At 42.3% G+C, this 140240-nt stretch overlaps 3 protein-coding genes and 1 long non-coding RNA gene across 7 annotated transcripts; 2 read left to right on the top strand and 2 right to left on the bottom strand.

Moving 5' to 3' along the window:
* Nucleotides 1-3546: 3546 nt before the first annotated feature.
* Nucleotides 3547-21566, top strand: tent4a (terminal nucleotidyltransferase 4A). Of its 2 annotated transcripts, none has more exons than XM_012870923.3 (13): nucleotides 3547-4817; nucleotides 7653-7776; nucleotides 10334-10380; nucleotides 10474-10594; nucleotides 12986-13093; nucleotides 14716-14844; nucleotides 16112-16325; nucleotides 16804-16930; nucleotides 17017-17123; nucleotides 17228-17412; nucleotides 17501-17659; nucleotides 17826-17879; nucleotides 19821-21566. In XM_012870923.3, exons 1-13 carry the CDS (start codon nucleotides 3988-3990, stop codon nucleotides 19968-19970), a joined length of 2355 nt encoding a protein of 784 aa, XP_012726377.2. In that variant the 5' UTR covers nucleotides 3547-3987; the 3' UTR covers nucleotides 19971-21566. The 2 variants fall into 2 exon arrangements, with proteins under 2 accessions (XP_012726377.2, XP_012726375.2); XM_012870921.3 differs by having other exon boundaries at nucleotides 3988-4817; nucleotides 17826-17999.
* Nucleotides 21567-47651: 26085 nt separating this feature from the next.
* On the top strand, nucleotides 47652-126995 carry adcy2b (adenylate cyclase 2b (brain)). 3 transcript variants are annotated; one of them, XM_036129673.1, is made up of 25 exons: nucleotides 47652-48583; nucleotides 60819-61016; nucleotides 75936-76097; nucleotides 76959-77108; nucleotides 84670-84818; nucleotides 87036-87147; nucleotides 89536-89663; nucleotides 91353-91511; nucleotides 92094-92226; nucleotides 95093-95269; nucleotides 95365-95405; nucleotides 96353-96433; nucleotides 97980-98049; nucleotides 99030-99127; nucleotides 99691-99775; nucleotides 104211-104348; nucleotides 107414-107533; nucleotides 109709-109893; nucleotides 114808-114892; nucleotides 117515-117673; nucleotides 120476-120622; nucleotides 120812-120919; nucleotides 124250-124364; nucleotides 124471-124595; nucleotides 126064-126995. In XM_036129673.1, the coding sequence occupies exons 1-25, from the start codon at nucleotides 48320-48322 to the stop codon at nucleotides 126214-126216; spliced, it is 3342 nt and encodes a 1113-aa protein (XP_035985566.1). In that variant the 5' UTR covers nucleotides 47652-48319; the 3' UTR covers nucleotides 126217-126995. The 3 variants fall into 3 exon arrangements, with proteins under 3 accessions (XP_035985566.1, XP_035985567.1, XP_035985565.1); XM_036129674.1 differs by having other exon boundaries at nucleotides 47653-48583; nucleotides 89536-89648; nucleotides 104208-104348; XM_036129672.1 differs by having other exon boundaries at nucleotides 47653-48583; nucleotides 104208-104348.
* LOC118559009 lies at nucleotides 73714-74874 on the bottom strand. Its single transcript, XR_004928595.1, has 2 exons — nucleotides 74248-74874; nucleotides 73714-74177 (listed from the first exon to the last, which is right to left on the bottom strand). It is a non-coding gene; the product is annotated as an uncharacterized LOC118559009 (long non-coding RNA).
* Nucleotides 126996-129495: 2500 nt separating the features above from the next.
* Nucleotides 129496-139876, bottom strand: cunh5orf49 (chromosome unknown C5orf49 homolog). Its single transcript, XM_036129676.1, has 3 exons — nucleotides 139660-139876; nucleotides 134509-134625; nucleotides 129496-129960 (listed from the first exon to the last, which is right to left on the bottom strand). The coding sequence occupies exons 1-3, from the start codon at nucleotides 139687-139689 to the stop codon at nucleotides 129781-129783; spliced, it is 327 nt and encodes a 108-aa protein (XP_035985569.1). The 5' UTR covers nucleotides 139690-139876; the 3' UTR covers nucleotides 129496-129780.
* Nucleotides 139877-140240: the final 364 nt, after the last annotated feature.

The raw sequence follows: 140240 nt of genomic DNA, 5'->3' as shown, positions 1-140240 counted from the left end.
CGTTTTTGTTCAATGGCTGACTCAGAGTAACCGATAAAGGGGAAAAGAAGAACTCGAATGCTGGAACGCAACTAATGAAAATAGAAAGTAGTGGGATTACATTAAAGGGCATTGATTTAAAGTTAAGTTGGTTCTTAAGTTTATAGAGAGGAAATAAAAATTACTTTTTCCAGGGAAATATGTATTTTTGTTCACTGCATTTTGTTGTTTTTCTTACTAAAAGACTGGAAATAGTTTTACTGTTTCTTTTATTTACCATAAACGGATGTCCAGCAATGTTTTATTTTTTTATAACTACAAACAAAAATAAGTTAACTGACAATTATTGCATTATAAAATACACTGTACTGTGACATAAAACATTATTTTGTGACAGTGAACATCTGGCATCCAAAGCTGCCTGTAACCCTAATTGAATGTCAGTATATGCAGATGTTTGCATAAAAATATGATATCACTGGATTTCGTTCTCTTTCTTCCTCTCTGTGTTCTACATTTATTTCCTAATAATTTCAAGAACCCCTTTTACAGATGGATTCTTCTTGGTGGTTCTGTCATCGATTCTTGTTACTAACGGCACAGTTTTGTTCACTTTGTTTTTTGTTTTTTATTACCAGCCCTCCCAATGCATTTTTTGGGTTTTGACGTTCTGTATTTGCTCCAAAACAATGGAGTTTTTTTTCAGAATCTTCCTTTTGGTAGAGAAATAAATGTTTTCCTAATTCCTTATTTTTACAGGAATAATGGCAATAAAAATAAAATTTTGAGAAGTACATAATGCATTGTGTGTGGGGTTTTTTTCTGTATATTTTGCTACTGGGAGCCATTTTCTCCCACATTACACTGTAAACTCGACATCATTTGTTTATAATGCTTAAGCTTATAGTAGGATTTTCCACATTTGGACATCAAATGGACCAATCAGGGCAAATTTGGACTTGTGTAAGGTTGCCTTCAAGAGGCAAATGCTTTGAATGGAGCATTTTATTAAAAAGCTAGTCAGCAATGTACCATTTGATTTAAAAACGCCTTTAAAAAAATAAGAATTTTGTCATTTTTAGGCTTTTTTTTGTAAAATGTTCTTTAAATATGAAGCGTTCATTATTTTTCACAGATGCCTGTTCATTGGTGGTGAATGTGTTTTTGCTTTTTTATTTTAGATATTTCACTAAATAGAAATAAACATTAGTCCATGTCAAAATGGGAACAAAATGTTCCAACCTGGGTGCTTGCTGCCTATAGGGGGCACCAGCGAGCAGCCTTTCTTTACCAAATTCAATTTGCAGCCTTTTTTTTCCTCTTTAATTGAAATCTGCCATTCATTGATATGATGCATGCGATGCATTCTAGAATGTGAATCACGCCTACAGTCGGTGGCTCCGTTCCTGCACATTTGGAGAAACGCTTAAGACTGTTCCTTTGCGTTTATTAACAGGAAATAGCCGCTGGCGTTAACGTAATCGCCACTAACGCAGGTTAAACATCTGGAACGAGCTGCAGGCTTATTGTCGTTCAGAGCCGCATCCAGCCTCAGACAACTGCTGCTTCTTGAGTATTATCTGTGATTACCGTTGTGCCTTGGAGCGTGCCGTGGTTCCCCAGCCGGCCTTGCTTGTTTGTTTGTTTGTAGAGTATCTGTTACCTGTGCTCCTGTTTTCTCCAACGGTGCTCCACCATAAACACCGACAAGAAGATAAAACCAGCCAAGAGGAGGTCAGAAGAATGGCCGGGTTTTGACTTAATTTCCACAGGCTTACAGTGCGAATGGGGAGCTGTGTAGGCCTGAGTGTGTTACACATCCTAGCTGATGTATAGCTTTCCTGGGGGGGGGTTCCTTGACTGGGTCACATGAGTAAAACAGACTGGGGGAGGGGGGGGGGTTATGAAGTAGACTCTCTTTACTCTGATACCCCTCAATCATATCCAGTGCAACCCATTTCTCTCAAGTGTCAGGGATTGCGTTTGTGTTTATAAAAGCAGTTTGTTCTGTGGAAGACCCTGGGTTACGTAGGAGAACACTGGAAAACCAACATCACCGTGAGGATTTGTTCAATTTTATTTATATAGCACCAATTCATGAAACATGTCATCTCAAGGCACTTTACCAAGTCAAATTCAATCATATTATACAGATTGGGTCAGGATGGAAAGGTCATGGAACACGGTTGATTGGTCTTTCCTAGTCTACCACCTGACTATGGGTAAGAACGGGAAACAGCTGCAGACCTGGCGAGGGCATATAGCAGCACCCAGGAGGTAGCTCTGGGTCATCCCAGGTGTTGACGGGGCAGCTAGTAGTTTTGCCCCCCATGCAGATCATGCCATTCTGGAAAACTGGCAAGGATCCAGCTCCTGTTGAAAGAAATCCAGGAGTTATTGTTGTTAGTTTGTCACGAGCCACAAGCAAACACATGGAGGAATGTGCTCCAGGTGAACCATTTGGCCTCCACGCCGAATGTGGCCGACATCCAACACCGCCTGGTTTCACTGCATAATGAAACAGGGAAGTGGCAGCATGATGCTGCTGTAATGCCGCTTTCCAGGGGCGGTTCTAGACAGGGGCCAACAGGGGCCCATGCCCCTGTAGAAATGGCCTTGGCCCCTGTTATGGCCCCTGTACTAAAAGCATGATGTTAAATAAACTTCTCATAATTATTTATTTGCAATGGCAAAGAAACCATAACTGATTGGTCACTTTGACCAATATTATTTTTTACCTATACAGCTTTACTCTAAAAAGAATTTAAAACTTAAGATGTTTCACGTTTAGCTTTAGCCGTATTGAGCAGGGGCCAAAGTTTTCAACTGCTAGATCAGGGGTCTGAAACCTGCAGTTCCAGAGCCACAAGTGGCTCACTTAATATTGTTACACAGTTAAATATTGCCATTTTATTGTTTGTAATTTTTTTTTTGTTCTGTGCCCCTGTGAAAAAACACTGGCCCCCACTTTGGCCCCCCTGGTAAATTTGGTCTAGAACCGCCACTGCCGCTTTCCCAACAGGGACGATGAAGCCAGCACTGACAGATTTGTATTTTAACAGATTATTGAAAAGAAAAGGTGTATAATTTCCTTTTATCGCATACAATCTTTACAAAATGCATTAAGGTTGAAAGATTAATGCATTGTGTTATCTCAGAGTAGGGGGGTGGGGGGGGGGTGCTTTTATGTAGCAGCCTTCTAGGAGTTGGAGGGTTTTGACTCCAGATGTGCTTCATGTGAACAGTGATGAATACAGACAGAACCCATTTAGCATCTCCACAATGCCAATTTTCCCTCATCATCACAATTTCCGCGTTCAACCGAAACGCGTCGTTCCATCTTCCAGGAAAGCGATCTGCGGCCGGGATGCCGGTGTGTGTGTCGGTCCTGAGCGACGCAAACCCCCGTGTGACGGCACACGGAGACGGGGATCCCTGTTAGAGAAGCTTCCCGTCCGTGCTCCCACCTACCGGCGATGGCAGCGAAATGAAAATCCGGTTTTCACTGACCCCATTGAACCTCCCAGGAAACTGCGGAGGGGGGTAAAAGGGAGCAGAGAAGCCCCGTTTCTCGCGCTTACATTAGAAAGTTTACATTTATCCCACGGCTAATATTCACTGTGGTGACTTTCTTTTCTCGTACGACTGTGTGGAGTAAAGGAGGAGTCGGAGTAGGTGGATGGGGGCGCAGTCATCGTTTTAAAAAAAAGAAAAAAAAGAAAAGGGGGCAAAAGTGGGCAGAGCGCATGCGCCGGGACTCGAAGAGCATACGCCATATTGGATTCCCGTAGGATTCACGGCTTTCTCGCAGCTTCAAAGGGGCTAGTTTATTCATGGTCCGAGCTCGGTTTACCGTTTAATTTCTCCTCGTTTCCGCGACCTCGAGTAGCACAGCGAGTCTCGTCAGATCCGGGCCGGCGGCGTAGGTTCAACACGGGCTCGCTTACGACAGGTTACTTGTCGGGGGGAGGGAGGGAAGGGGGGGTGTTCACCAGGCAGAGGACTTGAATGGATCCGAGAGTAGCCTGGATCCAGCCGGAGCAGAAAGGACCTGCGAACGCCTTATGGATGCAGATCTGGGAGACTTCTCAGGGAGCGAGGGCGCTCTCCGCTCACAGCCAGAACCACGGCCAGTGTGTGAGTTATGCGGCTCTGATGGCTTTAAATAACGTGGCGGCCGCGGCGGCGTCGTGCAAGAACGCCTGCAGCCCCAGCAACGGCATCGTTACAGGCAGCCTGAGTAACGGCAGCAGCCATCGCAGCATCGTCAAGTGCCCCGGACACAGCGGCGGCGGCGGCGGCGCGGCGCTCTCCGCGCAGGGGACACCGGCGTCCGGCGGCCACGCACAGAACTCCCTCCCCACGGCGGGCGATCCAGCGGAGGAGAAAACCCCGACCCCGAAGACGGGCACCGTCTCCTCGTCGTGCTCGCAGGGATCGGGGACAGAAAGTCCCATTCGCAGCGGCTCACTTTTCGAGAGGACTTCGGGTGGGAATGTGGCGGGCGACTTGAACAGGAACGCCGGCGGTGCCAGCGTGCTCTTCGGCATGAGCGACGGCGCGGAGAACAACGTCAACCTGTACCATCAGCGACACCGGGGCAACCCGGAGGAGCACCCGACGTGTAACGTGCAGCGGATCTGCGCGAAGCAGCATCAGGTCCACTCTGCCGTACCTGTTAATAATCACACACACAACCTCCACCCGGGCCGCAGGAAAAGCGACAACAAGGCGAGCACCTATGGGATGAATTACTTGCTTTCGAACTGCACTAACGGGAATCATGTGAACGCCTGGACGCCGTGGAAGGAGAGGAAATACAGCCCGGGGGTGCTCGGGTGAGTTGCCTTTTTTTTTTTTTTTTTTTTTTTTTAGGATTCAAAAGCGAGTAACGTCTTTTAGTGTCCTCGGTTCAGTTGTTTTAGCTTATATTTAAAGGAATAGTAGTTTGACTAAGAAAGTAGTATTCGACATATAAAAGCACAACACACAGTGGAGAACTTTAAAGCGGTTAATTAGAAGCTTTTTTTTTTTTTTTTTTTTTACTCCCTTCCCGTTGGCTGGCTAGCTAACTAGCTAGCCCACTGCCGTTGAATCGCTTACGTGAAGGCAGACGTCGCGTTCCAAACGTACACTTGTTCCCTACGTAGGGCCTTATGTAGTTCACTTTGTAGTTTTTAAGCTTCTGTTGCCACTGATGTTGAGCTGGAAGGTTAGCGATGTTATCAGTAAATGTGCATTGGGGCTCTTTCGACGAGCTGTGTTGTCGCCTATATACAGTAAATGCCTCCCAAGTATGCCCTGAAATAAAGAGTCAGTCGCAGTAGAGTGAGTGAGCTAGTAAACATTTTGGGAACGCAGCCATTGACGAGACCGGAAGTGCCCTGATTTTTTTTTTATTTAACTTGTTACATTACAGTGATTTGTAAAGGGGAAAGCAGTTTTGTCCTTTTTAGTCCCAATAGATTTATTTATTTTTTTACTAAATTATGACAAGATATTCCAGAAATTGTTATGGTGGTGAATTATTTTTATTTTAAGTTTTATGTTACGTTTTGGTGTTTTTTCATTTAATAGTTTGAAAATAAAAAAAAACCTGACTATGAAAATATAACCAGTACTGTAGATGATTAAATGGTTAGGCTTTTCTTTAATGCCTCAATTTTAATTTTACTTTCTTCCCATTGGCAGGTTAGCTTGTGCTTGGCTGTTACATAGATCCAGTCTTTTGAATTGTCCTCCTGTTCCCTGCATAGTGGACATAGTGGACTAAGTAGTCCACTATGTTGTGCATGTGACCTATAAGACCTGAAAAACTATTGGTAGATCATGTTTAATCTCTCTTCTAATAAAAAAAAATTCAAAACAATAAATCATTCCTCTTGGTATGCTGTAAATTTGGAAATAAAGAGACAGGTTTGATTAAACAAAGAAACATATAGCACCCCTCTAAGGACCAGAATACACCGATTTAGCGACTGACTTTTTAAACAGGGAAACTAAACATAACATTTTTACAAATTCATAATCCTAATAAGTTTATAATTATAATTGAAAAGCAATTCTTTCAGTTCGTATTAAAGACCATGGCTGGATAATCTGAGGTGATGGAAGCAGATAATCTTTATTAGGACTGGATTTCCAAGAGACATTTAAAAGGAGTTAAGGGCGAACTCAGATGTAAAAATAAAAAATACTGACGCGTTTGTAGAAGTAGCTAAGTCTTCAGTTGCTGCCTAATGGATTTATTCTGTCAAAATTTTGCAGCTCCTTCACTGCTGTTGCATGGCTAAATGGAGGCAGTAGCAGTGTTCGAAGTGTCTGCTCACTTCCTATGTCATGCACTATGTAGTGTTTAATGGCGCTTCTCCTCCTGGGCGTGAGGACAAATGAGCTTTAGTGAGATTATTACTAAAATGTGGGCTGAGACCTCTTAAAACCGGTTTTACCCTAGTCTAAATGAACCAAGGCAGGTTGTACATTTCAAAATGAGCGATTTTATTTTTATTCTACAATATTTATTATGGAACATTATTATTATTATTATTATTATTATCCGAATATAATAGAAAATATATGCATAATTAAAACGAGGAAAATTGGTTATCTGATGTGCTGTCATAAGAAGTAAACATCTTGGAAAACTGTCTTCATTTTAAAATGTTACGTTTATTGTATTAACGCCTCTAATAGTAATTGAATGTATTACAAATAAAACATATAGACTGGCTCCTATAGGATTGGGATTAAATCAGCCCCACGGTTTCCTTCTGCAAGTAGCCAATGGCTCATCCGCCACCAGTCGGCATGACAGATTTCTTCTGTCGGAAAATGTTCCTCTTTAAGGGAAAACACTTAGTTGCTAACTTCTTCTTTTTTTATACTCAATTTCTTTCATCTTATTCAGAAACAAACAACAAAAAAAAACATAATGAACTGGATATTTAAAAATTAAAAAACAGGCAGTCTTCTGGACGACTTTAAAACCAGGATGATGTCATTTTAAACTACCTTAACCTTATTTGGTTTTCAGATTGTAGCTTGATCTGTGATACTGAAACAAACAAAAAAAAAGAAACACTCCGTTAATGTTTAGTTTGAAGGTCTAAGGCGGGGAAACTGGTTTACTAAGCAAAAGTGATGAACCAATGAAAGTAGGCCGTTGAGTTGTAGGTAACCACGTCCACAAGTAGCATTCAGTCAGAGACCCGGGGGATCGACGCTGCTGAAAACGAGGAGCTGCTCCGACATGGGTTGGGTATTAAGAGGAGAAAGGTGGAGGCTTAATCCCTGGAAATTGGAGAGTTTTACCGTCCCTGCTGCCACTAACAGCGTGAGAAACCTGCGTGACCAAATGCTGCTCCTTTCTGCAATCTCATCCTGTATGCTGTGACACGCTCGCCCGCTGGAAGCTGGGGTGTCATTAAAACAGAGCCGCGCTTCCGACTGTAGCAGCGACAGGCAGCCGTACAGCAGCGCCGCAAACGCACCGTCCCGTTTTTAACCAAAAATATGCAGTCACATATTAACAGGACGGCTACAATGGCATACCGAGTGCTATACGCAGTGACTGTGTAATGCTAGAGTAAGCAGTTCAAGCTATCGCCTTCACAGGCTTTCTGGTGAAGCATGAATGCAGAGTGAGGTGGGAGTAACTCCTCCTTTCTCCCCAGGCTCCACGAAGAGGTGATGGACTTCTACAACTTCATGTCGCCCCGACCTGAAGAGGCAGCTATGAGGGAGGAGGTGGTGAAGCGAATAGAGATGATCATCAAGGAGCTGTGGCCGACCGCGGATGTAAGCCACACGCGCGCATCAGCACCACTTCTCACACCCTGAACAGTCTGGGTTGGCTCTGTTTCTCTGAAGCCCCGTTAACTCTTCATGCCGATGTTTGCTTGGACAGAGAGCTGCGATATGCTATTCCTAAAGCGATTAAGAGAATAAATCTATCGCCACTAAAGAGAGTTTTGTGGACGATTTTTAGGTTTGGAAAGATTTGACCCGCCGATGCTAATTTTCTCCCCTTCAGGGTTCTTTCTTGGATCTAGGGGTGGACAATTGTCGTTTTGTTTTGTCGTTATAGCGAAAAATTTCTTATCCTGAAAAGAACTTGTTTATCCTGACAACCATGAATTCCAATTACCGTATTTTTCGGACTATAATGCTCACTTTAAATCCTTCTTACAGTACTTGTAAGAAATTTTACGGCTGAGGTTCTATAAGGAAATCATTACTGCTGTTTGCCAGTAATGCAAACAAAAATCCACAATTGTTGTTGTGCTTACTGGTACAATGCGCTAAAAAATCTGTTAAAACGTGGAAGTACGGCGTTGGTTAGTGACGAAGTCGCTCCACTCAGTGGATATTCGGAGCATTAATAATGGTGTCTGGAAACCCCCAAAACAGCCAGTATGGTCAGGATTGTTACTTATTCACTGTTGGTTTCTTGAGAGCGTCGGAAAATATCAATAAATTCAAACGTATTATGAGTTTTGTTTGAATATGTTATATGTTAGGTTATTAGATGTTTTTAAGAACAGGATTTGTGTTTATTGGACTAATCGACATGTAGTCACAGCCGCACAGTTACCTAAGAAGCTGCAGTCTTGTATCATCTTTTTTATTGTAATCACAATATGTTGTGATCAAGTTTTAAGTCAATGTCGCCCACCCCTACATGGATCCATGTGACGAAGACCATTGAGCATCATTCATAGGGAGCAGTGCCTTTTAAAACAAACACAAAATTAAAACGCATTTCAAATTTTTAACTTTCTTAAGCATCTTTTTTTCCCTATTGTAATGGTATTGGGTTGAACCTTTTAAGTTGTGTAAAATTGGCAAAGCAGTAGTTAAATTGAGTTATGAAAGGAATATCTCAGTTTGGACCTCTTACACGCTCCTTATAAAAATGTTAGATATAAATGAAATATGTGATAGTTTTTTTATTTATTTCCTGAAAGCTGCCAGCATCTCCTAAACCAGCATGATCTGTGGCTGGTTGAAAGCTTGAAGGGATCAGAGAACATTTGCTGTGCTCTGCTCGTTCTTCCTGGCATCTACTAGAAGTCTCTCCCAGACTTGTCTCAACAAAATACCGTTTTTAGGATTCTTTTGGCTTTGTTTTTAAAAATCTGATACTGAAAATGTCAAAATTTGAATCGTCTTTACTCTGTAAAATCCTCCACACTGAAGAGGGTTTGTCGTGCCTGTGACCTCTTGGCGCTTGGCTGTGTTGGTGCGTTCACTGACGGTAAAAAGATCAGATGTTTACTTTTCTACCCATCCAGTCCCCGAACAAGTAACCAGATGGGTTCTAAGTGCGTTATTGTTGCGTACGCCACAAGTCAAAACACCTCAATTATCCACAATCTGGAAATTAAACAGACGCTTTGGGTGTCGGCTTTGAACTGGCTGACGCAGGGTTTGAATCCAATGAGCTTTTTCTCTGTTTATAAACCAGACTGAGCAAGAAGAACGTAAAGCTGTGTTATTATTTAAATATTAAAAATGAACACAGCACTTAGTTCTTTGCGTGCAAAATATACTCAGGAAGTAAGTTTTGAGAGAGCTTTACTTTTTGATCTGTTTAGCCCCTTGTGGTGACTAGTGGTACTACAGCTACGTTCTTCCCACCTGCCTCACACCCCACAGCTTGATGGCATTTGTTTTTCTTTTTTGCTCCAGTTATCTAAAATCTGTTATTTTACTTAACATTGTAGGTGTGTTTTCTAGATAAATTCTCAAATCGAGTTCATATACATCTGACCATATTTTATAATGTAACGCTTACATCTCACATTGTACCGCCACATTTAACTTTTTGTGGCTTCTATGACCCCCCCTCAGGGTCATCCAGTGCGCTGAGATTGATGTCATTTCCCACTCGTTCCGTAATGGCGTAAAGTACGAGCCGCAGCGACTCATTGGCTGCCAGCCGTTCCCACTTCCACTGCAGGCCACATTGTCAGATAAATGGACTCAAGTCCCGCGTTTGTTCCAGCTTCCCTTTTCCATCCCAGCCTGTTATTCCTGGCCCGTCCCTGTGCCGCTGCCTAGTCGTGTTGAACAGGAGGAAAGGGAAAGAACTTCATTACGCTTCCTTTCGGGAGTGTTCTCCAGCCCAGCCGTTAGTTTCTAAACCTTTGTGCACTTCGTTTGGCTGCTTACTCTACTTGGCACTGCTTTACGTCTGAGTGGAACCCAGAAAAGCCCCGTTGATGGAGATGTGCGAACATCCAGCTGGACATAGACGTCGTGACTTAAAAGCTCTGATCTAAAAGGCTGTGATCATCTTTGCTAGTGGTCCTGCACTTTTGTAACCATGCCATCTTTAACATTCCTGCACTAGGTCAAGATATTTGGCAGCTTCAGCACCGGGCTCTACCTTCCCACAAGGTAAGACCTCGTAGAGACGGACTGTCACTTTGAATCCCGCTCGCTGTATTGCTGCTAGTTAATGCTGCTTTTTTTTTTTTCCCCTCCCCACAGCGACATAGACCTGGTGGTGTTTGGGAAGTGGGACCGCCCCCCGCTGCAGGAGCTAGAGCAAGCTCTTCGGAAACACAATGTGGCAGAACCCTCCTCCATTAAAGTGCTGGACAAGGCTACGGTGAGTAAAGGCAGCACTGGCACCAGTCATCTGCTCCTTTAGGTGTTCTTATGAGTTGTTTTTTTTTTTTTTTAAATGGTTTGCGTTTACTTTTAAGTTTTGGTGAGCTTTTTTCTTTTCTACATCCTTGACCTCAGGGTAATGATAGAACAGTAGTGGGACTGATATCCAGAGGGTCAATGTAATGAAACGGTCAGAGAGACACCGACTTTGTTCTCAAAGCGAACAAACAAAGGATCCTCTAGAGGCCGGTACCTCAGCCGTGGTTGAAGAAGACCACTAAGACGGGCATAGCAGACCCCCCCCCCCCTTCATACTTTATGAAAAAGTATCCTAACTACCCTGGGTTAGCAAAAGTTAGCTTAATTTAACCTAGGGCTAATTACTGTGAGATATTTTGAATTAAAACAAATGCCTTACACAGAACCTATCTGACAACAGGAAGTAGGCTCAAATGGTCTGAAAAGGCGACGCACAATTCCCTGATTTAAACAAATTCAAGAACAGATGGGAAAAGTCACTGGTCTTTATTAGTCTTTAGAGGGCTACAAAGCCTTTTTGTAAGGCTTTGGGTCCCCATGGTAACACAGTGTGGGCTATTATCAGCAAGGCTTTTATGTTATTAGGTTCAGGGGGCAAGTACTTTTTGCACATCATTTTGTAGTTGTTATTTGGTTTAATGACTTAGACAACTTTATTCATCATCCTGCATGCACAGAGTGCGTACAGAACGAAATTTCGTTTTCATACAGCTTGGAAAATCACAGTAAAATGCAGTAAATCTCAATAAATAAATTTCAGTGTGCATTTTGTGTCTTCAGCAGTTCAGAGTTCAACTTTCTACAGTTCAATGGTCTGATGGCATATGTGCAAATGTGCAATATGCGGATGTGGTACAGAGTCCATTTTGCGTTTTTCGGCTTCAGCAGTTCAGAGTCCATTTGGGGCTTCAGCAGTTCCTGCAATTCAACAGTGTGATGGCAACAGGGAAAGAGCTTTTGCAGAACCTGGAGGGAACCTGGAGGGAAGAGGAGCCCGGATGATCCCTTCTGCTGTCCTCAACACTCTTCTCACGTTCTTCCGGTCGGCGGCACTGCAGCCTCCACACCACACAGGGAGACAGCTGGTCAGAATACTCTCTATGGTGCTTCTGTAGAAGGTCGTGAGGATGGGCAGGGGCAGGCGGGCTCTCCTCATCCTCCACAGGAAGTACAGTCGTTTCTGTGCCTTCTTCACCAGTGATGTGGTGTTCTCAGACCAGGTGAGGTTGTCTGTGATGTGCACCCCCAGGAACTTGGTGCTGCTGACCTCCTCCACAGCTGAGCTGTTGATGAGCAGTGGAGCGTGGTGAGGCCGGTTCTTCCTGAAGTCGACGATGATCTCCTTCGTCTTCTCCACGTTCAGGTTTCAGGCTGTTGTCTCTGCACCAGCCCACCAGCTGCTCCACCTCCTCCCTGTGGTCCTGGTCGTTGTCGTCTCTGATCAGGCCCACCACCGTTGTGTCGTCAGCAAACTTCACAATGTGATTGGTGGTGAACCTGGGGACGCAGTCGTGTGTCATCAGAGTGAACAGCAGGGGGCTCAGGACGCAGCCCCGAGGGGAGCCCGTGCTGAGGGTGATGACATGGACCAAGAGCCTCAATGATTAGAGTGTGGAGAGGTACGGGACGTTGTCATGACCAATATGTAGGAACCCTGGTGCTCAGAGACGGCTCCGTTCTGCCATGACTTCCCTCCATTGTGTTGTAGGTGGTGCCGTCGTTCAGTTGAGTTTCTTTACATAGCGGCACTTTACACAAAAGAAAAGGGGAATTCAGTTAAATCCTACCGACAGCTTCCAGGCCAAGTACACTCAATTTAATTGATTAGTCATTAAACAATGCAGTTAAGTTCACTTGGTTATTTAAGAAGGTTTTAAAGTTTTCTATCTAAAGAAACCCAGCAGATTAAATCCCATCACTGACTTGCAGCATTCACTCCTCCTAGTGAGCCCGCAGAACTAGTGCACAGTCACTGGCAGTGTGTCGTTGCAGCAATCCCTCTTACGGTGCATGCACGCAGCGACAGTGGGAAGAAAAACTCCCCGTTTAACAAGAGGAAACCTCCAGCAGAACCAGCCTCAGTGTGAACGGTCATCTGCCTCGACTGACTGGGGGGGATTGAGCTTTCTACAGCAGGGGATCATTTGTGCAACAGCTATGGTGGAAGTCTTCATGCTAACAATACACAGTGGAAGCATTTCTGGAAGTGGACTCATCTTAATGTCCCGCGGCAGTCGTACTGAACCTCCAGAATACTTCAGTGGCCGTCCTGCTAATGGCCACATAAAAACGGCGAATGGCTTCGCGCGATGTCTTTTAAGAACACTTTCTGTTTGAATCTGTCTTTCAGGTGCCGATCATCAAGTTGACCGACCAGGAGACCGACGTCAAGGTGGACATCAGTTTCAACATGAAAAGTGGGGTTGAGGCGGCGATCCTCATTAAAGACTACTTAAAGGTGACGGTTGCTCCCCGCCTCCGGGAGACGTTCACGTCTGGGGACATCCATCTCGCCGGTGCCGCTTGGGTACTCAGATTAGCATACAGACGGCACACACAGGTCCAGCGCGGGTCTCTGGCTGAATTAGATCGATGCCCAAAGCTAAACACAGACAGATGGAGGAACGGAACAGGAGACGGTCCCGTAGACGCATTACACTGGACAGGAAAAGCCACATAATTATAGTTTTACTCCGCCGTTTAAATAGAACAGCGGAAAATCCCTCCTTGACTCAGCTGCTCGTTCACCCCACTTGTGTTGGCTCATCTCTGTAGAGCTGCACTAATTAGGAACTTGTAGTCAAATTTGAAGTTTTACGTCTTGGCTCTGAGAGAGTTCCTGCTGAACTTGGATCTCCTGCTGTGTTAGTCACAGAGCTGGTGTTCCAGCAGGCTGTCACATTTATTCTTTGGTCTGCTGCTGGTTTGCACCTTGTTTACTCGTGTTCAGCGGGCATGCTTGTCACCAACATGACTCGGCACCAGCTGGGGGGGGGGGGTTGGTCATCTCGGGGGTAATTCCTACGTGGAAGGTGTCCAGACGAGGAGTCGGAGCAGCACATGTCTCCGGTTTCTTCTCATTTCTCTAAATGTACATGCCTGTGGTGTCAGGAGGGCCCTGCTGCTTTGTGAACTGGGAAATGAGCTTACCTGTGATTCCCATTCCCTTACCGGCAGCTTTTGTGGATGTCTTTTAGTGATCGGGGCCGAGCGGCCTAGACCTTCAAACTAAACATTAGTCACCTGATACAGAGGAGCTGGAACAACTGCTTCTGTTGAAAGCTGATTCAGATGGCTTTACTGCCTTAAAAAAACCTCCACATTGTTACAGCATTAAATCACAGCATCCACTCACTGGTTCTTGTGCTTTCCAGCAGCATAGTTTAGAAGAAAATATGAAAGGTTGCTCTGTTTTCAAATGAACTCAAAACTCGCGCTGCAAAAATCCTCTATAGGCGCGAGATTATGATTAGACAAAAATTGTTAGTCAAAAAAATTTTTGCGATGGAATTGTTTATTTAGATTCAATAACCAACAATTATTCCTACTAGTGCCCGAAGCATACCTATTGATTGATGATTGTTATTGAAAATGCAGAATAAGCACCTTTTTGAGATGGTGGTTTTTAATGGATTACCTTTTTACTGCTGGTTTAAAGCAGCTGTAGCGTGATGTTGTAGGTTAGGTCTATTTTTAATCTTTTTTTACAAGTGGAAAGGTAAAAGACAGCATTTAGTCAGCTGACTGGCAGTGTGCAGCAAGAGGTGGAGAAAAAGGCATCACTCCACAGCTCAGGTTTCTCCATCACTTTCTCTGGCATCTCATTGAAAGCAGGAAGAGAGGTTGCCATTTGGTGCAAAGAGCTGGGATTTAAGTTTTCACAGTCCTGCAGCTCCCACAATTTTATTTTTATTCTATTTTTTTTTTTACTTTTCCTGGATACATGATGTATTGACTACTTTCAGGATGGAAGGATGATTTTTACCCAGTATAATAAAGTGTTGCTGAACAGGATTAGCAGCTCCAGGTCTGCAGAATTGCCTTTTCTCACAGTTGTCCTGTTTCTGCCGTCTCTTTCAGAAGTATCCCGTGCTGCCTTACTTGATCTTTGTGCTGAAGCAGTTTCTGCTGCAGAGAGACCTGAATGAAGTCTTCACTGGGGGCATCAGCTCTTACAGCCTCATCCTAATGGTCATCAGTTTCCTACAGGTACCGTCATATCAGCCCTCACACATAACCCTAACCCTTTTATTGGCACCCCTGTTGAAGATACCTAAAAGCCTTTGAATTAATCCATGTTTAAAGTAAAATACAAATTTGACTACATTTATTCATGTGGGCAAAGAAAATGGGGGGGGGGGGTGATTTTGCTGTGTTTACATCCATAATAATCCCTCTTAAACATATGTAAACTAAACGTTTGCATTTGTTTATACATCTTTAGGTTAATTTTAGTTTCCAGGGCCGTCTAATTAGTAATCCACGACTCTCCGTCTCCCTGGGGTATAAATATGATGAGACGGAGGCCCACTCCTTTAACATCTGGCCAGAAGGCCGGACGAGGAGGACGTGTAATTTATTTTGGCTCTATGCACAGTGAGCAGGCCTGTAATGGAGGAAAAAATATCTCCAGAGCTCACTGTTGGGGAACCGCAGCAAACGCTGATGTATTGGACACCCCTGGTCTCCATCGCCACTATTAAATGCTACATCCATGCCAAACAGGCTTTTTTTGTAAGGCATATACAGGAAAAAGGCTTCACATTAGATCACTATTGTAAACTTGGAGTTTAACAAATTTTACTGGAGACTAACAAACGCTACAGGTGGGTTTTATCATGAATAAAAAAAAAAACATCTCAGTGTTAACATTGATGGCTCCATGATGCACCGCGCCGGTTTCCTCTCCAAGAACCTCATTAAAGATTGACTCAGAAATGGTTCACCAGACACGACATCAACCCTCCTCCATGAAAACAAAGCTTTAGAGGGAGACCTTTAGACCGAGCTCAGGACTCCAGATGGTCCAGAGAGACCAGGCAAAAAAAAAAAAAAGAACAGCGTGTGCGAATCTTGATGAAGACTCCAGCAACGATTGAAATACTCAGAAACAACTTTTAGGTCCTTGTATTTCAAGTGCTGCTGGGGTCTTCGCCAGATCTTTGACCCGCTCCGTCACCCTTGAGAAGTTGTGCCACAAGCTTCTGCACGGTTTTGCCAGCAGAGGTATTATCAAGTTATACCTCTGCTGGCAATCAGAGTGTCAGTAGTTTGGCTATTTTCCCTCTGAATAATTGTTCTTAAATTAAAGATTAGGTTTTTTTTTTCATTGTGAGATTAGTTGACAACATTAAAAGATAAAACAATTTCAAGGCTCCCGCCATCTTTCCCAGGGGTGTCTATGCCCTATTATTATTATTAAGTTTCTGGTGATTAAGAAATGTTGTCTAAAGATATTCTCCCTCCTGTATTCCAGCTCCATCCACGCATTGATGCCAGAGAACCCAATCAGAACCTGGGCGTGTTGCTGATCGAGTTCTTCGAGTTGTACGGTCGCCACTTCAACTACTTGAAAACAGGGATTCGCATCAGAAAAGGGGGCGCGTGGGTCGCCAAAGAGGAAATGATGAAGACCATGACGAATGGATACACGCCATCTATGCTCTGCATAGAGGACCCCCTGATTCCTGGTAAGGCCGCCGCAGCGGGGGAGACGGAGCCCTTTCTGCTCAAATAGGAACTTTTTTGGAGTCGCACATTTTAATTCCCACTTTTAGAAAAACTTCTTTTGGGGCGGGGTTGTAGGGAAACTTAAAAAAAGGCAAAATATTGGCACGTTTTTTTTTTTTTTTTTTGCTAATGAGCAGAGAAGCCTTCCTGTTATTTGTGCCGGCCTGCTCAGTCTCTTTTATGGTTTGAGGGTTTTTTTCTCACTGCAACAGCAAATCAGCTGAGAAAATGTCAGAAGCGTTCCTCTCTCTTATCAGGCAGTCTGAAAAGACCTAAATGCAAAACGGCTTCCATAATCGCTTCTCAGAGCCGTTTGTGATCCGGTGTTCTGAAGACATTATTGCATTTTTAGTGCAGTAAATCTGTATCCGTCCGTTCTAGAAAGCATAAAATGGTGTAATAATAATGTAACGTTCAGTCTAACTGTGCCTCCTGCAGGTAACGATGTGGGGAGGGGCTGCTACGGAGCCATGCAGGTCAAGCAGGTGTTCGACTACGCCTACACTGTCCTAAGTCACGCCGTGATGCCGCTCGCCAGCTCGTATCCCAACAAAGACTGTGAAAGGTGGGAAGTCGGCTCGTTCTTAGCGTTTGTCTGTCCCGGGGTCAGAAAGATGATCATTTAGAAATGTCTCTCTGTTGTACCCGCAGCACGCTGGGCCGGATAATTCGATTAACCCAAGAAGTCATTGAATACCGGGAGTGGATTATCAAGAGGTGGGGAGGCAAGGATTCGCCGCACCAGACGGACGGCCGAGGTAGAAAGGGGCTTATACGGCGTATCCTGGGGATGAACACCATTTTTTAAATGCGAGTGCAGCCCGGCCTCCGTCCTCTCTCACCTCTTCTTGTTTTTCTGCAGCCTCTTCCCCCAAGGAGCCGGTGTCGGAGCAGGAGTCCTGCGTGCTGGGCGGCGGTGGCGTCGGCTCAGAGGAGCAGCAGAGGGACTCGGCCTCGCCCCACAGCGCCGACTCTCCGATGTCCGTGTCCAGCCCTAAGCAGCACTCATCAGCCTCGTCGGTTTCCTCGCTGTCTGGATCCGACAACGTGAGGCGCACCCTTTTTCTCAGAACGCCGTTAACCAATGGCACGTGTCGTTTTTGCTGACGGGTGCTTTTTTTATTTGTCTTTGTAGGACTCTGATTCAGCGTTGCCATACACCCTCCCTGCACCAACCATGTCGGCATATGCGTCCTTCCCGGCCCTGGGCCTGGCCCTGCAGCCGGGCATACACTTGGGCAGCGGAAAGCACGGCATGGGAGGCCACCATCTGCTCCTTCCTCCAGGTTCACAGGTAGGCGCGCAGTAAAGGCTGCAGGCTTTTTCTATTTTTTTTCTTTAGCTAAATGTGAAGCGTTTGGACCACAGAAATGCCATCACAGCAGGTTGGGAGAAACTGACACAAATACTCCGTGTGAAGCATTCAAACCAATCCTCTGTGTCCCTCCTCTGCTCCCCAGGCTCACGTCTCGCTGCCCAGCGGCCTAGCAATGCACTCCTTGCCTGGCAGACAGGTGTGTATGGACACTGGGCTCCCCCCCTTCTACCACATGCCCCTCCCAGCCCATGCTCATACCCCTGCCCCCTCCAGCCCCCAGCCTCCGCTCAGCCCCCACTCCAGCCACACACACAAGGTAGGCGCCGGATGCTGCGAACACTCAAACGCACCACTGTAAGGGCAGCCTTGTCCCTCACACCTCACTCCTCACTCTTGTCTGTTCGGGCCTCCTTCACTAGTTCCAGACACTTTTGCTCCAGGTAGATCGTCTTTGTTCAGTCACTGTTTAGGTGGACGCTCAGGCATCCACGCGGCACACAAACCCGCTGCTGTTCAGGAGGAGAGCTAGGCAGCTGGAGGACTCGGTATATAAGTCTGTGATCTCCTGTGTGTATAAATATCAAAGCTCACCGCTCCGTGCCCCGTCTTTGCGAGGGATGCAGAGATTTACCTGGCAGGTCTGTGTTCCTGACCCAACACGCTGGGAAAAGTTCACACCACACGTTCTCCCTGTTGGTTCTCTGACTCAGTTAAGTGTATAATGTAAAAGATTAGCCCGGCCTGTTCAGCACAGCCCCGGTTGTTCCACCTCGGCCCTTTTTAAAGTCAGCGCGGCGTCAGAACGGGCCGCTTTTTCTCAGTTACCGGCCTGTTGCTTCCTGCTCACAGCTCCCGCCGGGACTGGACGTTAAATCTTTTTCCGATCCTGCTTGCCGGTGCTAGGCTCTTAATGGTTGTACGATTTCCATGCAGGTTTTGTAATAAGACTGTGGTGAGCTTCGTTAGTCGGCCTGTTCTCCAGTTTTGACCTCATCTTGACCAGAGTGGAGGTTTCCTAAACTATTTACCAGATATTTGTGCCGGTTTTAAATAGTTTTATAGCAGGGTTCCTGCGGATCCTTAAAAAGTCTTAAAAGGCATTGAATTCTGTAATATAAAACTAAGGCCTTAATTGGCATTAAAATGTCTTAAATCAGTCTTTCTCAGGTCTTAAAATTGTTACTAGGTCATAAATAGGATTTATTTTTGTAATCCTTACCAAACAGTAAAATAATTGACACAATTATATATTTTTAAATTTACCAAATGGCTTAATGTAACCATTATTGGTTCCGTCCCGATAGTGGAACCAATAAAAACAGTTGCGGCCGGACCATAGCTGCGAAAAACAGTTGGCACTGATTTATAGTTTATTTTAGTAGGGAACAAAACAAAATTTGTGAATTCAGTTCAGTAGTTGTTAAAAATATATCTGTAATTTGTGTGTTTTTTAGCTTTCTTCCTATATGGAATGTTTTGCAAAATTTTAAACATGTCTACTGGGCCAGAAAATAATGGTTTATGTTAAAATAAACATTTGGGTAAAGTTGTCGCAAGCAGGTTTATTTTGTTTATCGTGAAGTTGGTCTTAACTTTTTATTTCAAGTGGCATTAAAAAGTCTTCAATTTAACTTGCCTTATGCTGTAGGAACCCTGTATAGCAGTCTTTATAATTTAGCTGTATATTTGCCTTTAATCTTTGTCCCTCCTCCCTTATTTTCAGAAACTTTTTAAAATGTATTTCAGGCACATTGGTATTAAAGTTCAGAGGTTCAGGATGGATCAGGCAAATTAAATCTGCTGGTGTGCTGCTGTAGTGTTGCTTTAAAAAGGTATCAGAATTGCATGTTTGTTGGAGCAAGTGCAATTGCTCTGTTGCTCATTAGGACCCTCTGTGCTGCAGGCACAGTTTTTAGTTTAGTTTTAGTTTATTGGCGAGTCAAGCGGAGTAATACTGTGGTACTAAGTTAGGTCGTGGTTATTTTGGATTATGCTGGATAATCAAAGCTTGGATCAAGCTCTTCTTCATGACTAGGTGAAGGCGTAACGTCTCGGTAGGTAAAATGACCTCGTGTCGTTTTGACAGTTTGTTAATCGCCCGTTCTCCTCTCCGTGTCTTCTCTGGATTCGTCCTCAGAGTGGAACAAAGTTCAACGTGAAGGGCTTCCACACCCCGCCGCCGGTCAACGGGGCGCCTCTGGCCAACCGCGGACACACGCAGTACCACCGCAACTCCTGGACGCGGCGCAGGAAGAGGGACAGCCTGCCGGTCAGCCTCAGCAGATAGAAACCGCTGCTCCGCCCGTAACCCTCTCTCCATCTCTCTTTGCGGCTCTTCGCTCATCCTGAAGGGGGATGGGGACGGGCAGGAGGAGGATCAGAGAGCAGCTGTTCTCGCTCTGGTGCAGCGGAGTAGCATCCCTTTAGATCTGCATCTCCCTCCTTTTCCGTTTCTGCCACAACCCCCCCGTTTCTTTCTTTTTTTCTCGGTATTATGTTCCTGCCAGTATTGGTTCCCCTGACTTACTTCAGGTCTTTATCCGTTTCATGTCTTTGTTTTTGTCAGAATCGGTGGTAGCGGCAGTACCAGCTTCACTTGACCTCATTAACCCTTGCAGCCAAGCTGCTCGTGGTTTGGTGTTACACTTTTTTTTTTTTTTTTCAGCACATTTAAAAAACCTACTTTTTGTTTGGTGCAATAACTTCTTTTTTTTTTTTTTTTTTTTCTTTTTTTTTTGTCCAAAATTAAAGCTGTTATTTAATTTGTGCGTGTATATGTAAAGGCATATTATATTTTATTTTTGTAGTTTTAAACTTTGTTTACAAACCGTGTCATCTCTGGAGGTTTAGAGCGTGCGTCTCCCCCCCCCCCCCCTCTGTCCTCTCTGAAGGCGCTCCTCGGTTTTTATTCTGCATCGACGGGGGTCAAAGAAAGCTGGGATTGAAACGTTTTTTCAGGTTTTCATCCCACGTCTTGATGCGACCGCACGGACATTAAGTTTCGTCCTGGAAGTTTTGTCCCCGAGTCGGTCCAAGATGTGATTGGAGGAAAACTGCAACCAGAAATCTTTATATATATTGGGGGGGATGGGGGTGCAGGCCCACCTTGATGGTGTGTATCTGTGTATGTTGTACTCATGGAAATGAGTCGGGAGTTTTTAAAAGGGAAGCTTATTTAAATTTAAGGATCAAGATTCTAGTAAAGGGAATGAAAGTCCTCTTGGCGTGTTTAAACCTGGACAATAGACACGAAGGAGTGCAGGCCAACACCAGTACGAGCGTCTGCAGGAAGGTTTTCTCCCTTCGCAGCGAGCGAGGAGGGGACACGGAGGAGGCAGGGAGGGCGGGACCGGGGGGGGGTTCTTCCTGAACCAAGGACCCTAGCAAAGGGAATTATATTTTGATTTCATTCAGGAATCTCGTGTATATTTAATTGCCAGGTACTTCCGCTGATTGTTTGGAATGCCTTTCCTTGTGTTTACTTGGAGTGAGCGTATGTGGTGTTTTTTTTTTTTTTGTGTGTGTGTGTGTGCGCTCAAACAGGACTGTGGAAGGCTGTGACCCGAGCAGAACACAACACACGCCGGTGTTATTACTATGCAAAAGGATTCCTCTGATTATCGTGTCAACTGTATGTCCCCCACGGCAGACACTGCTGATGGACTGATGACGCTCAGACTCTGAGCCAACTCATGTGAACTCCGACCCCGTTCTTCTTCTTCTTTTTTTGTTCTTTCTTTTTTTTTAATGAAGGTCCTGACGTGTTCTGAAGTCTAGTTTTCTACATCTGTCCTACTTAAGGATCGGGGAGGGGTGTTTATGCCAGCAACTAAGTCTGGGTTGGTGTAGTGTGTGACGTAGTAAAAAAAAAAAAAAACGACAAAAGAAAAACGATAACAACAAAAAAAACGTGTGTGTGAGAAATGGAGAATTTTGACTTGCCAATGCAGGTTTTTAATGGAAAAAGCCTGAGCGTTCATGAGCTGGCGCACCCGGAGAGCGACTTGCTCTCTGCCGGCGCGCTTCACGAGGGGCCAAAGTGTCCAAGAACAATTCTTAAGTTTTTACAGACATTTCCTTTTAACGCTGTTAAGCTATTTATTTGTACGTTTGTCTTCGAAGGAAGCTCGGCAACTCTAATCTACCAGTCGAAACCGCATCTGGTGTCCTATTTTTTATTTTTATTTTGTTACATTCAACCAAAAGTCAGGGGAAACAGAAAAAAAAAAAATCACATTGGGTGTTTTTCATGCGTTCAGGGCGGTGGTCAAGCTGGTGGTTTAAATGCTCGGCTACAAACAATCCTCACTAAAGATAAAGTCACTGACGGGGGGGGGGGGGGGGCTTCGCTGGGTTAGGGTTGCCGGCGTCTCTACAGCTAAGAATTAAATTTGTGTGCATCTCAGCGGTCCAGAGCAGCTGCTCGTCTGCCATTCCTCTCCCTCGCCTGATGGTGGTCACCTGAAAAGTTTAGCGATAGTCTTATTCAGCTTTTCCTCATCGTATCGTCCTCACTTGTTAAGATTGGTGTGTTTTTTTTAGAAAGAGAGAGGGAGAGGAAAAGAGATGAGCAGGAAGGAAGAAGCACGGGTCGCTGAGATCTACATGTTGATGCGATGGTGTGTGCCCCCCCCGCTGAGGGGGGGGTTTTAAACCGGAGACTGCTTTAGGCAAACAGAACCTGTCAACCCATCGCTACACCGTGTCAGTTCGCATGAACAGTGGCCGTCGGACTGGACGCTCGTCTATCAGTGACCAGAGGGAACCATTGCCCAGCTTTTTTTTTTTTTTTTCTTTTTTTTTTTTTTGTTGACATTTTTATGTATATGTACTTTTTTGTATTTTATTTTTTAATAAAATTTTTAAAACTGCCAGTCCCCTTGTATGTGTTTTTTTATGTTGTGGGCTCTTAGGCGATGAAGCACGTAACTATAGCTAGAGGTGTCCTGATGCTGTGATTGTGGTCGCTGCTTTTTTTGAAGACCCGTTTGTGGGGAAGCTTTAACTTTCTATCTGTTGCCTTGAGACGTTGCTTCGTCCCTCTTTCCCTCCTGATGCCATCGGCCGTGAAGTGCATCTGTTCCTCTTTTAGCGAAGCGCCCACGCAGCACATGATGCTGCCTCCACCTCCGTGACCTCACAGTTGGGATGGCGTCCTCAGCGTTCTAAGCGTCCTTATGTTTTCCTCCTAAAGATAAATGATCGTTACGATGACCAAACGCTTCCATCTGAGTTTGAGAAGATCACGGTACATGTCTCCAGAAACTGAGCTCTTAGTCTCCTTAAACATCTGCAAACTGTAAAATAGATGGAGTAATGGCTTCTTCCTTGCTGAGAGGCATTTAAGCCCATGTCAGTACAGGAGTTGTTTACCTGTGGATAATAACTCTTAACTACAGTCAGTATTATTTGCTTTTGTTCCTGGGTTGATTCGTATTGTTCTAATCACGTTCATGTCTGGGACGTAAACTCATCTTGATATTTTGTCTCAGTATTTTCATGGCTAATCTTTATTTGTTTATTTATTGACCAGAAGTAAGTGACGCCCTAGAAATTGTCCCCAAGGAGGAGCCAGACTTGTGAAAGTCAGCAATTCTCTGAAATTCATGGCTGGTCTCAACTTATTTCATGATGTCACACAAGGAAGCAGCGAGTTTGAGGTGCTGTCTTAGAATACAAGAGTTGTAAATTAAGATTCTGTAAATCAGAACCTTGCAAAGCAATAGCATCATCTGAGCTTTCTTAAACTGTTGAAAGGTGTAGAAATCTAAAGGTACACAAACATCACAGTTTCATTATTTTTGTATAATTTCACAGATGGGTAAAAATGTGTCTTTTATAGAGTATAACGTGTGGTTCCAACTCAATTTGCAAATAACGAAACATCGTTTTGCATCTGGTGGACATCTACTGCTTTTAGAGTTCCTGTAAAATCATTTAATATCCACTCAAACAAAAGAAGTTATAAATACAAACTTTCAAATATTTTTTAAAGCAAGTGAAGTTAATAACCGACCTAAAATGGAGCCAGGTCTAGCAGCTGTTTATATGCAGGTATGTAACTACCAAGACGACGCAGGCCTCAGCAGTGTCCTCTTGACCCTTGTCAGGTCTGAGCAATGATATTCATCTTTAACAGTGTTTCGGATAAGTTCTCAAAAAGTGGGCTTTATGGATGATGGCAACGTGATCGGAGGACAACAGCTTGTCTAGCTAAGCAGGACGTCTTCCATTACACTTTGACTAGGACAGCTCTAATATCCTGAACCATGGTAACATATAATTAAAGGTTGACAACCAAAAATGTAGAGCTGTGCCATTTTTATGTTTCCCCATTTGCCAATTCCCTACTGATACTCAATAACCTGGATCTAAAAAAAAAAATCTCCTGACAGAGTGGAGGGTTAAAGTCGACCCACCCCGCTCATGTCTGTGATCTACCTCAGATGTTAGTTACAGACTTGTAAGATTAGCCTTAATGCTAAGAAAGGACCATAGAACAAGCGTGTAGTGAGACGATACAAAGCAACACCAGGCCAAGTCCCTAAACTCTGACCTAGTCAGAAGAACGTGATGCAGAGTGCGGTACAACCTGTCTTTAAAGCACTGAATGTGTTTAAAACAGCCTCTGAGGATTAAGACACAGAGATTTACCAGAGACGAGGAAAATCTCTGACACGTCTTCTACGTGTTGACTGCTGCCAAGTTGGAGGCCACGCCCCTTTTGATTCCTGAGGTAGACCAACTAGCAGCCTCTGATCTCTGAAGGTCTACTTGCATAATTTGAATGATAAATGAATATAAAGATGTCCCGGTAGCTTCTTTACTGCAGAATGTTGATCTCAAAGATGACATTTGACTGCACAGTTTCCAGGTCCAGCCACAAATCATGGCCTATCCAACACTTTGCTCGACAGCTTCTGTAAGAGGCTTTCTACTTTCTATTTCCCATCTTTAGTCTTTAACAGTGAAACGAGCTCAGACTGAGTGTCATAGTTTGTTTCGGCTCTTTCTTTGGTTTGTTACTTTTGTAATATTTGCGCGATCTGACCTCAGAGTGATCTTGCTGAAACGTTCACTCTCAGAAGGTTTGGTGCCTTGTTTATCAGCATTTTCTACGTGTAGGTAATGTCTCCCAGCAGATTAAGGGACTGCTGGGCAGTGACCTTGCCATTGTTCAGCGGCTTATAACGCAACATTTTAGTGCCTGATGTCATTGCTGTTGTCTTTCCGTCCCGGCATTGTGTACTCGCAGAAAAAGAGACCCGCACCAGTCGCCTAGGGACCCTGCGAGGATGGGCAGGTCTGATGTTGATATGTGAGTCATAACAGAAGTAAATTGGCTATAAATTCACTCCCAAAGCAGCTGCATTGCTCTCAAGAAGTGAGAAGCTGTCCAACGTATCTCTGCCCTTAGAAAATATTGAGGCAACCTGTTGCTCTCAGTATATTAGTGAAATGAACAGATGTCTTTCTAAACCACAGGTGTCAAACTCAAGGCCCGCGGGCCAAATCCGGCCCGTCAAGGTAAATTATCCGGCCCTCGAGAGCCCAAAAAAAAGGCATATATCCTTTTAAAGTGTATAAAGTGGCTAAAACTGTGCCTCCTGTAAACGTAACTCACCCCAATATCAAGTTTTTTTGCACATAAACTGTATAAACTGGGCCTAAGGGTGCTACTTTTATGTTACTGCGCATTTTTTATACTACTGTGTGAACTGGAATGAAATTATGAAATGAAAAGTATCGTCTCTACACATGCAAGCGGCCCTTTAAATGACTTCATGATGCCAAAGTGGCCCCATATAGTAATTAGTTTGACACCCCTGTTCTAAACACACTACTCTCCTGTGGTTTTTATGTGTTGTATCAACACATGTTTTCTTGATGTTTACCAGGTAAGGTGCGTTTCTGCTAAAATGCACTAGGTGGTGTTCATGCACTGCTGAGGAGAATCCTTAAAGCCGTGGCTGCTTTCCATGGCCCCTGCTGTCTTCAGCCGCCTGTAAACCCACAATCCAAAATACAGAGGCGTCAATCGCACCGTGCCAGACTTTCTCCACGAGCTTCACATTCGGTCACAGTGGGCTCTTCACAGGACGTCAGCCGTCTCCAAGCGGATGGATTGGCTTCGGATTAGTTGTTCTGTCTTTGTCAGGGGGTGGTGGATCAGAAACATGTGCCCAGGACTCTTCCTGCCCGCCCCGATCCTCGTCTTTTTTACTCCCTAACCTTCATTACTGTAGAGAGAAGGGAGAAAAGCTGACAATATTTCACTGGGAGTGCTAATGGCTGAGGGAGGTCATAGGGGTCAAAATATAAAGAGCATTCAGAATTGTTAAGCAGCTGCCTGAGAGAGCTGCTGAGATGGTATGGATTAGTGTTCAAAGCCCAACTCCAGCTGAATGACTAGAGAAGGTTAAGAGGGGAAAGAGCGGGCGATGGGAATCAAGCTTCGCTCCGAGTGCACTTAAAAACGACCACGTCCAATAAGAAAGCAGCTCATCTGTGTAAATTGTTCAGTGTGGCTGCCATCTTTCTTTGTCTTCAACAGAGTGTCCTCTCCACGACAAACAAAATGAAGAAAGTCATATTTTAAAAAATAAATAAAAAAAAGCAGTGGAACATCTTCATGCCCCTTGAGTTGTTCTAAAATTTGTGTAGACAATGAGCGACTGAAACTATAGATTACTTTTCGTACCGGCATTTGTAACGTACTTCAGAGGCTAAAAATGGGCAGACATTTGAGACATTAAAAAATTATCAATTTAAATAAATAGATATAACCAATATATTAATAAAGAACTAAAAGTGAGGTGGAAGTCAGTCAAGTACAGAGGAGGAGGAATGATGGAGATGCAGTTGTGTAGATTTGCAAAGAAACACCAGAGATGTGTAAATATTATAGGATATAACGGAGAAAGACCCGTGGCTTACAGCTTCAACGGTTCATCCAGGTATTTTAGTTTGATTTTGTGTGAAAGACACAAAGTAGCACACAATTGTGAAATGGAAAGGAGAAATATAGTTTCCAAATGTAAAAATACATCTGAATAGTGTGGCGTGTGTTTGTATGAAGTCTCCATCCCACAAACACGGCGAAATAAACTGCAGCGTAACCGACTGCCTTCGGAAGGGACCAAATTAGCAAACAGAGTCCAATTGAGTGTAATTTTATCTCTGGGGAAAGCCAGCTATTCAGTGAAAGCCTCAGAGGGTGTTTATTTATTTATTTTTCTACAAACATTAGTGAAAGAAACTGCATAAGAAGAACAAGAAAAGCACGGCAAGTTTATTTGAAATGACAGTTCTTAGTGCTGAACATGAACAGAACATAAGGAAAGAGGAAAGTACGTTGCTGTAGAATCAAGAAAAGTTGTGAATCTAATATTTCATTGAACTACTGTTGACAGGACCTCTGTCAGCCATGTGCCACAAATGCGGCCTTCATGAAAGAAAAACAAAACACAAGAAGTCCCGCGTACAGTTTTGCACAAGCCGCGTAAAATACACGGAATGGAAGAGAGATTCAGCTAGATAAAGGACAATCATGTTAAAAAAACTTTTAGATGCTGCAAAAAACTTGACGCTGAGGGCAGAGGTTCATCTTTCAGCTGGATGATGGCCTCAAACATACCTCCAGGGCTGCAATCAATGATAGTTTAGACTAAAGCAGGGGTCTGCAACCTGTGGCTCTGGAGCCACAGGTTGCTCTTTGGACCTTCCACAGTGGCTCTTAACAACTTTGGCTACAAATTATATTTTTATTATGGTATTTAAATGTAATAATAATAAATGCAAGTTTTAGCAGTTTTTTCTTGGAATAATTGCTTTTAATTTTCACAACAGAATGACTCTAAAAGTGCCAGTAATATTTGATTTTATATACATATTTTTTTTTTACATATTTTCTACAGTAGATCTTTATCAAAACTTAAAACTTGTCTTTTTTCAAAAAGGCCAAGCAACATTTGCGGCTCTGAACGAGTTTAATTCAAGTGGACTGTAGGCAAAATGGCTCTTTAGGCTGTAAAGGTTGCAGGCCCCTGGACTAAAGCATGTTCACGTATCAAAATGGAACAAAGTCCAGACCTAAATCGAAATGGGAATTTGAAATATGACTTTAAAATTAAGGTTTATAGAGGCTCTTCCTTCAATCTTACTGAACTTGAGGTCTTTCACAAAACAAAATGAGCAGAAAATGTTGATCTCTAGATACGCAAAGCCGGTAGAGCACAGTGACGGGTCCTTCTAAAACATGGGAAACCATGTATCCTTTTCCTTTTATCAGACAGCAATGTGCTACTTTGTGTTGGTCGAACACATAAAGCCCCCCCCCCCCCCAAAAAAAAAAAAGATACATTGAGTCTAGTGGTAGCAATGTGACAATGTGAAAAGGTTCAAGGGCCCTCTTGCAACGGCACTCTGATTAAACCGATGAAGATCAGCCCGCCAAACATTTCAGTGACTGTGGTGAGACTTTGCTCCACCAGCACTTCAACGTGAGGACTGAGGTCACCAGGCTCCCCTCTGGAGGTTTCACACAAGCCATGAATGAAATCTTTCATTCAGTCAACGATCAGCTGCCTCCACACTTGATTTGATTCTTACACGCAAGAGATTTTGAGTGGTGGTGCTCAGAGCGGTGGTGGTGATGAGTTTTTAAAACACTTTCTATCCAATCCCAGCAGCCACACTGGGTCTACTAAGAAACAAACTAACAAATGCACACACACATATAAACCAGCGGTTTGCTCACCCGTTAATATCACATGCATGGTTTTAGATAATGAGGGCAAGCTGAGTACCAGGTGGGGAATAAAATACGTGCCTGGTGGGACCAATGAGATGCCACGCTGCTTTTGGTAAAATATCCCAGTTCTGCCAAATAAACACCAAAAGCGTGGAAATCGTACACCGACTAGGTTCCTCCTCCCGCTGCCTTGATGTTCTACCCACAAGAAAGTTGTGCCTGTCCATAGCGTCTGATTTGACTCAGATAATGAACACGTCCTTCCTGTCAGGTGGTTTCCCTCAGGCCCTAAGAGAAGCAGCAGTTATCAAAACACTGTTTAAAAAGAATAAATTGGACAAGCCACTACTGCAGAACTACAGGCCCATCTAAAAACCTCCCATTTATCAGTAAGATTATTGAAAAAGCTGGGTTTCAACAATTAAACACCTTCCGAACAACGAACAGCCGCTTTGGCATTTTGCAGTCAGGTTTCCGTGCTCCTCAAGCAAATCCTTTCCTGACCTCTACAATTTCATCAGACATTTCACCGTTGTGTCAAAATGGTTTGGGAGCGTTTATTAGAAAACATGTCATAGGGAGGTACGTTACAAAGAGCCTGCAAAGAACATCTCCATCCTGGGTTTCCAGAGTCATGGGGCAGTCTTAGCACCATGTGAGGGGAGGCCTATTTGAAAGATTAGAAATGTTCTGGTTTTCTGTTTAGCTGGAGGAAAGATCACATCAAGCTTTTTAGTTTGTTTTTTTTAAAGCTGTCTTTGAACTTAACACTCAATCTCTTTAATGAATTTCTACTAGGAGACATGGCTCAACAGCTTTTTAACAACCTTCGAAAGACAAGACGAGAGCAAGCAATCAAACGCAATTTAAAGCCTGATTGGCCTAACATTTTTGTCAGAACGCATTATGTCTCTCTTAAATATGTCTCCGAATGCCGTGCGATCCCATGCAAACCAAGGCTGCGAGTACCACACGCTTTGAATCTCCATGTTTGATTGAGGAACGCGTTTGCTTAATGAATTCTGAGGCGGTAATGAACATGGGCGCAGTCTCCTTCCCTGTCACTCTTTCAGTCTCAAGCCTCCCCCACCTTAATTGCTGCTTATGTAGGTCATCTCAGAGGATTTTAATCACTGCTGGGTGAGAAGAGAGACCCAGTTAGCAGGTTAAGCCCACTTTTATCTTATTGTGGATGACGGTTTGCTTTATTTTGAGCACACATCATCACTTTTACTCTGAGACCGATGGAATCGTAACCAAACAGCTCCAGAGTTTTGTATTCATAAGATGCTCATAAGCTATGCACGCTTTTTGCTTTTGGCCTTTTAACACCAACTTCATTTTGCAATTTTTCACGCATATGCGCTTCCCTGAGTATATACAGAGGTGACCTCCATCACTTTGTTTTAGATGTTTTTGATGACTGTTTTGAAAAGGCAACGCACAGAGGAAACTTTGCCAGAATGTAAATGTTAGTCTCTCTGTTCACTTCCTGACCTCATGCTGATCTTTGTTGTTTAAGAGATTGTTCTCTGCAGGCCTGATGCATTCTGATTATCCATTAGCTGATGAAGAAAAAGCCAAAGTGACACCGAATGTGTTTCGTTACAGGAAAACAAAACCTGCCCGGTTTTGACATAGAGCCACACATGGGGGCTTCCCAGTCAAGCTGAGTCTGGAAAAGGGTCCAGTTTGATGCGAGGAGTTCTCCTGGACTGGACTGGTGTGCAGAAAGAAATATTATATCTCATTGTCTAGACATCCCTGAGCCTATCCATTCGTCCGCCCATCCTCCCGTCTGTTCATCCATCTATCCATCTGTCCGGTCATTAGATTTAAATTAGATTAGATTCAACTTTATTGTCATTACACAGGTACAGGTGCGAGGCGACATAATGCAGTTTAGGTCTAACCAGAAGTGCAATAACAGCAAGTCCAGGATATACAATGGTTCCATAAGTACAGGACATGGATATGTACTGAATAAATATAGAGACGAATACTATTACAAACAGAATTTTACTGATAGATTTGTCCTATGAATATAATATGTAAATAACTAGTATTGTGAACTAAATTTACAGCTGGATATGTACCGAATATAATATACAGGTGGATATTACTATAAATAGAGTTTTTACAGATATGTACAATAGCATAATATACAGATGGTTGTTATTATGACAGAGTTTACATGTACTATGAATATATGTACAGATGGCTATTACTATAGGCAGAATTGTGAGCATGATATGCAGGTAGCTATTACTATAAAATGAATAAATAAAGTTCGGACAGAAGCTATTTAAGTTAAAGTGCAGTGGAAGGTAATCTATCCAAAATGGACAGAAACCTGAGGAACTTTCCCAGAGGTTTGGGCCGATATGGTAGTATGGTCCATCAAAAGGCCAAAATAGGGACAAATGAGATCAGACATGTATTCTAGATTTGTAAAATAAAAAGGTTGTTGTAATCAAGACGTGACAGAGAGTAATTAGCCCTGATTTCAGCATTGCTTTAGCTTGTGTGGGTTTTTTTTGAATTGCTCTCGAGGCCCAGAATATGTCTTCTCCAAACGCAGCGGGGAATGTTTTTTTCCTCCTAGACGTGACAGAGGAAAAATAAATCAGGTCAATTCAAATAGTCTATTTTGCTTTAAAAGGTTCCTGACTGAGAGAAAAGACCAGGAAGTATCTGAAGTGGCAGCCATGATAAAAAGCTTGTCTCTGGCAGTTAGGAAAAGATGCTTCAGTGCTCTCTTTACTTTCTCCCGATGAAAAAAAAAGAAGAAAAAAAGAAAAAAGAGTTCTCCGTGTGAAAGGAAATGGGAATATTCTGTCACGCTCTTCTTTGCAAACTTATTTTTAGAACGGCCCAGTTCTGAAGGATCCCTGTAAACAAAGAAGTGAGACTTTGAGCCGTGAAAATCAGAAGTCATGGGGAAGTTTTATGAATTTTTCTAGTCTTTTTCAAATAAGTCAGATTTGTGTACATATATGTCTTTTAATGAGCCATTTGATTTCCTCAGGTGGAATGTCACGGCTCAGTGTGCTGTTGGGAATTGCTTGCTGAACTGTTCTTATTTTCTGCATCTTTACAGTTTCTGCTGTTTTTCTTCTTTCACTGAGCGATGTGGTCAAATGTCAACAACAGAAAAACAATAATGCAAAAATGTGATCTTTTGCACTATTTATGTCCTGTCCTCCTTGAACTAGCAAACGAGGGGTTCAACTCTAGCGCAGCTCATGAACACAGACACAAACAGAATTTAGACACCCGTAGGGATGGCACACTATATAGGATTGCAAAAATCTTTTAACTTCTGAACTGCGGCATCAATGTTTGTGAGCACCTATGAGTGCCATCAGTTCTGAGTCCTGAGAATATGATTACGTCAGCTTTAACCTGTGGGATTTTCTGATTTATTTTGCCAGTTTTCATGTATTTCTGGATATTTGCTGCGCAATTTAAAATCCATGTCCTGTAACCGTCTTACACAGTAATGCAGTATGATGGCATGGGGTCTTTCTGCACGGAGTTTGCATGTTCTGCCTGCTCACTTATGGGTTCTCTACGCCGGATACTCCAGCTTCCTCCTACAGTCCAAAAACATGAGGCTTTGCCCTTAGGTATAACTGTGTGTGCATGGTTGGGTGACTCTATAATCTCTATAATGGAAACAGGAACAGGTTGGGGTTGTAATCCTGCTCTGGCCCAATGACCATTAGAGAATCAGGACCCTACAAGGACAAGGATGTGTAGTTGATGGTCAGCTGAATGGATGGATGTTGCCACATATATACATTCAGATATAGATCTATGACTGATACACATTCAATAACATTTTACCTTAAACTCATTTTTCTCTATAAATGTAATTTGTGAGGCATGAACAAATATCTTTAGTAACTCCAGACAACATTCTCGTGTGTTTTTTGTGTGGAACTGCTAGAAAAGCATGTGCTCACGTTTCAAATGAGATGATTTCTGGTATGTGGTGTAGAATAAAGGACACCCGAGATGTGAAATGCTTCCCTTTCAGGTCATGCAGAGTTTCACCTCCTGTTTACCGGGTCTGTGGCAGAATAACTATTTTTCTCTTTCTCTCTCTACCGAATCAGAGTCAGACCATGGAGAGACTGAGCTTTTGTTCCATGTTAAATATTATAAATATTTGTAGGACAAATTGAAGCTTTATCATTTGAAGTAACGTGATTCTTGATGATGTCTTTCTGAGTTGAACGACCTTTTGAATCATCTTTCCACAAGTTGTTACTGTGACATTTCTCACGTTTGAATGTCCTATTGTTTGGATGGGTCGATGACGCTGGAGGATTTTACCCTAATCATGTTGCAAAAATGTGTCTCCTATTTTACACGGAGGGATGACGTGGATGTAGAACTCCAACCTTCAATGAAACGGCTTTTTCTGACGTCGAGGTCCGTGAGACACAAAGTTTTTTTATTTATTTGTTTTTGACAAGCAAGAAACACACGTTGAGCTAAAGACGTCAGCGAGACACGTGCCATCCTTGGGATCCAATGTTCCTGTAGGATTATTTGTAAAATCGCCACTTTGCTTGAGCTGTTCGTGTCTCCTTTCCATTCCTACATTGATTCACCTGAGTGAAGTTGGCCCCCCCACCCTCTTCAAATCAGACAAAATTGGTGCCAAACGTTTGTGCTACGTTTGTGCTGGTTTGTGCAGCAAAAATTTTCGTTTGTGCCGCTATCATTTTAAAGATATAAACAAATGTTTTTAGAGGTCATCAAAGGTCAAATCAAATGAAATTGGTGTCAATCAACTCGACTCCGTTTGTGCTGGTTTGTGCAGCAAAAATTTTCATTTGTGCTGCTTTGGTTTTGAAGATATTAATGAAAAGGTAAAGGTCAAAAGGTCAACCCCCCCCCCATCCCCCCACACCTTCATCAAATCAAAATTGGTGTCAAACGTTTGTGCTACGTTTGTGCTGGTTTGTGCAGCAAAAGTTTTCGTTTGTTGATTGACACCAATTGACACCAAATTTCATTTGATTTGAAGAAGGTGGGGGGGGGGGCTGGTTGACCTTTGATGACCTCTAAAAACATTTGTTTATATCTTTAAAATGATAGCGGCACAAATGAAAATTTTTGCTGCACAAACCAGCACAAACGTAGCACAAACGTTTGGCACCAATTTTGTCTGATTTGAAGAGGGTGGGGGGGCCAACTTCACTCAGGTCATTGATTCCTACGTTACACACTGATCCTGATGAGGATTTTTCCAAAAACATCCCTCTATTTTATTGATAGCTGGTGCAGACCGAGTGAGGCCTGAAGCCACAAATGCCTGGGCTTCGGGTCCTGGACGACTTGCTGGAACTGGTGGATGGGTGAAATCTGCTCTCTAGCGTAAAAATACCCCAAAGGAGAATACCCAGGCGTCGCAGCATCACAGTTTGTGACCTTAAGCTCAGTCACACTTGGGTCATGCAACGTGACAACGAGGAAAAATTAATCTCCTAATGGCCAAAAACAAAGCAAAACAAAAAAAAAAACAATGAACGTTTTGGAGAAGCTTTACCAAAGATTGGGCTTCAGTCTGAGCCGCTGCTGCTTGTAGACGCCACACTGTTGCTGAATGAAACAATTGTGCAAAGAAGATTCAAATTCCAGCCACAGCCATGGAAATGGATCACAGCCAGTCATTGTCAGCACTTGATGGCAGGTGTTGCTTCCGAGGGAGACGAACAACGACTTGGTTTAGGAGGCTTTCAAATTGGACCGCTTTTCTCCCTCAATACATTAAATCATAATTTAAAAACCTTATTTTTGTGTTTACTACCGTTATATTTGTCTGACATGGAAGTTTGATTCTTCATTCCAAATAATTAAGTTTGCCAAAAAAAAAGAAAAGGCGTTAAGTGTGGTAAACGCTTTTTGTATCTCAAACCTGTCTGATTGTCAGAAGTACACACCCGTTTATCTGAAATAGCAGCACAACAGCTTCTCCTTTTATTCCAAGATCTTAAACCAAAACAAAAAAAAAAATACTACAAGGTCTCCCGAACAGCAGCAGCAATGTCAGCATCACCTCAGGATCACATGTTGGCTGCTTCCGTGCGCTGGTCTCTCTCCCACGGCGCGTCGTGGCATCTCCCCTCTCTGTCCTCTTCCCCTTCTGTCTGCGTCGCCTCGTCTTCGCTCCTGACACTTTCTGTATGTCAGAGGGTGTTGATGCCGAATTGGTGCGCTGAGGCCAATCTTCCTCAGCGTGCTCTCATTCTGTCAATGGATTTAGCCCTGGACGGGCCGGCGCGGGGATGTGAGTGCGTGTGGAGAGGTGGGTAGCAGGTGTCCGTCTGCCGGAGCCACACCTGTCGTTAATGTGACGGAATATAAAAGCTTACATTGAACGGCCTGTTTATAGGTGCTATGGGGGAAAGCGCGTTGTTGTCCTGTTTCACGACAAGGAGGGAAATCAGCGTGGCGCGTCTCTGGCTTGGACGCATGTCGGATGCTTGTTGCGCGTCAGTGGGAATTTAGTGTAATTATCAGGAATGCTTATTCGTTCACTGGTTTGGGTTAAATGGCAAAGCCTGGATCCGCTTTGTTTGTCTGTTTACCAAAGATTGGGCTTCAGTCTGAGCATGTGGGGTTGGCGACGAGCGATTCCTCTGGTTTAAGCCAACCTGCCGAGGGAGCAACATTTATCACACTGAACGAGTGTGAAGTTATAGAGATGAAAATTGCTCACAGTTCTCGCTGTCTCGCTGGCACCATCACCCGGAGACACTTGCAGCTGAAGCATTATGGAGATGCGTGTACGTTGTGTTTATGGCTGCAGGGGGTTGGGGTGGGGGGCTGAGGTCTCTTCCTTTGTCTCATCTTTGATGTGTCGAGGCAGATCAAATTAGATTAGACTGACTTCAAGTCAGCCAAGGAGAGCTCATATGTTCCCAGTATTATATGGGGCCTTGCAAAAACATTTGCTTTTCCAGTCCTCTCGTCTTACTTTAAGGGCATTTTATGTGACAGAAAAAAAAAAACACAAAGTGACGCAGAACTGCGAAGTTGGAGGAAGTTGTTATGTAGATTGAAAAAGGAAATCTCCAATAAAAATCAGAAAAGTGTCAAACGTATTTAGACTCAGTCTTCCTCAGTCACAAGTCTTTCGGTCGTACGTTTCTACGTATACGTATAGGGACGGAAGCCCATCTTTGGAAAAATGGTTCAAGCTCAGTCACGCTGGATGAAGAGTATTTATGAAAAAACAATTTGAAAGTCTGGCCACAGGTTCTCCATTTGATTAAGCACTAGACTGTGGCTGGGCCATTCTAACTGCAGAACATCTGAGCCGCTCTGCTGCAGCTCTGACCATACAGTTGCCTTGCAAAAGTATTCAGCCCCCTTGGCCGTTTTTAGAGCGTATGCAACATTTAATTTACAGAACGTGCCTTGCCTTTGAAGATGTATTTTTTTTGTATGTGTGTGTGTGACAAAACAGATGTGACAAAATAAAAATTCAGCGTGCGTAATCGTTCAACCCCCTAAAGTCAGTAGCTTGTGGAACCATATTTTTGCTGCAATTCTAGCGGCAAGCTGCTTTGGATCAGTCTCTATGAGCTCACCACATCCTGCCTCTGGGATTTTTTTGCCTTTTCCTTAAGAATAAGTTGCTCCAGCTCCTTCATGTTGGATGTATTTTGCTTGTAAACAGTGATCTTCAAGTGTAACCACAGATTTGCCATTGAATTGCAGTCTGGACTTTGACTAGGCCATTCCATCCATCCATCCATCCATCCATTTTCTGATCCGCTTAATCCCTCATGGGGTCGTGGGGGTTGCTGGTGCCTATCTCCAGCATTCACCGGGCAAGAGGCAGGGTTCACCCTGGACAGGTCGCCAGTCTGTCGCAGGGCCACACAGAGACAAACAGGACAAACAACCATTCACGCACACACTCACACCTAAGGACAATTTAGAGAGACCAATTGACTAGGCCATTCCGACGATGATTTTGCGCAAGTCGGGAATTATCACTTGCAAAGTCCCTTGAGATGACGTGTTGTGAATTGGTGCTATATAAATAAAATGTAATTGAATAGAATTGCCACTTTTGGTGGACAGCCATGTCTTGGTAGCTCTTTTGTGAACCTCTCCTACCACTTCCTCGCTTACCTTTCTGGCCTGTCTGCATTCCTTGGTCTTCATTAGGCTCTTTGTTAACCAATGTTCCCAAGCAAACCTCTGAGGCCTTCACAGAAAGCTCTGATTTATTCTAGGATGAAGTTGCACACAGGTGGACTCTGTTTACCAATAGGGGGATTTCTGAAATCAAATGCTTGTGCCAGACTTTATTAAGGGGCGCTGAAGTCAAGGGGACTTAATACAAATACAGACGCCACACCTTTTCCATGTCTCTTGGGCTGTGGGGACTTTTTTTTGGACAAATCTTGAAAAATATGTATTGTTGCTTCAACTTTACAGTTATTTACCATTTTGTGTTGTGTTGTCCCATGATATCCTGTTGACTACACTGAGGTTTGTAGCAATGATGTGAAATAATGTGAAAACATTCAAGAGGTTAACGACCCCAGATACGTGTATAAAATGGACATGGAAACAGAACAAACCCCAACGGATTCAGACTTTATAATATGTTTGCCAAACGCCTCGGTTACCAGCAGAAGGCAGATTTGATGTGACAATGAAACACACATTTCTTCAGGGTCACAAAGCCGCCGGGACCGTCTCACAGATACGCGAGAAAGAATGAGCAACACCGAGCGTCTGTGAATGCATGGCACTCCGTGTCATACAGCTATCAGCCTGTCAGAGGGAATCTGGGTTATTACCACACGCGATCATTGGCGTCAGTCAGCCTCTCTGTCTCACGCTCTCTTCTGTTGATTAAGTAAATACTCGGGCTTTCGCCGGTCCAGAAGGCCGGGCCTTTCACATTAGGAGGGTTACTGACACAGAGAGCAGGATTCTCAGCTGCTGATCGTCCAGTGGAGCCCTGCCAAACTTTACATTAATGGTTTCTAGTTTATTACCTCACATTCCCGTGCCAGTTAAGGTAACTCCAAGGATGCTGCATAGAAATCACTGTCGCACAGTTGGTGCAGCCATCCTCAGTCTCAAACAATATCCAATTAAACTAAACCAAACCTTTTAAAGATGAGAAACTTTTGATTACTTCACAAATATTCTCAAATCTAAAGTAAAAGAAAAAAAAATCTGCAGTAAAAGTTTTTTTTAAGGTTTTTTTATACACCTTTACTAGGTGGGGTAATTAATGGGGAGAACATCTTATGTTTGCATTCTACTTAATCAAACTCCAAAATAGGTCAGTGATTATTCACCATTAGTTTAACGTTATCCAAAATGAGTCCATTTGTCTTTATTAAGTCTGCTATTTGTCTACGAATGCACCGGTGAAGCAAAACTATGGAAGAATCCCCGGCTGAATTTGTCTCCGTTAGAAACACATACTTAAACTAAAATGTTTGTTACTGTTCCATGTGTTTATGGTGTTTTTATGTTTTCATGATGTTACAGAAATGTGCAATACAAATAAACTTGACTTGACTGTCGTGCAGAAGAATATGTATTTTGAACGTTTTGCTCATTGTAAAGTAAAACAGTTTCCATATTTCTTGTAAAGAGGTGAACGTTTAATGGATTTCCCCATTCTCTTTGTGACATTCATCGACAGCTGAGGGACGGGAGGCAAAAACTTTATTCTCCACATTTGTGTCGCCCAAACATTTTTTTCTAATCTAGACTACAATCGTCAAGCTTAAGGCCAGCAAGATTTTTTTTATTATTATTTTACGGGGGACACATCATGCAAAATCCACATTGCAGAGTGCAGCAAAGTTGAATTTAGTTTGGGTCCTACTTTTCAAGCCATTTGATAGAGTTATGATAATAACCCCTTATTGTCCTAAAAAGAAACCAACACAAAACACAAGTTACTTTTCTGCAGAGAAGGGCAGAAGAGCCAAACGGAGAATAGCACTCCCTGAACGTCTGGGCTCATCTCCGCCGGGCCACCTCTGTCTTTCTGCCTTTATTATCGGACTTCAAAGGAACAGAAGAGGTCAGGAGTTTACATGTGGGTCGGTATAGAAAGAAGGATGCGGGTTCATTGTGGATAGTGATCAGTCAGTTGCAACCTACACAGCTGGATAAGGCACGACATTTCCTTATCTGGGAGAGCCATCCACGCTGTTTGAAGTTAAAACAGCAGAACATTCCTGCAAGCCAGCTTTTGAAACAGACCAAAATGCCTGTAACTTAATGTAAATAAAATTATGATATTTACATTTTTCTAACACCATTCAGTTTTCTGTTTCTGTTCTTTATTATGTTTTTTTCCTTTTTTTTGTTTTGTTTTATTTTTTAACAATTACGTCCCAGTATTTTCTGCGGAGCTCCTAAACAAGGTCATGGACTTCCAGCTTATCAACAAATCATGAATCCAACATGTTTATTCTCGTCTGTGATTTTGTAGCCCAAGCTCAAGGATGCCGATAGCACATAAGTGAAAATGTTTGGTTGTTGGTTGTCCTAGCACACAATTAGTGTACCGTAGTACACTGCCCTCCGGCGTACCACAAAAATGGCCGAACGGGGTGGAGTCGAACGCTCTGCAGCTAGAGAGACCAGATCTAAAAAAATAAATTAAAAAAAGCCAAATGGTAAATAGCTTGTACAGCGCTTTAACTAATCCAACGACCCCAAAGCCCTTTACACTACAATCAGTCATTCACACATTCACACCCTGACAGTGGTGAGCTACTAACATAGCTCACCACTGTCATCAGTGCCGCCAGGCCCTCTGACCGCCGCCAGCAGGCACTTTGGGTGAAGTGTCTTGCCTAAGGACACGACTGAGACAGTCAGGGGAGGGGATCAAACCGGCAACCCGCCAATTGGAGAATAAACTCCCTAAGTCCTGCACCACAGTCGCACACAACGCATGTGAGGGACAATACGGGACATAGTGTCAACACTTTGAAGACGTCAAATTTAAATTCAACACATGATTCAACACATTACAATAGCCAATCTCTGCTTTGCCTGTTAGGGCACAACAATTAAACACAACAAGTTTATAAAAAGTTACCTTTTTTGAAGCTTAGTAAAAATGTTAAACTTTAAAAATGTTAATAAAGTTGTTCTAAGCTTAGAGAAAATTTTTACAAGCTATAAAAGTTTAACGCCTTTTAAAAGTTTATCAGAACAACATAAAATTAAATATTATTTAAGTTAATGTTGTCTGCTGTTCCCTTGTCTGTCTTTGGGTTTGAGTAATGTCCCTTATAAAAGGGACTTTAGGTTTGAGTAAATCAGTCCATAGGTCGTCAGGCGGCTAACTTCCTCTTTGGATTTCCTGCTCCACTCACTTTCACAGTGTTGCTTCACAACATTCTACCCTCTGTGTGAAATTGAAAAAAATAACTTTGGCAAACTTCACAAAAATGCTCTCTGAGAATCTCCTTTCACTGGCCCCACCCACTTTTAAAGTGCTCCACTGTCTTAGTTGTAGCTGTAGCTTTTCTAGTCTTGGACATAGTTTTCAATGACATTTTGTATATATGTACTCTGTATGTATAGTTAACTTTCCCATTTTTATGGCCCTATTTACAATTAATTTCAAATGAAAATAACTCTTTTTCTCATACCTAACATCTACGTCCATCCCCTGTGTTGGCAGGCCATATAAGTACCATTCCTTAATTACAAACATGGGTTTGGTTTTTAAACTGTGACTCATTAAAGTTGTCGTAAACCCTAAAACTGACAACAGGTCCATGTCTAACAATTTTACATGTTTCTTTTTGCCTTACTGTCTCATGTTTTTTAAAAAAAGGACAAGAAATGTGTACATACTGTGACTGCACTAACCTAACTTTAATATTAATTCATATAAAGCTACTTGTCTGAATGCCTATATTTTATGAAATTAAATGACTGCTAAAGCAGGTTTTATGACCGATGCCAGGTCCAGAAATAGACTCCATGGTTCAGTAAACGACAGATGCAGAACAACTAATTAAACCCATGGCAACTGAGCTGGATAAATAAGTCATGGATAAGCAGCTTGAGGATTATTAACAGCATCCAGCTTTTGTGCTATGTAAAATCTGAAAATAGGAAACTCATTCTGTTCAATGTAACAGTTTATCTTGAATGTGAATTTAACACACAAAAAAAAAACATCACAGCTGCCTGTATAACATGTGCATGAGGGAATTTCGTTGGATCGATTATAAAATCCATATTGTAGCAGTGCAGCAACTTGGAAGGGACTGTTTTTTTGTTTTTGTGTGTGTGTGTCCGGTAAATGTGATGCAGAAGATGCTCAGGGTTTCTTGGGGCTGGGCGCATTAAGGGGAATTACTTCTATTCCAAGCCCACCTTATAGAGCAAAAAGAGAAAATATGTAAATGATAACAACTCAAAGTGGGGATTTAGCCATATTAAAGTAGTGTGTGTGTGAGCATTAAAGAAATGTGAGCAGGCTGAGACAAAAAGGGCTCTTTGATACTGTGGATCTGAGTGGCAAGCATAGAAACACAGAAGCAAATTTGCTGGCTCCTGCTCAGACTGAAACATTTATCTTTTTTTTTTTTTTTTTTACAGCAAAGGGCACAGTCGGGATTTCATGACTGATTATAGACTCAAATTCTTATTTCCTGTCATCATTGCTAAAATAGAGCTGTCAAAGTTAGCAGAAGGTTTTGGTGAGGACTGATCAACATTCCCCTCATGTTCTGTTTTTAGTAACTTAACCCTAAGAAGTATCCATCCCCGTCGAATCTTTTCCCTGTTTTTTCACACGACAACCTAAAAGTTCAATGTGTTTTAATGGGATTCATTGTGATCGACCAACAGGAAGTGATATGAAGTGGACATAAGGTGATGTGCATGGTTGTAAAACTGTTTTACAAGTAGGAACGTGGCGTGTTTAAGCATTCACCCCCTTTTACTCTGATACCCATTCTTTGCAACACAACCCAATATCTCTGAGATTGGGCGGAGACGCCAGATAGTTTTTTATATCTCTATCAGATTATCAGTTGGATTTAGATAAGGGCAGCGACTGGGCCATCCTCATCAGCCCTCACCAGCATCCCTGTCTGCACTGCAGGTGAGCTTCACCACTACATGATGCTTCCACCACCATCTTTTCAGGTGAGTGTGCACATTTACAAACTGGACTTCTTAGGGGTTGTCAGTAGCTTCGTATTATCCTTGCTACTCTATTTATCTCCAATCGTCTTCTACTAAACTCCGCCCAGTTTCCTTTTCCTGGTGAAGAAAATAATCCCCACAGCATGATGCTGCCACCACCATGTTTCCCACTGGGGATGGTGAGTTCAGAAGGACCTGCTGTGTTGGTTTTCTGTCCCAAACCCCATTTTAAAGGTTGGCCAAACATTCCTGAGCACCATGTGTTCACCGTACCCTATTCATTATTTCTTCTGACTTTTTGTCCAGAAATAGCTTTCCTTCAGCCACAAAGAAACAGGAAACCCCCCCACTATAGGTCTCGGGTCAGATTCAGGGCCGGAAGAGGGACAGACTCGCACTAAGGGACAATAAGAGCCCGACTTTAAACTAGCGTGCATGATTTTGAGCTGCGGCCAGAAACCGGAGGAGCAAAGGAAAACGCGCCCATTCACCTGGAAAACTTGGAGATGCCACACAGATGAGCTCCACCCAAATAAAGAACCCGCCCCTCAACGAAATGCATTTATTTAAAAGCTACATGGAATGATGTAATGAAATTAGTAGAGGTGTTTATGAATATAAACAGATTCGTACCACTTATCACCAGAGAGAGGTTCACGCTACCTCACTCTGATAATGTCTTTTTGCCCTATTTTTTTTCTCAATAATGGGCCAATAGGCAGAACATTTAAGGACATAATCAATTTACATGCAACTTTAAACCCCCCCCCCCACACACACACACACACACACAACCAACCATACATGATTGTACACAGCATATAAATAAAACTATGACATATGGGTTTCACAGACAGTCGAACATGTTCTCACCGTCCCATTGAGACAGACATCCCATCAATCCGTTTGCGCACCAGTTGGGCCGTCAGTTGTCATGGGAGAGCTGTCAATGATCCTCAATCTCTCCCTCCATCTGTCTCTTGGGCAGCTTCTCTATTCTGACAATTTTTTTTATCTCCGAGTGTTTGCCTTGGCCAAGGACATTAAAGGAGTCCACGGTGAAGAGCGAGCTGCATTATTAACAAGCCACGGCCTCAATCTGCTAACTAACCACGCACAGCTAGAAAACGCTCACATGAAAGGACACCATGATCAGTTCGCGCAACACCTGTTCTCCTTTGTTGGAGTCCATCCAGAGCTAATTCATTAAGAGACTCGCTGAGAACAGTGTAATAATCCAAAACAAAACAAACAAGAAAAAAATTAACGGGAAACAATCCAGAATCTGCCACATAATGAGTTGTTGTCCTTCCTGCCCAATTTTCTTCTCATTTTTGTGACATTTATTTCTTATGTTAAATATATATATATATATATATATATATATATATATATATATATATATATATATATATATATATATATATATATATAAAACACCTGAAACCCTGATGATCCATCATTTTGTTTTCTGTCTCTGTGTCATTCTGTGCTTTATTTATGTTAAATACTTAACATAAATAAAGCATTTTCTATGCCAGTGATTCATCATTTATTACAATCTACTATACTGTAAGAAATATTTGCCCCCTCACAGTTTTATTTATGCCCTTGCTGTTTCACACATAACTGTTTTATATTGTTGTACAAATTTTTTTATTATATATTATATAAGATTTAATATATTTAGATTCATTGGCAGCAACATCTGCCATAATGAGTGGTTAGTTACAATTTTGGCCAACTCTTTATTGTTGAATTGCTTTAGTTCAGCAACACTAGAGCATCTTGAACTGTCTGTTTAAGGTCATGGCATAGCATCTCAATTAGATTTAGATCCAGATTTAGAAAGCCGCTCCAAAACCTTTATTTTGTTCTGTTGATCAGTTTGAAGGTGGACTTACTAGGATGCTGGTGTGATCACTGTCCTGCAGTATATTCCAGGTGAGCTTAAACATAAGGTAAAAAATGAATGGCCAGACTGTCACCTTCCTGATTCTCAGCTGGAGAGCAAGGTGATTCATATTTCCATCCAGTACGGCAAGTTGTCCAGGTGCTAAAGAAACAAAGAGGCCCCAGACCATCAAACTACCGCCACCCTTTTTGACTATGTGGTTCTTTTACTGAAACGCTGTGTTTGTTTTTCTGACTGATTTAATGGGATGGTGATTGTCTTAGAAAATGGCTGAAAGCTTTATCATAGCTTAGAATGAGTAGTTTATAGATACATAGGTGGTGGTGGACCCAATGAAAGACACAATGTATCGTCATTTTATGATTACAGTAGCTGAAAGGGGACAAATTTGTTAGCTTTATGGGTTTTAACTGCATATGAAGATGTGTTGTGCAGGAAGGAGGAGTATAAAACAAGCAAAGATGACCGTAAAATATTCTACTTGCCGATTTCTGTTGTAATGGAGGACCATCCGTACTGTTTGCCCAGTGAGAGGGAAGAGAAAGTAACCAAGAAAAGAAAAAGAAGTAATAACCGGGAGAAAACGAGAGTCTCTATTGTAGCTGTTTCCAGGTGGAGACAATTCAGCTATTGGAATTAAAATTTTTGGGGTGTTCAAAAGGGCCATTTAGAGTTGGGTAGTTTTTCTTTCTTTAAGTATATGATACCCTGATTTGAAAACTGAGTTTTGTATTTATTCACATTATTGCTGTGAGTTTTGTTTGACATGAAACATTTAAGTGTATAAAAAAGGACGAAAACAGAACAGTTCTGTAAGGGAGGAAATGTTTGTACCAGCAAATATAGGACTCGTGTTCCTCCTTTAAAGATTGTCAGTGTTTTATGCCTAAAATCTCTGCACAGGTTAGAAATGAGTATGAAATGTCAGTTTTAAGTAGCCCAGGACATTGCATTGCCTGTATCATTATCAAAGTTGTTATTATCTTTATCTAACTTGATCATAATTCATTAAGGATTTATCGCCTTGTTGCTCCCTTCATTGTGATTGATTACACTGCTATGGCCTCTCTGCTTGGAAATTGCTATGAAAGCTTCCTCGTTTTCCTTCTCTTGTCACATGAACCCAGAATATGCCTGCTATACGCTTTAATTTCTAAGATCTGTCTGCTAATGTTGATGCTGAACCTAAACAAAGTCAACATGCTACAGGAAAAATATATGATGACTTTTTAACTCTTTTTAAATCTTGTCATATGTGTATTTTTTTTTACTACACATGGCTTCAAATTTACTGATGATACATTTTACAACTAGCACATAATTATTGCCCTGATTTGAATGGACCATGTGTGCAATCTGTCAAAACAGGAAAACAGAAACTGCTTGCCAAAGCACATTTGTGATGCCATGCTCCCCGTGGGATGGTTTGAGATGTCTAGAAACCAGCTGGAGCTGAGATGGGCCTGAGCACTCCTGAAAACAGTGAAATCCTACATTTTTGGTGGTCGCCGATGCATTAATAATAGCCAGTAATTCAGTCACAGACATTCAAGAACTGAGAATCAAGAGTCTTTATTGAAATGGCCCATTAATGTTGGTGCTAATTCTGACTGAAAACATGATATTCAAGCCAGACACCATTCAAGCTATTTAATTTAATTCAAGTTTATTTATATAACATCTATTCACAACATGTCATCTCAAGACAATTTGCAAAGTAAATTTTAATCAAATTATACAGACAGATTGATCAAAAAGTTTATTTTCTAAGGAAACCCATCAGATTTCATTGACTCTTGACAAACAGCATTTACTTCTCCTGAAAGAGAGTAGAGCCACAGGGGAGAGTCGTCTGTATTGATGCCTTTGCAGCAATCCCTCATGCTCAACATGCATGAAGCGACAGAGGAGAGGAAAACTCCCCTTTAACAGGGATGAAAACCTTCAGCAGAACCAGGCTCAGTGTGAAGGGTCATCTGCATCGACCGACTGGGGTTTAGAGAAAACAGCAGAGTAACAAAAAAGTAAAAAAACACTCATTGATCCAGGAATCCTTTCTATGGAAACTCATGCAGGTAATTAAGATGAGTACAGGGAACGCTGCTTTCCACTAATCAGCAGAGAAGAGCAGGCAGCAGCCTGCAGGGCCAAAACAAACAAAGCACTTGGTTTCAGAGCTGAAGCATTGCAGGAGGACTTGTCAGTGCAATACTGCAGACGTTTGATCGCAGCAAAATTATTTTCATGGGTTATAGGATATATGCGCTGCGCAGCTTCTTAACTTTCCCTGCCACTGAAGGAGGTGAGAAGCCTACTTTGTTCGCGTACGCACACGCACACACACACACACACACACACACACACACACACACACACACACACACACACACACACACACACACACACACACACACACACACATACACAGCGATTCAATCAGCAGCAGGTGCACTATTTAGAGACAAAACCTCAGTGCCTGTAAAACGAGAGAAAGCCTCGCTAAATCCATGAATCTGATTTAGTTTGTTTCACTTGAGCCATCAGAATTGAAAAAGACTCCTAAATAGGTGTTGAACCTTTTTCAGAAAAATACTTAACGAAAGTCCAGTTAAGTCTGTTTACTGTTGCAATGACCCAGATGACTGAGAATTTGCACAGGCATGTTAAAACTACTTTTTCTTATAACTTAAGGGTATACTGTTTAGCCTTGCTGCACACAACCATTTCCCTTAAGCAAAGCTTGTTGAAAAGTCCTACCCTCAGCCCAGGACCTTATTCCCATGAAACTAAAGCCTTGGGAAACTGAAATCTGCCATATGGAAACACACACACGCTTTTGAAAGCTCCAGGCTTTTCAAAAGCTTGGTACTTTTGAGGTCTAATGGAAAGGGCCTAATGGTGTCATTAAAATATGTCAACTGAGAAATATTTGCCACATTTAATACTTCTGATTGGTCTTAAACTTCACTGATGTGAGGATTTCTTAGTCTTTGTAGGCTACATTAAAGTGTGTTAAGGGCATTTCATCACAGTCTATTTGATTTCAATAACTTGTTTCCCATTTGCTCACAGAGAAGCCGAAATATTAACTGAGGCCGACATTTCTTGTTGCTTTAACATTGGCTGTCTGTTGTTTTGTACTGCTCGCGTTTTTTTTTTTACCTTCATGCTAACACAGGATAATAACCACATGCAGTCAGCTTTTATCTGAAAATGGAAAGCCCACAGTTTCTAAAAATACCTCTCAGTTGAATGTGCTGTGTTTGATATTACCTGCAGTGTACTCGTTGCTTGCAGACTCTTTGCAGTCACTATAAAGTCGGGAAAGTTTGAGGATCTGACACAGTGAGATAGAATTATCACACCCCACATTAGCCTTGCCGTGCAACATCTGGATAGTGCAAAAACTACAACTGATACTGAAAGATTGGAGAAGGAGAGAAAGGTTGGGATCTTGACTTGTCAGATCTTTATTTTTACCCCCACACCCAAACACTGGGTTTTCAGACTTTCACTCTCTCATTATCATCACTCCCCCACCCCCTACCCCGTTTGAAGCTCCGATCTTTCTTCCTCCCACACTGTCTGTCTCCTGAGGTTTCTACCTTCCTGACATTGTTTCTTCTTCCTATTTTTTTTCCAGCTCTCACCCACTTGAATGAGAGTGTGGTTATATATATGTTTTTTACTTCTCTTTTTATCTTGTCACTGGCTGCCGGGTTGGCATTTCGTTCTCGTTCCCTCTACTTTTAGCTGCTCCTCTCGGTTTAGCACAGCTGTCACAGCTCTTCTCACTTACTTCCATTCTGCTTTTCATTCAAACACGCACACACGCGCGCACACACACACACACACACGCACACACACACGATGACACACTCTTCCTCCTGTCTTCTCTTCTGCCAACTTCACACTTTTCCTCCCTCCTGTTGGTGTCTTGGGTCACTTCCTTTTTGCACAAGATTGTGCAAACACACCCATACATGTGCGCGCGCGCACACACACACACACACACACACACACACACACACACACACACACACACACACACACACACACACACTCCCTCTCAACTCCCCCTACATATTTGCTTTCTCACACATATTTACCCTCACATTTCCAGCTTTTCGCCACAGACACACACTTTTCCCTCCCCAGCACTCGTGCAATTTTACCCAGTAGCTCTCTCTCTCTCTCTCTCTAACACATTGGTACAGCCTCTCTCTTCTCTCACTCGCCTATCCTCCCTCCCAGATATACACACTCTCTCCCTCTCTCAGTCCTCATCTGCACCTCAGCACAGTAGCGCGCTGCTTTTGTTGCGGCTGCAGTGCAGAGCGCTGAGCAGGGTTCTGCCGGCTCGCCATCACCCTGACCAATCATAAAGAGCAAACAAGAAGCAGAGGCTGGTGAGGAGGGGGAGCCGAAGTCTTCATCTTCCTTCCTCGGAGTCCAAACAGCCCTGTCTTACTGACAGGAGGAGAAGGAAGGTCTGTTTTCACACTGCCCTGACTCAGTTTGTCACCTCCAGCACAAGGAGGAGCAGAGGATGCATGGGAAACTGCAGGAGCTAGAAAGTTCTCTCTCTTCAACTCAGCTGTCCATCGATCAGTAGCAGCTGAGGAAACTTTTTCAAGAAGGAAGAGGAGGGAGGGCGGCGGACGGTCAACGGGTCACAAAGCTCCCCTCGCCCTCATCCTTTTCCTGTCCACGCTGCTTTTATTTTTTGGTTGTGTTTGTCAGGGAGAAAGCGGCACCATCCTTCCAGGGGCTGCTACCCATGTGGCAGGAGGCTCTGTGGACCCATGGACGCTACCTGCTGGAGAAGAGTGATGGGGGCGAGGGAGCCGAGGGGCCCGACAGCCTGGGGGACGGCTGTCCCGGGTTCCAGAGTGAGGTGTGCCTCGAGGTGGAGAAGCCTCAAGACTGGCTGTACGAGTCTTACTACAGGATGAGCCAGCAGCATCCGCTGATCGTGTTCCTGCTGCTGATCGTCATGGGAACGTGCCTCGCACTGCTGGCCGTGTTCTTCGCATCAGGATTGGTGAGTGTGTGTGTATATGTATGGGGGTGAGCGTGTTCATGCAGAAGTAAGTGTCCACACAGCACTTCAGAGGTGTGGTAGTCAAGCCCAGAATTAGAGGTCAGGTAGAGTTGACGCCCAATAATAACGGCAGCATGCCACTACTCTCCTCGCAGGAAATGGAGCAAATACAACAACTCCTCCTGCACGGAAATGTGGGAGATGGCCTGCACACTTTTTTATTTGCCACATTTGGTAAATAAGATTATTTTTAAACATATTACTGTATAAAAAAGTATTCTGTGCCCTGTTTTATTTTCAGTGTGGTTGACAAAATAGTTATAAACTTGAGTGGATTTACATGTTCAAAGTAAAGTTCAATGAGGAATAAAGTAAATAAACAAAATAACGAATTGAAACCCTCCGAAAGAAATGATTCTTGTTAATTTTTTTTTCAATTTTCATAACAAATATATCCTAAAGAAGGTTCTTGTGGTTTTAGCACCTTCTATCAATATGCAAAGTTTGCATTCTCACAGCGGTTCTCTACCATTCTTTCTGATAGCATACAGTTATACGATAAGCGTCTCCAAAAAGCTACTAAGACAATGTACAAGGGGAATCCTTTAGGGGAAAGAAGGTCTCACTTATATTTTAACAATGAAATGTAGAAAATTATTCATGCCCTTCTCAAATAATTTATGGATTGGCTGTACAGCAATCAAACTGTTTTTAGTACCACCGATAACCTATATGCATGTCTCCATTGCCCTAACCCTAACCCCTTTTTTTTTTGTGATGAACTCCAAGTCTGTGAGGTTGGAAAGCTTCTTGCCATCACCTTAATCCCTCAACAGATTCTCTCTCAGATTCAATTTGGCTCTCTGGCTGGGCCACTCCGAAATGTTAATTTTACTTCAAGTCACGAGAAACAGAGGGTTACTTAAAATTTTAATCTGTCATGGGTATGAATAATTTTGAGCCCATGGGACCTAAAAGTGCTCTAAGTAACCTTTTTGTTATTTATTTCATGTTAGAAATGGGTAAGTTGTGACTAAAATCCAGAACACCAATCTGTTGTCTTGCGTTTATCCCGGATCGGGTCCTCGGTAAACAATGCAACAATGCTGCTACTATAATTCTTATCACAGTTGCCTTTAAAACACAGTGAATTTAAAGCTCTGCTTTGTTAAAGTACTGCTTTAATTTAAGCATAACTTTACCTCTCATGGAAAATTAAACAAATATCTGTGCAGCTTTTTCATCCATGAAATATGAATATACGTAGCTCTGAGAGAAAAGTTAGAAAATGCTTCTATAAGCTTCCCTTCTGCAGTTTTTCCTGTTAAATAATCTATCTATCTATCTATCTATCTATCTATCTATCTATCTATCTATCTATCTATCTATCTATCTATCTATCTATCTATCTATCTATCTATCTATCTATCTATCTATCTATCTATCTATCTATCATTATTTATTTTAATAAAGCAGAACAATTATCCCTACTGTTGCTAAGATATTATGTGAGTGATTTTTTTTCAGCTGTAATGTCTGTTACATTTCCTTCTTGATTTATTTTGATTGTAATACAATGACTTATGCAAAACTGAAGAATAAACACCAGCGTTTGGTTTAATTTCAATTCATTTTCTCTGTGTCTGCACCGTAAACATCAGCGTTTTTCAAGAACGAATCAAATAAGAAAATTGACCGTTCTCTAAGCAAGGCGTAAACCCTAGAAGTCTTCTGTCAGCCAGCTGGCTAGCAGTGTGCAGCTACATTTGAGGAAGGGGGCTTTATGCTGTTCGAAGGTTGTGGTCACATTATTTCCCCCAACTATGGAACAGGGACACTGGAAATCCTTGATACCGGGTACCTGACCCTGCCTGTGAACATATCAATGTTAAAACAGATCTGGACGGGAGTCAGACCAGTTTGTCACCCTAGAGCATGATTTAAGAATCCTGTCTCATACTGCTCACAGTCTGTGGCTTTGACTCCGTGTTGCTAGAGTCCTCCGTATGGCAGCACTTGTTCCTCAAGCCTGCATAACTCAGCCACCGGTAGCAATGCTTTCATCCTGGCACACATGCTGGCTTTCAGACTGTGTGCTGACAACAAGCTGTGCAGATTGCCCTCCTCTTTAGCCTATAGGATGTGCTGTCCATGGTTCTTGTCCAGAAATATCACTTTAGATTTATAACGCCACAGGAGAGCTGTACCTTTGTTTATCATAAATGAACTCTAGCTCAGGAAACATCACTATCATATCACCTCGTCATTCTGTCCCTTTTGCTCGGACTGAGTTGGGCAAGAAGGGATTTTGTTCAGTCAGCGCCCTCCTTGAACTTGCTTCAGAAAACGTTGACATTAAACTTATCTCATCGATTGCTTTTACTTCCAAACTCAAAGTTCTTCAGGCTGATTCAATAACATCCACCTGTTTTTTTTCTAGTTTGTTTTCTTCTAACTATGTAACTTTTTCTGTGTCTATTTGTTGCTGCCTCTTGGCCAGAACTCTCTTGAAAATGAGGTTTTTAATCTCGATGGGACCCTATCCTGGTTAAATAAAGGTTAAATGAAAAACAAATGAAACAAAAAAAAAAAGCATTTCTGGATCTTGGTTACATGTTTTGCTGTTTGTGTGGTGTATTAGTTTCAGTGGAAAAAAAAACAGATTTTCATAGTACAGAATAATGTTGCTTTTAATAAAGTCCCACATGATAATCCAATGACAGTGTTATTTCCCGCCGTGGTATTTTAGCACAGAGGTTTCTATGGATGCAGCTTTCAGTGATCTTTGATTCTGGAGATGATACATTTAGCAAAGCCTAGAAAAACATGTGACAATTAATATCACCTGATTGTTTACTTAAGCTGTTTCCAGAAGCTATATTAGCAACACATCCTCTTACTATGAAAAAAGGATAATATTACATTAAAGAGGCAGGTTTAAGCAACCACTGAAGAAAGTGTTTCACGCCCTGATTTCTTCACTAACAGCTGTGGTCTGCAGATTGTATTTCAAGTTCAGACACAAGCAGAAAGGATTTAATGAGCTTCCAGTAATGACTCTATTACTTACAAGCAGCTAAAGGGCAAGCCCAAATGATCCAGACTTTTGGTCAGCAATGTCTCTCCACCAGTTTGCGTCCAGTCTCCACAGCAACCAATTGCTTCCCCTGGCAAAGGCTCGCTGCTATGATAAAATGAAATAAAAAAACAAGGATCTACCATGTAAATGGAAATAACTGTGCTCATTGTAATGACATTTTTTGACGATTGCTGCTAAACGCTGAACAGATCCTCGGGTCTCTGCAGATCTACGTGATTGTTAAAAAAATCCCTGCTCCCTTATAGAATCAGAAGGCTGACCACACCCAACAAACACAGTTACATGTTTTTAAGAGTCTACCAGGTCAGAGTTTGAGGGATTCACCCAGTAGGCAAGGGCTTGATTTAGATTCTGGTGGTGTGATAAACTTCAGTAGAAACATTCACAAGTTTCAAGATACCACGGGATTCCCGCAGACACCGAAAACAAAGCTGTGAAACAGAATCTATGTGCTTTTATAAAGTAGAACATATTCTTTTTTTGCATGCAATGTGTTGTCATTGCATTGTATTTATGGATTGTGAGAGCCATGTTTAGTATGATTAACCAACACACCCCTCATAGTTCGCCAGCGGTAGTTTAAAAACAGTGACTCAACAGTGACCCTGGTGTAAAAGCATAACCCCCCCCTCCCCCCCCACACACACACACACACACCGACACATTTTGAAAAATGACACCAAAGTGGGCAGTGCCAAGAGACAAGGCTAAGTGTGGGGAGGAGCAGTGGTTGTGAAGCGGGGCTGTGGTGAGGACTGGAGAAAATGACATGTTGAAACATGGAGTGACCAGGATGTCCACCTCAAAGGACACATTGGTCCTTTGAGGTGGACAAATTCTCCGCTCCCTTGTCACCAGAGGTTGAGGGAAGCCTTGTGGAGCCCTGAGTGTTATAATAATAATGATAATAATACATTTTATTTAACAGCGCTATTTCTTGACACTCAAGGTCACTTTACAGACAATAAAAAATAAAAATAAAAATTCAGGGAACAGAAAAAATATAGACAAACAGTGCTGGCAAAAGGCGCTGACTCGGTGATGCCTGAAGAGAACTGTATGGGTCCAGTTTCTGAATGGTAAAGTGACGTTAGCAGCATCATTGGGCTAGCGTTCAAAGCAGCAACAAACCCTAAACACTATCGATCAACGCTCCCAATGCTCATGATTCCAACTCCTGAGTCTGACTCGCTGCGGGGCGGGGCAGTGTGTCTGACTGAGATGCTTTTTATACCTGAACGCTGAGCTATGGTGACAAAAGCATATAGCATCTGAGCCAGTAGGAGAATTCAAGTTCAATAGCCACCATTCAACCCTAAGAAGGCAGCCCTAAGACTGTTTTAAGACAAAGTATGCAGAGCTAAATAAAAGTACAATTTATACAGTTTATCTGCAAAAAAAGTTTGATTTTGGGGTAAGTTACACTTTAAGAGTGATTGTTGGCCCTGCATTAGTTTCCACAGTATGACTATATCCTATTAACCTGACAACAGCCAGATGCAGCTCTCGCTCCGCCTGGCTCCACTCACATACATCTGGGACACGGCTCATTGAAAGTGATTTCCCCAACCAAATTTATGGTCTGGCCAATCAGGACGCAGGGCGGGTGTTTCCTGGATGTGACGTAGCGGAGAAGCAACCGTGAGATTCCAACAACAATGACGGCTCGCATCGAGGAAGCAAGCGTTAACATTGATGCTGCTATTTCTTCTGTGTTGTCCAATCTACCTAATGTTTCATTAAAAGAACATCAGAGAACGCCTCTGAAGGCTTTTGTTGGTGGAAACCATGTTTTCGCCCTTCTCCCGACCGGATTTGGCAAGTGGTTAGCCGCTAACGAGCGGTTAGCTGCTAACTGTTAGCGATTAGCGCGAACCATATTAGGAGGCCTGTAGTCCTCAAGGCGGTCGGCCCAGGATCGACTCCGACCCGCGGCGCTTAGCCGCCTTTTTTTTCCCTGCGTCGGTCTCATCAGCGTCACGGGTTAGCTTCGGTGTGAGTGGTTGAAATAGCACGTCGATAAAGATGACAGACAAGTGGCTTATCCAATCATATGCAAGAATTTTTGATAAGCCCCAGCCTTCAATAAAGGCAATTCCTATGGAGATGTCCCAGATGTATGTGAGTGGAGCTAGGCGGAGCGACATGCGTCTGGCTGTTGTCAGGTTAATATCCTATATCAAACAGGAACATTTAGCTTTCTAGTAAGCAAAAGAAATAGTGTTGTAACTTATATTTTAGGCAGTTAACCCACAGTGGGCAGCAACAAGTAGGGGAAGGGCCCACACAGAGTAGGAACATTTATTTGAAACTGTAGCTTTTTAAATCCGTAATATTCTTTGAAAGCCACATCTGCACAATACATGCCTTTCAGGACGTAATCACAGTTGCATAAAAAATATCACTGTGTGAAGTGCTGGTGACCAGTTTCTTTTATTGTATTTATTTATTTTTACAAATTACCTCCATGTTTCAGGACAATAATTAACTCCCAAGAGAAATAAACTGAAACGCAAAGACCTAAGTAATTAGGTATGAAACGATTTGTTTGCAGGAAGGAGATGGATGTAGGAGAAGAAGAGTTGCCAATGCGTAGGTGCGAAAACAAATCGCAAAGGGGCGAATTGACCCAGACCACTGGAAGTAGTCTGGGTTAACAATGCTGTTTTTCAACAGCGTGGAAAGCTCTACATTGTATTACATTAAAACATCTTGTGTACCAAATGACTCGCCATTATCAGCTACTGCACACAGAGTTTTGCTTTTAGCACGGGACTGAACGGGGCAGGGTCTGGTGAGGGGAGGGGCGCTGGTGTCTCCCTTGTGCATGACTATGTGTGGCACCATAAGTGGCTCTGAAGCACTTCGGATTGCAAAGACAGCCTCGCCGAGTGGATCTGGAAAAGCGAGCGGAGAGTTGAGCTCGCAGCTGTGTGGGTGTTGGTGCTTTTGTTGAGTGAAAAGTGTTGTTTGGCGACAAACACTCAACCACAAACACGAGCTATTGTTTCTCGAGTGCTGCTTTTGTGTTTTATGAAATAACCTCACAAAGGAAGGCCCACTCAGAACTGTTGTTGTTGATATCTCAAATTGATTGCTTTTGCTGCTAGATGTTGGAGGACGGGCCGTGGATTTGTTTTGTCATCTCCGCGTGTGCGTCACGGGGTATCAGCGTAGCACCTGGAGAATAATCCTGAATAACCCTGTTATTACATTCGTTTTAGCTATGTAACAAGCTCCTTTTTTGAGAACACTTTCATTCACCTCGCTTTACGTCGATTTAAAGCAAAATGAAGAAATCAGTTAATTCCCCAAGTTTTACCTTTATTTTGTGCTTTTCTCTCACCGTGATCCCTCTCAGTAATCTGCCATCATTCACAAGGAGCTTGCACTCATTTTACCACTCTTTGTTCTTCTGGAATAACAGACAGGCCCGTCTGGGGTGGAGAATTGGTTGTTTGATGAGGTATGCTGCTTATTTAGTACCGCTGGGCGCAGAAGAATAGTAGGAATAAATAGAGGCTGGATCAGGAGTCCGGGGGCCGGGCCGCCGAGGGAGGGGAGGATGTTGTTGTAAGTGTCCTGGCTTTATCAGCGAGCCGGCAGAAATCCGAGCAAAAGCAGCACTAATGCTCCCTAAAATTACTGCGCACTTTTATCTTTCTCCGCAGATCAGGGCACGAGTGAGTGAATGAGGTAGACGCCACCACCCATTGTGTGAGTGCGTACTTGTACTCGTAGCTGAGCGAAAAACATTGTTTTGTGCATTTTACTTGTAAAGTGAGGACTTTGAGGTAAAATTATGACCTTTTTTGATCCTTTTGTTGTCCTCACTTTTTTTGGGGGGCCAGGGGGTTATGTCTAGAATCAAGGTGTCAATTAGGTTTAGGGCTAGGGTCAGGGTTAGGCTGTAGAAAGAACTAAAAATGAATGGAAGTCAATGGGAGTCAAGAGATGGTCCTCAGTAAGTGTTTAAAATACGTGTGTGTGTGTGTGTGTGTGTGTGTGTGTGTGTGTGTGTGTGTGTGTGTGTGTGTGTGTGTGTGTGTGTGTGTGTGTGTGTGTGTGTGTGTGTGTGTGTGTGTGTCCGTCCGTCCTTTGGGGGGAGTTTCTCGAAGGAAGTCTCGCATTTCCTTCATTGGCTTATCTGCACTCTTTGGGGACTTTTTTTTTTTTTTCTGAAATGACATCAAGCGCAAAGTAAGGCTGGTGTATTTTTGCACATGTAAGTACACAATCCCTGCAATTACATGGCAACATGCACACGTAATGGCATCTTAGAACTCAATTTGACAGCCTAATTGAGGTCAGCATAACATCTGATAATGGCGCTCTGCAAATCTAGAATAGTTCCTCTAACTTCTGTGATTGATGACAGAGCTGCTTTCTGCTGACAACTGTGTTGGTTTCTGCCATCTTAGAATCATTTACAACATTTTTTTTTTTTTTTTCAGTTTTACAGTTTGGGTTTTGTGCCAGATTTTGTTTCAGCTCATTGACAGTTTGATAGATACGGTGCAAAGTCTGGTTCTATGGTGATGGATCTCTTCCTATATGGGGGGAATGAGCTGAAAGGAACGGATGCTGTGACATTTCTGACAGAGTGTGGTCAAGCTTGCAGTCACCACTGATAAAAGAAATTTATAGCTCTGCAAATCTGCACAAATTAATGAATTTTAATAACGTAGGTTTGCCTGAACTTTGACAAATGAAAACCTATTAAAAACAGGTACGTGTACATATTGATAGGTAAGCACATTAACTTAAACAGTTTAAACTAATCCTTTGTTTGTTATTTACTGAAGGTTGGGTTCACATATTCCAATCTTGAAAGATTTCCAAATTTTAAAGGTGAAGTTCTGTTAAAACATTAGAAACAGTTACCTTACCTGAAGTCAATAACTCTCCTTGGATCTTTGTTTAGTGTATGGAAATCGAAGTTGGTGGCGCTCCAATAGTCTTTCTGTGTAAAATACTCAGACCAGAACATGCAAAGCGTTTGGGATCACTACTAAACGGACAAGTAATGCAGAATAAAAAGGAATAAAATAGCAACAAGAAAAAGAATACAATATATTTTGCATTACTTAATTTTGATATAAGCTATTTAAGATGACTGCAAATGACCAGCTTCTCTGGATTTATGTGCATATATAAACTATTAATAACTTTTTTTTTTCATTTTAATGAAATCATGAACTATACCTTTAAATAAAAAAAAGTGATTTATCCAACCAGCTACCTTCCCAGCTATAGTGTGAAAGGGTCGTCTTAGCATCTGTATCTTTAAGAGGACACCTGTGACTTCATAGCCGTCCAGACATCTTGGCAATTTTCTTGAAGTAGTACTATAAAAATGCAAATGTATCATCCACTGGCAAAAAAGAAAGGACCACTATGCCATTATTCCTAATAGCCAGCAAAAGGGTTGTGAACGTCTGGAGAATTCAACTTCTTTCCTTAAGACTTTCTGAAGAACTTTATTAGGAAGTAGCTTGCTCTTCATTACATTTGGCAATGAAACATTTTAATTTTTTAATTAGTGCCCTGTTTAAAGGAAGCTTGACAGCACAGTAAGGCACCTTTTGGGAGAACGTATGTTCCGAGCGAAAAGCAGCTATTTAGTGAGAAAGACTAGTTTGGGGTATTCCTGTCCTTACTACACCTGGATAGATGGCTAATTTTTTTCTATGGGACCTGATCCGGGTCCCATAGATCTGTGGGCGGGGCTCAAAAGGTATGTGTGAGAAACTCGACTGATAATCCTGAGTCAAATAGTCAGGAGGAATTACAGGTAAATCACAGCAAACTATCTGGAGATGGTTGCAGAAGTTTACCGAAACTGACCAGTGACATCAAGGTTCAATGGAAACTCTACCAAATGCTAAGGAACGGTTTTATAAATGTTGTAATTTGAACAAGAAAGCAAATGGTTGTTATTCTAACATTTAGCTATTAGTAATAATTTGTTAAAAAACAGTTTACGCATGTTTTTTGCAACAAAACTAAGCAGAATACTCATGGCCGTGGAGGAATGTCATTTTCCCTACAAAAACCAGGTTCTCTGTCAGAGAGGTTTAATGTGAGCCGTAAAATAGTCAAAATAACTCTGTTTTACAGTCCCTTGGTTCCCAGCAGGGTGTCCTTTAGATTTCGAGCGGTTTCGGGAGAACTCGTTAGCGTTTCGCTCTGCTCTGCAAACGGAGGCGTTGAGGGAAAGCTTGTTGATTATTGATGAATTCCATAACCAGGAGGAAGACAGATTGAGGAAATCTGCCACCAGCTCTGCTTCATCAGGCGCAATAAATATTCAACAGGGACCCAACATGGAAAGTAGGGAGAGCGCGTACACTGCTGCGGTTTCATCACATCCTCCTGCGCCAACTGCCTCCTTTCCCCTCAACTTCTGACACAACGAAATGTGTGTATTTTTTGTCCGATGGCTGCTGAATCTGTGCTTTACTTCATCTCCGTGTGGCTTTGTGCCGCTGCTACGTCCTCCTGTCCGCCCTTTTCCTTTCCCTATAATAGCTGGATGAAGCAGGCTGGCTTAAAAAAAGGCATTGATTGTTCTGGGTTACAATGCCGTACAATGTGGCAGGCAGACACAACCCCCCCTCCCTTGACGGCATGTCGAGGGAAACGGCATTAAACGTCATGGGTCGAGGGTGGTTTTAAGCGGATTAGAGGGACACAATCGGAAATATGCAAAGTGCAGATGCTTCGTTTTTTTGTGTGTTTTTTTCCCCCCACCAAATGAGTGAAAAGCTCTCCCAGTAAAAGGCAGCGAGAAATCCGCCCTATCTCTCCACGACACGGCCGTGAATGTATGCGTGCTTCGAAAATCCGATTTGATGCAAAAAGGAATGTCCTTGTCGGTGAAATCTTCCTGTGGGATGCGTAGAGCATTTGGTGTTGCTTACATTCCTGTCAGGATCCAATCTGGGCTCCCGTCTCCTCACTGTAAAGCTGCTGTGGCGTCAGCAGCGACACCCCCAGGGATTCCTTCCCAGACTGTGACTCATATCACGTCTTCTGCACCGGTGCTGCTACATTAGTCCTCGGCAAACTGCCTCCGTCTTATTTCCTATTTAAGACCAACGCAGCCCTCGAAAAACGCCGAAGTCGGAAAAGGGTCGACGCAGATTCAAGCCGCAAGTCTGGGACACCCCGCTCCCACTGCTGGCAACCCTGATGAGGGCGAAATCAAACGCATTTCAATACCAAATCTGATTTTCATTTTACTTTAAAATGACATGTAATCACAGAGCGGCCTTCTAATTTTAGCGCCTGGGCCTGTCAGCGTAATCATGACTTGGAATAAGTTAAATTGCTTTCTGTGGGCGTCCTGGCCTGTGAGAGTGCGACTGATGTGCGCGTGGAGGCTCCGTGCCTTCCCGTTTTGCATTCGCTCCGTAATTTACATATTCTGAAGAGGGCACAAAGACTAGGAGAGGACTCTTTTTGTACGTCGTCGTCCGTTTTATCGTTTACCTGGATGCCGGTGTGTGGTTTCCAGATCACAAAGGAGACAGCTGGAGGGTTTTTTAAGTCACTTTCTGTAGGCTTGCATGCAGCACCAGCAGATTTCTAGTACCTCGAGCAGATTAATAGGGAGCACATTGTGGAGCTGAGCAGATAAATGGCAGCACACATTGGCAGCATCAGGCGCATGTGAAAAAATAAAAGGCTGTGGAAAAAAGTATTTGCACCCTTTTAGTGTCCAATGAAGATAACCCAATTAAATGTAAAATGCAAGTTTTTAAGTGAGGATTTATTTTAGGGGGAAAAACCCGTTCCAAACCAAGTAATCGCCCCCCCAACTCTTTTTACTGGTCACGCCATCGAGCGTTTGCAATGACTAAAAGACGGCGAGTCTTTCAACGTCACCACAAATTTCCCTCCTTGCAACTGGTATGAAAACGATTTGATTTACAACAGAGTATGATTGGGGATAACTGAGAATTTGCACGAGCACGATTGTGATTTCTTTTGCAACGCCGAGCTCCCGCTTCAGGGACGTACTGAATGCAACACGACAAACAGTTGAGAAATTCAAAATGTGGTTTCTAACCCTTGATACAAATAGAAAGTTTTATTTATTTTTTCAATTCCAATTTAGCCAGCAACATAGCAGTTGTTACAGAAATGATAGTTTAAAAAGCCATTATATGCCTTCAGTCCTGGCATCGAGTTTTAAGAAAATATTGATAGATTACAACAGTCCTGCATGAGTATTTTTCTTATATTTAACAGGAGGCCACTAAGAGAAACGCTCTAATGGTCCTAGCGTCGTTGTTCCACGTAGGAATTTGGAACAAATTGCTATTCTCTGTAAATTATTTACTTTTGCATAATCTTTGTATTTTGGCTGGGTCAAAGCTGGTGAAGCGTCATGCTAGAGATGACAATAAGTGCAGAGACAGCTGAATCTTCATTTCATAAACCGTCTTGCTTAGGGTATTATTTTTAAGCGATTAAGTTGCGCTTGCAGTGGGACGATCCTTCTTAAACTGCACAGATTTAAGTCTGCTGTTCAGCCCCACTCCCTGGCCCAGTTTTAAACTCCTACTACTGCTAAAGGAAGATTCTTCGAGTTCAATCTCGAAGGTTTTGAGATCTGCAGGCGGAACCGACTCAGCCACAGACGTGCAGAGAACGGAGCGATACAGCCGGGGAGGTTAAAGTGAGCCACGCTGAGCTCTTTGGCTGGAGACGGCTGGTTCGATGTGAAGAGAAGGTGTGTGTGTGTGTGTGTGTGTGTGTGTGTGTGTGTGTGTGTGTGTGTGTGTGTGTGTGTGTGTGTGTGTGTGTCTATCTGGGTGCTGCCAGCCTCTAAACACTGACTCCAACGGTGCGAGTGTGGAAGTGATGCCGTAGCACATTCTCAGGGCTCTGTCTGACTGGCGATCTGGATGCCGTCTGTTCATCTGTTTTGTGTTTGGACTTTGTGGTCATTTTGTTATTGTCGAGGGTGGCACATTCTCAATGAAACACACAGAACAATTTCAGAGGTTCGGGGTCCGGCAGGAAGAAATATTCAAAGCATTTTTTATTGTTAATGGAGCTGTGCGTGTGCAGCTGTCGGCCTCATACAGTGTGTAAAAGTGTTTTTTCCCTGTTTCCTGTCTCTAGAACACAGAGGATCACTTGACGTTCCTGATCGCCGTGTCCGCTGCTCTCTTCCTCTTCCTGTCCATCTTCATCCTTGTCTGCATTGAATCGGTCTTCAAGCGGATGCTGCGCCTCTTCTCCCTCCTCACATGGGCCTGCCTGGTCACCATGGGTTACCTGTTCATGTTCTCCGGGGGCAGGCTCAGTCCGTGGGACCAGGTACAGTGCACACTGTCGCTCTTACATCTGGTTTATGCATCTCACCTGCTGATTTTATATATATATATATATATATATATATATATATATATATATATATATATATATATATATATATATATATATATGTACAATGAATATTGAGACACCGCTATCTCCACTGATTGGTCTGGTAACAATGTAGGTGTCAGAAATTAGAAAGCTGATACACAAAGCCTTATGAAAAATATTTATATGACCTTTTTCACATTTCTTTCCTTACAACCATAAGATTTAATAGTATTTTATTGGGATTTAATGTCATAGACCAACTAACCTTAAAACAAGCAGTATGTTTAGTGTCTCTGGACAGCAGTTTTCAAGTCTTGCCACAACTCTAACATCCATTTCAAATCAATACTGTAGTTAATTAGCCTGTCACCACATTCTGTTGGTGTCAGAGTTAGTTTTCCAACACATTGTGGTAAATTGCAGGGAGGATGTCTTGTGTCTTCTTTTCAACAATGACCTCTTCCATGAAGACCAGATTTCTGGAGTTGTCGTGCTAACAGGTTCTCCCAAGCGAGCTGCGGCTCTCTGCGGTTCCTCCAGAGTAACCGCTGTTGTTTTCCATTTTCATATGATGAGTTGAAAAGAGTGCTGCACAGTTGGTAGAACCGTTGCCTTGCATCCACAAGGTCCTGGGTTCAAACCCTGGGTTTGACCTGGGGTCTTTCTGCATGGAGTTTGCGTGTTCTCCTTGTTCATGTGTGGGTTCTCTCCAGGTACTCCAGCTTCCTTCCAAAGTCCAAAAACATGACCGTTAGGTTAATAGGTCTCTCTAAACTCCCCTTAAGGGTGTGCATGGTTGTTTGTCCTGTATGTTGCCCTGTGATAGGTTACGTTTACACAGCAGGCAACTACAACCCGTGTCTGTCTTTTTCATGGCAGTGTGAAGGGCTGCATTCCAATCTTTTCAACCCCCGATAAACAAAAACTGATTTGTACCACTTCCATATGTGTTACTAAATCAGATACATATTGGATATTTTTCAGTGTCCACAGTCTGAACAGTCATGTCGCATTTCATCCATCTTTTACGTCGCTTTTCTGGCTCTCACCACACACCTGTTAGGTTAACACACATCCACACAGACGTCTCTACAGCAGTAGTCACCACAAAGGGCCAATTTTGATAACTGTGCTTTTGTTCAATGATGGATTGAAAAGAGTTTCTTCAGACGTTAAAAGCTTGAGGTATCGTAGTAGAATCTACCCTTGCATTAAACCACATGTCTCCCTGACTTGGGTGTTGTGCTCCTTGGTCCTCATGGTGTGCTTTGCTCTCTCATTTTCTCTAACAAACCTCTGAGGCTTTTACAGAACAAACTTAATCTTTTTTATATTGAGATTAAACTACAGAAAGTTAGACTTCATTATCTTTTTAGGTGGTCTCTGAAAGAGTCTGGTTGCGCTGGATTTTATTAAGGGTATCAGAATCAAGGCGATAGAATAGAAAAGCCTACCACATGTTTTTTATTTGTTAAAAACTGTGACAAAATAACTTTCCTTCCAGTCTCAACTTTGTGTTACATAAATTCCCAACAAAATTCATTAACGTTTGTAGTTGCAAAGTGACTTGTAGAAAATAACTGCTGATTCATAGCTCCTGTGCAGAGAAGACTGACTCTGAACTGCCGCACGTCTCTTTTCTTGGTGACTTTCACCTTGTGCTGTGATGACATTAACACCAAAGACACGGCTTTGCTCTTTGCAGAGTTAGGAGCATATTCGGACTCACAGAGACCCACAGAAACCCATCTTGAATCACATTTCAGCCAGCTCGATATGCAACAGCCAGACTCATTTTGTGAGTAGTTTGCAGGTGTGATTTAGCCAACTGTGTTCGAAAACGAACGACTGACATTTGCGAGGTTTACTCCACGATTTGCTGAAAATGAGCTGGACGGAAGGTTCAACCCCCAGTGTACGCAGCAGCGAGACTGAGCGACACATAATGAGTTCATCCCCATCCGCTCCGTCGATGTCCCGCCACTGACCTTTGTTACCGCAGACATGTTGATGCTGTGCTTTCACAGCTGCTCTGTCAAGCGAAAATGTCCGGGTTAAAAATGATTCATTGTGACTTCTGGTTGATTACAGTCAATTGCAGTAAATTAAGATTATTAATTTGACCTCTGAGGCTGTCGTATTGAGAAGTCAAATATGGCAGCTAGAAAACATCAGGCTTCCATCTTCTAATGCCTGATATGGTGTTCTAGTAATCGTGATCATCATCATCTTAATCAGGCAGCTGGAGCTATTGATGAATCAAAGTGAGCTTCGGCTTTCCTGCAGGTTAGCTGAGGGGGAATTCCTCTGACATATTGTATCGCACCGTAATGTAGCACTTGACTTTTCACTTGTTTGCACAAATTCTTTGGGACACCTCAGCTGGTAAAAAATAAATAAAAATTGCTGCATTCTTGAATCCCTCTGACATGTGCATTCGGATTGCAAACCTTCAGGGGTTTGCAGACTCCTTTCACAAAATGTACAGTTTTATGCACCAGTATTTCTACATGTTAAAAGTATATAGCCACATTATATGCTTAAAAAATTGTTTCGATAAGACTTTTTTGCAGATAAATATGGCCCCAGCACCGGGCGTAATTAGCAGATATAAACAGATGTGGCGCCATCTAGCGGCACTATAATAATGTTGGTTTGCTTAATTAATAAATTTAAATAAAATAATGCCGGACCAAGCCTGACCCTCTGAAATGCCTCGCAGTAAAGCGGCAGCTCAGCGTGATCAAAGACCAACCTTTATTAATTAAATACACCGATTTACAACAACTTTAAGAGCCTCATATCAGAACATTTACTCACGTCAATCAACTCTACGGTCACATCTGAGACTAGACAGCTTTAGCGTTCACTTCAGTGAACACCAACGTTCAGACTGTATTCCCAGAGACATTCCACTCTTTTCCCTCTTGGAATCATTTTTTTGGTGTTGTTTTGCACTGGATCTTGGACCATTCTTCATTGTTTCGCTGGGAGAAGCTAATAGCCGTTAGCCGCTTCCTTGTTTTAACTCCTGCTGCGCATGCGCAGCACGTACTTCTGTTAATATTGTAAATAAACACAGAAAGGCATTATTTATTAACAAATTGAGCAAAAACAAAGCATAAAACACCAAAATAACAACTAATATGCCAGCAGGACGTGATAGTCTTTTATAAAAATGTGCAACCAGAGTGAGTTACTGACGTATAAATTAAAACAAAAGTCAAATAATGTGGCAATGCACCTTTAAGCCTTTTCACTTCATTGTAATATTACAACCACAAAGCTTAATGCATGTTCAGTTGAAATTAGTAGATAAAACAGGATCATGAATACTGGATAATACATCAGACAAGTTAGGAGTAAACTTGGGGAGAAGTCCAAAGTGGAATTTTGTTAAACCCAGCAGAGAGCCCTCCTAAATCCATCATAAGAACATTGAAGTAGACTGGGCAGTCAGAGGATTAATCCGAGAAGCATCAAAGAGTAACCCTGGAGGAGCTGCAGAGACTCACAGCTCAGGTGGGAGATTCTGTTGACAGGACAACTAGTAGGTACAGTGCACGAATCTGGCCAAAAACTGGCAACAAAAAGTTCACTGCTGAAAGAAAGCAAAAGTGTTTTCCAGTTTCCCAGCAAACGCGTTGAAATCAGTGCTCTGGTCATATTAGACCAAAGCGTAACTTTCTGGACTTGCACCCTCAGAGCAAACTTTGCACATTACCCTGAGCACACGATTCCAAACAGCATCACGCTGTGAGGATGTTTTTCTGCAGCGGGGACAGGGAAGCTTTTCAGAGTTGATGGGATGGTAGATGGAGCTAAAACAGGAGGAAACCGGGAGAAAAACGTTTGGATCCCACGAAACACTTGACCTAAGAAATTCAGCAAAAGCTACAATTAAAATGGTTTAAATGAAGGCATATTCATGGGGAGAAATGTTAAAGTGACGATCTTGAGCCAGTTAATAATCTGTTCGCCCTCCATCCAATCTGACTGACCTTTAGCTAATTTGCAAAGAAGAATGATCAATAATATCAATCTCTACATGAGCATCCCAAAGTTGTTGCTGCTGCAAATGTATTAAAGGTGGTTTAAGAGAGTATTGACTCAAGATTTCATATTTCTGTTTATAATTTGTTTTTTTTAAACTACTCGTCATTTTCTTTCCAGTTTACGTTTATTATATTGTGTTTGTCTATCTAACCAGAGTTTGTGGGTGTTTATCCAGAAAACGTGATCTTCGATCAGTTGATCTGTTCATTTGAACATTTGAAATGCAAAGTGAAAAAAATATGTTGTAGAAAAGAATGAATGCAAAGAAATGCAAGGAAATCACAGGAAAGACTGAGCTGCTTTGCCATAAAGGTACACGCCTGTGACGTTCCTTTAAGCTGAGCGGCTCTGTCAGTACAGCTAAACGAGTGTGAAAAAATAAACTTCATTTCATTTTCAAAAGGGTTATCTTTTTTCTTTTCTTTTGCCTCTTATTTAGTAAGAACCAGACAGGACAGAGGGCAAGGACAGAAGCTATAGAAGTGCCTCCAGGCTGGGCAGTCAAACTCCTACTGAGCAATCCTACCTGTGAAACCCTGAGAAAAAAAACATGGAATATATTCCTAAAACCTTTCATCATCCAGTGCACCTTGATACAAACCATAAATAAACATGCTGAGAACGATGCATAGTCTCTCATATATAACGGTCTCCTGGCCTGTGATGAGTCCTTGTTGATTTGCACATCCATCCGGCCCTTTGGTGTGAGTTTGCTACCGTGCTCGTCTCAGTGCTGAATTAGTCTTGTGTGTTAATGAGGCCTGATGAGAGCTGGAGGTGAGTAGATCAGCGGACAGACGCATTAGTTTTCACTGCCAGACTCCTTTACTCTCCTCAGCCTCTACAATCCTATTTTTCCTCATCTGGCGCTCTGTCTCCCCCTATTCATCAAAGCTCATTTTCAAGCCGCGACTTCTCCACCTGCCTCCTTTTCTCCTGGTAAATCAGTCCCCACCACCATACCCACATTTCTTCACTCCTCTTTTTGTATTTTACTTACCAACTCCCTCTTTCTCATGGATGGAGGTATTTTTTTTTTATAATCAGCCACCTGTGAGGGCAAAATCATCCTGCATTATTAATCACTCTATTCTTGCTCCTATGACTTTCCTACTTACACATTTATACACCAGCCTGTTTTTATACCACTCAGATATCCTTTAATTTCTTAAGCTGCTCTGATTTATTTATTTTTACAGAGAAAAAACATTTCTAATCCATTATCTGTTAGTCGTGAGAGCATGTGAGTTTCTGTTTTGAGCATCCAGTGAACTGTGAGGAACTGCTGATGGGTCCTGATGCAGCAGGTTGGCAAAAGGTTTGACTCCTATCTGTCATGATCCTTGGGTGTTTGTGTTAATTTTGTGTTCCAGGATCCTGCCATCTTTAATTATTCTCCCTCAGCCACAGCCAGCATTAATTAGTAAATCCCACCCGACCTGTGTTGTAGGTCGTTCCCTTGTTGTATTTAAGTTCCGGGTTTTGGTTCCTTACTTGTCAGGTCGTCTGGTTTCCATCCCGGTTCCTAAGTTTGGTGTGATTCAGTGAGTTGGTTCAGCTTAGGATACGTCCTCCATAATTCATTTCATTCATTCAGATCTCTTCGCCCAGTAAGGAGAAATGTTCTGGCTCTGATAAAAACCGAAATAGACACAAACCATGATAAATTTTGAACGGTAAAACAAGTCAAGGCATTGGTGTAATGACATTTGGCCGTATAGAAGTTACCCGTGGTGGTGTTACCTAAACTCACAGATCATTCTTCTATTTTATGACGTCTTCTGTTTCTGGGGCTGTTTTATTTTGCTTTCTCCTGTTCGGGTTTACGGGTTAACATTATACGCTTCTTTTGAGATTCCCCACATTTAAAGTTAGGATCAGATTCTCTTTGACAGTGCTGAGAAATGGACGGGGTACTGAAACATTTAATTATAGAATATGCAGTGTACATTCAAACAGACGTGTTCACAAGCCATTTTTCTCAATCCGACTTAAATCCCAAGTGTCTAAGGAGTGAAATAACCCCGCTGTCATGAAATCCTCCACATCTTCTGCAGCAGGTTAGGATCCACACTTGTTCTGTTTCATTTGGCTGGACTAGAGGAGACTGAGGCTCAGAGGGCAGAGCAGTTGTCTTGCCACTGGAAGGTTGTGGGTTTGATTCCAGCTTTTGGATGTTGATGTGCCCCTGGGCAAGGGACTTAATATCAAGTTGCATATTAATATATGAATGTGGCTCTTGTTTGAAGTGCTTTGTGTGGTCACTATGTTCGGTCCATTTAACCTATATGTAAAATTACCACAGATACATTTAATAATCTTTACCTCTATTAATTTCCATAAAGAATTTTGTCTCAGTCTTTTAACTTTTTTATCCAGCATGCCAAAAAAGTACTGCTAAAGGTTGGTAGTAACTAGTTACATTTACTCAGTTATATTTTTTACTTTTTCAACAAATGTAGGCGTAGTTTTACTGCCCTGAATATGATTCAGCCTAATATGATTACTTGAATCATATTATTACAAAGTATCGCTACTCTTACTTGAGTAAAATTTCTGGCTGCTCTAATTGCTGAGAGTAACTCCGCCCAACAAAGAACAGATAACTAATCTTTTTGTTCTACCTTTGTGGCTTAAATTGTCTCTGTCCTAACTTTTCTATTATTTTTTAAAAACCTGCCTTGTAGATATGATTGCATGGTGTTGTATTAAAGGATTCGTTCTTCCTCAACGTTTTCACATTGTGTCATCATGTCACAACAACAGTTCTTTGCACTTTAGGGAGACTTTATGTGAAGGGCCAAGAAAATGTGGTGCATCAATTCTGAAGTGGGAGGAAAATGATCCATCTGAAAACCTGAGAACTGTGGCGTGCATCTCTGATCGGTCCCTCTGTGCCGATACTTCTTCTGCTACAGCTGTTACTGTCGCAATCTTTTCGGGTGTGCCTCTGAAAGCTTTGCAGGGACATTGACAAATTTTCCAGTTCGTCTTTGCAAATAAGCTGACGCTCCATCAAGCTGGATGACCGAACCGCGATTTTCAAGATCTGGTACCGATTCTGTCCGGCTTCCCTCCCCCTGCTCAGGAGAGCATCCCCACAGCAGGAGTCTGCCGCCACCGTGTTTCACAGTTTTCCGGTTGATGCACATTGTTAGCTGTGATTATAAATACACACCATAGTTTATATTATTTGTAAAACAAAAAAAAAAAAATGAAATAATGTCCTTTCACTTCAGTGTTATGTACTGCACTTTTTTAAAAAAAAATGAGGTTGGTGCAAGAACAAACCTAAATTAAATGTATTTTGTTGTGTGTGTGTGTTTTTTTTTTTTTTTTGGTCACATATTCTGAAATGGAATAAAATTCAAAAGAAGTCTGAAAGAAAACATAAACCAACATTTGTGGGCCTTTTCCCACCGCCGCTGATGCTTTTGTTAAAGAACGCACACAGAGAGAGAAAAGCGAAAGAAACAGCGGTTGGAGAGCTGGCCAGACCCGAGCGCCACACTTGCAGCAGAGCAGAAGTCTGGTGAAAGAAGGGCAGCGGAAATACATCCCGCTCTCAGCGGGTCGAATTGATTGCGATTACTCAGAGAACAGCGTGTGTGATGGAGCACACACAGCTAATAACAGTGTGGGGAAAAGACAAAAAGAAAGGAACAGAAAGAAAGGCACGGACAAAGTCTCCTTGCCTCTGCAGCCAATCTCGCCCTGACCCCTCTGACCTGATGCGGACAAACTCACCTGCTCCCCCTCTCTCTATAATGCACTCTTAAAAAAAAAAAATACCTCGCACAGGTACAACTCCGCTACGTCTGCAACTATCTGCCGGCATTAGCCCATTTATCAAAGCCCTGTTTGATTTCTCACAGGCCCAGAGGGCAGATTGCACAAAGCCTTCACACCTGGTACCCCAAGAATCAAGACACAATCACATCTTCCTGCGTGTGCATTTGTGCAGACCTGGAAACAGAATCGAGAGTTTGCTTCTAGGAAGAAAAAAAAAATAATGGATTCGAGCCGCTACGTCTCATAAACGTTTAAAATCGAGCGGAGACAGGCGTTTTTTTTTTTTTTTCTCCCAGCGCGGGTATTCAGGCGTACATATCTCTTTGTCTGCTTTTCGTCTGGAGCTCAAAGAAGCGCTGAGCACTCAGATCAAGATAGAGCGGAGGGGGGGAAAAAAGTAATGGAAGAAGCTGGAGAGGGATGATGTCTGCAGCTCCCGTCACAAGGTGTATGGAGGTGTATTAGGATTCAGGCTGGAGTGCAGAGGAGTGCGTGTGTGTGTGTGTGTAGGGGTAGACAGAACCAGGTGATGCAACTGAAATTGGACCGCCGCTCTCAATTCCACGCGACCACTCACACAGACCGGATACGGCTCACCTCCGCTTGACCAGAGCTGCTCGATTTAAAGAGGTAGCCGTTCAGGGTTGGGATTCGGAGGTTATCTTCGAAAGCACGCCGTCCGCTGATACGTCCGCATCCTCGCTGTAGCTGGTTCCCCTAGCAACTGAAAGGTCTGAGCCTACACAAAAACATCGCTCTCTGTTCTTAATCTTCAGATCTTCTTTTAGCAGGAACTAGGTCAGCCAAACAATCGGCGCAATCAATGCAAACATGTTTCTAAAAACAAGTGTTTTCGTATGAGTTTTAAGGTCTCTGATTCATGTTCTCCTTTTAGTTAAAAGGCCAATGACCTGGGGGACACGTCCGGGTCTAGCAACTCTCGGTTTATTTTGCTCATATGGGTGTCTCTCTCCGAACCTAAAAGACAGGAAAGGAATGAGCCGGCAGGAAGGTCACGGTTCGTCTCGCGTGTGTCTGCTGTAACTGCGACCCGAACGTGCCGGCCGGCACCGTAACAGGAAGGGCAGGGCCGACAGCCGGGGGGCAGCGGACACGGACGGAGCAGGAGGTCAAGACAAGGGGTGTCGACGAGAACAACACGACAAACTGTATACGCCTCACACAGAAAGAAGAAATACGAGATTAGTTCAATCGCTTAAAAGAGGTTTTGTGGCTTTTTTTTTTTTATTTGTTTGTTTTACCAGCGTTTTTAGATGTAAAACGAATAAATATTGCAAGCAGCCCACTCAGCTCAACTAAGTTATATCAGGCTTGGCATTTTACTCTTGGATCTATTTCTGTGGAAGAGATTTCTGCCCACACAGCTGTGCTCTGTATTTAGGCAAACATCAGAATAATATGCATGATCCAAATGTTTGCTGGCAATCATTTTCTTGTTTTTTTTTAAAACTCTATTGTGGCGCCAGCGTTGTAATTACCAGTATTACTTGCAATTTGTGCGTAGCACTTTCATCTAGAGTCCTGATATTTTATGGAGATGTCTTTTTTTTTTTTTTTTTTTTTTCCAACCCCTGTAATGATGTTTGGAGAAAAGTGCTGCACATCCAGGTGGAAAAAAAAAATCACATTTAAAGTTTTTTTACAGCCTGAGAACTGTTGTGATTAGTGTTCCAGCTTTTAGGCGCCATCGATCTGCCGTCGCTTCTGTTTCATCTGTGGATAAAACCTTTTTGGTGTGTCAGCTTCTGAGCGGTATTTGGAATAGGTTGCGTGGTTAGCTCGCTTTACCACCCCTTAGGGGAGTCATGATACTCAGAGCTGACAATGCAGGAGCATGAGATGGGGGGTGAAACAAGACGTGTTTTGAAAATTAAGAATGACGATCTCTTTGTTTTTCCCAGAAAGAGTGAAGGTTTCACATTTCAGAAAATGTTTGAAAGAATCTGCGATCAAAACAGTGTTCCAGTCCACAAGTTGCACTTTATATTCTTGCCAAAAAGTAATGAAATGTTTCACAGAACACAGGTTGTTCAGTCCAAGTTCAGGTGCGGTCAGTCTAAGTGTTTTTTATTCTATTTTCAACAACAGATGAACAAAGGACCATTTAGTTTAGTGGCGGCAGCTGCTAAACGTTAGCGGCTAGGTTAGCTTACGGCAACGTTGCCCCAGGCGCTGTACTGTCCTAGTATTTGGATCTTATCTGTCACCATTTCTTTTTTCTATTGGGTTTAAACAAGAAATGTCAATACAGGAACTGCTTCCCCCCCTTCTAAATAAGAACATAGATGCAAGCTTAAAGAAATGGCCTCTATATCTGTATATGTTTTAGTAATGATTACAACTAGGGTTCTCCTTATACGAAACTTTCAATGTCGACGCTAAGAAAAATATTAGAAACCATTTTTGATACCGTGGCAACATTTTTCAAAGACACAGGGTTATTTTAGGTTAAGACAGAAAAGTGATTACTTACAATACACCAAACTTATTGTGAACTTAAAGGAATGAGTAATAATGACACCTAGTGGTTAGAATGGGAACAACACATACACAATGCCTTTCACAGAGACCCGCCACTTACCAATGGTCCTGCGGCTGTGAAGCCTCATTGAATCTTTACTTCCACAGGACAGGTCTATGATGTTGTATTCTGTTCTAGTTCTGGTCCGCTTCTCTTACTGGCTTGTTAGCAGGCTGTTGCTCCTTTGCTAAGATAAAATACCAAATGATGCGCTCAGTTTTGGGAACCCTGGGAACTCTCATCTGATTGGCTCAGGAACCAGGAAGTAAACACGGGCTACACTCTGAACTGCTGTAGTTCCAGACCGTACCTCTAGGTTTGAAAGGCGGAAAAACTTGACAAAGACATTGTTGATGGAGAGGACCTACTGTTTATTGGGAATGTTACTACCATCCCAAGTGAGAAATGAGAATGCTTTAGGTTAATTTCACAACAAGTATCTTACTTATAGCTCCTTTTAATAATTTGGGTGAACCAGTACGTAGGGGACAAATCCGCCCCCTCGTTTAGAGAAAGTGTCACTTCCTTGTTTCGCTAAACAGTAGAAAAGATAACCATTAGTATAAGTGTTAATTGTTTTTATGGGCATATATACCTTTTATTCAGTCATGCAATTATTTTTATTTTAATAGTGTGCCACTGTGCGCTTCCATTTGCCTCAAAATGTCTGTTGATATGAATACATTTTATTACCAATGGACAAATAAAGTCTCATTCTATGCAACAAAAAAAAAAAAAAAAGTTTCAAAGCACGCAAGGAGCTGCAAGGCGCAAACAAAACCCATTTTCTACAGTACAACAAGGACCTGGTCCGTGCCAATGTGTCCAGCAGCAGCCCTGTACAATTTCTGCCTCTCTGGTCATTTTGCATTAAATTTTCTTTAGTGATCAGTTCCAGCAGCAGGAGGGAAGGTCGGGACGGGTGCCTAATTTTTTCTGCTCTAGTTGTTAGCATCAGTCTGGCGTCACCATAACCTGTGTTGTTGTTCGCCCCATCAGGCTTGCCTTTACAACTAAACTGAGTTTAGTTTGGTTTGTTGCTTCGCTGTTTAGTAGCTGACTGAGCTGCCAGCTGACTAACATTTCCCTGCATCAGTCCAGACCGCTGTGGAGCGGAGCTGACAGAACAGAAAATATTATTTAAACGGATAAAGTTCATGTTATTGATGAGGTGTACTACTTCAATACTTTTACTGACCTTTTTATGTTGCACTGAAACAGTGTCGTAGTATTATCTTGTAGCAATAGCGCAGCTAGCATATGGCATCGTTCAGGATATAGGTTTTTTCTTGTCAAACTGCCTTAATTGGTGAGTTCGTCCAAACAACACTTTTGTGTTTTCGATAAAGAGCGTCTCACATGTTTCTTCTGGCTGTACTCGACATGTTAGCAGAGTTTAAACTTCCAGCAGCAGATCATTGTTGAGATGAGCGGCTCTGTTGCAGTGCTGCAGCCAAAAGAAATGCAACAATTTGAGCAAATGTACGGAGCCCCTCTGGTGACATGGGCAGAATTTTTTTTTTGAAGATGTTAAGTCGTGGCCACGACTTACTAATGCGTGGCCACAACTTACTAAAGCGTGGCCACGAGATACATAAGTTGTGGCCACAAGTTATTACTTAGTGGTAATAAGCAAACCATATATATATATATATATATATATATATATATATATATATATACAGATTTCACTTGGCTCTTATTTTGAAATTCCACATCACATTTGGATGAAAGTTGTTGGGCGACATCAGGAGGTTTTCTATTGTCATGCTGATGTTATAGTATTCGCCCAAAACGTCCAATTCTGTAGCAACATTTACAACAAAACAGGTCAAATAGAGTCAATGTAGAGATTTTTAAATGTCTCTATTTTTAAATCACAAATCATGTATATGGACTTTGATGAATAACTTCTGGAGATCATCTGTTATCTGTAAGTTAAAGTTGTCAGCTGTAAAAAAAAAATCAGTTAAGTATTTTTTTAAGCTAAAGAGTGTCACATAAAATGTCACAAAGCATAGAAATATATTTCATATAACTGATGTAAATATGTGTAAAAACAAGTGGTCGATACACTGCAATCATGCTGCTTTTATTTTGAAAAGCAGCTCAGCCGTCTCTGCGTAATCCTTAGCGTGACCAACAAAAACAACTGAGGGCTCACCAATGCCTGTTTATTAGAAGGATTCCTATAAACAGAATGTCATAGAACCGAGTCTTTTGACCCACATGCAGAACACACTGAGGAGGCAGAGATCCGAGTTTTTAAGAGTTTTATTAAATATAAAGCTCAAGACCTGTTGTGAGTCCTCCGGACGTCTGGTAACAGCGGGAGGTGGTAATCGCGGTATTATAATTGATTCACCGGGGGAGTGATCGGCTGCTGCGGGGGCACCAAAGACTGAAAAGCTGCTGGTGCCTGGACCAGGGGCGGAGGCTGCCAAGCGGATCGTCGGTTCTAGGTGGATTCTGGTGATCATAGAGGGTGCGGTAGCTGACAGATGGCAGCGTCCGAGGGGGCGGGGCAGGGTCCGGTCACTCGTGCAGCGGGGGCGGCGGCAGGGAGGCTGTCAGCTGATCGGCGCTCTGTAGACGCCGAGACTTGCGAGGATGATCGGGACTTTCTGAGTTTTTTTTCCTAAGCAGCTGAGCGGGCCGAGAGCTGGCCGGCTCAGCCGAGGAAAAGGGTTCTCATGAGCGGGATCCGAGGCAGGTTCCACCTGGGAAACAGGGAGACAGAAATTAGGTGCTTTCCAAGGCGTAGAAAGACGCTGGGCTACTGAGTCCTACCACTTAAGGCTGACACTTTGGCTATGAGGTGCTGACAGCAGCCTGTTTAAGAACCGTCCCTACTGATGACTGAACGCAGATCACCTGCGAGCGGCGCCTCCCTGCTTGTCAGCCTCCACCTGCGGAGAAGGGAGAGGGGAAAAAAGGCATGCGCCCAGCCCATGTACGCCTGCAGCACCCTGACACAGAATAAGAGACTTTTTAGACTTTATCTGGTTAGCAGAACTGTTTTCTGATCCAGCGTGCAGCCATGACTGGTTCTGAATGAAGGATTTATCTGGCAGCCGCCCTACTTCCCTCTTGTGTGTTCGGTAGCGGACGGTACCGGCTTACTGTCTCCACTGGTTAAGACCAAAATTATTTATAACTGGTCGCTCTTCCTGCTGCTCTGTTAACATGAACTGCAGCAGGAATAATTATTGATGGCCACAAGCTGTGTTAAACAGCTCCGCAGAAGGTGGAGTTTAGAGCTCTGTTAGGCGTGAGCAGGTGAAGTCAGTGAAATGCGTGTTACACGGTCAATGCCTGTAAGATGAGAGGTTTGCTTATTACCACTCTGTGTAATAAGCAAAGTATGTCAATATAGTTCATTCCAAGGTTGAAATAAAATTAAATCAAGTCTATGTCTGTATTCCTTGAATGTATGCTACACCACCATAAAGGAGCTCCCTCACAAATAACTTGTGGCCACAACTTATCTAACTCGTGGCCACAACTTACTAATGCGTGGCCACGACTTACTAAGGCGTGGCCACAACTTATGTATCTTGTGGCCACGCTTTAGTAAGTTGTGGCCACGCATTAGTAAGTCGTGGCCACGACTTAACATCTTCAAAAAAAAAATTCTGCCCATGTCACCAGAGGGGCTCCGTACAAATGGGAATAGGTCAGTTTGTATCAATTTTGATGCAAATGACTGAGTATTGTTGAATAATTCTTTTTTTTTTTTTTTTTTTTTTTTTTTTTGCAATTGATTATGTTGCCATTTATTTTAACAATCTTAAATTATGTCAAAATGTGAATCATTTGCCAACCCTAATGGGGAGATGTCCCTAGATCACAAAGGACCAACACTTTTTTTAATGTCTGAAGTTATATACAGTTCTTTTGTAAGTGATACTGCATAAAAAGTAATCCTCTTAATATAAATATTTATTAACCAACTGATTAACTCACAGTGACTTGCCCAAACAAATGATAAGGCAAAGCAAATTTATCTGTATAGCACATTTCAGTACAAAGACAAGGCAAAGTGCTTTACATGATTAAAACATAGAAAAATAAAAAGTTGGAATAAATTGTAGAAGAATTGAAACAAAATAAAACATAGGAAAATGGAAACTAAAAACACAGTTGGACCACAAACTGTTTCAGTAAAACAGTTTAATTCGAACAGTCAAAAGCAATCCTAAACAAATGTGTTTTTAATCTTAATTTAAAGGAACTCAGGCTTTCAGCACTTTTACAATTTTCTGGGACTTTGTTCCAGATAAGCAGAGCATAGGAACTAAATGCTGCCTCTCCGTGTTTGATTCTGGTTCTGAATATGCAACAAGTCTGTGATAAGGAGATTTATTTGGCAGTAAATTACCTCTGAATATAAAAAAATGAAATGCATTGCCTGAAAGTTAACACTGACCCTCATTTTAACCAGTTAACCTGTGCTTTTTGTCACTTTCTGTTTCCAGGTGTCCTTCTTTCTGTTCATTGTGTTTGTTGTCTACACCATGCTGCCCTTCTCCATGAAATGGGCCATCATCGCCAGCGGTATAACCTGCCTCTCACACACCGTCACCCTCAGCATCTGCCTGACCTCCACCGTCACAGAACTGGAACCGCTCGTGTGGCAGGTAAGATATTTGCCCACCTTGAAGCCTGCGACCACACAGGTCAACCACGCCGAGGCTATCGGCGTTTTAAAGAACCGTCTGCCTCGGCTGCCGACGTGATGACTGTGTCACGAGCTTGCCATTTTGGTCTTTTGAACACCCGAGTGATTGTGCCGCCGCTCCATTAGCTGGAGCACGGGGCAAGGGGTGGGGGGTCAGCTTTTCTAAACAGAACTGCTGAGCGTACTCTCTGCATGACCAGAAATGATGAGATAGAATATTTTAATTAGGTCTTGGTTATAAAATAGCCAAACCCATTCGGCGCCATCGTGACGCAGCACATTCAGGCGCAAAGTGATTTTCACCTCGGACCAAATAACAATAAAATCCATAGGCCACAACAAAAATGGCAAATCATGATAAGGAGTAAAATTAATTTTGCATCACAAGCATTTCTGAAGCTGGTACCCTTTCCTGCACCCATAGACAATACAATCAAGCATCAGGGTAAACACACTGATAGCACTCAAATCACAGTGGTTCTTCTCAGTCTTGTATACACACACACACAGGAAATGTGCACTATCAAGAGAAAACATTGTAAAGATGTTCCTTACCTCCTTAACGTACAAAAGCAAGGATAATGTATTGATTGGCTAGTCGGCATTTTAACGAGCTTGAGGTTGAGATGATGACGGAAAGCTTACAGGAGAGCAGATTTTCTCCTGCTTTTCCGAGGTAACAATATCCTCTATGAAGAAGAAGGACAGAGAGGTAAAATGTTTGGCAACAGACATAACCGGAACGTGGATCGTCTTCTGACAATCTTTTCTTGCCACTATGTTGACGTGTGTGTGTGTGTGTGTGTGCTATGTGTGGCAGATAATGGCCAATGTGATCATCTTCACGTGTGGAAACCTGGCCGGCGCGTATCACAAGCACCTCATGGACCTGGCGCTCAAACAGACCTATCAGGACACTTGCAACTGCATCAAGTCGCCCATCAAACTGGAGTTTGAGAAGCATCAACAGGTACAAAGTCCAAGAAGAAGGACTCAAAGAAACTGTTTCATTGAGATGGGATTGATACGGTGTGTAAGAATGTGGAAGCCGGTGCAAAAACAAAGTATATGTATTCGGTAGGACTGCCAGGACAGCTATTCAGACCAAATGTAACAAAACTCTGAGTTGAGAGCTTTCTAACAAATTATACGATACGCTTAACATTTACTGGATCCAATTTCCGATCCTTCCACCTTTCCCAGAACTTTCATGTACTCTGGCCATTTCCACTGTGGACTCTAAACCGGAACCATTATGTGTGCAGACAGTGAGCGAATGACTCCCAAGACACTCCCGTTGTGAAAACAAAAGCCTTGATTTTTTTAGCACATAACCAGTGATTCTCTCACAGCCGTTACATTTTATAACTTAATACACAGTTTCCACAAAGTCATAGGAAAGGTGTGACTGTAACATGTTTCATATGGATTTTTGTTGACTCTGTCTTCTTTTACTTTTAAAGCAACAAGAGAGAACAGGCGAAAAAGCGAAACAGCTCCACGTAATTGTAAAACCAACGTTCTCGCCAGAGAATTGTGTAATTTTACGGTGTTTACACCATGAAACTGAATAATATAAAAGTAAAAGTTGGGAACAATTACTGAGATTTAAAAAGTGAAGCTGACAAGCATGTCCGTAAGGAGCATAAATCCCACAAACATTTATTTAAGATCTATTACAGATCCACAGGGCTTGTGCTTATTTTTATTTGTACATCAGAGCATAATCTTTTTTGCCTTAGATAGTCGTAAAAATATGTCAGTAATTTCAGCTGTATTCCATTAAAGATTAATAGTATGACCTTAATGCTGTCTTAAATTGATATGACTGATTTAAAATGCTGAAAAAAATTCTTTCAATTTGAAATACTTTTCTCCGTCTCTCCATAAAACGTCATCCCAAAGTTCCTAGTGAATAAAAAAATTACTACCTCCGATCCAAGGCGTTTTCCTCGGGAAAATTTCCACCTTGGTAATTTGTTTTTCTCTGGTTTGATGCTGTAGAAAAGTGGGCGGTTAAGGGCTTTAAAAAACAACTGTGGATCTCCTGGAATATGTTATGGTTATGTAATATGTAAAAAAAAAAAAAAAAAAAAGACTCGTCCTAAGATAACAAGCACTGTATGATGTATATTATGTACATTGACCTTAAATTTGACACGTATAACCATAGAAACCAGCACTACCATGGATGTATATTGTTGAAGTTAGATTTTCCAAGTTCCCAGTGAAAAATGCACCAAGAATCTGAACCCCTGAAGTCATAATTCTTATTTAGAAAGCTGGAGGTCTCTTAGCTGTCCCGAATTCAACATCCAAAATGGCTGCCATACATGTAAAATACAGTCAAGGTTTTAAGTATAAATGTTTTTAACACATCCGAAAGTTTATATTGTATTTTATTAAACCAGTGGCGCAAAAACTACAGTATAACCACTAATTATTAATGTGTTTTGTTTGTGTTTGAAAGCAAAAAAACACAGAAATTAACCTCTTGTGTCGCTAATAATAGTTAGCATCTCAACAGTTAGCAAATCTCCCTCGTTTTATGGCTTGCAGCTAGAAAGCGAGCCCAATAAGTTGTGATATAATTGCCACATCCAAGTTCTGAGACAAACATAATATGATAACAGTTTCAGTGCGTTAGCTGTTGGCCGGCTAGCTACATAATCTGTGAGAACCAGAGGTTAGCTGTCCTTTCCAACCGTAAATAGAAAAATAATTGATTTTAGACCGACTGATACAAATAGTTTTCACAATGAACACCAGCTCACCGTGTGGAAACCACTACTGCACCGCTCCTCAGCCCCCCTCTCAAGCCGTTAATTAGACACGGCTCCCCTCTTAGTTATCCTACCTGCCACACACGATAAAGAGCCAAATTAAAATTTAACCACATTCTGCTTTGTTGCCAGTTTACACCACTTCAAAGTTTCGTCGGCGAAGGGAAGTTGGTAGGTCAGCCATGTCTTAAGTGGCATTTTGCGGTGACATTTGCTTGACATTAACGTCTTTGTCCTGACATTAGGCATTCTCCCCGACCAGGGAAGTGACATATAATATTACACTAATAATTGATGGTCTTCTCAGAGGTGGCTGGCCATGATGACCTGTTTTACAGTAAAATGCCGACCCCTCGCTGATGAAAAACAAAAGTCACTTTCCTGTTTCAGTTCAGTTTGTATGCTGCTAGTTGCCTCGTCCTCAACATGTTAGCTGTTGACAGCTATTTCCAGCCCTGTTTAGTCAGCAAACACAGTAGATGCCTACAATTATAGCACACTTGTGTTGGCTCTCTATAACACTCTAAAATCCGAATCATTTACTTTCTTTTTTTCTTTTTTTTTCCTTCCCGGTGGCATATTTCTGGCATATGCTTCTCTGTAACAGTTTGTGTGTAGGAAGGAGTGTGTTTGCGTGTTAAAGTTTGTACGGATCCACGCAAATGCCAGTTCATAAATTCACCCGGCCGAATCTCATCCAGCAGCTGACTACAGGTCTTATTAGTTCATTAATCAAACACGCAATTAATAACACCGCACCTCCTCGGGCTAATATGCCCCCTTCTGCATGCTCTGTTCGAGCTGCTTCGGTGCTGAATAAGTAAATAAGAAGGGACGGTGTGCCTTTCTATTTTTAGCGCACCCCCAACCTGAGCCCCTCTCCAGACTTAATTTGCCGCTGTGTTTTAGGAAATCAGCCCGTGGTGTGTGAACAATGTAATGACCCTCTTTACTGTGAGCTGCAGTTATGAGTCATGAGTGATGTGTGTGATTGTGTTTGCACGTCGCAGGCAGCTGCTCAACGTGCACGCGCGAACCAGGCGCACATGCTCTCACACTTGTGCACGCGCACCAAAATGAAGCTTGAACCGATCCTCCATCTGATGTGTCTGGAGCTAAATTAAAACAAAACTTGTACAACAGCTGTGGATGATGGATCGCACATCTGTGGTGAGCGATGTGTCGTTTTCCTTTGTTAGAGTCTGCTGTGCAGTACAGCAACTATTCAGTTATTGCTATAATGCCAAGACAATGGGACACATTAGCATTTTCCTCAGCAGCAAAATTCTTCCTGGTGGAATCAGTTTTGCATTGTAACTATGTACAGTGCTGTGTAAAAGATAATTTTTTTTTTAATCAAGGAATCAGTATTTGTGGTTTTCTAAAGTGGTACAGACGAGTACTTCTGCCTTCCTGCAGCTCCTCCATGTTCTTTAAACCTTATCTGTCCTATTTCCACTTTCCAGCCGGTCACACTGCCTGATTCCACACTCACATAGCTTTGCTCTGCCTTATAGGTGGGCTGGACTCACATTTATTAAATCATATAGTGAATATACTTTTTTCCATTCTTTAAATGGGGCTGTGATTGTAAAGGATGAGGCTGAAGTATAAATTAAATTAACACATTTTTTTTGTTGCAAATATAGGGTCTAGCATGGCTACATCATGATACAGTAACAACCGAATAGGTGGCCATGGGAAAGAGATAAGATAAGAAAAGATAAGATAAGATAGTCTTTATTGATCTCACAATGGAGAAATTCACTCGTCATATCGGCTCATACAAGAAGGTGCAGAGTAGGGGAGGTGCATTCAGTTATATACAGTGAATCTTCATATATACAATGGATCAAAAAGAATACCAAAAAATACAAAAAGAAATAGGAATGGGCATATGATGTCTTATTTACATTCATAGTGGTTAACACCATATCTAACACCACATCTAAAAAACACCATAGAAGGTGTTTTTTAGAAATGGCAATTGACGTCAAAATTCTTAGAATAGTGAGAGAACACAAAATTAAAACACCAATGATTGTGAAATCGATGCAATCAGCCGTTCCACGTTGGCTAAATGCTTGCCGAGGGGCAAACAAAAAGGCTACAGTTCTAACTAGATGCAATCAGCTGGGCTTCTTTAGATAGATGACATTTGACCAATGGACATTCTCAACTCGATGTGGATGCACTGCATTACACCAAGAATGCAGCTGAATTTAAATCTGATTATATGATTGAAATGTATTGGGCAGATCTGATTTTATATTTCTGGGGATGAACTTGACCTGTTTGTCTTATATAGTGCCTTGAGAGCAAATTTGCTGTGAATTGGGGGCACAAAAATTAACTGATTAAAATAATTGATTAAAAATATGGAATTTGTACAATAATTATAGAGTTTAAAAAAGCATAAATTATGAAAGTTAGGTTTAGTATAAATTTAGAAAATAAATATTTATATTTTAGTAGTACTTAAATTTACTTAGGAAGCTTGTGAACAAAAGTAGCACACAATGTGGTTAGTAAGAAATTTTGAAAAAGCCTTTAATTGCTATATATTAGTTTTTTTTTTACTTTCCCAATTAATCCATGGGTTTATAGGATAAGACGGTTAGCCTTGGGATTAATGTTTGTGTCGTTATTTACCTGCAATTTTTGTCTTTTGATGATGAAATCTCTTAACACAATAACATTATATATGGAGTCCCACAAGGTGCTGTGTTAGGACCGTAACGTTTTCATTGATTCAGGAAGTTTATCGAACGGTAATGTCATTTGTTTGCAAACGACACACATTTTCTTTGTTTTTGCTCTGAAATAATAATATAATATAGAAAGTGGGGTGAGTGAAGTTGCTGTATATGGATGAGAAGTGGAATAAAACAAAATGAAATAATTTGGTTAATATAAAAAAGGATGATTTAGTCTAAATTCTTATTGGTGGTGTTTCTTTAAGAAGGGAACTTGTTGTTAGATTTTTAGAAGATGTCTTAGACTCCAAACTTATTTTTAAATCACCATTCCAATAATGAATAAAGCAGTCAAAGTTTGATAAAGACATAGGTAATTTTGATTTTATAATGTTTACATATCTTCCACTTTTAGTTTGTGTTCAAGCTTGCGGCAATACACTGCTGATGACCAATATTTTTGTTTCATCAAGTCGCCTGTCCTGAAATTTTAATTTGATCTAATGATGTAAAAAGCTTGAATGAATTATTAAAACGGTTCTCCAGAAGTTTCTTCTATCAAGACACCGTAAGAGAAAAGAAGGATTTATGCATATATATATATGTGTGTGTGTATATATATATATATATATATATATATATATATATACACGTATAGATAGATAGATAGATAGATAGATAGATAGATAGATAGATAGATAGATAGATAGATAGATAGATAGATAGATAGATAGATAGATAGATAGATAGATAGATAGATAGATAGATAGATAGATAGATTGATAGATAGATAGATAGATAGATAGATAGATAGACAGATGCAGAACCAACATTAGTATATGGAATAAAATTGTCTGACAGGGCTTTAAATAAATGTAATCTATTCAACAAAGACTTTACCCTGTGAGATGTACTGCCAACCTGTTCATATTCATGCTTCTGGTGAGATGAAGAGTTTTGAATTGTGGGTGGAAAGAAGGAGTACCTGGAGAAAACCCACGCAGGCATGAGAACATGCTAATTACGCATAGAAGCATCTGCACAGCCCAGGCTTGAACCAAGGACGCTGCTGCTGTGAGGCAACTGTGCACAGAAACACCGTTCTACCGCCTGGGTCTCACTTCTCACAAAACCTGATTTAATTCCAAGAAAAACAAATGCACCCGAGGCACTAAATGCTCTTACAAATTCTAAGGAGATGGGGAAAAAAGAGAAAGAAATGATAGGACCTACAGCAGAGAGTAATGTGGTTAAAAACGGAGCTAGTCAATGACTAAAGAGAAACACTGCTTTGCCTTCAGAAAACCTTAAAAACTGTTGTTCCAAGCAAGTTAACAGTAAAGGAGCAAATGAGGACGTTTCATACAAAAACTTTCTTTCTAAATCACATTAGGCCACCAGAAGTGCTGCCAGGATATTTAGTTTACTGCCACAGTTACTGGTCCAGTTGTTGCACATCTCCACCTTTGACTGAAAGAACAGTTTTCTCCTTGCCTTAGGCAGAGATCAAGAAGACTTCTAACCGAAGTAAGAATTAATATTTAAAAAGTACAAAAATATATTTCCTTTGGTTTTCACCCTAATTACCGGATGAAAAATAAAGTGCTCCTCTGATGTTGGCCTCCAGTTCTTTCGGTTAAATTAACTCCAATAAGCCATCATTAGGGAGAATTAATAATGGCGCTATATTTAGGAGGTTAAATAAGAGAAATTGAAAATGATGTGAAGTGAACAGCAGAACAGAAGCAAGTTATCAATTGGGTCCCTGTGTGCTGGATTTTAGTGTGGATATTATTAAAAAATAGTTGAAATCATTTCTCTTTTCTGCTTGAGCCCAATTAAAATGAAAATTCAAGCTTTGTTTTTGTGCCTGTGGGTTCTTTCAGGCTGTGAAAAAAGATCGGCAAAATTACAAAGACGGGATCCAAAACAAGGTCCAGGCATCATCAGAAATTATATATAACATATGTAACAATTAATATCATACCAAGTGGTACCATTGGGCTGATCAACGAGATATACTAAAGAGTCAACCAGAAAAGAAACAAACTAAAATCAAAATGTACACAAACCCAGTGTATCTGTTAGTGTTGATGAGAGGATTATTAACCAAGGTGAAGACAGCCAGTAGCAAACATCTCACTCCTGGCAAAGGTCAGAGAGTACTGTCTCTTTAATTGAGATTGAAATTAAGCAAGTTCCCATTTTGACACTTCCTGCTTCCATAGATAGCGCGACATCACTCAAGGAAAAGCTTTAAGGTGTTGACTCGATGAAGTCTGATTGTCCAGTGATATTTAAATCTCATAAAAACCATTTGGATGCTAACAGGTCAGTTGCTGCCGTGCCTTGATTGGTAGACAGTAGACCTCTAATCACTCCATACATTTATACATCAATCATTACAGTTTTAATTTCTGACAATGGAGCCGTAAGAAACTGCTCAGTCCTAGAGTTACAGTTCTGTCGCAACTTTATTTCACAGTTTTTAAATGAATCTAAACTACATTTAATCACCTCTAAAGTTCAAAATCTAAAATTCTCAGGCTAATCAAACCTGAACGGAATAATTTTGCACTGAACAGACATTCTTTAAAACACAATTTCAGATTAAATTGAAGACCATGTATCGTTTCCTTCGACTTCACGACTTTTCCATTTTAAGTTTCACTTCCACAGAACATCTAACAACTAAAATACATAAACATTTGTGACTGAAATGTGATATTATTTAAAGCTTTGAATTAGGAAACTCTGTAGGAAAAATCTGAAATGATTGTATGCATTACAGTCGAACCTAAAAGGTCCAAATTGGCCAAAAAAATCGGAATTGGCAGCATAAAAATCCGCTATTCAACAGAAATTCAAAGAAATCGCCGTTGGCCTTTAAAATCCCGATCCTTGGATTTCCACGCGCAGTTTTGTCTGAGTAAACGAGGATTTCTCTCTGAGGGAAACTGGAACCGAACGTTCCAACCTTGGTGGTGCGCATGAGGTCCTGAAGTGATGTGAGTGATCCGACAGAAATGTGATTCTGTCTTTGCCTGTCTAGGAGCGTTTACTGCTGTCCTTGCTGCCTGCACACATAGCCAGAGTGATGAAGGCTGAAATCATCCAGAGGCTGCAGGGACCAAACTTCGGTCGAACCGAGAGCACCAACAACTTTCACAACCTCTACGTGCAGCGGCACACCAACGTCAGGTACGCTCCCGTTTCCTTCAGCTGTGCCTCCACATATAATAAAGGTTATTATTCTCTGCTCTCATCTTGGGGCTTGATTGCTCCATCCTGTCCTCCCCCTCATCACTTCTCTTTTCTCCCTGCTTTTTGTCCAAACCCTCTCCACCCGCTGTTTAAATTAGGATTTCTCCCCCTTCCTTCCTTCTTTTCCTTTCTTTCTGGCCATCTCCTCTCGTGTTCTTACCACACTTCTTTTCGTTGCCATTGTGAAATTCAGTTGAGGTTTTAAGCCACCTCCATTTTACCCTGAGGTCACTTTACCAAATAAATAAGGGAGCTTTTGTCCTCAGTTTCCAATGACATCCCTCCCTGTACTGTGAAGGTTTGTCGTGGCAGCACAGAGGGCACAGATCTTGGCTCACGATGAGAGCAGCTCAATCCTGAGTCCCCGGGAAACCTGCTTTACGTCAGCCTGGAGCTTTACTCCAGAGGCAGTATTTCTGTCCAACTCGGGCCTCAGCTGGGTTTATGGGTGAATGCAAAGTGTCCCTGTGTTGATCTCACCATTATTCCTCCACTAATAGCAAATTCTCCAGTGCTCCGAAGCACAGCGAGGGGTGAAGAAGAGGCCACTTTCTTTTCACATCTGTGGGGTTTTACTGGAATCTACACGGACTACGTGTTGTTTCTTTTATGATGCTCCTCAAATTGTTTTTCTTTGAATAACTGGGTTCATCATGAGTTTTAAGTTACACATCTGGAGAGCCACGTGATGACTGAAGTGCTTTGTTTCAGGGCCAAAACTTTCACATGTTCTCGTATTTCCAGCTATCTTCTTAGAAAAACAGCAAAAACAAAAATGAGAATAACACTTGTCAACATAACACAGTACAAACATACAGCGATGAAAGACAAATGTTTGCTATTTATGTACATAATAAGTTCAAATAAATGCAAGTGGTAATGGCAACGTCTCCAGTTGCAAGATGAGTTCATAAAGTGAAGATATTTATGATGAGGAGGAAGTCAGAAGAAAAACAAACCAGTGGCCTAGCCAGGGATCTGAAATCCCTCTGTGGCGAGTTCAGTCAGCATGCACTTCACCTCTGACAGGAATGACTGTGTCACTGTGTCAGATGTTCTACGAATAATACAAAACACAGCATTCTGGCGGTATTCAGGAGGGTTTCTCCTCCATGTTGTTACTCTGATGCTCGTGAGCATCAGCCCTCCCTCTGCTCCAAACAGATGTCCCACCAGAATAGTGGACTTTACATTAAAGCATGTCAGCAGTGAACGGAAGCAGCTGAAAGTCTCCAACTTCTACGCGTTTTCAGTCCACATTTCCCAAGTGAGCGTTGAACTGTACCAAAGCAACACAGTTGTCAAAATTGTTTTCTGAGGACAATATTCATCTAGCTGCTCAAACACTGAGTGCAGTTAGTTTTCCCGCAGCATGTCTTTTGGCACAAAGAGTAATTTCAGGCTAATGCTACACATGCTAATTATCCTGTGTAACCATGCAGGGGAAATGTTTGGAGAAAGTTAATATTGATTTCATTTAATGAAGTGATGCCAGTGGGTGTCAACAGATATCTTTTAACGACAGAGAACACAGAAAATAAAAAATAGAGGAAAACAAAACATCTTCGTATGTGGAAAAACTTCGACTGGCCTAGTCTGGCTGCTGAATTTGCCAGAGCTATCTGTTGTTGTTGTTGTTGTTGTTGTTGTTGCATGAACTGTGTTCTGTTCAACTCCTTCAGCTTTACATTGCCACATCCCCTAAGACCAAGATTTGTTTTTTCAAAATTTTGTGTCAAAAAAAAGTAAGTTGTTGAGTAGGAAGTTGTTTTGCTACAAGGACTCAACCAGAGTAATGGACATAATTTAGCTTTTGGCAGCCGTGTTGCCAAAAGCCAAATCAGCAGAGTAATTGAACTAATAGATTGATGTTTAAATAAGTTACTAATAGTAACTAAGTTACTAACTCAGTTACTTTCTGGAAGAAAAACTAACTGAGTTTAGAGTTTTTTAAGTAACTTGCCCAACTCTGGCAATCAGATAATTTTCTAACCATTCAAATGCCACCAAGGAGTGTAAACTTAAAGAACTGGTTGTTTGGGTACATTGTGCTTTAGATCAACTGAAATCAAATAATGACATTTTCTGAAGAGGAGCACCTAAAAACACACGTTTAATAACTGTAAATGTGTTGTTTCTTTTTACTTTCTGCAGCATACTTTACGCCGACATTGTGGGCTTCACTCGGCTGGCCAGCGACTGCTCCCCTGGTGAACTTGTACACATGCTGAATGAGCTCTTTGGCAAATTTGACCAGATTGCAAAGGTACAAATGGCATCAAACAAATATCAATATTCCGGTCAAACGAATGGTCACTCTCTGAACTTCACATTTTATCTATACATTCCCTGGTGACTTATTGCACTTCTGGAAATTATGGCATATTGAAAACTTTCTGTAGCCTGTCTGCATGCTTGCCTGGGATTCAAATGTTGTGATTTGGTAAGAAAATGTAAGCACAAGACAACTTCAGCCCTTTGAAGTTTCAGTTTGAGGTTTTCTAGGCTTGAGCGACAAGTGTAAAACAATTCATGCCTAAAAAGTTTTGATACAGCCCTTTCAGTTTACCATGTGTACCGAATGAATACAGTGTTGTTTTAAATCTGTGCACATATGGAACGTTTGTGTGTGGAGCTAAATACTGCAATTATATGCTTATTATATACATGCCCTGCCACGCAGCAAAAATGGGACATAGACAAAACCGAAATCATAGCTGGGGATATCGCAAGGTTCCTGTGCTAAAGGAGCTGTGAGAGGAAGCATTCAGGCTCCTTTTCCTACCTCCTTCCCTACTGACTGCACTATTAGGACAGCACTCATAATGGCGACCGCTGACCCACTTCTGCTTTGGCTAAAGAGTCCTTACCCAAAAGACATTTTTGGTTGCAGCCTTGGTCTGCATGTCTGCTATTAGAAAGACTGGGTTTGCATTTCAGGCTAGTTGAATGCAACAGGCAGCTGAATTCATACTTTAGCCTTCTCAGTACCACTGATGTTTAAGTTCTGCTTATCACAGTTAGAGGTGAGTAATTAAGTCATTAAAAGCTACCATTTTATTACTGTTAAAATTCAGTGCACTTTCCTATCCGGCATTAAGGGGCTTTAAGGAAGAGAAGAGAAGCGTGCATTTTGTAGATCATTTTCGGAGGGCTGTAGGCCCGGATTTGACTCGCATCATCCACGTGTTTCCGTCATTTAATGACGTCGGAGATAAAGGCTGTCTGAAATAGGCACGGGAGTCCGAAGTTCCTTCCTTACCCACAATAGTGTTCTTACTGTTGACCCCATGAAAGGTCAAGGAACAGGAGCTAGGAGCTATAATTAGACGTTTTAGGATGCAACCCAGGAGTTTTCCCAACTGTTGCCCTTCTAAGGTGCATTCAGGTACAACTGGTAAACCGAGTCTCCTGTAAGTTCAATAGTGGTTAATTTTAGTTATTCTAGGAACATGCCGACAAAATCCACTTATTGTCAGAGTAATTCAACTCTCATTATTTTTTTATTTTTTTAATTTTTTTTTCCCAGTGTCCTGTCTAGCAATGTGGCAATAGGAATTGATGTCTCAATGCCAGATAGAGCTCGACAGATTTTGCTTTTACAAGTGGAGCGAACAGCTTTCGCCATAGTGCTCCACTTGATTTATGCCTCAACTCTCATTGGGAAAATGGGAAGAAACATAAAATATACATATTTTTCAGTTTGTATGCAAACTGACATTTTTGCAAAGCAAAAATGAGCAGAACCATGACTTTAAAAGTATCTACCAAACTGATATATGGTATATTTATTTATTATAGGTCTTGAATGAACAAAAAAGAAATTCATCATAAATAAAATGTTCTATTCAAAAGAACATTTAAAGAATATTATTAATTTGTTAATTTAGAGGCTTCATGAACCAGAACAATAATCCTGGTCATAAAGCGCCTCTATGCCTTTTGTAAGCAGCATTTTATTCAGAGAAATGAGAAAATAATAGATATTTCAGTCTTAAACGAATGATCTTTGTTTTACCTGCTGCTCTATAAGATAATGCCATCTGCAGTTAATTCATTATCCCATTATTCAAGTTCCTACTCCTCTTTTATCCTCTTCAGGGTTGGGAGGAGTCTCAGCTTTCCCATTGTGAAATTTGGAGTAACTTCTGGACCGGTCGCCTTTCAATCAGAGCAAATTAGTTTATCTGACTAGATTAAGCTTATTCTAAAACAGCATAGACAGCGTGTTTCTGCTTCTGCGTCATCAAGCTGACCAAACGCCACCTGAGCCTTACTCTCCTGCCCTCTGTGAGCCCCGTAGTGAAAGCCGGTCTCGCAGGTGCTCGGCTATACGGCTCTAAACAGTTGAGTCAGGCTTCTTGGGTTTTGTGTCCAGCAGCGATCTCCTCCTGAAGCTGCAGTTACATCAAAAAAAAAAAAAAAAATGGTCCAGTGGTGAGCTGTTACTCATCCCACATGCGGAACGAGAGCTAATGTGTTATGTGTGTGGGTGTATGATTTTTAGGCTTGACGGATCTGATTGTGAGTATGTGAGTGCTGAGCGTAAGCGAGGAGTAAATGAAACATTAATCCTTATTAAAGACTTTTTATTCAAGGATGTCGGTATGGAGGGATAAGCTGTACATCCTTTCTCTTTGACTCCTCCTTTAAGGAATACGAGTGCATGCGGATCAAGATCCTGGGCGACTGCTATTACTGCGTGTCCGGGCTTCCCGAGTCGCTGCCGAACCACGCCAGGAACTGCGTGAAGATGGGCCTGGATATGTGTGAGGCCATCAAGTAAAACACCAGATCCCCAATACCCCCCCCCCTCACCCCCACCCCCTCACACTTCTCCTCCTCCTCCACAAACACAAACAAACAGGCGCCTGTTAAACAGACCGAGCAGAAGGAATGCCAGATTAAATTCCAGCTCTGTTTAAACTCCGGCGTAAACACAGGGTGAATCCGATATGATAAGCCTCCCAACTGCATCAGCAGAAATATCAAACAGATGAAAACGTATCGGGGTCTGGCTTCGGTGGGGGGTTTTTTCCCCCGCTCTCCGTCTCTCGCTCGTGCGTGAAGACACATATTAGTTTGACAGACAGATGTTTTGGCTCGCCAGCCCTGACCTTTAATCATAGCCGGCAATTACACCAGCGCAATTACAAAGCACTTTGTGGAGTTCACTGTTGCTTTTTAAAATTATCCAACTGATTCTAATTAGTTTGTGGACTAAACAGTTTCTATCTAGAGTGGACTCAAACTGCGGCCCTCTTCTGATGTGTTTTTTTTTTTTTTTTTTGTTCTCTATCAAACGTACAGTGCCTTACAAAAGTGTTCACATACATGGAACTAATGGAAATCTTGTCACGCTACAGCCGAACTCTTCAATGTCATTTATCTGGAGTTTATCTCTAAGACCAAAGTAGTGCATAACCGTGAAGTGAGTGGAAAACGTAATTTATAATTTGCCGTTCTGACACAAGAATATGCTCTTATTCAGACCGTTCCATCACAGGTCTTACTGCATGATTAGGCTTGTCGTTCTTCTAGGAAGTGAACCTCTTCCTAGAGGTTTCCTTCCAGCGCTGCTTTGGCTTTGGCTCCATCCATCCACCCTCTCCATCAGCTCCGACCAGCTTTCCCAACAGCACGATACAGCCACCGCCATGTTTTACAGTAGAGATGGTCTATTCAGGATGAAGTGTGGCGTTCATTCTCATCCATACAACTCATTTTGAATGCGCGCCAGAAAATCCTCTCTGACCAGAGCACCGTCTTCTACACGTTTGCAGTGTTGCCTGCAGGGCTTGCAGCAAAGCAGCAGTGGAAACACACGTCTGCTTGAGTTTATACCCAGTCTTAAAGCTTTTCTATAGCACGCAGCTACACTTTTTACTTTCAACAGATTCTCCAACCCGTGCAGCTCTGCAGCTCCTCCAGAGCTACCAGAGTCCTTCCAGCTTCGCTGTTGTGCCGTGCTCTTTCCACGTTGGGAGGATGGATTGACCCGAGCTCTGTAAGATGTTCACAGCTGGGATGTTGTTGCATAACACAGCCCTGCTTTAAATTTTCTCCCTGACCTGGTTTTCCTGACGCCGTTTGTTCTCTGATGTTCTAACAAACCTCTGAGGCCTTCACAGAACAGCCGCATTTATAGCGAGATCATATCAGGTACTCTGTTTTTTTTTTCTTCTGATGGCTAAAGTGGGTTTGCACTCAATTTTATTAAGGAATCAGATTACGGGGGCTGAATAAATACGCACAGAACACATTTATTTTTTGTTTTTCCACTTTACAATCATGCACTACTTTGTGTTGTGACTATCACACAAATGCATGGAAGATTACGGTTCTAACATGACAACAAGAAGCGGTATAAATACTTTTCTAAGGCTTTATATCGTTTTTTTCCACATGCCTGTGCCTCACATTTCAGCGGACGTTAACCGGCTTTCTGTTTCTGCTCTGCCCCGTTCACAGGAAGGTCCGGGACGCCACCGGAGTGGACATCAACATGCGCGTCGGCGTCCATTCGGGAAACGTCCTCTGCGGCGTGATTGGCCTCCGCAAGTGGCAGTACGACGTGTGGTCACATGACGTCACGCTGGCCAATCACATGGAGGCCGGAGGAGTGCCGGGGTGAGATTCTTCAAAAGGACGCAGCGATTTCCCCCCCGTGGCGTTTATTTGTAATTACGGTGCACGCATCACACACTTCCCCATTACGGTGGCCTTACAGGACCGACATATTTCAGCGGGACTTGGAACACGAGACAAGTCTATAATAATTATACTTATTATAGCATTTTAGTAAATTATAGCTACCTCAGTTGACCAAGCAGCTCTGCATTAGTTACGTCGCCATTAGGTCTGCCTGCCTGGCACAGTAACAAGCTTGTGAAAATTGGCCGGTGGGTAGGTATATACTGCTCGGAAAATAAGCTCTCTAGTATCACAGTGTTGTCTCACTGGGCTGCTAATGGTTTGTCTCCTGCTACGCCTGCTAAGAGGTATTTTGGGGAGGGGGGGGGGGGGTAGAAAACATTATTTCTATCTCCTTCCATCTGTGTTTTCAAGGGTACTAAACATGAAAAGGGAGAACTGCAGCCAGGAGTGGTTTGAAAGCAGGGCGAGCAAGTAATGTGTTTTTATTCGGCTGTCAACAGCGCAATGACGCCAAGAACGTCCCCTCTCATTATGTGTCCCCTAATTCATCCCCAGGAGGGTGCACATCTCCTCGGTGACGCTGGAGCACCTGAACGGCTCGTACAAGGTGGAGCCCGGAGACGGACAGAGTAGAGATTCCTACCTGAAAGAACACAACGTGGTCACCTACTTGGTCATCAACCCCAAGGTGAGATGGCGCCACATGGATCCACTTCTTCAACCCTCCCTCCCATTCCAGTATTTTATTTACTAAATTCTTAATTTGCATACTGGTCAAAGTATGCAAAACAATTACGGTTTAACTCTTATTAAATCTATTATTTTATAGTTTAGAATAAGGAAACAAATGAGTAGACTATTACAGGACTGTCTCAGAAAATTAGAATATTGTGATAAAGTTCTTTATTTTCTGTAATGCAATTAAAAAACATGAAATGTCATACATTATGGATTCATTACAAATCAACTGAAATATCGCAAGCCTTTTATTGTTTTAATATCGCTGATTATGGCTTACAGCTGAAGAAACCCAAATATCCTATCTCAAAATATTAGAATATTTCCTCAGACCAAGTAAAAAAAAAAAAAAAAATATATATATATATATATATATATATATATATATATATATATATATATATAAAACAGCAAAACAAAATCAAACATTTGAAAATGTCCATTAATGCACTGAGTACTTGGTTGGGAATCCTTTTGCACAGATTACTGCATCAATGCGGCGTGGCATGGAGGCAATCAGCCTGTGGCATTGCTGAGGTGTTATGGATGCCCAGGATGCTTCAATAGCGGCCTTTAGCTCATTTGCATTGTTGGCTCTGGTGTCTTTCAGCTTCTTCTTCACAATACCCCACAAATTCTCTATGGGGTTCAGGTCAGGGGAATTGGCAGGCCAATCAAGGACAGTAATGCCATGGTCAGTACACCAGTTACTGTGAGAATCTTATGTCGTCTCTTAACCACTACCATACTTGTGATTTAGTTTACTGAACCAAGCTGAGTGTTTTTCAAGGCTCAGGAAACCCTGCAGTGTTTCCAGTTAATTAGACGATTCAAGTGATTAGTTGAATAGCCTACTAGTATACTTTTTCACGATATTCTAATATTTTGAGATAGGATATTTGGGTTTCTTAAGCTGTACGCCATAATCAGCGATATTAAAACAATAAAAGGCTTGCAATATTTCAGTTGATTTGTAATGAATCCAGAATGTATGACACTTCATGTTTTTTAATTGCATTACAGAAAATAAAGAACTTTATCACAATATTCTAATTTTCTGAGACAGTCCTGTAAGTTATGGAGAAGGGGTGGGATCGAACCAAGTTTTACTTCTTCCCACTACTTGTCAAGTATGTACATTACTATAGTACTAATTTGATATTGTTTGAGGAATTAATTTTTGTTCATGTAGTGTTCCCTACATGTTTGAAGATAACCTCACCTAAAATAAAATGACTTGGCTCGCCTCATTCTGCTAATGAAAGCCATCTTTCTTTAGCGGTTAGGGGTTTTCTTTAGTTCTCAGTTCTAAAAACAGAAATAAAGTGCATTTTAGTTGACTTTCTTTATTTGTTATAAAAAAAATTTTTTACCGAGTATATAATTTTTTAATAAATTAGGTGTTTTGTTTAATTTACATTTCAGTTTTACTTATTGCAGCACTAGGCGCATCAATAAAATAGATGAAATTCTGTAGTTACACTGTGATAAAAATCTGGCAAATGCTTTATCACAGCCCAGTAATGTAATGTGACTGTGTTGGGGTAATGATGATGAGACAAAACAGCCGAAAACGAGAGCGCGCTGTGCGTTTGGACATGCCCGTCAAGGTTACGCCCAAAAAAAAAACCGCAGACAAATCGTCTCGGCCTCATTTGGCTCCCGGACTCACCGCGGCCGCTAATAAACACTGACAATGTCAAGTAGTGGGGAAATAATGGAGTGTAGCGGCGACTAAATGTTATCAAATGTTGGCAGGTGTTTGGTCAGTCTCTCGGCTCAGAGGGGATTATGTTTGCGGGCGCGCTCTCCGCTGCGGGCATTGTGAGAGGATTGTGACATTGTGCTGCTCCTCCTGACAAAAACAGGACATTAAGGTCTGATTGGGGATATTTAAAGGGACCTGACTCTTCTGTGAACTGTCTGCTAAGAACATCTCTTTTTTTTTTTTTTTTTTTTTTACAATAAGTCCACCTCTCATCCACAGCGCGCTCAGATTGTTTGGCTTCCCAGCAGAGAAATCAAGCTTTAACCGCAGCTTAAATTGGCCAAAATGCACACGCTCTCTCTAAATAACGAGCAGGAAGACCTTTCTTTTACCTCCTTCAGGCGCCCTCTGTTCATTCCCTGTTTGCGCCGATAAATTTGGTGCATTTGGCTCGTGTTTAACCCTGATCTCTTTTAACTTTTCCTTCTTTCAGGAAAATGTAGTCGCTGCGGAATATGAGCGAGAATGTTATTATCAGCAGATTTTTTGCAGATGCACATTGAGATTTATGGTACTGGGAGAAGACTGCAGGTGCTCCCTGACATTTCCGATGAGCCCAGTCCAAACATGGTGCCCATACCACAGAAGGTGTCATCTCTGCTGTCACTGTCATTAAGCATCACTGTTGGAGCTGAAAATAGCCTCAGCCGTTGCGGACTTTGTTTGTTTTATCTCCTGAAGGCATGCAGGATGGTTTCTTTTTTTTTATTTTATTTTTTTTTCGGTTCTGCGGCGATGGCAGTCTCACGGTCTCCACGGGCAATTAAAGCCAATCGCCTGAGGTACGGCTCTTAGCGCGCCCTCAGATCCCCCGCTGATTCACCTCAAGTGGAGCCCTCTTTGTTAGTAGAAAAACACTCAAGCCGAAATAAATGCACGGCTGCGTCATCCGTCGCTGAAAGTGTTTCAAGAGGCTGGAAACACCGACAGGCGGGTCAGAGGTGTTGAAAGCTGTCAGACGTGCACAGTTCCCCGAGCCCGGCGTCCTTCTTACTTTTACACCCGCTGACTCGCTGCGTTTTCACCTGCCCGGTTTTCTGCTTTCCAGACCGAGATGCACGGCCCGCAGTTGCCCGTGCCCCCCCGACGGCCCCCGGATGGGGGGAAGATGAGGGCGTCGGTCAGGATGACCCAATACCTGGAGTCCTGGGGAGCAGCCAAACCCTTCGCCAACCTCCACCATCGAGACAGCATGACTGCAGACAACGGCAAGATCAACACCACGGTGAGTGTGATCCGCGTCTGTCTCGCTCCGTTCGTCTTCGCCTCGCCCGTCCGCGAAGGATCCGCTTCTCACTGCGAATGCGTTTCATGTTCCAGGACGTTCCCATGGGGCAGTACTACTTCCAACGACGAGAAAGGTGAGACGGGCGTTATTCCTGTTCCCGCCGCACGCAGCAGCGATAAAAATGTACTCACGTCGCGCGGATTTTCCACATTGCAAACACCAACTTACGTATTTTATCAGTAATAGTAATAGTGATATCATCTTTATTGTCATTGAAACATACATTACAACGAAATTTGTTCTCTGCTTTTAACCCATCACCCTTGGGGAGCAGTGGGCTGCCATGTGGGGCGCCTGGGGAGCAATCGGGGGTTAAGGGTCTTGCTCAGGGACCCAGAGTGCAGGCGCTGGGGATCGAACCGGGTACTTGCATCCTTCTCTGAGTGCTCTAACCACTAGCCCAACACTCCCCATACACCGAGACGCAGCTCGGCAGGCAATCAAGACTAAACGTGATGGAGCAACCCAACGAGGTATAGATTAGTGAGGTGGTGTTTTTCAGTCATATTACATATATTTTGGCTTCCGCGCACCAAAGGTTTCCGTACCGCGCGCCTAGGAAAATTCATAAGTTTGCGGACAGTCCTGTGCGGAAAAACATGGCAGATGAGCAAGCGCTCCTTCTGCCCAAGGTTCGTGAACATAGACATCTTTATTATTAGGCCCATAAAGATCACTGTGATCAACAAGTTGATTAACAAATCCCAGACAGAAATCACCGTCTCAATCTGACTCCTGCTGATCTGTTATGCAACGGAGAATGGGCAAAAAGAAGTCCTGTCTCTAGATGTGCAAAGCTGCTAGAGACATACTACAGCAGACTTAAAATGTGTAACGGCAGCAAAAGATGTCTGTGATGGAATACAAAGGCACACCACACTTTTCAGGTAGTTATTTTTCATTTTCGCTATACATTCGTTGGTCAGTGCCACGCAAATCCCAAGGAACTCCACCGATGTTTGTTGACATTTCTTCGCTTTTGCTGCTTTTAATCGCGTCCTTCTTTCCCCTAAACCGAAGGTCCAAGTCTCAGAGGAAACGGTTTGAGGAAGAACTCAACGAGCGAATGATCCGCACCATTGATGGCATCAACTCACAGAAGTAAGCTCTCCTCTGTGCCACATGAACATTTCCCTCTGACAAAGTCTGGGATGTAAGGAAAACCGAAAGCCACTTCCTTTCTGAACAGAACAGGAACATGAAGTTTGTTTTAGAGTCGTTTAAAAAGTACAAAGAGATAATCTTCTAATGTGTTCTAAAGTACAAAGAGAAGTCCTCAGAAAGGCGCACCTCAACAATGTAGATCTGTGCCTAACAGTGGGGCGAGTTCTCCTACTCAGAAAGATGAGAGAGGTCTGTCATTTTCTTCATAGGGACAAATGAGGGGGGGAAAAATCCAGGTAAATCACATTGTAGGATTTTTAAAGACGTAACAAAATAATGACTCAAAGTGCTGAGAACTGCTAGAGCAGTGATGTTTTTGGGGCTGCCGCTGGGCAGCAAGGACTTTCCACTCCCTCCACAAATCTTCCATGGGGCTGAGGTCTGGAGGACGGCTGGGCCACTCCAGGACCTTCAGAGCCGCTCCTTCGTTGCCCGAGCGGTGTGTCTGGGGTCACTGTCATGCTGGAAGACCCAACCTCGTTCCTTCATCTCACTGACGGAAGGAGGTTTTGGCTTAAAATCTCCCGATACATGGTTCATTCCTCCCTTAACACGGCTCAGTCGTCCTGTGCCCTTTGCCGAGAAGCAGCCCCTCAGCATCATGGTTCCACCCACCATGCTTCACAGCAGGTACGGTGGTCTTGGGATGCAACTCAGCAATCTTCTTACTCCAAACACGGCGAGTTGAGTTTCATTTTAACCCCACAGGATGAGATCTTAGGTGGTGCCCCAGACCAACATTATCAATGGTCGTGTATGTCTTCCATTTTCTTCCAGTCGCTCCCACAGTTGATTTATTCACACCAACCTGCTGCCTGTTGTAGATTCACCCTTGCCAGCCTGGTGCAGGTCTACAGTTTTCTTCCCGGTGTCCTTCGACAGCTCTGTGGTCCTGGCCACGGTTCAGTTTGGAGTCTGACTCTTTGAGGCTGTGGACAGACGCCTTTTATACAGATGAGTTCAAACAGGAGCCATTAATGCAGGTAACAGGTGGAGGACAGAAGAGCTTCTTAAAGAAGAAGTTACAGCTCTGTCAGGGCCAGGCATCTTGCTTGTTTTTCCACCATAATTGACAGTTAAATTATTATTATTATTTTATCCTACAATGGGAATTCCTGGATTTTTTTCTTTCTTGTTTTGTCTCATAGTTGAAGTGCGTGATGAAAATTACAGAAGCAGGAGAACTGGCTGACTAAGTACGTTTTAGCCCCGCTGTATATGTGACCGCCAGAGACCTTATTGCTGCGTCACAGCAGGCACATCACTTATTAAATCATCAAAACATCGACCAAAAAAAGAGCCTAAACTCCATCTTCACATGAGTTAAGTTTACAAACTCACTTGGAAGTGTGTTTATGGGGATTCCTCCTGAGACAGAGTGTAGGTGAAATGCCCTGCATCTATACCGTCCCAGCTGGTAAATAAGGTGTCAGGGGGAATGACTAGCTCTCCTCTGGTCTGTCTGCTTCCATCGTGTTTCCAGACAGTGGCTGAAGTCCGAGGACATCCAGCGGATCTCCTTGTTCTTTCACAACAAAGCTTTGGAGAAAGAGGTAGGCGAACACATACACGACGAATCGATGGAATCATGTCGAATAAATAAACGATTTGTCACAGAGACTTTGCAAGATTGTCAGACACTCCCATCAACTTTGTCTTCTTACTTTGAAACTTTACCCCGAAGTAAACATGCTCTTGGGAACGTTTTAGATCGCTTCCACCTCATTGAATTTTAAACACATTTTTAAATTTGCCCCACAGAGCCTAGCTAAACGCTTCCATACCCCCCGAAAACCTTTTCCCACGTTACCCTGTCAATACCCCCAAAACCTTGTGTCATTTTTGGGAGATGATCTGTCAGACCAACATACAGTAGCATATAACAGCCAAGTGGGAGGAAGCGAGTGGATTTTAACCTTTTTTTATTTTCTCCATGAAAACCTGGCAAGTGTTCTGGCAGCCCGAGTCATTCGTTTTGCAGAACCACTTTTCAGCGCAGTCCCAGCTGAAAGTGTTCTTTTGGGGGGGGGGGGGGGTATATCTCTACCAGCATTCAGAGACGGACTCATCTCTCTTTCATTTCTCTTACAGAAATAGCTCCGGCTCAGTCAGATTGGACTGAAAGTGTCCGACAACACCTTGCCACCGATTGTCAGTCAGATCTAGGGCTGGACAGGAATATGCTTCCATCTAAACCATTTATTGTAGCTCTGGCTTCACGTTTGGGGGGTTGTTGCCCTGCTGAAATGTGAACCTTTTGCCCTGGATTTTATTTAGGGGGTAGCAGATAAAAGGGGGTCCTTTTCAGATTTTTAGTTGTAAATAAATTCAGAAAACCCCGCATCGTTTCGCTTCCTCTTTCCCCCCCCTCCCCCCCCAGTAATGCACGACTTTAGTTGCTTTGGTTCTCTATTACGCAAAGTGGCAATAAAACATTCAGTGTGTGCTAGTAATGTGGAAGTCTCTGTCTCTTCCTGCTGGCTGTCCAGAACCGTCTTGTTGTATATATCACGTGTCTATCCTCTCTCAACAGTACAGATCCACCACGTTACCTGCCTTCAAGTACTACGTCACCTGCGCCTGCCTCATATTCTGCTGCATATTCATCGTGCAGATCCTCGTCTTGCCCAAGTAAGTCTGCAGCCCTCTTGCTCCGCCAGCGGCCGATGCGCAAAAGCTATTTGACGCTGGCTGTCTCATCAGCGGGACCTGGCTGGAACGAGAGAGGCAGGGTGTTTAAAAAAACGCCGATGGAGATGAAAGGGCGCCGTGTCTGTCTGTGATTATAGATCAGGTGAATCAAAGCGTGGCGTCACCTCGCCGGCGAGGAGAGAGACTCGCGGCCATGCTAATTTACCGCTTCTCCGAGCCAAAAGGTGTAATTCTGCTTCTGAGAGGCCATTGATTTTCTAATTTTTGTCTCGCTCCCATCCTGCCCCGTCACCACATTGCTCCGCACGTTGAGACATTACCTCATCTGCTTTATGGCAGGTATATTTCACTTGTGACACGCAGTATGGTCGCTTAAACAGAAGGAATGCACATGTCGAGAGCTTTTGTTTTTGAAGATTCCCTAAAATCTCCCCATTGTGTCCCATTAGCGTGAATGGATTGCAGCTCTGGCGTGGAGCCGTAGGAACTTTGTCACCGTTTTGTGGCCCAGGATGGCTCTGCTGAGTGTGTTTGTGTTGCAGAACTGCTGTGCTGGGGATCTCTTTTGGCCTGACATTCCTGCTGCTGGCTCTGATCCTCCTCCTCTGCTTCGCTGGTCACATTCTGGTGGGTATGCACGTTCCTCCACTGGTTACACACACACACACACACACACACACATACACACACACACACACACACACACACACACACACACACACACCACTGGTAATGGCTTACAAAAGTTTTGAAACACCTGATCTAAATGTGCGCTAACAAAAGCCCCCACTGGGTACAACTGGCTACATAAAAAAAACAAAAGAATAATCTATCTATCTATCTATCTATCTATCTATCTATCTATCTATCTATCTAGATCTATAGATCTATCTATCTATATCTATAGAGATAGATAGATCTAGATAGATATATAGACTATATCTATATCTATAGAGATAGATAGATAGATCTATAGAGATATATAGATAGATAGATAGCTAGATCTATAGATATATATATAGATAGATAGATAGATCTATAGAGATAGATAGATAGATCTATAGAGATAGATCTATAGAGATAGATAGATAGATCTATAGAGATAGATAGATAGATAGATAGATAGATAGATAGATAGATAGATAGATAGATAGATAGATAGATAGATAGATAGATAGATAGATAGATAGATAGATAGATAGATATAGAGGGAGAGAGAGAGAGATGGGGTTTTTTAAGTGAAAAGGAAGGAGAGCTAGGGCTATCATGGAAGAGGGAGCTGAATGCAGATGTCATCTATATATATTTTTTCTTTCACATCACAATTATGTGGTTTATCTCATTCATTCTTATTTGTAAAGACGTTTTCAGGACACTGTAGCTTCCTGGATGGTTGCCTGTTGTTTCCTTTGCAATCGTAAAACTACATAAAAAATTAAACAGCTATTTGAACTCACATAAAAATGTTAAAGACTTGTAGCTTTAGGCGTTTCATCTTCTCTTCCCGTCACTAAATGTTTTTTACAGGTGTGCAGACAGACACAGATGTTTGCGTATGCCGCTGTTGGAGCTGTATCGTCTACGGTTTCTTGTCTCTTGCTCTGCGAGCGTGGATTCCTCTAGTGTCAGCTTCCCCATTTGGACACATTGAAAGGTTTACAGGACGTGCGAAAAATCCACCCACTGGACGCAGCACATGAAGGAATCTGCTCCGCATTCATTCAGAAACTGGGAGCCCACGAAGAGCAGAGTCTCATGAATAAATGATTTCATGCGTTGGCCGCCGATCTCCACATCGGCCCCTTTGGATGTGTGGAAATCGCTGCATAAGGCTCAAGTCAAATGTCACCCCTCGACACGTTATTTTGTACTATCATGAGATGAAACCTCAGGCGCTCATGAATTATTTGGCCCTCTCTGTAAGCAGCGCTGTCATCTTAAAAAGTGCTGTGAAAGATAAGGGAAGACTGTACCGGGGGATTCCAGCTCAAACTTTGAGGCTGTTGTTGCTTTCTAGATGGTCTTTGTGTTTAGAATAACTTTTTAAAACATCTCTCTCTTTGTTTAATTTCTAAATCAGAAAGAGTGATGAAGGTACTGAAGCGACAGTAATCCTCATCATCATCATCATCAGGGAAATATAACGCGTTAACCTTTGATTTGACTTTAAATGAGCTCCATATACTGCGCTTTATTTCTAAACAACCCTGTGGACTTCAGCGGATTGTAAATCCAGTGCCACCTTTTATGTGTTGCTTTTATTTTTCCAAAAAGCTCCAATTAAAACCTTCTTGCGCGCAGAATAGTCAGTGATCAAAAGTGGTTTTATTTTGCTCCATTCTCCTAGGATGGGGGTTGTTTTTTTTTGTGTTCCTCTTCATCCATCTTTTAAGGCGGCCCAGTATTTGATCACTTTTCATCTCCAGCCACACCTTTGTGCAGGATGGGTCTGGAAGTGATCGGAACACCTGAATACAACAATTTGGAGAGATTATCCAATAGTTTTAGCAATATAGTGCATAATGTGTTGTGTAATTCAAAGGAATTCTTTAGTTTTCTGCGATATTTGGAGTAGCTTTTCTTTGTTTTGTGACCCACCCAAGCAATGCACAGTTCGTCCCTCTTCCATCAGGTAAACGCTTCAGAAGCCTCAAGGCCAAAACAAATCAACTTAGGAAAAGCTTCTTCCTAAAAGCTGTGAGGGCAATCGCCCCCTGATGGGAGACTGCAGTCCAACACTTTAACCCGTCATACGTTACAATCACTTAATGTTACTGCCTGCTGCACACTATTAACTCAGAATCTATAAATGCACATTTCTGTATATGAAGCCTTAAATCATGATTGCACAAAGCACCTTATTACCTCATTATTTGTTATCTGTGACTCATGAAGGACAACTAGTTCACATAACATGGATCTACCACTCGTAAAGGGACTGATACCAAAGCCCTCGGACGCTGACACAAACCTTTGAATCTTAATTCTTTTAATTATTTTTTTATCTTTTGAATGCTGTATTGAGAAAAAAACACTGAAACCCTTGTTCATTGCCTGTTTGTTTGTTTGTTTGTCTTTTATGTGTAGTCTTAGCCGGAGTGGCTGTCTTTGCTTCCAGCTTCCCGTCTCCCATCTTTGCCCACACACCCATCCTCACCCAGCAATCCACCTCACCAGGGCTTATCTTAGGTTTAAGTTGTTTCTATCTCTTTCATGCTGCTTGCTTTTACCTTTATTAATGCTTCTCCGCTTAAATATTAGACTTTCTGAAACCTATAGCCACCTCCCTGCTACAGTAGAATAAAAAGTTGGACCTAAAAACTCTTAGGTCCATGATTTCAGGAAAGATGTACTGAACATATATATTTTTTTACCTGCATTTTCTACACCAACCACATTTTTCCTACTGAAATAGTCCTTGTGGCAGGCACAGAAAATCAATAACTGTTTAACAAGTATTTGTTTTAAATTCAAATAAAATCAGAAACGATTCATGCCAAAGCTCCCCTTCACTTCGATGGTTTCCCATTCAGCTTTGGGGAGAGCGACGGCGGCATTTTCCGTGCCGACGTGCGCACCTGTCTCTGGAGTTTTACATCCGATCGATGAAACAAGAGCCCCAGTTCCATCTCCCTCCTCGGGAGAGTGGCATCGCCCAGTAAAGTGGGCCACTTTTAATTGCTGGGAGGATTACCAACAACCTTGGGTCCATCCTGACCCCCCCTCCGAGTTGGTCTCGTTTGCTGCTTAATTAGAAACAGAAGGCGGGAACGAAACATCAGGTTTGATGAGCTTGCAAATCAATTTAACAGCCTGTGTACTCCCAGCGAAAGAGCCCGTGGTCAGCGTTGAAGGAGCAGCTAATTGGCTAACGAGGAGGCATGTCTGAAACAGTGCGCGCCTGTTTGATCTCCGCGTGACCGGTTGGCTTCATGGACGTCATTATTAATGAGGCCCGTTACCGCTAAAGAACATTCTCTGTTCATCTGTGGAAGAGTTCATTACACGCTGACTGCGATCAAACCCGTTTTCTGGGAAAACGTCCTCTCGGACCAAATTAGCCGAGCTGTTGCTAAGAGAAGGCCGGAAAGACAGCTCTCAAAATTACGAGCAATAAAAAAAAAACAAAAAAAAAACCGGAAATGATTAAGAGTAAAAACATCCCGAGCTTCGCTAATGTTCCCCCTTTCTTGTTTAAAAGCTCCCTGTAAAAGGAAACCAATTTAAGGGTGTGAGAACAATTCGAGCTCATGCGGCGTGAGCGTGCTGCGTTGAAGAGTGAGCAATATTAGGTAACAGTCACACTTCTGGACTCAGGAAAATAATTTAAAAGTAACACCGTATGCAGAATAACACTAAAATGGACAAACTCACTCCAAACTTTCATAGGAAAATAAAATAAGTTACAGTTCAGCAATCACAGGGCAGCACACATTCATTGGCAGCTCTGGTGAAGGTGCATAGGAAGCCTGATAAAACATCTTCAGGTTGGATTGCAGTGACATAATCTCATACTGAAAACTGTAGGGGGAAAAATGTTCTGTGGGGAAAACATTAGTCTGTGAGTTCATCTGATCTGTATTTAAATAAGTCCCCAAAGAGTTCATGGTGCAATGCGTTCTAACTTAGACCTCGGAAGCACAAGAGATCCGCAGCATCCCTGATCCTCCGCCCTGCCTAGCAGTGGCACTGAGGCTGTTCACACATACTCCTCCTTTATGTCACGCTGGAATTATAATCAACATCAATATTTATTTCTCCACATGGATTTTCCCAACAGAATCAATGTACTCTCAATTTAAGATCGGATGTTTTTAGGGTGAGATTATGCTACTGCAATCAAATAAGAATTTATTTTCACACATCTCCACCAGGCGTGCAAACTAATCTGTTTATAGGATGTTGTGAGTTGTTCGATTTATGCTTCCAGCATTTTGGGGTTGTGAATTCCGTCTTTGGATATTATTTTTTAAAACAAAGATGCTCCAGGTTTCTTCACTGCCTCTCCCATCTTTCCGTGCACGTTTGAGTCACTCCTCCTCTTTCCTTGAATCCACAGCAGGGAGGAAAGGGGTCCTTCTGCTCTCTGCCATGGCTCCCGGCTTCCTCGCGCATCATCGTCACCAACAACCCCTGGCTGCGATTGGTCCTCACCATGACGACCACCGCTCTCATACTGGTGATGGCCGTGTTCAATATGGTGAGACGCTGTTTAAAATGTTGCGAATGGAGTTTTTTTTTTTTTTCTTCCTCTGTGACTCGTGGGTGTGTTGCATGATGGGCAAGCGGCTGCACATCCACGCTCGATATCGTCGGGTTATGTGATATTTATAGCCGCAGAATGCAATAAACTGTGGCTTCTGCTTCACGAAATCAAAAACTATAGCGCTACCTGTAAACATAACCAGAGAGGGTAACTGAGGCTAAAGAAAGAATTCCTATAAAGTGATAACAAGACTCTTCTGTTTGTCTTCAGCGAGGCTGTCCGATGGCCGGTCCTAGTCAGAGGTTTACATACAGGACTGTCTCAGAAAATTAGAATATTGTGATAAAGTTCTTTATTTTCTGTAATGCAATTAAAAAACATGAAATGTCATACATTCTGGATTCATTACAAATCAACTGAAATATCGCAAGCCTTTTATTGTTTTAATATCGCTGATTATGGCGTACAGCTTAAGAAACCCAAATATCCTATCTCAAAATATTAGAATATTGTGAAAAAGTATACTAGTAGGCTATTCAACTCATCACTTGAATCGTCTAATTAACTCGAAACACTGCAGGGTTTCCTGAGCCTTGAAAAACACTCAGCTTGGTTCAGTAAACTAAATCACAAGTATGGTAGTGGTTAAGAGACGACATAAGATTCTCCCAGTAACTGGTGTACTGACCATGGCATTACTGTCCTTGATTGGCCTGCCAATTCCCCTGACCTGAACCCCATAGAGAATTTGTGGGGTATTGTGAAGAAGAAGCTGAAAGACACCAGAGCCAACAATGCAAATGAGCTAAAGGCCGCTATTGAAGCATCCTGGGCATCCATAACACCTCAGCAATGCCACAGGCTGATTGCCTCCATGCCACGCCGCATTGATGCAGTAATCTGTGCAAAAGGATTCCCAACCAAGTACTCAGTGCATTAATGGACATTTTCAAATGTTTGATTTTGTTTTGCTGTTATAATTTTTTTTTTACTTGGTCTGAGGAAATATTCTAATATTTTGAGATAGGATTTTTGAGTTCTCTTCAGCTGTACGCCATAATCAGCGATATTAAAACAATAAAAGGCTTGCGATATTTCAGTTGATTTGTAATGAATCCAGAATCTATGACATTTCATGTTTTTTAATTGCATTACAGAAAATAAAGAACTTTATCACAATATTCTAATTTTCTGAGACAGTCCTGTACACCGATCATGGCCGTGGGTTTATCATTAGTCTTGTGTCTTTCAATTATTAATGTGAACTGTTCTTTTTAAAAAAAAAAAAAAAACAATTCAGTTAAATTCAAAAAGAAAGATTCAGAAACCAGTTTCATTGTGTGTTTGGTGGAACACCTGAGTCAAAGTTTGTTCAGGACTGAGGTAAAGGTCGTTATTCCATCGACTTTGTGCATCGAGAGAGTACCACTTCTGTCCAATTCGCTCAGCATGGATTTGAACCTTTTCCTTATAACACAGGCCACACGCAGGAGGGTTCATCACTGTTCCATGTGTTCTCCATCTACGGATCGTGGCTCTCGCTGCGGTTCGCTGCAGTCGTTGCGTTTTAAGTCCCTTTAGCCTACTTCGTGTCGTCAGACTGGTGGCAGGTATTCAGGAGGTTTCTGGATTCTACAAGTCAGGCAGTAATTTGGACTTGGTGTGGCTATTGAAACTGCGCCCAGCACCAATTAACAGCTAATTCAGGATTTAACATATTAGTCAATACTTTTTCTACATAAGGCCCGGATGAGTTGGATGGGTCCCCCCCCCCCCCCTTAATAAACGAAACCATCCTTTGAAAACAATGTTTCTGTGTTTGCTCAAGTTATCTTTGATATTCAAATTCTTTTGATCTAAAACATCGGAGTGTGATGAAAAAGCAAAAGCCCATAAAATCTGGAGAGTCAAATGTGTTTTTCACAGCACTATTAGGGGGAAAAACAAAAAATTATTATTAACTTCTAAACCCCCTAAAAAATGTTTTTCCATTATTTCAACCAAGGAAAACTGCTTTGAATAACACATTAAGATACCAAAATGAATCTGACATTCATGCCTAAGAGGTCTGACAGGAACAGGAATCCAGGTTGATAAATTTCCCTTTTAGATATATATATATATAGATAGATATATAGATATATAGATATAGATAGATAGATTATAGGGAACAGCAGACATGCCACAGATACTTTCATGGTTACAAGAAAGTTTTACTTCCTGCCACCAGTTCCGGCGGTGGTTCCAGGAGACTGGGTTGGCATCGTCGGGTCTAAATTATAACTTCTAGTGCAGCGGTGAAGCCTTCCTGGAATAAAAAATGAACAATTCTCAAGTGACAGTCAGGCGTTTGGAGAGGAATTCAAACAGAGACGGCGAATGTGGCTGCCAGAACACCTGCAGGAGAAGCGGAGTAGCCAAGAACAAAAGCGGCAGCAGCAGCGAGGATGAAAGCTAAACAGTCACATATTTCAAAACCTCCGCAACAACATTCAAAGAGACGGTTTTCATAAAGTTTCAGGGCTAAACTGGAACAGCTTGAAGCCGTGAATCAGCCCTCTGAGCCGAGCGGAGCGGTTCGTTTCTGAGGTCTGGTGCTCCGCCGCTGATCTTGACCTCATTATTGACTCGGAGTCTCTGAGCTCGTTCAGAGGAGCAGTGAGGAGCTCTCAGGCCAGTTGGAGCTTAATAATAACTGCAGTCACTCTGCGGACTCACTCTATGGTTGATTTTCAGTGATTATGGCCGGGTTGAGCCCATCTAGTAGGATTATTCTAAGTGGATTAATTTTTACTGTCGGTAAGCTGCTGAAATCAGCTCAGAATAAGACTAATCTGTTGAGCGAACAGCTGACTGACACAAGGTAAATATGCTACAGAGCTGCAGGTTGCAATGACTGCTTTCTGACAAGGGCTGGTGAACAGTTTAAGGAAAAACTTTTAAATGGGAACATTGCCGTCTTTGCGTTTCAGTGGGACCTGCTTATCCTGACTCAGCGCTGCCACGTAGCGTAAATCAGCACACGTTTGACTTCTGATCCCTTCTGGTCTGTTTGTCAGTTCTTCGTGGAGGATCCCGGAGGATCTGCCGAGGACATCCGAACGGCCGCTCCCTCCGTGAACGTGTCCAACAGCAGCCGCTCCGACAGCCTGGAGGAGAGAAACAAGTTCTACCTGCCGGTAGGCGCCGCTGCCACGGGCCCGACGAAGGGGCGCCGCGGGTTGGGTCCGGCCTGCAGATTCGTGCCTCTTTAACTGAAGCCACTTCTCAGCGTTTTGGTTGGATTTTATGTGACAGAAAAACACGAGTTGGTGCATAATTGTGAAGTGGAAGTAAAATAGAACAGGGTCTTCTAGATTTTTAAAAAATGGCAGCTTGCATTGGTATTCAGAACATTCGCCCTGCAAGCCTCCTGTCATTTGTTTTACCTTCTTTGCACAGTTGGGTGCCAAGCATTGCTCATTCTTTATTGGTTTTAGAGCATCTATGAACAGCTGTGTAGATTCTGAATGGGAGTGTAGGTCTGGCCGGTAGCTGGACCATTCTGACACGTTCTGAACCATCCACTGTAATTGTGGCTGCAGTCCTGCTGGAAGGTGAACCTCCAACCTCTGGCTCAAGTCTTATGCATGCTCTAGGATCGCCCATAGCCAGTGGCGGTTCTAGACCAAATTTACCAGGGGGGCCAAGGTGGGGCCAGTGTTTTTTCACAGGGGCACAAAAAAAAATAAAAAAAAACAATAAAATGGCAATATTTAACTGTGTAATAATATTAAGTGAGCCACTTGTGGCTCTGGAACTGCAGGTTTCAGACCCCTGATCTAGCAATTGAAAACTTTTCCCCGAGATCAATACAGCTAAAGCTAAACGTGAAACATCTTAAGTTTTAAATTCTTTTTAGAGTAAAACTGTATAGGTAAAAAATTATATTTTTCAAAGTGACCAATCAGTTATGGTTTCTTTGCCATTGCAAATAATTATGAGAAGTGTATTTAATATCATGTCTTTAGTACAGGGGCCATAACAGGGGCCAGGACTATTTCTACAGGGGCATGGGCCCCTGTTGGCCCCTGTCTAGAACCGCCCCTGCCCATAGCTTTAGCTCCATCCATCATCCAGTCAAAATGATAAACGACCTGCACTTGTACAGCACTTTATCAAGTCCTGAGGACCTCAAAGCGCTTTCCACAACTTCAGTCATCCACACGCCGATGGTAGTGAGCGACATTGTAGCCACAGCTGCCCTGGGGCCGACTGACAGCTGCCATGCCATGACCAGCACCAGCACGTACCATCATCCAATCAATGCTGTCTAGCTTCTTCTGTCTCTGCTGTAGAAAAGCACCCCACAGCATGATGGAGCAACCTCCATGTTTCACTGTCAGGCGCCAATTTCTGCAACACATACCATTTTGCGTGTAGGCCTGAAGAACTCTGTTTTGGTCCCGTCTGATCAGAGAACTTTCTTACACATGACTTCTTATGTGTCCGTTTTGTCGGTCTTTCGTGACGACCAGAATTGTGGAGTAAACAAAGAATAGCTGTCCCGCCAGCAAACTGTCCCAGCTGGGCTGCGGGCGTCAGGTTTGACGTCTCCATTTGTGGAAAATGTTGAAAACCTTCCTTCTACTTCACATTTCTGTGCGACTTTTGTCTGTCATGTCATAACCCAATCAAATGCATTGAAGTCTGCGGTTGTAACGTGACAAAATGTGAAAAATAACAATGATAACGTGTAAAATGAGAAGAATTTACTGTTGTTTTTTTTTTCTTGTCAGTTTACTTGGATTATTTCATTTCTACTTTTAATTATCTTGTTTCTTCTAAATGTTTGTGTTTTTATTTTTATATTAAATCATTCCTTCCTTTTGTTCAGACCCTGCTGTTTTTAAAGGGCTTTATAAATATGGTTGGCCTGGCTAATTATTGGATAAAAGATGCAGTGTTTTTTTTGTTTGTTTGAGCCTAAATTGACAATATGTCATTCAGATACAGATTGTAAATGTAAAAATCAGGGTCTTATTTATAAAAGGTAATTATGGACGTGTGTCATTTCAGTCGAGTAAATTGCGCTTTAATATTTTAGAGAAATATTTTAAGTGCCTGTCCTTTTCAGGGTTAATGTTTTGCAAGACGCTGTATATCCTGAAATAGAGCCTTTCCTAATGTATTTCTCTCATTTTGAACAAATACATTTTTTGACAAACTTCCTGAAAAGTGAAGTTTCATACCACCTTATCAACTCCAAGGACAATTGGTGCAAAGCAGCATAAAGCATATTACCTGTATAATAAATATCCCACCTAGTTTTCTTCATTTAAGAGGATGTTTCCTACTATGTTCTCCTTCTTCAGTACTTTATCTACTGCTGTATTCTGGGCCTGGTCTCGTGCTCGGTGTTCCTGAGGATCAACTATGAGCTGAAGATGGTGGTGATGCTGATCGCCGTGGTGATCTACAACATCATCATCCTGCAGACTCACGCCTCCCTGCTGGATGGATTCAACAAAGCGCTGTACCCCGCGGACAAGTCAGACAGGTAACAGGGCCTACCTTTTTACATCAGGAAAATGGGAAATCAGCGCGGAGCCGCAGAGGTCGGTGTAATCTGCTTAAAAAATAAAAAAAAAAACATGCCCCGCTGTGATCCTGCGGCCTGCCTGCATCAGTTTAACCCCAGCCGATTAAAAGGAGTAGGTCTGCAGCAGGGACTTCAGAAACAACTCCGCAGCAGAGTTGGCAGCGTCCCATTCTGCTGTCAGCCGAGCGCCACTGCTGGAAAGCAGAGATGATGAGTGGCAGAAAGAGATGATGCCGCTCGCGTTGATGGAGAAGGATTCGGTTTTTGCATTTGACTGACAGCCTCTGGGGAGAAAGAAAAAGGAAAAAAAAAAAACATGTAGAAAGTTTCCCTAGCACTGAGAGAAGCTGGCAGAGAAAAAAAACTGAATTCCTCTCTGTTTCTCTTTCTCACCTTGCTTTGTAAGCAGGAGGAGTGTGCTGCTTCTTGCAAATAGATGGGAAGAATGCTAAAAGTGCTAAATGAAAAGGAAATAGACCGAGGCTGCCCGATAAATCTGATTTCTGACACGTCAACATTTGCATGAATACATTTTTTTTTTTTTCAGTCGGCACTACTTCTGTCACAAATAAGAGAAGGGTGTGTGGTTAGAGTTCAGTCAGCTCTGGTAGCGCAGCATAGGGAACGCGACTTCATCTCAGCACAATATGCAGTTAAATGATCTATTTCTGTACGTGCAAACATTTCTAGCTCCATCAGCGTTGTGTCTTGTGAGCAAACTAACACAATCTGCAAATACTGTTGGATCGCATTGAATTAGCTGGCATTCAAATATGGATGCATTGGCGTGTCACTAACGCTGAGAGAGCTCTCCACAAACTGGTAAAACTGGGTAAAAAAAAAAACAACTTAAAAAAATTCATCATATATTAAAGCTGCATAATGTCCCTCTAAATTAAAATCCAACAGGTAATTCAGGTACATTTATTCAGTAGGGAAAATGTTTTTTTTACCCTAACCCTGCTCTGTTTTTTCTGGAATTTATATTCTACTATCTGGACTTGATCAGAGTGTGGAGGACCTTTAAATTAGTTCTCCCATGACATATTTTTTCCCTAAGGAGTTATCATGACGAAAGATAAACGGCCATTGTTTCTACTCGTCTTATTAAAATTCAAAGACAAGAGGTGAGGTGAAAAAGAAACGAGGAAAAAGGGGCTGAATCATTCAAAATAAATCCTCAGAACTTGAGGCAATAAGGGGATTAATGATACTATTATTATTATTTGTGCCCTATTGCAGACACAGCGGTCCAGATCCGAGATACCTACAGTATAATAGGAGAAAAGCATTTAGACGAATAGTCAAATAATGACAAAGACATAATTACAAAAAACTGCACATTTGATTAGAAGTGCAGTTATTATGAGATACACAGACTCTCCAGGATACCTTGTTATTTAGTGCTTTTACAGATGGAAGCCATTTTGGTCAGATTGTTGGAGGCAACAACTGAGCTCAAAAGGTTTGTTGATAGAATACCTCAGTGTGAGCTAAAATGTGATACTAAACGTGTGATTTGGACCATATCTGAAGCCTGAGTAAGAATCTGAATGCTGCCTTCTGCTTTATAGTAAGTGGACTATTCCCATGTTCCAGCTACGCTTAGAATTGGGCTCATTTATGTTAATTGCCAGTCTAAAACCACAGAATAAAAAAAATTAATGATCAACCGGTGGCTGCTAAGATTAATATTGACATATTGTCCTGGTAATTAAACACTGAAATTTAATTAGTTACAAATTGCCATGATTTATAAATGTGTTGTATTTACAAACGCTGGCTATAAAAAAAGTTGTTTTCATATGTTATGTCAAAAAAATCCATTTACCCGTAATCTGCTTTTTGAAAGTTAGATGAAAATTAAAAATGAATACATAGACAATATGTACTATTACTAATACTATATATAATACTATATATATTGAAATCTAAAAGTATGAAACAATGCAAAAAAAAAACAAAAACAATAATACACCACCACAACTTTTATTTATGTATGTATTGAGTGTATAAGGAGACAGATACATGATAACATAGACAAACTGAACGAATTGAAGTACCAGCGGTGATATACAAGTTAAAAAAGGACCCAAGACAGTTCCTTGAGGAATTCCTGTTTTGATTTTGTGTGTGTGTGTGTGGGGGGGGGGGGGGGGGGGGGGGGGGAGATTTATGGTTGTTGTTGATGACAACACATTATTCATCTTCAGTATCATCATCATGACTTTATTGAAGACACAAATCGTGAACATTGTTCACAATGTTTTAAATATCACTGAAACCAAGACACTGAACGCTCTGAGAAATCAAAAGATGAAAGCTTTGAAATGAATGAATTATTGGTTAATGGCATCAAAATCCTTTTTATTGAGGAACACTGAATCAACAATATCTCCTCTGTAAAGAGATTGTAAACAAATAGTAAATGGCTTGTACTTGTATAGCGCTTTATCAAGTCAAACGACCCCAAAGCACTTCACACTACAGTCAGTCATTCATACATTCACACCCTGACGGTGGTGAGCTATGTTAGCAGCTACTGCTGCCCTGGCACAGACTGACAGAGGTGAGGCTGACATACATCGGTGCCACCGGACCTTCTGACCACCGCCAGCAGGCAATGGGGGGGAAGGGTCTTGCCCAAGGACACAACGACTAAGGCTACGTTCACACAGCAGGGAACCAAATCCGATCTTTTTGCCCATATGAGACCCATTTCTGTCTTTTCATGACAGTGTGAACGGCCTATTTCTGATCCTCTCACCCACCAAAAATCAGATCTTTGCCACTTCCATAAGTGGTACTATTTTGGATACGTATCAGATTTTTTTCTAAGCATCGGCTGTCTGAATGTTCATGTTGCATTTTATCCGTCTTTCATGTCTCTCTCCTGGCTCTCACTTCACATCCACACACAGTAGAAGTAGTTAGCGCTCCATAAAAGAACGCTGTTAACAGCTGTGCTGCTTTCTACCTTACTTAGTCTTGCTGTGATGAGGTCTTAATATTATTGGCTCCCATTACTCAACAGCTTTCTAATAATTACAAGGAGAGATGCTGGCCGGTATCTGTCTTTCTTTTTTTTTTTTTAAACAAAACTGTATTTAACACTTCTAGAAACAATTACATTCACCATTACTTCCGCAAACTGCTCTGTGACGTCTCCTTCTGTGATTTGCGTATGCGGGATGCTTTACAGTCTTGAGCCATTCAGACAGCAGTATGACGGCGGTCGCATTTAATAGTAATATGAACGGCCAACGCAAAAAAAATCAGAATTGAGCATCAAGACCTGCAGTGTGAACATAGCCAAAGACAGTCGGAACGGGGGATTGAACCAGCAACCTGCCAGTTACAGGACAAACTTAGCAACAAACAGTAACAGTTCTGAGAAAATCTTTTCTAACACCTTTGACGTGACAGGAAGTAGATTTATTTCACGGTAGTTGGCAACTTCTTGAGAGGATTTAAAATCTTTATTTATTAAATTATCTTAAAATCTTAATTATCATAAAATCAACTTAAACTTGATATGATATTGATTTAAATTGTTAATATGTACATTTGGTCTGGAAATGAAGGCTTGCAGCATCTTCTAAAAATATCCGGGCATCAAACAAGTGGTTTGGAATGGTGTAAGGAAAGAATAATAATGAAATGATGGTGGCGGGGCTTTCTTCAAACCAGCTGATTAGCATGTGATTGCAATCAGACTTTGCTCCAAAAAGATCAAAATTCTGATGGGGTTTGTAAACGAGGGTCTTAGGATCTTATGTTTGTCTACAGATGTTGCAGAAAGTTATTTACTTAAAGAAGAATTGGACTTGATTAGCAGGTTTTCCTTACTAATAACGGTAAATCATGCATAAAGCTGGAAGAACTTTCTGGAAAACAGAGCTGGACTTCTGGGATCTTGTAATCCTGTAATCCTGACTATTTCATCAACAGAGAACATTGGAATAATAATAAAAATAATATATCACTGCAATCAACCTCCAGGGCAAACAAACATTTGCAGTAGGAAAATCCCTTTTTATTTAATACTTTGCTTATGAAGATGAAACTTTATTTATGAGTTTTGCTTTTTTTCCTCCACACAAACCCAAATGTGTTCTCATCATTTGACCCGTCTGAGACTGTGTAAACACCTTACAGCACCGAGCGATAAAAGCTCACAGAAACGCAGGAATGCGTGAGCACAAGCAGAGAACTGGGGCCGATAGGACTACAGTGCCCAGGGATCAATGGTGAGGTAATGTGCCTTGCAAAGGGCACCTCAGCTGTGGTAATGGTTGCATGTTCATTGTCTGGTATCCTTGATGCTAGCGCTCCTCATCGGATAAATCGTTGCAGGATTATAATGAGCTCAAAATCTTTTACATCGTCTTTAAAACTTGTTTGAGTTAGAGAGCTTCAGCACAGGGCGGCACTTTGGGCTTTCCCAGTCTCCACACCTTACACAAGATGCTGGCGTTAAACGGCGTTAAACATGTGGAGAAGAACCTCATACTAAAGTTTGCTGGAGTGCATGGCATCAGGAGACTTTGAGTCAAAATCTTAGGACCTCTATCAGTAACCTGAGCGTGAGTCGTCCCTTCAGTGAGACGATGATCCCAAACATCTGAAATAATAAACACACACAAAAAAACACCAAATTCACGCTTCGTCTGTAGACACCACAGTCCCCAGGCGTAGATCCAAAAGAAGACCTGTAGGTACCGGCAAAGTGCTGTCCTGTTGGCTAAGGGAGCGTGAAGGATGGATGTTTGGGGTTTTTTTGTGCCATTATGGTATTGGTATCTGCATTTCAGCTAAAACACTCTTTCTAAATGGAAATCATGAATAACCATTTTCTAAAATCTTTTTCAGGCCAGGAGTCCTGAAGGACCTGAAGACCATGGGCTCTGTGTCGTTGTTCATCTTCTTCATCACTCTGCTGGTATTAGCAAGGCAGGTGAGTGGCGCGTCCCCACGGAGGAACCACTCATGATAAAACTTTATTTCTCTGCCGCAGTCATAACTATGCAATTAGGTCATTCAGGATTCAAAGATCATCCTGAGCCCCGGCTAAGCAGAGACGCGTACAAGAGGAGAATTTCAAATGACTTTGACTCCTTTGGAGCAGGATATTTATATAGTCTTTTTTTTTTTTTGTCTTTTCTTTGAAGGATTCGGTATATGATTCAAAATATGTCATCTGACAGTTTGTCTTTGTAGTGTTGGTGCGCTGCCACCGTCCTCGCTCCGTGTGGTAGCCTAACTCTGCTGACACAGATCTTCTGTGGGGAATTGAATCTTTTTTTAGGGGTAACATCTATCATCTCTGCACTCTTAGCAGATGTTCTGTGCTTTGAGCTCTGGACCCATATCTGGAGCTCCCTGGGGAGAACCACCCAATCGGCTCCTTGCGTTCTGGGTCAGGAAAAGAGAGTGGGGGAGTTAGTTAACGAGACCCAGCTTGGACGTTTAGACCTCCTTGTCATGACGCCGCCCTTAAAAGCGCTTTTTTAGTTGGAATTGCCACAGCAAAGTTCTGCAGTGTGCCGCGTCAAAATAATTATTGGAACATGTAAAAACGGGGGCCTGTTGAGAGGCGCCGCCCTGAGCAGTTGATGGAGAGTGTGCACATCGGCACTCGAAATGATTTTACACGCTCTAAGCGAGTCATTAACAAATTTTCCTCGCAAAATTTCTTATCAGCTCTAATGAGGTCTTTCTCAGAACTTTCTTCGGAGGGCGGAGAAATCAGGTTACAAGGGAAACGGCATCAGTAATTCATCCCTCAAGAACAGATTGCACAGTGGAGCAAAACTCATTTACAGGCTCGTTTAGCTGCTTTCTAAACGGCATTTAGAATGAGCTCCATTTCTTTTGGCCTACTTTCCGCACCCATCGAGGTAGTCTCTCCTCATCTACATGTGCACACATGCCCGAACGATGCCGATTATCCGTCCTGGGACAGCTCAAAGGTAGAAGAGCCTTCCGTCCTCCGTCAGTGCTGGAGTCTTCTCGATTTGCTGCAGGTCCTAGGTTCACTGTATTTATTTCTCATTCGGCCGGCTAACCAACTACATCTCCCAGGACACTCCCACACACAGTATAGGAGCCCACCCACCAGAACCTTCGAGCCTTCAGATATAGGGATGGTGCGTTTAGGAAGCAGAGGCACAAACACACACAACCCCGGGATGTCTTGACCTTCGTATATGAGTCCTCCTAACATATGCAGATGTATTCAAAAGTACCTCGAGCAAGAGTAACCAAAAAGCAGAAAAAAAAAAGAGAAGGAAGCAGTAGCTATGTTTATGCAAAACAGGTCGGTCTACTATTGCCTTGAGTAATAACTTCGCAGCTACTCGTATTGTCTCGCTGTCTTGTTATTGGGACTCTAATTTTTTCCATGAATATCAAGCATTCCAACACCATTGCCTTGTAGTTGCAATGTATTAGAATGAAATTAGGCAGCCTGATACTGAGAAGCAATAAGCTGAAGCTGAGAGCCACCACGGGCTTTATTGAGGCACCGGCTCCTCTGAGGTCAGTTCAAACTAAACCGCTTTTGGCCTTCTGTCGTCGTCTTACAACCACAAACTCCAGTGGTTTTCTCTGGGATTGTATGTGACAGGCGCACACAAAGTAGGGTGCGATTAATAATCCACACAAACATCTTAAAAATTGATGTGTAGATTTGTATTCAGCCCACTTTACTCCGATACTCCTTAAACTAGTCGGGGTAATACTGCCATCTAGCTTTTGACCGTCTCACGAGTAGCTTTCAATCCATCATCGTCGTCGTCGTCGTCATCAAAGCTGGTCGTCCAGCTAAGCTGACAGGACCGCATTAATCAGAGAAGTAGCCATGGTAACTCTGGAGGAGCTGCAGAGATCCACAGTTCAGGTGGACGACACAGTTGGCATATCATACACTCCAGTATTGGGTATGAAGAGAGCCATTGTTGAAGGAAAGACATAAGAAATCTGCGGTTAGAGGACACAGCGGACATGTAGAAGAAGGGGCTCTGGTCAACTGAGACCAAAGATATTTATATGTGTTGGAATGGCCTAGTCAAAGTGCCCAATTTAACAGAAAATGTGTGACAAGGATTAAAGATGGTTGTTCTTAGACACAATCCATCCAATCGGACTGAGATTGAGCCATTTTGTAGAGAAGAACTGGCAAAAACGTGATTCTCTAGATGTGCAAAGCTGGTAGAGACGTGCCTTAAAGGACTTGCGGCTGCAATTAGCATTTAAAGGTGTTTAATATAAAGTATTGACTCGGAGAGTCTGAGTACAGATGCACATGACACCTTTGAGATTTTCATTTGTTACATTTTTAGAAAACTTTGGATCATTTTACTTCCCCTTCACAATTATGTAACACTTCATGTTAAAGTATCATAAAATCCTATGAATATTAAAGAGGTATTCATACCTTTGCAGGGTGCTCTGCCTATATCTGCCCTTTTCATGTTTAAATGTGTACGTTGTTGTTTTTTGTCTGTGTTTTGGTAAAAGTTACAACACTGGGGGGGATAACACAGCTATCCCTCTCCTCTCTGTCCTCCTGTAACAGAATGAGTATTACTGCCGCCTGGACTTCTTGTGGAGGGACAAGTTCAAGAGGGAGTGTGAGGAAATTGAAACCATGGAGAACCTCAACCAGGTCCTGCTGGAGAACGTCCTGCCGGCACATGTGGCCAAGCACTTCCTGGGACGCAACTGGAAAAATGAGGTTTCAGATGTTTCTGGATTTTGCACACATTTTAAGATTTGGGAGAAACCGCAGATCAAATAAGAAAATTAAACGTTCGTCCTTGGCATTAAGTTAGATGTCATCTTATTTTTTATAAGGCAGATACTGTATACGACATCTGGACATTACTGTGCAAAAGTCTGCAGACAACTGTCATTTAATTCTCCTGGTACATCTGGAAAAGGTTGTTTCTGCTGAATTCCTCCTCAGTCCTCTGCCTGTAGTCTGCCCTGGCCTCTCTGATGCCTCTCTTCAGCTGTACAGGTCCCTGTCTCCAGACCAAACGCTATTTCCCTGCATCAGCAGATTCTTTACTTCGCTGTTCATTTAGGGCTTCTGCTTGGGAAGCACCCGGATGTGCCTGTTCACTGTGATAACAGTGTTGTTTGTAGACCAGTGCTGCTGAGGTGAATACCTCCAGGTCCTGGTGGCAGAAAACGTCCCAGTCTGCAACTGCTGAGTGGCACCATCTGGCCGAGATTTCACAGTCTGCGTTTTGAGGGGGAGGGGGGGGGGGGGGGGGGGGGGGGGGGTGCACGCTTCTTTACAGATTTATACGCTGGAATAAGAAGTGGCGACGTGTGATCAGAGGAGCCCAGAAGTTGCAGCTGAGTGGCCCTGTAGATGAATATCAGATAATCTTCATCCGCTGATAGCAGTTTTTTAGGCTGACTGAGTGGGAAAAACACATGAAATCCAAAGAAATACTTTGTCAGATTGTTATAAAGTCTGAATAACTACGTAATCGCTTTAAAAGTCCAGCCTTTTAAAAGCAAATTATAAAAAGATAACCTTTAAACCTCGGCTCAATGAATCCAAAGTAATGCGGTTTCCCAGCAACAGCTCGTTTTTTAATTTGCCTCTTGACTGCCATCTTGCTTTTCCCGCTTTTTTTCTCCTGTGTGCGTGAGTTTATGATGCAGCATCTTGGAGTTTTATGGCAGCTAAACGCCACTGTAACAATGTAATCGTGCAACTTTACGTTTCCTGCAGGGGGGGAGGGAGAGGGAGCGCCACAAAAATGCTGCTGCATCCAGTCAGGCTCATCCACTCCTGCACCATTAACAACGGTTAAATATCAGCACCTCTAAACACTTGCTGTTAATCGTGTGTGGTAAATTTGTAGGAGGAGCCGACGAAGCAATCCTGAGGCGTAGAAGAAAATGGCTTGAGCTCCATCTTCTACAGTTCCTGATTCAGTGCAGCCTTAAAAGACCGTGAAGTGAAACAAAAATGAGCAATATCCCTCTGTCTGCATAAAGAAACATTTATCGTTGGCTGGTGATGCCTGGGAAGTGATTGACTTATGCCTCAGTGAATTAAAAGGTGTTGTAATGCACCTGTGCCTTTCACTTCAGGCTTCAGCTCTGCCTCCCTCGGTGACCCAGTTCCAACTGTGGCAGCCACTTTGGGGAGGGGAGGAAAAATCGGAGGATTATTCTGTGAAAAAAAAAAAAAGCCGGAGTGGTAAAGAGACTCCATGTTCCCACTGTCTCTGGTCAATAAAGACGGGACACGGTGCATATTCTGCATAAGAACATGGGCGGTTTTGTTGGCATCCCTGGTAAAGACATGTCCAAAGTATTAAAATAAATAATTTTATTTGAGTCTCAGATATACACACTGCATCGTTTTTCTTAATTCCTGTATTAATTTGAGTGCATTGTTAACCGTGCTGTTCTTACTTTGTACAACCCCTCATTTTTCCTGTAATGCAGCACCTATTCCTTTTCCTATAACGTTTCACAAGAGAGACAGAATTTTGACTATACCTACTTTCACTTTCTCTCTGCATCAACCAGAGTCCTGCTGGGTCCTCTCCTATGCTCACGCCTTAAAGGCTGATTTTTTTTTATCTGGTGGACCGTTTCTGTGTTGATATCGCTCCATGATGTGGAATATCACCCCCACAGTGTCCACCAGATCTCTGTTTAAAATCTTGTTGTGTTTCAAAGAGTTCAGAATACCCACTGGAAAAAGGTTCGCAGGGAAGAGAAAGGCCCACAGCATCACAGGTTCTCTACCATGCTGCAATCCAATTCAATGTTATTTATATAGCTCCAACTCTCGACACATGTCATCTCAAGGCACTTTACAAGGTGAAATTAACAGCAGCGACATGGTTCTTTTCCACAAATTCATCCTCTATTTAATTTAAAACCCAACTGGAGGCTTGTCGATCAATCTCGGTGTCATCTGATCACAGTTCTGGTAGCGTTAAGCTAACTACCACACGCTCCCGTCTGGGATGATAAAGACGATAAAACTCCCTTTCTTCTGGCTTTCCAAACAACCAAGTTTGTTCTTTTTAGTTTGCCATTTTTTACCATGGGTGCCGATCAGTCCGTCCACATTTGTATGCCGCTGATGTTGTTTCTTAACCATTCAGATTTGCAGAATGTCTTGCGCCTGGTACAGCTTCCTTTACAGCCTTTCTTGAAACTAAATTGTGAAGGGGGGTGGGGGTGCAGGGGTGCGTTCTCACTCCTAAAACACGTTATTCTGTAAGGTTCACCTCTGCTCCGGTCTAAAGAAGTACGGCTCTATTTTCCGGCTGCCACAGGGACCCAAGCAGCATCCCTGCAGAGATGATTAAAGCTTCTTCCTATTTATTTAACGTCTAAGTGTCAGCGTTCACTGTGAGGCATTTAGGTCATGGGTATATTTTTTTTCCCTGTAAGGCCCACTGAGACCACAAGCCATTTCTCTTCATCTTTCTGGCACGGGTGCTTGTTCGATACGGCCCCATCCAGCTGTTATCTTCTTCTCGCCTGTAATCAGGACCTTTATCATCAGTCGTACGAGTCCGTGTGTGTGATGTTCGCCTCCATCCCGGACTTCAAAGAGTTTTATACCGAGTCTGATGTCAATAAGGAAGGACTGGAGTGCCTCCGACTTCTCAACGAGATCATAGCGGACTTTGATGAGGTAAACTCCTCTCTTACTAATAATCCTGGCTGTCTGACGGTGTAAGAAAGACAAAGAATGATTCTTTCTGGGGAGGAGCTGCACAGTGTCACAATGCTCCTAAGTGGATGGAGCACAAAGCTAGATAGGCGGTCGTTTAGATGCTTCTCATTGTTATATTTTGTGTCTGGGCTCCCTTTGCACTTACAGCTGCTGTCCAAGCCAAAGTTCAGCGGAGTGGAGAAGATAAAGACTATCGGCAGCACCTACATGGCTGCAACTGGGCTCAATGTGACTCCAGGACCAGAGTGTGCACAAGTAAGCTTTTTCACAATCAAGACCCGGCAAATCTCGAGACCGATGCCAAAAGCATTTCATCACATTTTGTGCCATGAAAACCACACAGTTCAATTTATTTCACTGGAAATTTATGTGACGGACCAACGTATAATGTGAGGTTGTAAAGTTGAAGGTAAGAACCCATGGTTTTTAAAGCTTTTAGCAAATTTAAAAAACCCAAAAAGTGAGTTCATTTGTGTGCACTTTCCAGCCCTGTTTGTTCCGAGACCCCTAAATGAAATAAAGCACCACCAATCCATTTCGAAGGTTACATAATTAGTCAATTAAGTCCACACCTATTTATTTTAAGCCCAGCTGCTCTATGAAGGCCTCGGATGTTTGTTAGAGAACATCAGTGAACAAACAGGATCATGAAGACTAAAGAGGAAAGCAGGCAGGTCAGGGATGGAGCTGTGGAGAACTTTAAAGCGGAGTTAAAATTTAATTCTAGCATCGTCCATTTTATTAAGCTTTGGACGAAGAACTGTTTAATCCATCAACCAAAACTGGAACTAGTACGGCACGACTGCAAACCTAACAAGAGCTACAGTAGGTTTGCCCCAAGGCTGGGCAGACAAGAGCATTAATCAAAGAAGCAGCCAAGAGGCCTATGGTGACTCTGGAGGAGCTGATGAGATACACAGCTCAGGTAGGAGAGACATTAAGACAGCCGTTGGACATAAACTTCAAAAATGTGGACTTTATGGAGGAGTGGAAGAAAGCTGTTGTTGAAAGAAGTTGATTTTAAACAGATTTTCATTCAAAATGACCTTGAAATCATGTGGGGGGTAAAGCAAACCTGTGGTAGACGTTGCTCTGACCAAACTGAAACTTTTCATCAACACCAAAAACCCTGTGTATGAAGGAGACTTTTTTCCGAAGTTTCAAGACGTTTTGCTTCCCATCCAGAAAGCTTTTTTTATTCAAATGTCTGGAGGAGTGTAGAGTCCCAAGCTTAATATTATACCCAACAAAGGCCTTTGTTATGGCTTAGATGACATGCAAATTAAACCAAAACTGGTCCACGCCTCTGCAATGGGGAGTCGTTAGGGTCGTTATTGCCCTGGCTTACAGGAGTTTAACTTTTTTGGAACGGTTGGATCGTTCACATAAGCACATATTTATGAGATAGAATGGCCGAGGTAAAGTTAAGACCTAAACACAAGCAACGATCTGAGGCACATCGAGAGAACCGATGTTCTCATCCAGTCCAGGACCTCTGAGTTGCAGCAATTTTTGCAAAACAAGATGTCTCAAGCCAGGAAATAAATACCCAGAAAGACCTGCTGCTTTAATTAAAGCAAAGGGTGGTTCAACAAACTGGACTGGATGCAAAAGCAAACCAGACTTGACAGTTTTGCTCTGCTCTGAGTTGGGTTTATTACATAAAAGTCCCAACGGCACACGCTGACGCCTCATGGTTGCAACGTGCCAAAAAGAAGAAAGGTCGAACTGTTTATGAATGCTTTTGGAGGCTCTGTACTGACAACACACTGACACACAGAGGCTATGCTGTAATCTATATATTGCACATTTGACAAGTCCCTGGACTTTCCCTTCTAATTATCTACAGTCGCCTGAGGCCACAGAAACGGAGCACTGAGGCATCGCAGCATTAACGGCTTCCCAAACACAGTTAAAAGCCCCGTGTGGGTAGCTCCGTGAAATGTGCCGCAGCATCATCCATCCATCAGTGATTCATCGCCTCACATCTGAATGCATGCTGCCAAGGGGGGGGCCTTGTTCAGACGTAAAGCAGCTCAGTGCGGCGTAACTAGGTCTGCCTGATTGCTGAAAATTTGGCTTAATTGGGTGTTCACAGAGCCCCACCTCCAATTTAGATACTGATGCTACATCAGTCAAGCTTTTCTTTTTATACTTAAATGTGCTAACGGGTCACATTTATCCAATCGGCATTTATAATTATTTTGAAGAAAAGTCCTATGGCTCTCTAAAGTCTGCGCGTCACTGTTAAAACGCCACATGTTTGTGTTAAAGAGACAAATTTCTAAAATGTTTATACCCCTTCCATCTGGTACCATTCAACTTAAAAAATAAAACTTAAACTTAAAAATGTGTTTCTAGGAAAATTAAGAAAAAAAACCATTGTTACGTAGAAGTGCATACTCTTTAACTACTTTAACTACCAGATCTCTTCGACTTAGAAGAGAGGAGATCTCTTGAAGCTCTCATCTTCAGCTCTCTAGCACATGGTGGGATGTTTAGGGTTCAACTGAGTGATATTTGGAATAGCAGTCATTTTTACCAGGTTTTAATGTTTGGTTTTTCACATGAATTTCAGCAGGTCTTCAGTGTTGGTGTCATCTCCTTTTTCTAAATAACTTTTTTATAAAATTTGCCAAACTAGAGGATGTATGAGCATGAATTGCATGTTTAACATCATGCCACAGCATTTTAACTGGAGTTTATTCCTAACCCCTATTTCAGACTTTGACTAGGCCACCCTAAAGCCTTCATTTAGCTTTTTTCTTTATCCATTCAGAGATAGACTTGCTTGTTTGCTTCTGGCCATTGTCCAGCTGAATAAGCAAATTGCTTCTGCTTTCACTGTGATTCACTGGAGTCCCAAAGCCTAAATGCCCTACTTCTGGCTCTATAAGAGATTTCTTTAGAAAACAAAAATATTTCTTTAGAAATCATCCAAAATTTGTCCCATGATCCAAAACATTTAGGTGTGAATAAAGAAAACAATACCAGGTCAAATTGGGGGTGAATACTTTTTTCACAGTGTTCTGTGTATAATCTCGTGGACTATTTTTTGCATCTTTCTGACGTATAGCTTTGGTTCATGAAATCCTTTTAATCCTATGTAACCTCTCTGCAAACGCTGGCTTAAGCTAAAGGATGCAAATGAGCAGATTTCATGCCAGTCCTACCAGGACAGCTGATCTTTATCTGTGGTTCACCAGATGCGCAACAATTGATGGCAGGTGCATATTTAAGAAGATTACGTTCTGAAATGCACATTTATGCTACCGAGCTTTTATGGCCAAACAGATTTGTTTCAATTTCAGCTGAATTTCTATAGGATAAATGTCACATTAAATAGCAGAAAAGGTTCTGAAACAATTTCCCACGTTTGTTTTTTTTCCTGCCATCACTTTACAAAAGTAGTTTGTTTTGCTGATTTATCAGAAGGACAGTAATCATGCTCCACATTTTCTGATTTTAACCTCTCGCTTCATTGAGACAACAGGGTTCTTGCAGGGTTGAAAACAGGCTTTAACATCTCTTTTAAGGTTCCATTCATCTTTCTACGTCTTTCTTTTCACTCTCTGTTTTCCTCAGGAACACGACAGACAGTACATGCACATTGGCACGATGGTGGAGTTTGCCTTCGCTCTTGTTGGGAAGCTAGATGTCATCAACAAACACTCTTTTAATGACTTCCGACTGCGAATAGGTACGAAAAGTCTCCCACTACCTTAAAGATGTGCATATTTCATTTTATCTGTCTGTTTAGGTTCACCTGATGTTTATGTCTGTCGGTTCTGGCTTGACTTTTATAGGTATTAACCATGGGCCGGTGATTGCGGGAGTCATCGGGGCTCAGAAGCCCCAGTATGACATCTGGGGAAACAGTGTTAATGTGGCCAGTAGGATGGAAACAACAGGGGTGCTGGGTAAAATACAGGTAAGATGTCTTACTGATGCATTTCCGTCAATATACAGTTGGGACCAGTTATTTATATACAGTATATAAATAAATACTGCCTGACAGTAAATTAATCTAACTTTTACTGCTTTAAATCAGTTTGTATTGGAAAAAACATACAATTTACTAAATGTCAGAACAGTGAAAGAATTATTTAGAGGTTTCTATTTGCCCCTGTCTTCATTTCTGAAGTAATTTCTTTAGTATTTAGTAGAATTGCCTTGTAAAATGTAAGACTTGGGTGAAACGTTTGTGATATCCTTCCACAAGGTCCTTAACTTAGTTGGCTGGAAGTTTGGCCCATTCCTCCAGACAGAAAATCTAACATTTTCACTTATCCTCTTGTAACTTCGGCATCCTTGAGCTCGGATCACAAAACTATGGTGAAAACATAAAAAGGGTGGATTTGCTAAATTGGGTCAGCTGGAAGTCCATGACCTTGTTTAGCAGCTCTGCAGCAAATACTGTGATGTTATTGTTAAAAAAAAACATAATAGAGAACAGAGAAAACCTAACAGCTTGAAAAATATGACCTAAACAGAAATCTAGAGATATCTACGCAGCACCTGGACAGACCTCATTCAACTTTTTTGCACTCCTAAAGACTCCAAGTACACAACAAAATGTATTTAAGGGCTAAAAAGGTGGATTTTGCATGATATGTCTCCTTTAAGGCATTTTGTAACAAATTACGCAGTATGTTTAGGGTAGTCATTGTCCATATGAAGACCAGACCTTCAACTGATTGGCTCTTTAGATGTTGCTTCAGTTGTGAAGTGCACCTGTCCCTCCTGCAGAATAACACCCACACGACATAATGCTGCCAAACCCCATAGTTCCCCATTTGAGAGGCCGTTTTCTATGTGACAATGGTGATTAGGGTCAAACACATTAATTTTAGTTTCATCAGACCAGATAATGACTCTCTCTCACCAGATTCAGCCTGCAGCTTCAATGGATGCTTTATTTTGAGGCCGACTGACACATTTCATACCAAAACACATTCTTGGGGATTCAAATTAACTCAAATATTGTGAATTAACCTATCAAAAACCTTCATGCCCATCATCGTTTGACAACATCAGTGACAATTTCCCAAATTGTTCAAAGGTACAGAAATCTGACGGTATGTAAACTGTTGAATCTGAAAGGAAACCTCTTCCACCATTCTGGCGTTTCCATCCATCCCTCCATTTTCCTACACGTTTATCCCTGTTGGGGTCGCGAGGGGTGCTGGTTCCTATCTCCAGCTGTCCATTCTGGCATTTAGCAAATTGAAATCATTTTAACTAATCCTAACTAAGCTCAAACAGGAACGCCTTTGTATGGCATGATGCCAGAGAGAGAGAAAAGACCGCTTGCACCTCTTTAAACAGTAAACAAAAGTATCTGATTTAAACTGTAATTGTACATCTGTTAACGAGCTGAACCTTGTTGCGACACGCAGGTAACACAGGAGACCAGTGGTATCTTATCCAACCTGGGCTACATGTGTTCGTGTCGCGGCATCATCAACGTGAAAGGCAAAGGCGAGCTGAAGACCTACTTTGTCCACACAGAGATGACCAGATCTTCGTCACAAGGGACTGTGATGCCTTGAGCGTGACTCGCCACGCCACCGAACAGACTTGAAAACGCGACTGCAGCGAAGTGATTTGTCATGCTCTGTAAGTTAAAACAAAAAACATTACTAGAAGCCAGCAGAACACCGGACCGATCTCCGTCGAGAACCACTTTTGTCCTTAGCAGCTGAGAGTAGATGGAGGCCAAGGTGGGCCGCCGCGGTCCTTCAACGCTGCACTACGAGTGGGTTTCACCTCTCCAGCGTGACGAGGACTTCACTCTGAGGAGTCTCTTCACTGTCTAAAGGAGTGCCTGACTAAAGAGAGGTTGGCTAAATTAGTGCAGCTCTCAAGGACCCCAGTCACCTATCTGTAAAATAGTAGTGGTGTGGAGCTAATTACCCAAGCCAGTGTCGCAGTGCTTCACAGCCTTATACTTGAGCAAATTGAGCCGCCTGTCGAGCCATTTATTTTTTTTTGGGGGGGGGGGGTTATTTTTGACTGAGAGCTGATTTGGTTCATTGCAATCCAAATGGATGTTACAGTATTTCTTGTCATTTAGGTCTGTTGGTACCAAGAAATTGCCAGCGTGATGGGTAGTTCGCCACAAAAAAAACAACCTGTGATTGTATTTATAGCTTTATAGGTGCATACGTGTCCCACATGAGCAGGTAGCATCTGTCACGTGGATCAAGAGGGAAGGTTTCTTTTTTTTTTTTTTTTTTTTTTTATATAATCCAGCTCGGGCCAAGCCAGCAGCATGTGTGTAAATGTTCCCTGCCATCATTTTGTTATTCATTAAACATTTGTATATAAATTCTCTGCCTGTGTTGTTTTGATTTTCCAAAAAAACTAAACGTCACCATGGTGGGACCCATCACTCAACAAAGAAAACGTACTGAATGTGTCAACATCAGCAGACTTAGAGTTCAAATCCCCCGTCTTTAAACGTATGCATTAAAAGGTCAAAGCCAACAAAAATCAGCTTGTTCCATTTTTTTTCTAAACTTTTATGGTTTATCTATTTCAATTTGGATAAATGTCATGACCACTGTGCGAGGTTATTGACACTGCTGGTTAGGATGTGTAGAAAGGTCAACTAATTTCATGCATAATTGCAGCAGCAACTGTGAAATTTTGTGTGTGTGTGTGTATGGGGGGGGGGGGGGGGGGGTTCCATCCATAATGTGACTATATGAGTACAGGCCAGCAGTGCCAGAAAAATCTACTTATATAGACTGGCAAAACATTCCGATGATAACAATTTTTATTTTGTGGTCTTTCAAAATTACTAATAAATATTTTACACCATAAATATAAAATAAATTGACGCATTTATTTTAATGAATACTTTCATTTATAATCCACAACTTCCCGTTTCTCTGCGGGTGTAAATTTCACGCGGCATATGTCTGTTTTTTATCTGTACTTGTGATGATTTCAGACTCATGACTGGTTAAGGTAAGTTAGTATGTTTTCCCTGGCCTGAAATAATGCTTTTTAAAGCTGCAAGTAGGACCCATGTGCCACGATCTATGTTTCTATAAAAGGAAGCGGTGTCCTGGGGCAAACATACCAGGGAAAGCTCAACATCCATCTTAATTTGGCTTTGCTGCCATGCAAAGAAAATGCAAGTAAAGAAATGATGTCTGAGATCATTATTCAACGTCTCATTATATACTCTATCAAAAAGGGCAACTTTCTTTGAATAAAACATACCTAACAAAGAACCAATTTAAGCACTTCATCCTACAAATGCGTGTGGAAAATAACACTCTGCTCCCTGAAAGCAGAACGTTAACAGGGAAATGTAGGATCTATTTTTCTGTACGTTGGTATTAATATACATAATTCCATGCAGAGAGAACAAGGAGGACCTTACAGACGAGGAACAGAGCAGATTTCCTTTTAACGTAGAAGCCCTCCCTGAGGTGCGAAACCGATTCTTTCTAAAGGCTTTAGTTCCCAACTACTACCCTGCGTTACTGCGTTGTTCATTTACTCGTCTATTTCTTTTTCTTTTTTCCACATTCGAAAGCAGAAAATATCACCTTGTGTGTTAGCTCCTAATCCTCATTAACAAACACTGCAGTTCTAACACCAAACAGACCGAAATAGCTCCCTGCCGCTATATTCCTGCCATGACACAAATATCAGAAGCTGACAAGAGATGAAGCCCAGCTAAAATTATTTTAAGTGGAGTAGCCGTTTTTGCTTGTGCAGGTTCCCAGTTTTGAGCACATTAGGAAACAAGGAGCCTGCTGAGTCTAAGGACTCGGAGTCATGCCGGAATCAAAAATAAGAAAATGAGGCCTATTTTTTAGTGCCATAATGTGGAGTAATTAGGAGTAATGACAGGAAAGCATTTTGTGATTTATTTTGCCTTTATTCCACCTACCTGGCCTTGAACTTTTACAGATCTTCTCACAGTACGCATCGAGCCTCCATGTATTTCGGGGGGATTGGGGGTGAAACACCGAGCGCAATTAGGAGGTGAAAGAAAAGCGATGTCCTGAATATGTGAAGGTGTGGTTTTTATCTGTATTCAGCCCTCTGAGTCAATGCTTTGCGGGACGCCTCTCAGCAAAGCAGATGAAACAGAGAGGCCCCTCTGAACAGCAATTTTCAAGTCTTGCCACAGATTTCAATTGGATTTTGACATTTGGACATCAGCTGGGCCTTTTCTAACACATCATTATGCTTTGATCTAAAATCATCTCCTTCGTCCTGCTGGAAGGTTTGCATCTCCAACAGGCTTTTGGTTTCAGCTCCATGCAGCTTCCCATCAATTCTGACTTCCTTCCTGGCCCTATTACCAAAAACACTCCCACGGCTGCTACACCATGATGCTGACACCAGCATATTTTAATGCAGGGGTTGTTAGGTCAACGAGGTATGCATGTGCGCTAGTTTTCCTTTTTTTGTTGTTGTTTTTTTTACTCTTTTGCATGCAAGCCATAAAGTACACTTGTGGTCTCACCAGATCACCTTCTTTCACAGGTTTGCTGTGCCTCTTACTTGACTTCCGGCAAACGACTGGTTGGACCTTCCTACCCTTCTTTCCTAAAGGCCACATTTATGGAGAGCATCACTAATATTTGCCCTGAGCTCTGGATCTCTGCAGCTCCTCCAGAGATACCATAGCCCTTTTGAATGCTACTCTGATAACTGCGTCTCGGCTTAAGTGAGCAGCCATGTCATCCTTTCTAAATCTTGATACAATACACTGAAGTTTGCGGTTGTAATGTGACAATCTGTGAAAGAAGTTCAGATTGTCGGGGGGAAAAACTTTGCAGCAGACTGTAAATGCTCAGAAAAATCTGAAGTGCTGGAGTGATTCCAAATCAACAAAGCATTTGGCGCTTAACGTTGTGGTCTCTTTACTCCCCGATTCATTCTTAGAAATCTCTTAAAAACCCAGTGTGTTAGGAAGCGTAGGCATAGGCATGTCAATCGTATACCTAGAAAGGTAAACTGTTGCAGAAATGGTATTTTTGGTATGGCTTTCTCATCACACAAACCAGTTCAGTGAAAAACCGATTTACTTTGCAAAGACAGAAGCAACCAATCCTTTGGTGTCGAGCCGGGACGCGCGGCGCTTTTCAGATCGGAGCCACTGACCCGTATCCTTCCGCCAGACTCCAGATGATGCCGTTTTTCATGTAAAACTCTGATTTTGTGGAAGCCACGCGCGCGTACTGTCGCGCTGTCTGGTCGGGGACCGGAGGCAGATGGCGGCCATATTCCGAAGATGACAGCACTGGCACAGCTCTGGACCTCTCCTGTTAGGGAGCAGAAAGCAACGTTTAGAACTGGACCGTAAGCCGAGCAACGGGGCTTTGAAACACCTTCAAAAATTCAGACGTAAATGGAAGCAGAATATTTTAAAACTATTTAGAGCTAATGCTTTAAAACAAAAGCAACATCTCATCTTTTACTGCAAAGTTTATATCAATGCCGCCAGTGATTAAAAAAAAAGGCTGGTGCACCACCTCGTAACACATGCTCTGTTCATCTTAGAATTGCTGTCTGGTTAAATTATTAATGGCTCTGTCACAAAAATAAGAAAGACAAGCATTTCATAGCCAAGGAAAATTAGACTCTGCGGTCTCGGCTCAGATGTGTGTCCAGAGCCAGTCCCACTCATGCGAGGGGGTCAGGAACCCTGGTACTGTTTTTTTGTTGCCAACAACTTTGGACTATTTAAAGGAACAATAAGTAATAGTGACACCTAGTGGTTAAAATTAGAACAACACATGCACAATGCCTGTCACAGAGACCTGCCATTTATTTACTCAATGGTCCTGTTGCTGTGAAACTCAACAGAAATTTTACTAACAACGGGCCAGGTTTATGATGTTGTATTCTGTTCTATTTGTGGTCCGCATCTCTTACTGGCTTCCATGTTAGCAGGCTGCTCTTTTTTTTTTTTTTGCTGTGCTCAGCTTTGGGAACCCTGGGAAATCTCATATGATTGGCTCAGGAACCAGGAAGTAAGCACAGGCTACACTGAACCAACGTAGTTCCATCACTGTACCTCTAGGTTTGAAAGGAGAAAAATGTGATTAAGACATTGTTGATGTAGAGGACCGATTGTTTATAGGGAATATTACTACCATTCTTGGTGACAAGTGAGAATCATTTATTTATGTATATTTCTTACTTATAGCTCCTTTAACTTATGCAATCTAGGATATTTAAGGTGAACTACCTGCTGAAGAGTGTGCCTAACTTTTCCCTGCAGTTAATACTGCATACAATCTTTTGCCAAAACAACAGCACCTCATCTTCTCCTTCTGCCAGGTTGGTGCAGACAGAGAAGGATTTTTGAAGAATCTGTTCAGTTCAGAAAAGGTCCCGGGTGTTCTCGTTTGTTCTCCTCTTCGGCTCGCCCACAGGACTTCTACAGGATTTAGGTCGGGTAACTGGGATGGCCAAGGAGGAGGGTTGGTTCTCTGTCTGCTGAACCACTTCTGTGTTGATTTAGCCACATGCTTTGTTCAGTATTCTGTTCAAAGACCCAATGAAGCCTTTTCAACCCACACCATCACAGATCCTCCATCATACTTAAAGGTGGACTATATTTGTAAATAGACTAAAGAAAATCCAGTTTAACCAACCTTAAATAGCCGTTAAAAAGACGTCCATAGCAGGAAGGTTTTTGGGGGGCTGTTTGCTGCAGTTCCAGCTTGTTTGAACTACTTCATTATTCCTCTGAATTTAGTTGTGTAAACTTAGGTGAGTAGCTCTTTCTTGGAGCCATTTCCTGACTAACATAGACCTCATCAATTCCAAAACACTTAATTAATTCCAAGGAGAAATTAAACATTGTACTAATTATTTCCCCATAACCAAAAAGGCAGACCTCAGCCAATGTCAGCTCAGCAAAATCCGACCCAAAGAGAAACTAAGTACCACAGCAGAGCTCTCTTCGTTTGACCACATTTTTCACATTGAGATTCTGTGCCGTTTATTTTTTACATGGTGCTTTTTTCCCCAACAAAATACTGTTTTACAAGAATAGCAAATTGCATGCATGTAGAGGTGTGAAGAACACAGAAAGTGTTGTAGCAAAACCATTGTTGCTAGAATGAAAGTCCAGAAGGAAATGCTGGCAGAAATAAAAAAAAAATGTGTGCAAATAATTTCTAATAATATATAATATAGAAGTAATGCATAAAATATGATGCTACAAGACAAGTAATTGTACTTTCTACTGAGGAAGATTATTTAGCTAAGCACCTGTCTCATATGTGAGTCTAAAGAGGAATATATTTATTCACATCGAACCCAAACTCCATATACCAAAGCTTTAGTTATTCTAATAGTGGTATTTATTGCTAATTTAACCATTTCTGATGCTCGTGTCTCGGCTGTGGTCACATTTCATGCACACTGCAGCTGTTTGCAAAAAGAAAGCATGCAACTTTTCACCAGCCAGAGATCCAAAAGTTTCTGGCACAACTTCACCAACTTCCAAGGAGCATGAAGAGCGTCAACGAACTGGTGAGATGAAAACATCAGCAACACTTGAAGTATAAGGAACAGACTTTGTTTGCAGAGCTTGTGGCCTGGTCTGTGAATGAAGTCTGCTCCTTATACACACGTTGTCCACACCTGCTTGTCTGTGCAGGGTCACACGGGGGGCTGGTGCCTATCTCCGGAGGTCATTGGGCGACAGGAAGCGTGCACCCTGGACGGGTCAACAGTTCAATTACGGGACACACAACCAAGCTCACACTCTCACACTTAATTTAAAGAGACCAACAGTTGTGCTTTCAGACTGTGAGAGGAAGCCGGAGTACCTGGGGAGAACCCGTGCATTCAAAGGGAGAACATGCAAGCTCCCTGCTGAAAGACCCCAGGACTTTCTTTGCTGTAAGGGAACATTGCACCCAGCAGTGCCATTATGCAGCCCCCAACTCCACCATGCTTTGGCTAATTGTAATGATCTTAGCTGACTTAGGGTTAGACTTCAGGCTCTGTAAAAATCACGCCTGGGTTTATACTCCCCTGCGCTTCAGCAAAAAAAATTAAAATAAAAAATGGGACTAAAAAATAACCCAGTCCCATTATTCTCTGAACACACAAGAGAATGGTTTATTTTACATTGGTATTGAAATGTAACCCTTGGAAAAGCAACGTCCTAATTCACCAGGAACTGTCAGCAGCCCTGACAGCCAACCACTCGACTCGCTGTAATTACAAGCTCAGCAGTGTGTGTTTGCCTCCGCTTTGTTCATCACTCTTTCAGCTTTCGGCGACCCAGAAACTCGCTGTGAGCTGCTTTCCTTGACACGACTAATTACTCCAAGGAACTGAAAAGGCTGCGAAAGGAAACATTGAACAAGCGTCATAAAATATGTGTCAGCCGCGGCGCACTGAAAATAATGAAGAAAACACCCGTGCGAACAATGGGAACATCTCCCAACGCCGAGGTTTAAAACCATCGGGTTGAAATCAAAGACTCTGTCGGCCCCCCTTGAGTCTTTCCTTTTCTGAGCGTTCTGCTGCAGGCTGGCTGCACGCGGTAGAATCACAGCTCTGTCGTGTCCGGATCTCAGCCAAGCTTCGCACATTCAGAAGGGACGACCTCGCATTTGTCTCTAGAATACAGTGGATGACATACGGTTCAGTCCACGCTTTACTAAAAGGATGCAGGGCAGCCCGAGCCTGTGGCTGCAAAACAAGCTCAGATCGTCACCCCTCCATCGGGCTAGAGTTTATCTGATGGGCTGCAGTTGATACGCTATGATTGGCTGCTATCAAACATGAAGCTATTTGTTATGGGCGGGGGGCTGCAATTTGGTTTGATCTCTCAAAGGACCCTCAAAGGGGATCGTGTGGCTTGTTGAAGTGTTTTTTGTTGTTGTTTTTTTTCAAACTGAAGGGGAACTGTTAACTCTTAGATAAAAGAGGTCTTCTCCTGGGACTAACAACAATTTCTTCATCTTTTTCCTATTGCGCTGTCATGACCTTTAACGTTTAACAAGCTCACTGGGGCCTGCCGAGCCTGAGATGCAGCTCGGTTTTGCTTCGCTCTTCCGTTATCTTAATGAACTTGCTGGAACAGTGACTCCTGGGAAACCTGTCAGCGGATATTTTTCACCATTCTGGAGAGTTTTCTTTTGCTTTGTTCTTTTTACTTGATGTACAACTGTGAGAAAACTGTTGCTTCTCTAATGCCATGGCCGCCCTGCATGCTCCGGGCCGTCAAAGATTACCCGATTAACAAGGTCGGATCAGGAGATCTTTTTGACAGACATTTCTGTCAAACATTTCTAAAATTGTTCCACATTTTATGTGCCATATTTTCTGTTAATTTAAAACAACAATGTTTTTGGATAGAAAATGTAAAAAGTGGTTATTCTAGCATGTTTGCATCCATTCAGTTCAGAGCTTCTTCAACACTGCAAAAACAGAACTAAAAATAAGTAACATTTTCTTAAAATTAGTGTATCTGTCCTTGATTTGAGCAGGTAAATAAGATGATCTGCCAATAGAATAAGATTTGTGCACTTAAAATAGGAACAATTCATCTCCATCATCTAATTTCAAGTGCAGGATGTCTAATTATCTCAATTTAGGGGTCAAAATACTAATTCCATTGGCAAATGATCATTTTTACCTGCTCAGATCAAGGACAAAAACACTATGTTTAAGAACATTTTGCTTATTTTTAGATCCGTTTTTGCAGTGAAGATGTGAACACTACCTCCGCTAACTTTGTGTCTGATTTGAAGTTTCTCAGCCTTTAACTGAATCCTACAAGAATCCAACCCTGGGACACCTTGGTGTAGGGACAAGAGTTCCTCGTGTGTTTCTGTTACCTCCTGGTTTATGTTGAGTCCCCTTCCCCTCCAGTGTTGCCTGTCATCGCGGGGCCGCTTCATATCATAACCCTCGACTTGGTGGAAGATTCGGTCATAAGTGGACATGTTGGCGACCTGCAAATGGAGAGAATAGCAGCGGCATAAATGGGTTTTGCCCCCTTGGCAGCTTTCGTTTTTGAGATCCCAATACAAAGTGTTTTTTTTGTTTTTTTTCTGTAGTGGGATCCGATGTACATTAATACTTGGTAAGAAGCTTTATTAACCAATAAAATCTATGAATCTATTATTTTTATAGTATGTATTATGTAAATGCATTAGCTAAAGAGCATGGCAGTAGCATTTCAAATCCATAAGATTAGTAAGTAAAGATTGATGCAAAATATTCAGCTAAGTTAGTTTCAGTGTATAGTTGTATCATAAACACTGTTTGAGTCTAGACTCCTTCTTAAAAAAAGAGGGCCAAGTACAGTTGGGGGGGGGGGGGGGGGGGGGTTGCTTCCTATCTAAGCGAGTGGATTTACTCGCAATTCTGATCAAGAACATTGCCATAAATGATGAGTGGGGTGAAAAGCTTGCTAAAAAGCGACTCCTTGCAGCTATCCAGGCAGAGTTTTGCTATAAGCAATGTTTTTTTCCACCATGATGGAGCAACCGTGTCACAAGGCAAGCTCCGGGATCAGATTACTAAAGTTTCTGAACCATAGCCAGGAAAATAACCAGATCTTAACCACACTGTGTCAGGTACTGGTTACTGAGCCTGAATTCAGCCACACACAGAGCTTCGTTTCAGAGTTTTATTGAAGGTGATGAGTGGGGGAACAGGAAACCAGCAGACTGTACCCGATGGCAGCAGAGTGATGTTGAAGGTGGCTGGAGCAGAAGGACGTAGTGGAGCTGAAGCCGGCGGACTTGAGGGAACGCAGGCAGGAAGGCAAAGATGAGGGAAGGCTGGTTGGCAGACACAGGGCTGGCTGGAGATGGGGGCACACGATGTGGGACGAAGGCCGCTGGGAGATGTGAGGCATGAGCAGACACGGGAAGGACTTTGTCGAACCAGCAGCGAAAGCAGAAATGAGAGGAGTTTATGTAGGAGGTTGGACAGGTGGAATGAGTCCAGACTTGATTATTGCAGCAGGTGAAACTGATCCAGCATGGAGTGAAGCAGGGGAGAGGAGGCAGTGGAAGGCTCTGGAACTGTCCATGGTGCAGCAGGAAGAACTGCATCCTGACACACTGAGGATATGTTCTCAGTCCTCGAAAAGCAGATAGGTAAGCACTGAATGGAAATGAACGGTCTCCATCTGACAGGATTTGACCCAATATTTGATATCTAGCTGGCAGAGAGTAAACTGCAGAATTTAACAAAGAAGAGGCGCCCGCATTATAATTACTGACTATTTTTCAAAAATGTTTTACTAATCCATTGTCTACACCTGCACGTCCACGCATGGCCACTGTTCCCTGGGAGCGGATAGAGGTCTGCGGAGACTGGCTAGTAGAAGCTTTTCAAACTTTGGAGATTTTTTACTGATTGTTTGGTTAAAAATACACAAAATGCTCATGGATGGATGGATAGATAGATGGATGACTGCATTTGTCAAAGAACTAAATAAAATTTCTTTGTTTTGGTTTAGGGTGCATTAAAAGTCGGTGATTACAACAAAATAAACTTTACTGGAACATAAAACCACTTTCTCAGGGTGATTTTATTACTTGCAGCATCAATCTTGCAGCAATGACAGAAAGTTCTTTGTCTTGTTCTGAAAGGGACAGTGTGTAACTAAACTGGCTTTTTATTATCAAAAATTGATAAATTTAAATAAATTAATTTTATTAGCAAAAAAATACCTATTCTGCCAAAGCCTAATAACAATCACATCAAAAGTGAAAGCGTTCTCATAGCTTAGACTGAATAGTTTATAAATCCCTAGGTGGCGGTGGACCCAATGAAAGACACCTTGTGGCATCGCAGTGTTTTACCTGCATATGAACACTTCTTGTTGGTGGAGGAGTACAAAACAAGTAATGACGACCATAATTTATTCTATTTGCCGATTTCTGTTGTAATGGACGACCATCCATACTGTTTGCCCAGTGAGAGGGAAGAGAAGGTAACCAAGAAAAGAAAAAGAGGTAACAACCGGGAGAAAATGAGAGTCTATACTGGCGTAGCTGTTACCAGGTGGAGGCAATTAGTGACGGATGCGGAGGTTTCAGGCTTTCTGCTGGCCAGGTGAGATAATTCAATATAACAGGGACATTTATTTTGCCCTTATGTTAGAAACAGGGCCGTGCAGTCTAGAAACTACTGTCCTCCCAGCACAGATGGCTAGTTTGTTTGTTAGCTAACACTGGACAAGCTTTGTTGCAACAGGATGCTGACACTCCGCAGCTCCCGTAGTAGTTATTACGCGCTTAAAGCTATAGTTGGTAATCCTGTTCAGAAACACTTTTTGTTATACTGGGCAAAATTGTTCTTCCATCCTGAAAGTAGTTTGTACATTATGTGTACGAAAAAGAACGTTAAAAAAAGTCATTCTCTGTGGGAGCTGCAGGCCTGTAAAAAAATCTAACCAATCTCTGCCGTTCGGTCCGAAGGGCATGGATGTGTCAGAGTTTTGTTCCTGCTCTCACCCATAGACGTTATATACTCGCCCCTCCTCTGTCCCTCAAGTTTTGGTGCTATCGCCTTATCAATTGGTTGCCCCATATGCCGTCATTCTGACACGCTCACGTAACGCCAGTGTGCGTGCTCGTTCCTTGCTAGTTTCCGCTTGCTGGCTGCGCACTTCTAGTGTTTATGTATCTGATTAGCTTAGCGGTTAGCTTCGGTGTTAGCCGTTCATTGTAGCTGCGCTGCTCTCACTGGATACTTTGAACATTAATGAGTCGCTAGAAGTGAACCGTGTTCATGTTTATGAGAAGAAGAGGAACCACTAAGCAGAAAGTAATAAGACCAGGGTGAATTTTTGAGGTTTTATTCATGCAAACTCCCTGAACAGTGGAAGAGTAAGGTAATACGGTCTTGTGCATGCGCAGTTATTCAAAAAGGCACTTGGGGAAACTTCCGGAAACAAATTGCCGATACTAGCTTTAATGGTGATGCACCAGAGCGCGCTTCTCTGTGTAATTCATTTAACGCACCACTAGATGGAAGTAAATCTTACAAACTGGGGTTTTAAATGTACAATTCTTTCTTAATTTCAAATGTTGCACGCCTTGTGTCAAGCCACTCCTGAACCAGAGACAACATCAGAACCGTCTTACCTGGGCTAAGGAGAAACTGGACTGTTGCTCAATGGTCCAAAGTCCTGTTTTCAGATTAATTTGCAAATCAAGGTCCCTGAGTCTGGGGGAAGAGGGGAGAGGCACAGAATCCACGTTGCTTGAAATCCAACGAAGGTTTTCCACAGTCAGTGATGGTCTGAGGTGCCAATTAATCTGCTTGTTTTTGTCTCCTCTGTTTTCTGAAGTTCACAGTCAATGCAGCCATCTACCCGGATATTCTAGACACACTTCATGCTTCCCTCTGCTGACAAGCTGTGTGGACATGCAGGTTTTATTTTCCAGCAGAACTTGGCACCTGTCCACACTGCCAAAGGTACCCAAAGCTGCTTCAATGACCATGGTGTTCCTGTTCTTGACTGGCCAAGCAAAATCCCCTGACCTGATCCCCACAGAGCTTCTCTGGGCTGTTGCCAAGAAGAAGATGAGAGACATCAGACCCAAAAAGCCAGATGAGCTCAAGGCAGCTATCAAAGACAACTGGGCATCCACTACACCCACTCAGTGCCACAGGTGGATCGCCTCTATGCCTCGGCGCACGGATGCAGTAATCCATGCAAGAGGCCCGACCAAGTGCTGAGTGCATAGAAATGGGCAGAACTTTCAGAAGCCTGACATTTGTGCCTAAAAACTTTTCAACGTGCTTATTGTGACGTTCTAATTTTCTGAGACACTGTATTTTGGTGTTTTTTGTTTTATTACCTGTAAGCCAAAAGCATCAAAATGATAAGAAATAAAAGCTGGCAATATTTTACTCTGTGAGTAATGAATCTCTATCAAACAACTGTTTCACTTTCTGAAAGGCCTGGCAAAAAAAATGACGCAATATTAAAAATTTGAGATGTACCCGTACGTGTACTTCCAGTCAGTGGCGACACCAGGGGGTGGCCATGCCCACCCCCCCACCCCCCAACCCCCACCCCCACCCCCCTCCTCCCCCCCCCACCCGTGCCATGTCCTGGCCACCTATTTGGCCAGTGTATATTGTAGGCAGCCGCTCTTCCTGAGCTTCTATTGCACTTTTATTTGTATCTGCCAGTCTCTACTTTCTCCTAGTAACTGTTTTGTTTTCCAATAAATGAATAAATGTACGCCTTATTCTAAATATAATTAAACAATAAAAAGGGATTGTTGTTCAACTCAAAATTTTAACTGTACTGTTATTGGTCTATGCACATTAGATCATTAGGAACATTAAAAATCCCAACAACAAAAAACATTAAAAACCAAAAGATATTAGTAAGTCTTTCTGATAGTTTTCTACAGGCAGCTTTATTAAAAAAGTAAAATAAAATCCTGAAATTATGGCTTTCAGTTTCAGGGCCACCCCAAGAGTTAAAGTGGCTCCATCTGGCCCCCCCTACGAAATATTTCTGGAGGCGCCACTGCTTCCAGTTGATGACGTTTTCCTTTGATGGCCTTCTTGGCACCAGACCTGTTCAAAATCACTGTCTGGTTGTAATTTATGAGCATCCTAAAGCACATTTATATAAATCTTTATTTGTCGCCGTATCACATATTCCAACTACATTCTTTTTCTGCATTTAACCCACTCCTTAGGGAGCAGTGGGCTGCCTCTGTGTGGGAGCATTCCGAGGCCGTGGAACCAGGAACCTTCCAGCCTCTCCAGGGCAACGTAAGCGCCCTGCTCTCTACCTAGGCCACCACTCCCTCAAGTGGTCAGTGTGGGTTAAAACCTTAGGGCTATACCGTAATGTGAACGATGCTGTGTGCAAAAATAACATCTGGAGGCTTTGAAATAGCCCCCGCGATTAAAAAAAAAAAAATTTGATTTAAAGGGACACTTCACCTGTACAGTAAAGAGGATCCTGGGTAATGAAGTTTGGTAATACCGAGCGTTACCTTTGACTTGGTGTCGTTGAAGTAAGACATTTCTCTCGGCTTGTTCCGTCGCGGTGGGATGTAACTGAAGGCTGAAAGTGTTTGCTTTGAATTGAGCCTCAAGCGAAGCGTCTATGTTAAAGGCACCAGGGAGCAGAGAGAGACGAGCGGAATCACCCCGGAGGAGCGAGCGAGCTCTCAGCCTGAGGAGGTTGGCGTGCGTGGTTGCTAGGATACCGAGCGCGTTCTTTCCCTCTCGAGGTCCGGGTCGGGTGGTCGGGGTGTGCTGCATTCAGGGGCCCGTTGTTCCTGTGCTGCATGGAAATTTATTCGGGCTGATTTCACTACTTGTATCTGCCTTCTATAAACTAAGGCTGCACCATGTTGCAAAACTGGACACACCAAAGCTGCAGAGTGGCAACACTAGAAAAAAGTTGTGCTAGACCATTGTTTTTCAAGGTTTTTTAGCTTGCATACAGTACAGACTATTGTATTTAGACATAGATGTGCATATATAGATTTTCAAGTATTATAAATAAGCCAAATAAATAGCTGTGTGATTATGTATAACTATAGGTTAAGATTATAGCTGTCTATACATA

This window comes from Fundulus heteroclitus, unplaced genomic scaffold (genome assembly GCF_011125445.2).
Source record: "Fundulus heteroclitus isolate FHET01 unplaced genomic scaffold, MU-UCD_Fhet_4.1 scaffold_2.2, whole genome shotgun sequence".
NCBI lineage: Eukaryota > Metazoa > Chordata > Actinopteri > Cyprinodontiformes > Fundulidae > Fundulus > Fundulus heteroclitus.
The sequence above is the reverse complement of the archived record's forward strand: the minus strand, read 5'-3'. Positions and strand labels throughout refer to the sequence as shown.

Excerpts from the sequence above, each read along its gene's own strand:
- adcy2b (XM_036129672.1), top strand. The coding sequence starts at position 48,320 with ATGTGGCAGGAGGCTCTGTGGACCCATGGACGCTACCTGCTGGAGAAG. Across the intron at positions 87,148-89,535 it reads AATTTGACCAGATTGCAAAG|GAATACGAGTGCATGCGGAT; the intron begins GTACAAATGGCA and ends TCCTCCTTTAAG. Across the intron at positions 117,674-120,475 it reads GACGCAACTGGAAAAATGAG|GACCTTTATCATCAGTCGTA; the intron begins GTTTCAGATGTT and ends GCCTGTAATCAG.
- cunh5orf49 (XM_036129676.1), bottom strand. The coding sequence starts at position 139,689 with ATGTCTTACTTCAACGACACCAAGTCAAAG. Across the intron at positions 134,626-139,659 it reads TCAACGACACCAAGTCAAAG|GTCGCCAACATGTCCACTTA; the intron begins GTAACGCTCGGT and ends CTCCATTTGCAG. Across the intron at positions 129,961-134,508 it reads GACTCAACATAAACCAGGAG|GAGAGGTCCAGAGCTGTGCC; the intron begins GTAACAGAAACA and ends GCTCCCTAACAG.
- tent4a (XM_012870921.3), top strand. The coding sequence starts at position 3,988 with ATGGATCCGAGAGTAGCCTGGATCCAGCCGGAGCAGAAAGGACCTGCG. Across the intron at positions 10,381-10,473 it reads GGGCTCTACCTTCCCACAAG|CGACATAGACCTGGTGGTGT; the intron begins GTAAGACCTCGT and ends CCCTCCCCACAG. Across the intron at positions 18,000-19,820 it reads ACTCCAGCCACACACACAAG|AGTGGAACAAAGTTCAACGT; the intron begins GTAGGCGCCGGA and ends ATTCGTCCTCAG.